A 143,000-nucleotide genomic window follows, 5' to 3' on the forward strand; every position below is an offset into this window, starting at 1 on the left:
GAATATTTGGCCGAAATGTGTATATATTCAATTTCCAGAGCCTAGTTGAGCTTGAGAGATTTCTCTGTCTGGTGCCTATTCCATAGACTCGTGTCTTCTACTGCCGGGTATGACTGAGATGTTCTTCTATGGGCGGTGATTGCCGTGCTGTCCTGCTGGGTTTTGATATGTTCTCTGTGACAGTGATTCAGCAGGGAACTCTAGGCTTGAGGAGGAGGGATAGAGGAAGCAGTTAATGAGCCGTATTTGTTGTTCTTTCAAGAGATGAATCTCCTCTCTAGTTTACAGATTGCTAAAGTTAGGCACTTTATTCCAAGCAGCTGAGATGAATTGTTCTCTAGGGAAAGGCATCTTTCTCCACCATCCTGGAGGAAGCCCAGGTGATGCTCTGCTGTTTTTGGGGCACTGCTCCTTGATGGGATCCATCCTTTGTTTAGCCTTTTCCTGGGAAATACTGCTCTTGCTCAGAACAGCACTGCTGAGCTTTTGTGTTGCAAATACTGGCTTTGCTTTCCTGCCAATTCAAACACCAAATGCTTCATCCTTCTCCCCACTGCTTGTGGCCCCAGGAGCTCTGTTGCTTTTTGAAGGCAGGGTCTGGGTGCGGCAGGCAGGCCCACTGCTACAAGGGATGGTGTGGCCTTCCCACCATCTGATAACGGGAATATGAAAAACATTTGTCTGGTTATCCCTCCTGGATCTTTCAAGGAGGAATTGCATGCCTCATTTTCCAAGGAGGGTGGGTGCAGGTTTCCCTGCCCTGTAGCAAAAGTATTTGTGCTCTCTCAGCTTAAATGGAAGTTGATGTTTGAGCAGCTCCTGTAAATCTTCTCCCAGCCCAGAGAGCAGCAGCCAGGTCCTGGCCACCCTGAAGTTTGTGGAAGCACGCACTGATTTCGGGATAATGTCTTTTCTGCCCACGTCCAAGTGGCACTGGCTACCAGTTACGAAAGGAGAATGGTAAATTCATCTGTTAGCTGCTCTCTCCTGCAAGATTTACTTCCATCGTGGTTTTTATAGGCTAATGCTGTGTCTTTCATGATGGGGATGTGTGGTGGAGGAAATTTATTGTTCCCTTCTTAATAGATGGCTGTAATTTCATTTCAGAACAGCCATTTTATGTGTGAGAAAGCAATTCCATTATGCCACTGCACAGCACTGGGAGCATCTGTGGCAGTGGGGGCATTTGGATTAAAGAGAGTAAAGGCTGCACATCTGCTGCCCTCCACCCCTATTCACAGAACACAGTGTTAATCCTGAGGAAAAGAGAGCAATTAGCTTGTAAACCCTTTCTGAACCCACTGGAAGATTAGCCATTTTCAATTAAAGCTTTTCAGCTGGAAAGATAATGGACTAAAATTTCCAGCTTTTTAAAAATACTATTATTGACCATGTGGTTTTATTTCTGTCAATTGACATCCTTTATAATTAGCTACCCTGGGATATTAGGCCTGATTTGTGCCATACCCTGTTCCCCACTCTTTCCCCTTATAATACAAATGGCAAACAGACTTTGTGGTCCATCTTCTGCTTGTTGCAACCAGCACAGACCCACTGTTGTTGCCTACACCCACGTCAGTGATGATCTGTAAGCAGCGCTTTTACAGGTTCCCATAACTCGTAAGAAAAAGGATAAACCTTTACCTACCAGTGTGCTGTTCTTGTGGGGCCCAGATGGGAGGGGAAGGCTGATCCCATCTTGCAAGCCTACAATAAGAACAAAATGCAGTCCCTCAGGGAGCTCTGAGCACTCCAAAGCCAAAATATTTTATTATTTTTCACTGATCCCCATTGCTTGGAGGCTGCCTGTTGCTGTGTATGGCTCCATTATGGCCCACCTTGGGACAGAAAACTGATCACTGCAAGGCCTTTGGGGTCATCCCTCTTTGCTTATTGTCTTTCCTCCCCTCAGTGCTTCCTGTGGCTGATGCCCATGGTATCATGTAGTGGGCTTGAAGCTTTGGTCCAGGGACTGTGGCCAGCCCTACCCGTGCTGCTGGCAGTGGCCGTACCACACAGAAGGCACCAAGGCTGTTTATTCAGGAAACTGTTCAGTTGTGTAGGCTGAGGTGCTCAGCAAGGAATTTAACCCTCTGACCACGGCCAAGGACTTCAGAATGAGGTAAGCTCAATGAGCTGTCTGAATGCAAAACTGCCCAGAGGCTCTGACTTCTGGGGGCGGTGTGGGCTGTGCTGTTCTGAGTCACTGGAACGGTTGGCATTGCTCGGCACGTTGGCTGTCTCCCAGGCAGACCTTGGCCACATCCCACCTTGCTGTGCTGTGTCTCTTCTAGAAGAGTTGCTTCATGTAGATGCTGCAAGGTGTACGAGTGGATGTAAAAGCTGTTACAGTTTTTTTTTGCCTGTAAGGAATATGGCTCAGTACTCTTGGGATCTCGCTAGCCTTATCGTGTGACTGATACCAACATTGTCTTTTTGCAGTTGGAGCTCCTCCTGCTATTTCTTCTTCTGTCAAAATGCATATGAAAATAGCCCTGCAAAACATTTCATATCTCAGCTAGTTAACACAGCACCTTGGAGAGAAGGTGTCTGATGCAAGAGAGTACAAATGAAGGCTCATTAAGCAGGAATTCAGTGATTCTGCTGGATGCCCCAGCAATTAAATTTCCTCTCGATTCATATGCAGGTCAGGAGTTTGGAGGGAGAATACAGGAAGCAAAGCACTGTGGCTCTGTACTATGCAAATTAGTGTTAACATGGCATTTCATTTATTGTTAATGCATTGTTACACTGCTACTCATTGAAAAGAAACTGTGTGACAACTGTGAAAACTTATGACCCGCTTGCTTATTTATCCCTATGTGTTGGCAACGGTATCTCTGAAAATACCAGGAGAAATCTTTTTAAGGGAAGATGCAGAGGTTTTCTTTCCACCAAGAAACTCCAAGAGGAGTGATGTTGGATACTGACTCAGTGTTCAGACCCCTCCTTCCAGCCACTGTAAGCTGTAGTGCTGCATTGCTCTCCTCTTTGGGGTGAGATGTGCCAGAGCCCATGGGACTGCTACTGGAAGGAGACTTTGGGTCCAAGTGCCAGATGCTTTTGGAGCAAGAGGAGCAATTTTCCAGTCTTCTGCTGTGAAGATCTCTGGATTTGTAGCTGCAAACAATTTGCTCTCATGCCAAAGCACTGATCCCTACTAGCCCACAAGTTGGGAGCTGCTGAGTGTTGTTTTCCCTCTGTGGCGTGACTCTGTTTTTCTGCACGGTTCCTCCATCCCTGCTCAGTTCCCTGCTGGGCTGCTTCAGTGTGTGCTCAGGATGATTTCTCTTGTGTCATTGCACAGCTGAGATGCAGTTTTTTTGGGGTGACCTCTGCTTACAAGGTCCCCAAATTAGCTCTTTTGCATCATTAGGCCTGGCTGGGCAGTAGGGGATCTTGCTTCAGCCTATTTCTCTTCCACTGCTCTTCTTAGCAGCTCTGGAGTCTACAGCCCTGAATTATTCCTGTTCTGAATACCCCAATCCAAAAATCCACAGTTTGGGATAAATGGTGGGATTTCCCCTTGTGTTCAGTGATTAAGAAAATAATTGCATAGCATATATACAGCATTAATGGAGAAAGATGTACTCCGTACTGTCCTGAGGACCACTGCTCTTAGCCTTTGCGTAACATGAAGTAGGGATTTAAGTGAAGGACCTGCAAGTGTGGTTGCTCCCTGTAGTTCAGACAGTGTCTGCTTCGGTCTGAGCTTCTTATACTGGAGTTTTGGGCCTGTTTGTACAACTGGGGCTCGCCAACTGAATTGTTAGCTAAAGGAGGCAGTCGGGAGGAATTGCCTGGAGGAGGCAGGTTAACCGTTAAAGTTAAACCCACAAAATCTGGAAAATGCTTTGAAGTGATGCAAGAGCTTCTTGCACTACAACTTCAGACGTGGCTCTGGCAATGGCTCTTGACTCCTGTTGACTCAAGATGCACCTTTTCGCTTCTCCTTTTAGCTAAAAATGTGCTAGCTAAGTCAACTTAGACGTTTGCAAAAAGAAAGGGCTGAGCCATTGCAGGCTATGATTAGTTTCTGGTCTTGCAATGAAGAAAAAACCAATTTGGATAGAAACAATCAATGTCCTAGGGATGGACTCACTAAGGACTGGGATGTTTTTCCCCAAGAAAACACACTGTTTGTATTTTTGGCAGGTGAAAGTGCCTGTGCTTACGTCTACATGGAATAGGGAAGGAAATGTTCCCCTGCTCTTAGGAGGGAGTGGGAGGAAGGTTGCCTGGGGGACATTGGTTACTGGGAAGAGATCAAGAGTTTTGGGTTTTAAAAACTGGAACATTCAATCACTGCAGTTTTTGGCTTTCCCTCCTGAGAGGGGAGCATGCAGCTTTAACATGTGTTTCAGATAGATCAGTGAAGCTGGTGCACAGGCAAAATCCATCACTGGGGAGTGCCAGATTGCTGGTGTTCCATGGAGGGGTCACTACAGAGCTTGGTTCTTGCCATTACTCAGAGCTCCAGGAGGCTGCTGGCATTCACTGCTGACTTCTCCCCCACCACTTCCCCACTTGCTGATGGGCAGTGACAGATGCAGATGGCTCTTTTGAAAATGGTTAAGCAGAAAAATGTACAGTGAGTGTTTTAGTGTGCTTAGAGATGAAGGAGATGGGCGGGGGGTCTTGGAAGTATGCTCAGCAACATTCTCCATCTCTGTGCTCTGTGTAAGTGTGCAGCAATGGCTCTGATTGCCTACTGGATGGGTAAATGTATCCCGCAGTGTTCATTATCTATAGTAAGTTAATGTTTAGGACTGGCTGGTGGAGTTCACACTTAAAGGAAAGAATAATCAGAGTTCTTCCTCTGGTTCCATTATGAAATGATTTAAATTCCAGACTTCTTAAAAAGATATTTTTAAAAAGTCCATTTTCATCTTCCTATAGAAATATATAAGTAAAGAACTGTTACGTTTTAAGTCAGCTTCCAAAAAACAGGGCATCTGCTTAGGCCAAAGAAAAGCCCCATTGCAAGCCTCAGGCTGCCGTGCTGTTGTCTGGGGTTTCTGAATAAGCACAGCTAAGGAAAATTGGAGCAGGTGAAATGGAGCAAGTGTGGGGCCATGGATAGTTGGGTAATCAGCTGTGAAATTTCTTTCACCAAGAGGGTAATGGACCTTCTTCTTGTCCCTCCTCCTCTTCCCCATCAGCTGTAGCCCAAAATCAGTCAAGGAGAGGCATACGCTCCCCAGACCTCTTGATTTTGCAGAGCCAGGCTGGAGTTCCCGATTAAAATCAGTCTTCCCAGCAATCCACCTGGGAGCACCAGGTCTACTGTGCCAGAAACCAGTCTTGAGGGGGTGATGGGCTGGCAGAGAGAACTGCAGCCCAAAGTAGACTGCAGTGTGTAGAGGTGCGTTTGTAAACTGAAGAAGTTGGTGGGGAGAAGGGGATGGCAACGTCAAATCTCAATTTAAGATCTGAAGTTAAAAGGAATAGCAAGCGTCTGCGTCAGTCTCTTCCGAACCTCCCCTAACCCGAAGCAATTTCTGTTGCTATTAACGTGATCTTTATGTGCGGTTGGAACTTCGGCGTTTCTCGGCGCGCTGTAAGTGCGTGTGGTTGGGTGTTTTTCTTCCTCGTTTTTCTCTGCCTGACTGTTCATTACGTTCGTTCAGCTGTCTTCAGTGAGTCTCCTGAGACTTCCTAATGTGGAGTGATGTAAGATGCTGTGTGTGTTCTCCCAGGCTCAGAGCATGTTCAGTGCTAAATGGTCCGTTGCAGGATCTTGTAGTGTTGCACAGTCCTGTGACTTCTGATGAAGATACTTTTAGAGGCGATTAAATAAGTAATGGTTAAAGTCACAGGAACAAATATCCATCAAGCAGTGGACTAAATCACTAACATTTTGAACAGCTTTTGATCTTCCTTCTGCTGCGCTCTGTCTTCTTTGTATAAAAGTGTATTCTGTAAATGCCATCCCAACCAATTTAGGCTGTGTGAAGTTTCCAGTTCCACTCCCACCAAAGTTCTGGGAGGACTTGAAAGTTTGCTCTGGGGAAAGAGAACAAGTTCAAAAGCAGCAGAGTATTTGTTAGGTACAAGAAAAAGCAGGTGCTAGTACAGATGTATATAGAAGGGTAGCTTTCTTGCACCAGATGAATTTTGCTCAAAGGTCGGCCTGTTCTAGAAAAGAAAGATTACCCTTTTCTCTGGACTGATGTCTTACGGGCTGGTACTGCCTCTTTAGCTGTATGCTCCCCTCACAAGCCCACATGGATGTTTCCAATAGGGACCACTTGGAAGCTGTTCCAACATGAACTTTCCTCAGCCCATTCTCTCCTCAGCTCAGTTTTTACACTGAATAGAAACCAGAGAAAGCATTCTGTATGCCCTCTTTACTCCTGGGGAGCAGTATGTGCCAAGAAAACCGAATGGAATTCATTTTTTTTTTTTTTTTTAACCAGTGTTGAAAGGCTTTGTAACACCCCCTATCCCCTAAATTTACTCCTGTTTCCAGTGGGCACAGTGTTTGGGTCAATAACTCATTCTTAGGTGAGACTTGTTTGGTAGAGTGTTTTTGGAGAGCTTTTAGTTCAGGGCATACAAGCATAAAGTTAATGCCAAGAGCTGGAGTGTGCAGACTGTTAAAAAACGGATGGTTTAGGTTGGTGCCTCATGGTCTTTTATGACACCTATATATTTTGATGTCACAATGTGTCTGTTCTGGCTGCCTATTATTTTTTTTGGATGTGCGTGGTGTGCCCTTTTCCTTCCCCTTGAGAGACTTGAGCTTTTCACTTCAACTGATTTTAATATACTGCCACCTGAAACAGGAAGCAAGCATTGTGTTTATGGGTTTTGGCCAGCAACCACAGAGTAAACATCTTTATCCGCTCCTCTCCGGGCTCCTGGCAGGCTGTGCCAGCTCAGCAAATAGCACAAACAGTTCTGGATTGGAAATTCCAAAATGCCTCTTCATTTTCTGATGGCAGAAGAGGGATGGGACAGCTCTGCCCAGTTCTCACCACAACCCAAAGCAGCTACAACTGTGTAGCAGACCTGTCCTCTCCTGCTGTTTCCACTGGGACATGGATTAGTGGGCAATGTTGGTGGTAGGTGACTGGGTTGGCCTTGATGTCCAACCTTAATGATTCTCTGATTCTCAGTGCAGCAGATATTCTGGGAAGGTCTCTATGGTGGCATGAGTGTAAGTGATTGCTTTGAGCTTTGCCTTAAAACACCCTATGGAGACGTCCGCTTTGTGCATCCAAAGCAATATGCTGTTCTCAAATTAGCATCTTCTCCTTATATTTGTGGTGCAAATGTAGATATTTTTCCCCCCCCTTAAGATGAGATTTCTTTGCAGGAAAAACATTAATAGCCATGTGAAAAGATTTCTAATTACAAATTTCAGCTCAATTACTAATTAAGTCTATTGTCAGACTGGACGACTTCTTAAAAACTAATTATGGACCAAATATTTCCTTTGGAAGTGTTTTTTTCTGACTTAGTAATTTTATTGCTTTTATGTAAGTTATCTGTACACGAAACAGCTGAGTTTGAACCAAAGTAGAGATGTTAGACCCTTTCAATCCAAGCAAAAAAACTGGCATTAGGCTGAAACCCAATTCCCACTCTGAGTGTGGAGTCCCCAGTTTGCAGAACTTCCTGCTAGCACATCCAGCTGTTCGGGCCCTTCTGAGCTATCCAGGTTTCATTTTCCTAAGGAAAAAGCCTTGCCCATGAGTTTCCTTCAAAACTTCCAAGCTCTTGGCCACATTCAACCAAACACTGAAGTAGACTCAAACTCATCTGACGCTCCTAGAGAAGCAGCCTTTGTGCTGTTGTGCTCCTCCTGCACCATCTGTGCATACAACCTTGCCTCTATACATGATGTCAGTTCCCAGGGGAATGCAGTGCCTATAAGCTGCCTTTTGGATGTGAGATACAGGGCTGGTGAATGTAAATGCAGACTGTTTCTCCCAGCATGACTTTTGGGGACCTTTGTTGTGCTGCAGCTTTGCTGCCTGTCCTGTCGAGTGTCTGAGGGAGGTCACCTCACTGCATCTTCAGTGCAGCAAAGGGAGCAGATGCTGGTCTATTGAAACAATTTCCAGTCCAGTGCCCTATGCCCACCCCTAGTGCAGGACCAACTACTTGAGGGTAAAGCAAGGAGCATCTGCCCTGTCCCCGTGTCCCAGCATTGCCCCAAAGCCCCACCTCTTGCCCAGACCCAAGCAGAGGGCTTGCACATGCGGTGACGGTTGCTCTGCCCTTCCTAAGAAAGGGTTAAGCTGAGTTTTCAGAAAGCGCTGCAGGCAGGCCATAAGACTGCAGCTTCATGCTCCCTTACGAGCACCCGGCATGTGTTCGGGAGGCAGCGTAATGCTTTGACAGCAGCTTGACATTGCCTTGAAAGGTGCTGGAGGCTCTGCAAGCACTTGCCAAGAGGGGGTGGGGGAGAGGGAAGTGTGTCAGGCAGCGCTGCAGCCGCAGCCTCCTCTGCTGCTGCAACTTGGAGGCTCAGCCGCCAGCCAACTTCTGCAGCTGGCTGTGCGCACAGCTCTGTGCGTACCTCCGCAGGACCAGCTGCTGCCTCTTCTCTCGTCCCCCTTTCCCCACGTTTTTTGTTTTTGTTTTTTTAAATTCTCTCCCTGCCTGAGATCCCCATGGAAGCCCCAGAAGGGCTCGTGCTGTGGGCTGACATATCTCCGTGGGGTGCTGCCTGCTCCCAGCCGGCACAGCACGAGGGGCAATGCCGCCGGGAATGAAGCGCTCTGCATTCGCTGCATCTGCTGGAGCCAGGGCTGGCCGGCTGCCTCCCCTCCAACCAGCTGTTCCCTTTAATCACTGCGCTCCTAACTTTCGCTTTTCAATGCCTGATGGCCACTCGATCCGAGCCAACCACCACGGAATTTTAGGACCGTAGCCTTCATTTTCCTATTTCTATACAGCACTGGGGAGCCATGTAAGGACACTTCTTTCGGAAGGATTGCAACATTTTTAGAGTTCTTGCAAACTGGACTGTTTGCAGTCCAGGACGATTTCTTTTTCTGTCCCTACGGTGAAGCAAGGAGCAGTGTGTGTTCTGCAGGGCTGCTCAGCTGCGGGTGGCAGCGAAAAGTGATCCCAGAGCAGTCGGGGTGAGAGCAAGGAGTGCCTGCTGCAGTTAGTTGAATGGTTTGATAGCTAATAGCAAACATGCTTTGTGGACTGAAAAAGGATTTGCAATCAGACTTCGGTGAGTGAGCCTATATATGTATGTGTATGTGCGTGTGTATATATATATATCTTTCCCTTCTCCAACAGTTTGCTTTTACTTATTCTGATTTCCTTTAACTACCTTAAATACCACTAACAGTTTCAAAGCAGAGGGGAGGCTTACAAATCCAAACCTTTGCATCCGAACTGTGACTTAATTGCTTTGATTTTGAAAATGTGTCTCTGCTTCTCTGGAAAGATTTTCTCCCTGTGACCACTGTGAGCACCCTTCAGGCTGTTTCCTGCCTTCACCGCCTTGGGCTGGAGGATCAGCAGACCCAGGCTTCAAATACTGCGAAGCCTTTACAACTCTTCTGTTTCAGTGAAGCCTAATGATAGCTCTTCTCTTTTTCAAGATAAGCATGTGAATGGGCTGAGCATTTAGCAGTGGTTGAAAGAGGGCTGGTGCAGGGAAATAGGAGGTAAAGGACTGCTGACCATGGTGGGATTGCTGCCATATCCCCTCCCCCTTCTCCAGTGTAATACACTGCTACATTTTCTAACAAATAATTTGGCTTAAGCTAGAAGTTTGCCATTTCAATGAGATGCTGACCTCTGGAAGCCTAGGGTGGGGCTATTTGCTTTTTTCTGTGGAATTTAATGTAGCCATTTAACCTCTGCTCAAGAGTGGGTAGATCAGTGTAGAAAGGCACCTCTGCAGAGGTCACAAGCACCAGGTCCTGGCCCCAGGCTCTCCAGCATGGATAGGCTCTGTTATTTCCAGGTGGGTGCGATGTACTTTGTTGGATGCTCTAGCTCTGCTTGTTGCAGCTAAATGTACTGCATAGAGCTTGTTCTGCTCTGCTGCAAGTGTTCCCTTCTGAAAGCAAAGACATTGGAGTTGGAAGTACAGAGGTAATTTACAGTGTTGGAGCCATTTTACTTTGCCTGACTTTGTGCTCTCCTTGGTGTACGATTCAATGCCTTAAAACACGAACTTAACTCTAGAAAATTGTGGGGTTTTTTCCTCCCTAAATCTGAGAGGTGAAATAAACCAGGTTCAGAGCAGCTCATCCTGGTTGTGTTGCTTAATCCTATGGATGGTGATTAGATGCGATACGCATTTGCTGTAGCAGCACAGCAGTGAGTAGTCAGGGGGCTGGGGCTCGATTCAAAGCTGTCCAAACCATGGCGATGCATACCAGTAGGCAGAAGAAGCCCAAACACATGATTTAGCAGGACAGGAATGCAGCTGTTCCACAGGAAGATCAAAAACCAGCTTGGCAGGAGTTCCACTGCTCTTGGGGCTGAGCCATAAAGTGGGCCCCAGCTCAGGGGTGGCTGGCACTGGCTGTGCCAGAAGAATCCCAGCTGTGGAGGAGAATCATTTGTCTGCTTCCATGTCACAGGAGGCATCTGGTCCTACATTCATGCAAGTCTCCATGGTTGCTGTGTTGCTGCAAATTGAGTGATGGAATGAGAAATATTTTTGGTCTTAGCCCCAAACTTCTTACGGAGTTTTCAGGTGCCTGTAGGTTCTGATGTCCTCCACCCATAGATAGAGCCATCCTCTGCACATGACACAGGACAAAGATGTAGAGAAGGGATGATGGCTGTCTTGTTCTGTGTCTGCCATCCATCCTTTTCCTTGTGCACAGAAAAAAGCTTTGAGGGGGACTGAATACAGTGCATTGGGTTTGATTTTGAATTTGATTTTGCTGAGGCTTAATTGAGCTCTCTTGTCTACTAAGCTGATTTCTCAATGTTTTATAGTGTGTTTCCAAATCCTTCTTGCAGTTGTAGGGCTTTCCTGAAATGCCTTATGGCCTTCCTGAAGTCTGGAGAGAAGTTCTGTATTTTGCTCTACTAAACTTTGCATTCAGTTAGTCCTTACTGCAGGATCACTGCAGGAGTGGGCAGAGCAATGGAGCCAGCTAAATCTCCTTGCTGCTGCAAGTGACCAGCTGAGGTTCCCATATACAAGTGGCAAAGAAGAAATACAGTAGATCAGTATGTCCTTCTGTGCTTTTTCCTTCTGTGTTTTTTGTTTGTTTTGCCCTCAGGAGATGTGCTTTTAGCATAAGTGATATTGAAGAAGAGCAGTGCAAATTTCCTGTGCTTTCTTACTGAGCTGCAAGCTGCATCCCTTGTTTGCAGGGTGAAAATGCCCAAGGAAAGAGATCTAATAGATCTTTGCCTCCTCCTGCCTGCTGATTTTTTCCTGCTCTGTGCTGTGTTTTCTTTGAAATGGCCCCAGATCATCACAACTTCCAAAGAGGCACGGGGAGAAATAGAGACAGTGTCTGAAAGGACAGAGGACTGAAGAGTGGAGTTAGACTAAGGCAGGAGGAAATCTTTACAGATAAATCTTCTATGAAGAAAGATTTTATCTTTCTTATGAAAGAATTTATCACAATAGCACTATTTAATATAACTCCTGCTCATCAACCTGCTTACGTCACTTGTCAGCTTTGCCTCAGTGGCAGCAAAAGGAAAGATAAAGAGGAAAAGAAGCTGGGGTGTGTGTACCAGGACAGCTCCTGGGGTCTGGAGCTGAATCATAGTGAATTTAATTTCCTTAAGCCAAAATGGGTGGAGAGTTAGAGAAGTCTGAGTTCATTTGGTCTGTTCTCTGCCTTTCTTGAGCTCTAGCACCCAAGTCTAGGCCCTGCATTCAAGGTTAGGCTCTTTGTAAGATGGGTAAAAAGAAAGGATTTACAGGCTTCCCATGCTATACCCATCTTTCTAGATACCACTGGGGTGTTTGTGGAATTGTTTCATTTGTGATCCACAGTATCTGAAGAGCCCATCTCCAAACTGTCACTTAGATCTGTTTTTTTCCATCCTGAATTTGTGAATTTGATTATTCCTGCCCAATTTTGTTTACTTGAATGCACCTCAGTGTGTTTTTTTTTCTGGATCATTCCAGTTTCATAGCATCTGATTTATAGAATCATTAAGATTGGAAAGATCTCTAAGATCATCAAGTCCAACCACCCATCTACCACCAGTACTGCCCTCTGAACCATGTTCCTCAGTGCCACATCTTTATGGCTCTTGGACACCTCCTGGGTTGGTGATTCCATCACTCCATGGGCAGCCTGTGCCAGTGCTCGACTGCTCTTTCTCAGAAGAAATTCTTTGTAATATCCAACCTATTAAAAAATCTGTTTTCCAGCCTACTTTCAATCCTTCGTAACTGGTGCCCATCAGCAAACTTAATAAGAGCAATCTCTCTGCAGTCATTCAGGTCATTTTATGAAAACCTGGAGCCTTTCCAGACTGGGATTGGCCCCACAGAACTTCATTTAATACATCCGTCCCTTCTGATTGTGAGTGAGTGATGAATTTTCTCAGTGTGTGGTTTTCCAATCAACTTTGTGTACACTTTATAATCATCTGTATCCTACTTCCCAAACATGCTTATAAAAATAGCATGTGAAACCGTGTCAGAAGCATTTCTAAAATTGAGATATAAGAGCTTGCATTTTCTGCCTACCCAGAAATGATGCTCTGTTATAGAAGGAAGTTGAGTGGGCTTACTGTTGGCTTATTTGTGGTAGATCCAGGATTGTGGTTAGTCCTCCTTTTCTTTCAGCACCTCGCACATAGATGGACCATTCTAGGAACTGAAGATAAGGTGATAAATTTGTCATTCTCCTGCTCCCACACTGATACTGTTTCTATTTCATTTTATTTTATTCTTTCCCAAGTTGAATTCTACATCTCGCTCCTTTGCTGTCCTGTGATATCCTACCCATCCTCTATGAGATCTGAAGAATACCTGCTGATAGACAGGTATTTGGCATTCAGGACTCTGAAGTTTTTTTGACTATGAGATAGTGGTGCAGTGTCAGCTGAGCACATGCTTGTTAGGCTTTCTCTCCAGCTATTGGAGACTGACTATTGGAGTTCACATGTACCTCTCTGCCAACTGGCTGAAGCAAATCTCATTGCAGTTGGAATAGGTGCATTCAGGCTGCAAGTGACCATAGTAGGAGAGTGACTTTATGTTATGTGTTATACCTGGCTTCTGGCTTTTTGTCCAGGTTCATTGCTCTTTATAATGTTTGTTCTACTTTGTTAATCCACGTAGGCCAAGGATAGCCAAACTGCCAAAGAGTTTTTGTATGTGAGGCATGCAGGATTTGATTTTTGGGTTGGCATCTTCTGTCAGGTAGCACTGATAGGATAGGATGTGATGACCTTAAGTTGCACTGGAAAAGAGGTTGGATATTAGGAGGACTTTCTTCTCAGAGAGAGTGGTTGGGCAATGGCACAGGCTGCCCAAGGGGATGGTGGAGTCACTGTCCTTGGAGGTGTGCAAGAACTGTGGAGATGTGGCACTGAGGGATGTGGTTATGGGCATGGAGGGGTGGGCTGGGGTTGGACTTGGTAATTCTAGCAGTTCTGACCAACTTTAATGATTCTATGATCTATTTTGAAAATCAGCGTTAAAATTGGTACAGGCGTGCGGACGCCAATGTCTGTTGCTTAAGATGTGATTTCCATCCTTGTGTAGATAATATGAAATTTTGCTTGGAAGGTCAGAAAAAGGTGTTGGGCAACTTGGAGGGAGGGTGCCTATATTTTTATGTGTTTGCAACACCTTCTCATGCATAAAATGAGAAAGAAGTAATCAGAAAGAGAGGTTGTTGGAAAACTGAAGGAGAGAAAGTAGAGCTAAAATAAATACTTAGCAATGTTCATCAATTGGCAATTGAGTGCTACCAGGCATAAGAACATTAAAGGCTCTTTTCAGCTGTCAGTTCAGCTACTGCATAATTTTCAGCATGTGAGTAATCCCATCAGGGTGTGCATGGTCTTAAGCCTTGATAGGATAGGACCCCCAGGTCATTGTATGGCTGTCTGTTCGAGGTGGCAGAATGCTGTTTCAAGACAAGTGTGCTTACGTGGGAGTGAGGAGATTCTGGTTCTGTGACAGCCTGACTGCCACTCTGCTTCTGATTTTTTTTTTTTATTAATATTATTATTCTGTTCATAACAAGAGAAATTACTAACCGAGCTTGATGTTCTCAGCTGCCAAATTTATTAATCTCTGGATTTTCAAATCAGTCTGGTAACTTCAGGGACATGTAAAATCAGACAGGGTGTTATGTGAATTTCCATTCCCAGCAGTTCTCCTTGCATTCCAAACAATTGCTGTACCCCAGTTTTTTATTTCAATGAAAGTATTTTTTGTTTTTCTTTGGCTGTGTGTTTTTGTTCAAGGATCTGATAATTACATGCTTGGAGATGATGGCTTTTCAAAAGCATCTTTCCTAGCAATTTTCAACTGGGGATGTGGATAAAAATATCTCTTTTTTTCTTTTCTTTTTTTTTTTAATCAGAAATGTTTTCAGTAATGTGCAATTATGAGCTGTGCCTTCATTCAATTCATCCTGGAAGAATTTGCTTCACAGGGAAATTTGTTTCCTCGCTGCTGTAGATGCCAACATGGTTGGCAGATGCAGGTTTCTGTGAGGAGGAGGTGGGGAAAAAAAAGGCCTAGAAATTGCTGTGAAGTAAATTGGTCCCAACACCTGGAAACCATAAAAGAATGGGGAGAATACATATATATATATATATGTGTGTGTGTGTGTGTGTGAGTGTGAGTGTGTGTGTATGTATGTATATATATGCACACACGTTTTTGTTAAATCATTGTTAGACTGCTCAGCATAGCAGTCCCAAAATGGCCTTTAAAGTTATTTAGCATAGCCAACTTACGAAGAGATGATCCCACTTAATCGTGCTTCAGTTGCTCTGCTTCTTGTTGTGCAAGTTCATGAGATGATGTTGGGAAGATGGGAGGAGCTGTGGTTTTCACCCCAGCAGTTCTTTGGCTTCTGATCTCAGTGTGTAATGAGCTCTCACCTGGTGCATCCTAATGGAGCTATAAGCTAAGAGCTGGTAATGTTGGGGAGAGTACATTTGGCATTAAGGTGAGAAGGGCTGTGGAGCAGTTGTGAAATGAATAAAAGTACACTGAGAGGCAGGAACTTGTGCCATGAAGAGTAAGATCTGGCTCCTTGCTGCTCTGGTGTGTGAATGAAAATGGGTTTTGTGGACCAGCTTCATTGCATCCTCCTCCTTCCTAAAGGATGGGAGTTGTTCTCGGGTCCCATGCCTGCTGCTGTTTTGAGGACAGTGCGTGGTGTCATCCTCAGCCTCTGAGCCAGCCAGGTGCTCAGTTTTTTTGAGTAACTTCCTGCCAGGTTCTGCTCCTTCTGCATATGCTCCTCCTGATGCCACGTGAACTGCCAGCTCCAGCAGAGTCCGCCAGCCTTAGGGATTTTCTGCCATAGCAGCGCTATGATGGTGCAACTCCATCAGCTGGCTTTTCCCAGCCAGATCACCAAGCTAGCTCGTGGCCCTGCTTCTCTTTGAGCAACCAGCTGTGTGACCGTGCAAGTGTTGGATGTCTGAGTCAAACCTCTGATCGTGATCAATGTTGTGCTGCAGCTCCAGAGGAGCTGTTCCAGCAGTATGATTCTGCTGTGCCTCTGGTACCAATGGAGATCCCTTCTGGTCCCACTATCACCACACTGGCAGATCCATACAGCATAATGACCACAGCAGATGGCGCAGCCTGAAATCTGGGGATGTGGCCTGCTCCTGCCCCAGTGATTTATCGGGGATAATTTCTTCATGGAATGCATTCCCATTTGGGTCAGATTAACCTGTTGGCATAGGAAGAATGTACACATTTTGTTTCATTAGATGTTTATTTTTATAATGCAATGCATTTCCCATGTCACCCAGTGCTCCCTGTGTCCCAGTCCCATACCTTGGACTCAGGTGAGCTCTGGACCCTGCTGTTGTTGGGGGATGTTGGCTCCCCTCGCAGAGCCTGGGAACAAAGTGCTTCCTCCTCCTTCTAAATGTCCCTTTATCATTCAGCAGCCAACTCGAGCAGCACCATGAGCTATATAATAGGCAATTAGCTCCTAGCAGATTTATGTGCCGCTGCATTTTATAAGCAAACAATCGTGTCTGTTTAATCATTAAATGGATCTGCTCTATCCAGTGTTCACAGAGCTGATCTTTTCTCTCCTGTGCCCCTGCTCTGCTTTCTTGCACCCATTTTACACCAGTGTAGAGGAAGAGCACTGAGGAGCTGTGCTGGTATGGTGCAGTGCCCATCCAGTGGTGGGCAGCATGCCCCCAGCTCTATGGGGGTTTGGGAAGCAGTCAGGTTTTGTATTCCTGGTTAATTTGAGAAATACCTGCACACACTGCTCTTCTACACATCCATTACACACTCGACAGAACCTGCTGGTTTTAATTTTTATTAGCACAAGTGCCTTGTTGAATCAGAATTAAGTGCGTATTTGGGAAGCATAATGTGAAGCATTACACTTAATGGTCTGTGTTTCTGACATGAATCTCCTCTATCCCCAATACTGTGTGGTTTTTAGTTACACTTGAATTTTTCCTGAGCTCACTGCCTCTTCTTACCCTCTGTAAGCTGTAGGAATCCCTGTGAGCGTTTTGGAGGATGGCAGAGCCCTGCTTGCTGCAGCATGCTCTGATTTGCACTGGGATTTCCCATGCTTTTTGGGAATTTCTTTGCTGGTTGTAGCTGAGACTGTGTTCTCCCAATGACTTCTGCTTCTTATACAGTGTGAAGCAACAGCAAATCAGACAATTGTTTGCATGGAGGTAGCTGCACAAAACGGAGTGCATTAGTAACTGCTGGAGTGTTGTCTTAACTATCTTTTGCTCCAGATGATGTCTTCCATTATGGTGGTGCTGTGATTTCTGGGGAGCAAGGGGAGCAAGAGGAGGGGCAGAAATGAAGCAGGGTTTGCTGGAAGCGAGATTCAATGGGCAGTTCAGGTAAATTTTTAACAGCTGGTTTGATGGGGCCAGATCGCACCATTTCCAACATCAAATACCTTTGGGCTTTGAAACGTTCTTATTTCGTCATCTTGTCCTGCTAAATCTGATACTGCCTGGCTCTTTGATTTCTCTCTTTCCCTTTCTCTCCTTTCACTTTAAGAAAGCCTCTTGCTTAAACTTTCTGTAGTCTTTTAACTATAAGCTTCTTCCATCTCTCACTGCGAATCCTCCTGACACAGCTGAGGATAAAAGCAGCCCAGACACGTACATGGGCCATTGCATAATGGATGGTTTGTGTGTCAGAGTCTAAAATCTACATATGTTTAGATCAATTCTGAAGTGGGTACATCTGTATATATTCATATATAATGGCTTTTACCACATGAATGAATAATCCAACACCCACGACTTGATATTTATTTTTTTTGAAGCACTGCTACTTAGCTAAACACGGAGGGGAGAATCACATTTATGGGAATTAAGTCTTAGTAAGGTTTAGCAGAGCTTCATGGATAAGCTGGAAATGAGTCTAAATGGGGTGCCGGAAATCTTTCTTTTAAAACAGTTAATGCTGTCTGGTACTTCTTCCTTATTTCTTGATTCCCACTGGTTTTTAAACACTTTGCTTCGGAATGCAGTACAAATCCAAGATAAAGCACCTGATTTTCAACCTACTGCATTTGTGTTTTCTCCTAAGCAGCAGTCAGTCCTCCTGGAAGAGGAACCCAACCTTTGCGACCTGGGAGTGTTGTCTTATTGCAGTGCAGAGGCAAATCTGGCTGTGAGATATTTTGGTGCTTTGATCCAAGGTGATGGAGCTGTAGGTGTCCCTGTTCATTGCAGGGCCGTTGGACTGGATGGCCTTTAAGGGTTCCTCCCAACTCAAATGATTCTACGATTCTAAGTTGTAGGCTTAAAAGGCTACGGAGAGCCAGGGTTACTTGATTCACAAGGCTGTGAATTCTGTGATTGTTCATTGCTTCTTTTGGAGCCATAGCCTTGCTGTGATTCTAAGATCAGTGTAGTAGCAAAAGAGGACATGGACAGCTTTGGTATTTGCTTCTCTTCTGACTTTTTCGTGCTAGTGTTGATGGGGTCCCTTAGATTTTGTCTGTATCTATTTTCTCAGTTCACCTGCAGGTCCCTTGCTCGTGCTTTTATTAGATATTACTGCACTGAAGTGCATCTCGTACCTTTTTTGCCCATTGTTGGGTTTTGTGGTTTTACCGTTTTCTTCTCTTGTGATTTTCATGGGTTTTCTACTTGAAGCTGTTGTCTCCTCGATGCTGGAGCTGCTGTTGTCAAACTGCTGTTGCTCCCAGAGATTAGCACAGAAGGAGGTTTTTCACTGGTAAGAAGGGTTTTTCCTCAACTCATCACTGTAAGGAATTGTGTTTTCTAGAAGGTTTCCTTAAGACTGGCTTACCACTCTTAGCCCATCCCCATGCTGCATGCTGTAAGTTGAGCCCAGGTGCTGATGTGCCCTCAGGAGCACTTATTTTACACGTGTAACGTGGGCTCTCCTGGAAGTGCTGTAGGAGTAAAACAAAAAGCCATATTACAGCTTCAGTGAGTGCCTCTTCAGAAGGGATTACCTGGCTGAGTGATGGCACGATGCCTTGTTGCCACCTCGTCCTCCTGATGTGTCCTCATTCTTCAAGTGGGAATGGGAAGTCTTGCTCTAAGCTGGCCAGAATCACAGACATATTTTGTTATGGATGAAAATGACCTTTCTCTGAACTGTGATTTTTCTTTTCAGCCAACTGTAGCCCAAATTACATCTTTTCCTATTTTTTTTTTCTTAAGCCTGGGTTGTTTTGAGCCCAAATGAGCCATTCGCAGTCCATTATCACCCCCTGCATAATGCAGGTCAAAGAGCTTAGTCCAATTACTGTGAATCATGTTCCGAATCCCCTGTCAATGGTGCAAAATGATTTTTAGAAAGATTCCCATGTGTCACAATAAGATACACACAACATAATGTTCAGGAGGGTAATCCTTCTCTTGGGGTAGGAGGGGAGGGCACACATGTTCCCACACCTAAGCTGAATCTCTGTGCCTTTCCTCCCCAGTTTTTGGCTCTCCTATCTCTCCATTAATGATTCATATGCTCAGATTGGATATTAGGAATGATTTCTTCTCAGAAATAGTGGTGATGCAGTGGCACGGGCTGCCCAGGGAGGTGCTGGAGTCACTGTCCCTGAAATTGTTCAAGAAAAGGGTAGATGTGGTACTTAGGGACATGGATAGTGTGCAATATTGGTGGTAGGTGAACAGTTGGACTTGATGATCTTAGAGGTCTTCATGACCTTAATGATTCTATAAATCAGATTGCTTTCTCCCCTTTTCTTCAATGCAGTGCTGCCTTGAACTTCTGATGCATCCTTGGAGGATGGAAGCCACCAGGTACCACTTTTAATGCAGAGACCATGGGGACCAAAATGGAGTTTGTAAAAGCAAAATAGGTCAAAGAATTTATTGTCATCATCGCTGCAGAAATGATCTGTTTCAAAAGGGCTAACCAGGTGTTGGGATTGATTGGTTTTGTTCCTAAAGAGATTTTTGTTGCTCAGGAACAAAGCAAAACATTTTGTATTATGGACATACATAATTTTTCTTTTGGCTTTAACCCTTGAGGTATTGAAAGTAAAAGCCTACCTGCCTGAGTGGACCACAGACAAACCTTCATGTGATGTTTTGTCTCTAAAGCAATCGCTTTTTGACTAATTCAGGCTTTTAAACAAGCAGGTAGTAGTGGCTGCTAGGTTTAAGTGGTACAAATTATTTGAGTGCTATGGTTTAATAAACTGACAGTTTCTAATTTCATCTGCTGAAAAAGCCACAATAGAGCTGTCTTTTTTTATTTGATTTCACTCCACAGTTATTTAGCACGGCATTTGTTGCTTGAAATAAAGGAAATCCCCAGGGTTTGGATTGAGCAGGTTCTTATACAGCTCCGTATTGAAGAGAAGTTTGGAAGCTTGGTTGGAGTTAATAGGGAGAACTGTGTTCCCTTGTCAGCTAGGATTTACTGCTGCCTGCTGCCCAGATTAATCAACACCGTTGTATCCAGGAGGCATTCTTCCTTGGGAATGGCTTTAGACATCATTGGTTGTTTCTCACCATATTACAACGGCTCACTTGGATAATTTTCATGAGAGATCAGTCTGCAAATGTATCTGATTCATCTTTGATTTTTAGTTTTGAAAGGTGGTTTCTTTAGATAACACAATCTGTATATCAGCAATATTTCATCTTCCTAGTTCATTGCTGGACCCTTCCCAGTGCACTGTGCACTGCTTAACAAAAGAAATTGCAAAATTGACTGGAAAATGTATCTTTAATAACAGCATTTCAAGCACTAGAGCTGTTGAGAAATAATAATCTCATGGAGTTGGTTTCTGCACTATTCTTGTCCCTCGTGAACAAAATTACTGCACATATTACTGCATGCACGTGCAAATGTGACCTGCAGAGAGGTGAGGAAGTGTGCAGTCTGTCTGCCTCCATCTTGCTCATAAATACAAACTGATGAAGCTGTCTATAAGAATGCCTGTGAGAGAGAGAGGGGCTGCAGGAAGGGAAGTTCCTCCCTCCTTTTCTCTGCTTTTATTCTTTAACACTAGAAATTCAAATCTTGTTGGGGAAGTGTGTAAGAAAAGCAAAGTGGAAAAGGCTCACTGAGTGAAATGGACTTTTGGGTATGGGCTTTTTGGGGGGTGTTTTGGAAGGGATGCACCAAGGAGATGTTCTGGTTTTGTATAGGAAATGCTATTTGTGCTGAAGACCCAACCTGTCTGTCCTTCAAGTAGTGGTTGAAAAGCTGATGTAATGCAGAAAGCATAACCTCATCAGAACAGGGAAAGAGGTGTCCTTGATGTTTTTAAATCTGAGGAAGAAAAGCAACCCTGGGATGTTTAAGAACAACAGTATAATTTCCTGCATGAGCAGAGGACCAAATAAACCATATTTTTCAATTTTGCCTCCATCACTCCTTGTTCTTTTCACTACCATGCAAAAGAAAGAGGGTGGTGAGGCTAAAGCTGTTTGCACAGCAATTCTCTTTGCTTTGCCAAGAGTGTGACTTTGAGTCTTTTCTACCCAAAATAGTTTTGAGAAAGGTTACAGGACTAAAATCCTCTTTTAGCTCCTCTCTCTCCCCACTCTTAAGGATATTGGCCCCACTGGGTTCCAGAGACACAAAAGGACAGTAGGTGAATAGATGGACAAGCAGCCTGAGAAGTTAGTTTTCATAGAAAAACAAGACAGAAGTCGTTTTTTGAAGATTTCTTTTCCTTCCTTTCTCAATATAGTTTGAGTGGAAATTAACAACTGCTTCCAGGTCCGCCGCTGCGTGTTCCCTGAGGAATGCTGATTAGATAAAGTTACTCTGTGAGGGCTTCCAAGGCAGGAATGGGAGGCACACAATGCACTGTCACAATGCCTCTGATATATAACAGCAGGATGATAATGGCAGGTTGGGTGCAGGTTCTTAAATTGCCTCATTTCATTTTTTGCCTTTTTTTTTTTTTTTTTAATGGAATGCTATGTATTTAAAGAAAGGAGCATTACATCTCAGCATTGCAAGGCAGGTCCAGCATTCATTCTTATCAGATGGGACTCAGATCAGTCCTTGGGCAGTTTTTAATATCCTGTGAAAGCTGATATGAATTAAATCTCTCTGAATTCTGGCTTCACTGCAGAGCCAACTGAAAAAGGGCTTTGTGTGCACACATGCACACTAATTATATCTTCTACTGATTTACCAAATGTTTAAATTCCATCCTTTCCTCTGAAAGCAGGAGTCTTCCCAGGCTGGATGGGGCAGTGAGCAACCTGGTCTAGTGGGAGGTGGCCCTGCCTATAGCAGCAGGACTGGAACTAGGTGATCTTAAAGGTCCCTTCCAACCCAAACCATTCTATCATTCCTACATCAGTGTCATGTGGAGGGTTTGCTGGGGAGAAGAAAGACACCCTGTTATCTCCTGGTAGCCAACCTGCCATATATCAGGGGCATCCTCTGTCCCATAGCTTGATCTCACAAAGGCTGCTGATACACACATGATTACGTACAGAGTTTCTGGTTGAAAAAAGTTGCTTGAAACAAATTGTTCCTTTAAAAGTAATTTTGATTTCTTATTAAGAAAAAGAAAAAAAGAAAAAAAATGGAGGAACAAAGCACGTAGTTTTTTGTTGAACAATAGGCTATTGTATCTTCTATAAATCTGTTTCCTGTGAATAAAGCAGCAGGTGGTAATGAAATTATACATGCCTTAGAAGGGTTAGTAGATAAATGAACACAGGCTTTAAGAAAGGGGGTGCTGAGGGTGTGGGAAGATGAAATCCATGCTGTGTGTAGTGGGGAGGGTGAATTCAGACATACAACTTTCTCCTGAAATAACCTTGATATCTGGACAAGTTCTTCCAAGCTTGGATGGGAGCAGCACAGGTGGGTGGAGAAGATGCCACAGCATCCTTTGCTTAGGCACCATCTTACTCCAGGGAAAGCAGTGAAGCGTGGTTGCGGTGGGGCTGGCGCAGGTACTGGTGCATTTTCATAGCACTTTAGGGAGGTGTACCAGAAATAGGTGGGCAAACAGGGGAGAAAAAAGTAATCTTCAGGGTGACTTAGTAACTGTGTTTGCTGGAGCTGGAATACAGCACAGCCATCCTCTTTGGCTTTGCTTTCAGGAAAATTTGTGATAAGGAAAGTCAAAGAAGAAACGTTTCCCCAAGCCCTCATTTGTCTTCTGCGTAACTGGTGAATGTGTGCTGTAAGGACGCTTACTGCCAGCGCAGGGAAAATTATGAGGCCGTTCATAGCAACAGGCAGCCTCTGCCATTTGTGCCACATGTGCTGGTGCATAGATTTATGAAATTAAGGAGGGGCAGCTCCCAAAATAACTTGGTCTATTTCAGTCTGAGCTCACTGATAAGGGGAAACTTTTTGGATAATGATCCTGGTACACAGAAGTGGAAAAGCATTCCAAGCTCCTGCTGGATCTGGGCAGCTCTAGTCTGGGAGTTACGTTGTTGACTGAGGTGGGGATGAGATCTGGGATGGGCACTGGTTTTTCTCCTGGTGTATTCTCAAATCCTGGAGAATAAAGAAGAATCACAGTATCATAGAATCATTAAGGTTGGATAAGGCCAGTAAGATCATCCAGTGTAGCAGTCAACCCATGCCCACCGTGTCCATAACCACGTCCCTCAGTGCCACATCTCCATGGTTCTTGAACTCTTCTGGGCATAGTGACTCCACTCCCTGGACAGCCTGTGCCGGTGCATCACCACTCGTTGTGAGAAGAATATTTTCCAAATATGCAACCTGAAAGTTCAGAATCTTTTAAAAGATAAGGTTTATTCATTTATTTATTTTGGAAGCAGTCAGCAAAATGGTCATTGTCATAAAAATGAATTTGTGCTGCAGAACCCCAAAGCAAAAGTGACTTCTTTTCCCATGTTTTTAAGCAGATTTTAACCATGATTTACAGAATCATGGCTTGCTTTGTCCTGCCAGTACAGATTTAGTGTATCTGTTGCTGTACACTTGGACTGGTTTTATGTAGGGCAGAATCATGAACTCTGGCTCAGTTTTTGCAGTACTCTAGGAAATGCAGCCTGGAGACTGCCAACAGATTTTGTTTTTAACCATTTGTTTGGGATCTCTCTGTTTTCTTTAACTTTGCTGATTCTGATGCAAAGTTGGAGCAGTGTGTTGCTAGAGAGGGAATGGTACTGAAGAATGTGCAATGCCACGGGGAGTGCTGGGCTCGGAGAGTGACTGGCATTTTGTTGCTGTCCTCCATCATCAATGGTTCAGCCCCTGTCTGGGCTTGTAGCACTTTGGGAGTGAAATCTCACTTTGAGGTTCAGAATGGAGTTCATGATATATGTCTTCCGCCGTCCTCCAGCTAGTAATATGGTAACTTACAAAGTCTTCCAAACCTATCAGAGACAGATCTTTTTAAAGGTAATTAAGTGCCTGAAGTTGCAAGAAGATGGTTATAATCCAGTTTTGAAGTACGTATTTGCCCGTTCAGGTACTCAGATAACTTTAAGATCCCATGCTATGGAGACCATGCCCAGTGTCTGCAGTTCGAGTTGTCCTGACCCACGCTCTGCTCCTTGTTTGATTGCAGACAGATTTCTCCTCTGATTTACAGAAGTAACTCTCCTCAAAATGGATCAAATCACACTCAGTTTTGGTCACTTGGGTTCCTGTTTCCAACCTTGAGCTTCTATGCTAGCAAAAAATACTGTCTTGCGTTAGCACGAACAGCATTTGGTTCTTGATGCTGGTTTAGAATTCATTTCTCTAAATAGGGAGTGCAATTACCGTTTGGCTAAATAACTGTTTCCAACTGTCTTTTTTCCATTAAACAAATGGGAGGCTTTACCTCTTGGTCTTCCCACAAGATTAATGCACTTTCTCTGCAGGAACTGTCTTAAGACGATCCAGGAGCCTGAACACTTGCAGACAGCAAGCTTAATTGTCACAGAATCTTATTTAGCCAATGACGATTTTCATTAAGAGGTGATCTGTGTTAATAACATAGACTAATAACTTCTCTAAATGAAAAAAACACCTTTCTTTCCCCCCTGCAGGCAGGAATAATGAACTCTTAAATCAGAACTCTTTCTGAGGAAGCTTTTTATTTTGTTGCAGAGGTTGGCTTCAGATCTGACTGATGCCAGAGGTTCCTGATGCCTGTTCTCACATCTCGTGGGAGATGTAACTGAAAAGTCGTGGTGTTTTTGAGAGCAGTTTGGCTGCTGGATGCTACTGGGAATTTGCCCAGGACTTCCCCACTCGCTCCGTACCACACAGGACAGGGTTGGAGGAGCATTTCAGAGAGGCAGCAAGTCAGCCTTGGCCAGCGTTCATTGACTTGGGCAGCAGATTGTAGAATCACAGAATCATTAAGTTGGAAAAGACCACGAAGATCACCAAGTCCAAGCCCAACCCACCCCCACCATGCCCATACCCACATCCCTCAGTGCTGCATCTCCATGGCTCTTGATCACCTCCAGGGAAGTGGATCCACCACTCCCTGTGCATCCTGTGCCACTCCATCGTCACTCTTTGTGAAAAGAAATTTTTCCTAATACCCATCCTGAACCTCTCCTGGCACTTCAGAAAGCCATTACCTCTTGTCCTTTGATGGAGCAAACCACTTTGGAAGATCAGGAATTCCTCTTACAGGGAAACTGTGGATTTCCTATGAGTTAGGATTGATTTAATTAATTTTGTAGTTGACCCCTGCAAATCAGCCATTTGGCTGCTGGATGATCAATGGTCTAATAAGTATCTTGGTCAGAGGAGAGACTCATAAGACAGAAGGCATGAGTGGGAAAGTAAGCTCAAACTTCCTATGAGACCTAAGAGAATCCTCACCAGAGGCAGCCGTGGGAAACAGGGAAATCAAATTCTTGTCTTTTCTATTAATCAACTCCTTTGTCAGTGTTTGTGATGTATGCTCCTTCTCTGCAATACTTGTTGCGGGGAAGAAGAGCTCATGGCTGGATGTGTATAGAGGAGAACAAGGAAACTTCTCTCCCTGCTGGTAGCGTGATGCTGAAATAGCAAAACATGTTTTCGAAGAACTTACAGCAGCTTTTTTGTACTGACAAAAATTCCCATGGGATAACTGTGCAGAAAGCATTGCACGCTCAGTGTTACTGAGAGTCTAATGTACTTGGTGAGCTTTTCTGAAAGATATGGAACTGGCAGTAACACTGCTGCTTGAAAATCACTAATTACAGAATATTTTCTTTAGAGAAATTTGGGCCTGCTGTGTGTGAGAGGAAAAGCTTGAGAAATATACCTCTAATGGCTCCAGCATGGGTAGCTCAAGAAAGGAACTACATAAGCTTAAGAGAAAAGTTCCTTTCCAAATTGAGGGAGGAAGGGATTCATGAATTTTCAGTGCTTGGGCTGGCACTCCTTTTGGTCTGACTGAGCGTCGGGCTACCAGCCTTCCCCCATCTGGGTGCTGTGCCAGGCAGGAGAAAGGACCGAGAGAGAGCAAAAAGAGCTGGATTTCTTATTTTAAAAAACAAAATAACCTCCTACCTCCCCTCTAAAGCGTCTCCGTTAATACCAGCTTGAGTGGCAGAGCAGGAAACTGACTGAAAATGAACAAAGAGCCACACGGCAGGGATGCTAATGCAAGCAAATGCCAATTCACACTTGAGCATGTGTCGTGTGGCAGCTTCCCTTCCTGTTCAAACATTTTAGCTAGATAATGAGTTGAAAAAAACCCAACATTTTTAGCATAATCAACAACATTTTCAAGGGAGAAGAAATAGAAGAAGGGAAGCTGTGGTGCTAATTATTTGCTGTTGATTTGGCTGCAGCACTGTGCAGGGGGCTCAGTGCTAATTGCACGCAGTGGCTACAGATCAGGCTATGGGTGTTGGCTGCTGGGGGAAGCTGGTAACTCATCACCAACCTGAAATGGCAGCCCAGGGCATGTCCAGAAACAGCTGTTGAGAGAGCAACTTAGCAAAATGGGATTTCACATCAATAGTGATTGGGATTGCAGTGGGAAAACAGAGCTCAGGGAGTGCTGGTGGCTGTCTGGTCCAGGGTGGTGTGTTGATGGGAAGCAGATGGTTGGCTGCTTTGCTTTGCCAGCAGATTATGGAGTTGGCTTCAGATCATCTTCGGTGGCTCCCTGGGAGCTCTGAGTTCCCACCTGCAGCAGAGCATTGCCTCAAGCACATTACCTGGGTAAAGTTGGTAGTGATGCTCTTGAATGGAAAGTAGCTGCATCCTGGGGTGGTTCTCATCATCCTTAGTGTCCTGCGTGACCAAAGGGAGTCCAAATGTAGTACATCCCAGTGAGTTTTGAAGCACATCTGCAGGCTCACCTTCCAGTGCTGAGAAAGAAATCTCGTGCTGATATCCTGCCATTTTGAGGTTCCTCCTCCATCTGAGAAAGGAATGAAAGGAGGTTACGGCTGCTGGGCTGACCAATATGGATCAGGAACTGCTGGACCAGCATTGCCCTGATGCTCCCCTTGGAAATGCCTGCTTTGTGCTCTTGAAGTGTCCTTGTCTTCTGCCTGCAGGTGTGTTAGAGATAGGATGGCAGAGAGAAAGGCTGGATGTAGGGGAAGCTTGCTAGAGAGAGAAATTAAGATGGACATGGCCAGTGTGGATAGATGAGGAAAGTTCTGGAACTTTACCTCTGCTGAAGGAGAGATGGCAGGTGGCTTTGCTTTGTTTTCAAAAAATTAGGTGCTGGAACTTAACTATCCCAAGTACATTAAACTTTTCCACAGTCTTTAAGCCCACATTAACCTTGTCCCTATAGGTGTCACTGAGAAATGCTATGAGATCTCCGTGGTCAGAATGCTTGATTTTTCCTTCTTTCAGAAAGCAGAGCTTTATTCCCCTGTTTCACAGCAGTCCTGGCTGCTTGGGTACCAAGGTTCAATGTGCTTTGGCAGCAGAGACTTGGCATGGTTTGGTGATGGTCTACTGCCAAGTGCTAATTCTTTCTTTATTAGAAATTCTTGGTCTAATGGCGATGGAAAAGCTGATGCAGGAGAAGAGTCCAAGATCTGAGCACCTATGCTATCCCTCTATTGGCTGCAAAACAGGTTGAAAAAGTGAAGGGTGCAAAGGGTGCGTATTTTTCAGCTGAAGCTTTTAATGCTTGAAAATGTAGATTTGGGTCAACTAAATCACAGAGTTTTGTTCAACTTGTGAAGTTACTTCAGCTGGAGCATCAAGAATTAAAACTAATGTGTGTATATATATATATATATATGCTTTGCCTTTTTGGAAATTATGTTAGTTGGAAACTTGTTTCATTTTACTTTTTAAAAGTGTTCAAGCCCTTGAGTAGAATCCAACTCTTTGCATTTAAATGTAGCCCACACGATTCAATTTATACCAGCATTTTTCTGTTTGTGAGGAAAGTGGGCTGCCAGCAAACTGAATATCAGTTGTAATTACACAGTGTACAGACCACTGTCTTGAATGAGGCTGTGTTTTTTGTTCCCTTCATACATAGTGAGACCCAAACACTTCCATAACTTAAATACAAATTACTGAAGGGCTGTGGACAGGAGCATGTGGATGGGGTTTTCAGTAACGTGTATTTATGCTGTCATGGACAACTTAGAAGTTGCCTTCACAGCCGCTGAAGGATTGGGAAGGGCGATCCAAGAATGCGGTCACTCAGAGTGGGAGTCATTAGACACTGCACATCACTGGAAAGAATTGATTGACAAAGCTCCAGCTTTTTAGGAAACGCCAGCAAACAGACACTTCAGCTAGATGCCAGTGAAATGTGTGGAAGGATGCTCTCTTTGTTGCAAGTAACCACTGTGCAATATGTCTTCCAATAGTAGAATACAAAGATATTTAAATACTTTACATTTAAATTTCAAATTGTGCTGCACAGTGCTTTTAGAGTGCATAATACTATTTTCTCTTTCTTCTTTTTTTTTTTTTTTTAAGTCACTTAAAAGAGGGTGCTCTCTATACTGTACAGAGGCTGTACAGCAGCAGGAAAATGTGACTTTGAAATAATGGCATCTATAAGAATAGGCAATTTCATCCAAGTATAGTGATTTAGTGCCCTGTTAGCATCCTGATGTATAACTCCATTTCCAAAAACCCTAAGTTTCTTCACAAGCATAATGACAGGCTTAAAACTTGTGAGATGAATGTGACAGCTCTCCCTGTCCTCAGCTGTGCCACATAATTACAGGAGCAAAGGAATTTTCTTCTCTCCTAATGGATTATCTCCCAGAGGAATAAATCAGATAATGCTATTGCACCACTACCACTGCGTTTCCTCCCCTCCCTCTCTAAAATGCAGGATAGTCTGTACAATGCTGCATTTGTGAAGCCAGGGCTGGTAATGGTTTTTCTCATCTACAGTCTGTGATGGGGTTATGATCCCAATTCCAGTGTTAACATGGACAAACTTTTTGCAGTGATCTGGCTTTGCTGTTGCTTGTTGCTTTGGGCACTAATTTCTTTTTTTTTTTTTTTTTTTTTTTTCCTTTTTTGTTTGCCCTGCTTCCAGATGATGGCCCTTACTCGAAGGGGAGCAAGGACTCTGGTGGGATGGACTCAGCCCTGGTCTCCAGGAGGCAAAGCATCCCAGGTAAAGGATTGGCTCCCACTCCAACACGTCATTGCTATGGGTGCTGGGTTTGCTGTGCCAGCAGTATGCCAGCAGGTTTGGAAAGGTTGCTCTAGACAACTTGTCACCTTCCTAATGAAGCCCGGGGCAAGATTTTAACTTCTGATCATTAAACACTCAATCACAGATTTGGCTTTGTGTGTTGTGGAGCTTGGGAAGGGAACAGAGCCTTTTAATTGTTTGAACAGCAAAATCTACACTAATAGGAGAAATCCAAGACTATTCTCATCAGATGTTTAAAGGCCATGGCTTGAAGGACCAGGTCCTGCTTAACCAGCTCACTTCCATGTCTGTGTGTGCCTCTAATAGTGGCAGTAGATTTATAAAGGCACTGACCAGCATGCCGTATTGCTTATCTTGATAGACTGATCTCAGGAACTTGCCTTTTTTCAGAGCAGTAATACTCCTCAAACTCACAACAATGGGTAATCGTGCTCTGGGAGTTCTCATTTTTAAACCCTTATCAAGGATCAAAATTAAACCCCACTGAAGAGCTAATGATCTCTCCTTTCGGCACCATCTGTGCAAATCAGTTGTGTCTGTAGTTGAGAGTAAATGTGCAGGATAGTGCTGGATGGCATTCCTTCCAGCACAGTCAGGAGTCCCCACAAAGTTTCTGGCAGCCCCTGAGTTCCTGAGTCACTGTATTGAGGAGTAAGTTACTGAGATGGCAAGGGACCAGAACTGTTTGAGATTAAAGAGCAGGAGCATTATGGACCTGATGTTTCTCAACAAGCTGCTGTTGCCATGTTAAATAGGGACGAAGCAGTGCCTGAATGCCTTCCAGACTGTTGCCAGATTGCAAAGATGTCCTCCACTTGTGTTAATCAGATGCATGGGTTATTCTTGGAAGTGCTTCACCAAGTAGGTAGAGCATGGAAGGATGTAGCGAGGTGCAATTGCTAGAGTCACGATGGCATTACACGAGGAGCAGAATGCTAGTGATGAGGTACTGTGGTGCCTAATAATGCTGTGTGCTCTGCCAGTGAAAGAGAAGGGAAGCCCAGGTGTGCTATGTTAGTATGTCATTTAAGACAGCCTGCCTTGGTCTGGAAATGATAGCATGAAAGATATTTCAAATATTCCCTTTCCAAGCAGAGCATCTCGTTTAAGCCTTGCAGGACTTGGGTTGTTTGCAGTGTAAATTTCAGTCCACAGGCATGGGACTGCTTTCACTGCCAGCACCCATCACCGCCTTCCCCTGAGTGGTTTTGGAGAAAGTTGCCCTACGTGAGGGACGCTGTATTTGTCCTGTAAAACAGTGGGGGATTTCAGCACCCAGAGAGAGTAGAGGTGGAAGGATCATGATGTAGACAAATTTTTCAAAAGCTGGCATGAAAGTCATCTGATTTGTCGCAGGACTGATCCTCTGAGCAGAGTGTGAGTGCCATTGTGTGAGTGCTGTCGTGTGGATGAAGACAGAGCTGCTCTTCGCTGAGTCAGCTGAACTCTTGGTCTCTCCTTGGGCCAGTGCTGGCTCCTCACAAGCTCACCCGTCTTCTCCACATCAAGTCTTGAAGCTGAAATAGTTTAGAGAGAGCGTTTTTGTAAAGCCTGTAGGCAAGTGTAATGAGATTGAAGTTGGCATCGGCTCAGGCTTGGCTCATAGGTACTGGATGAACAAGAGTGTCTTGTTGGACTGCAGGAAGGCAAAATGGAGGAGCAGTAATGGTTCAGCAGGTGCCTAAGCCTGACCCTGCAAAATGCACTGGAGCTTGCTTGTGTTGAACCAGTTATGTTTTAAATGTGACTCGTGGCTTCAGCTGCAACTGTAGAGAAGGTGGTTATTACTGAAAAAGTCTTAATTAGACCAGCTGCAGATGTGTGGGGAAATTGCTGTGGATGAATGAGTTCATGCCTTCTCCTCCTTTCCCTCCTGCTGGCAAGATCCCACCTCTCCACCTCATCTTCTTTACTTCATGACTACATTGACATCTCAGAGTGTTTTTAAAATCACCACATTTAAGTTCTCCCTTGTTCTGTTCATGCAGGCAGCTATTGCAGGTCCACAACATCCTTCCACCTGCTGAATGTGAGCCTGCCGTGCAGCCCTCCAAACACCTGCCCTGGTCCATATAAAACATAGTTCTGGAGGTAATCTCCCTGAACTTAGATGCCACCACTCTGGAAACACAATGAATTCGTTCTCTCACAAGCCCTCACTACCCTGCCTTGCCCTGCTTGCTCTTGCCTCCAGACCTGCATGCCATGCTTTTCATGCAGGTCTACCAGCACGCACCTCTGCATCACAACATCACTTCAAAGAAAGTGGAGCTTTCTCTTCCTGCTAATTGGCACTGGCACGGATTGCCCAGAGAGGTGGTGGATGCTCCATCCTTGGAGACTCTCAACATTAGGGTGGATGGGCTCTGAGCACCTGATGAAGCTGTGGGTGTCCCTGTTCACTGCGGGGAGTTTGGACCAGATGGCCTTTATGTGTCCTTTCCAACTCAAATTATTCTATGATTCTATGAATTGTATAAATAATTGCAGCTCTGCTCTCCCGCCACCTGTAGGATAAGGATGTCCTTAGGACTGGGAGGGATATGCCTTGCACTGAGGAGTTTGCCTTTATTCCTGATGTTTCAGAGGAGTTCAGAGGGGTCACCATTGTGGAGCTGATCAAGAAGGAAGGAAGCACCCTTGGGTTGACCATCTCGGGTGGCACGGACAAAGATGGGAAGCCAAGGGTCTCCAACCTGAGGCCGGGAGGACTGGCAGCAAGGTGAGAGATGGATATAGAGCGCAGAGGGCACAGGAAAGCTCGGGAAGAGTAGTTACATGTTCTGCAAATATAATTATAATTAAAATAATTGGCACAAAGCTTTTTTTTTTTTTCTTTTTTTTTTTTTCCCCCCCAAGTGCCTCAATGCAAAGTTGCTACTCCAGTAAGTCAAATGCGTTCTATTTTCAGCTGTTTCCCATGTTCTGTGCAATTATGCTCTGAATTTTTGTGTAGGGATATTTGGGATTCTGTGAAATTAGGCAGCCTTGTCAGGAGAGCTGCATGGTACAATACATCTTGATCAAGCTAAGTGGTTTAATATTGTATCTGTTCTGAATACTGAGTGTATAAGCAATGTTACTGGCTCAGGAAAAGAATGATAGAAGAAAGGCTCCAAGAACCAGAGAAAGGGAGGGAGTAATTGAACAATTTTGTAGAAAACAGGCAAAAAGATGTTTTTCTTTTCTTCTGTTGAATTTTATTTCAGACAGCTCTTGGTACACTTCTCTTTGAGTGATTGCTCTACGTGAATGGGAATTGAGCAACAAAAAGAGAAGGTTGTGAAAGTGCATGTGGCAATTGTTACTGTATGTACAGATCTGAACATTTGCCACTAGGAAAGATAGATAGCTTCAATTTTAGCATTCCTCTCTGAGAACAGGCTCGTGCAATCACACAGCTGAGATCAGCCCTGCCTGGTGCCTTGTTCACAAAATCTCATGGTTATCAAAGGCTGCCACGCACTGCCAGCCTGGTTACGGTGGAGGCTTTGTGCTACCCCTGCTTTCTCCCTCCTCATTCGCAGAAGTGACCAGCTGAACGTTGGGGATTACATCAAGTCGGTGAACGGCATCAACCTGACCAAGCTGCGGCACGACGAGATCATAAGCCTGCTGAAAAACGTGGGCGAAAGGGTGGTGCTGGAAGTCGAGTATGAGCTGCCCCCAGCCGGTGGGTACCGTGACAGCCCTGCTCTCTTTCATTAGCCACGCTTTGACCTGGGGTGCAGATGGGCTGGCTTGTGCTTGGGTCACCGTGGACGAAGCAGGACCTGGGGTCATGGTGCTGTTCTGCCTTCGTGTGCTCGCTGGATGCGGCCGCGCTGTGTGGGGTTGGAGCAGAGTGCTTTTTCCAGCACAGTGGGTGCCTGCTCATGCACACCGGCAGGAGATGGCTGATTAGATCTGTCTTGCCTCAGAGTGACTTGGTAGCACAGGCCAATCTGCCTCCTGATGCTACTTCAGCTTTTCTGCCTTTTTTTTTTTTTTTTCCCTTTTGGACTGTGGCTACAGGAGGTTTTATTCAGTTCTAAGTATATATTGCCAGATACGCTTTTCTGAATGGCAGAAAGTGCTGTTATTGCTCAAGATGCTTTGAAATGTTTGGCGTTTTCAGATGAGATGGAAGCTGAAGCAATCTGCTTTCTAGCTAAGGGGCCTGGGTCAGAGGCTGGCAAGCCTGGGTGACATAAACAGGGCTTGTGTCATGCTGTGGGACACAGTGTGCTTTTGCACTGATTTGTTTGTTCTGATTATAACAAACAAATGCCTCAGTTCACCTTCTTATCACAATCTTTTCTTTGTGAAAATGATCTCCCTGGTTATTACTGTTATTCAGAGGGTCAAACAGAGAATGACTGGGCAGAAGAAGTGGGAAAAACAAAGCTAATGAAATCTAAGCTTTTTACCCCAGATGTGAACCTGTCTTACACTTTACAGCTCTGCTGCAGTTTCTGCATTTACCTAAAAAAATTCAGAATATAGAAATGACATCCAACAAACCCAACAGCCAAACCCCACGGTTCTAGTTTTCCATGATCTCATACTTGCTGGAGATGACAACTCTTAACCTTTCTGCTTAGCTATGAGCCTGGCTATTAGGAATCTGATCAGCTGTCCTTCCAGCTGAGGAGCAGTGCCAATACCGCATAGCTCAATCAATAGCAGCGAGGCAGAATGTCTCCGTTCTGATTGAGCAGGAAGAACGCACTGAAATAGCGACTTTTCTCAGATGAGATTATTGATGCTGTTTATGACTAATCCAAACAAAGAGACACAGCAAAATACGAGGAATTGTCCGCTGTTGCCTGGCTCCAGTTCATTGTTGGTTGCTCGTGTGCTTTTATCTGTGGTGAGGGTTTGCTGTTGCTGTGTGCATTCGCTTCTTTCTCCCTGGGCAAAAACCAGAAATGTAGTGTATTTCAATAGCTTGCGTGTGGGGGTTTCCATTTTTCTCCCCACTTTATAATTTCCTGCTTTGGAAGAGACCAGGTCTAAGTCTAGTTTTCAGGCCACTGTGTCATATCATCTCTTTCATGCATAAACCAAGCCCAGCATTAATTCTAGCTGAGGTTTCTCTGCTCCCACTGCTCTTGTGAAAGACTGCTGCAGAACTTCATGCTTGGATGATTAGGACAGAAATTGGACCGTTTCCCAACTTGTTTGTGGATGCTTTATGCCCTTCTCTTGGTATGGGAGCCTTCATGTGCCCCAAGCTTTTCCCTTTTGAAGTATATCTAGGTTGTGTCCCTGTTAGCACTCAGTGCAAGAGCAGAGCAGCTGTGCAGGGCTCTGGTTTGGGAGTATATTTGGCCTTGCTGCAGCCTGGTCCTCAGGGCTGCCTGTCTGCACGTGGGTGCCGTGCCTCAGCTGTGCATCTTTGGGGTAAGTTTAACCCTAACTGGGGCAGTCCCAAGCCCTTGGGGCGCTTGGCAGCGAGGACCAACTTGATCACAGTTGGCACAGAAAGGAAACTGGTTTCCAAAACCCCTCCTGAGCCAGGGGAAGGGCTGCTGTGGACATGCCTGGGTGCCTCCTGCTTCTCCAGTCATCCCTGCAGCCATTTGTTGTAGCCAGTTTGAAGACTGTGAATTGATCTTTTTGGAGTGGATGAGCTAAAATACCATGCACCATTTTGGATGGAGAAGATTGGAAAATTGTCTCATATTCACAGCGGTACTTCAATAAATCATTAAATAGCAGCAGATGGCAAGAGGCAGAAACAGTTTTCTTTCTTTTTACTTTTGTACATTAAATAGTACTGTGTATTTAATATAAAATTACTGAATTGCCCCTAGGATCAGTTTAAAGGATTCACTTAATCTTTTTTTAAAGTCAAAATGTAGGAGGAAAGGGAAAAAAACCCTCAACCTTTTGCACTGAGGATTTGGGATTTTCATTTTCTTTAAGGTCAACCGTGGCTCGACTCCTTACACTGCTTCTGGTTTTTTTTTTTTTTTTTTTTTTTTTTTTTAAAGTAGGTTTCCATCCGTGGCATAAGCTTCTGGGCTTTGAGTAGTGCTGAACACATTAAAGCTGGTTGATAAATGGGAGGGTTTTACTTGAATGTCAGAGTATTAGCCAAGACAGATTTGAGAGAAAACACACAACGCTGAGCTGGTCAAATCATCCCTGACCATGGTGGTTGGCTCTAGCAAAGATTTAGACTGTCTAGATTGGATTTTGTGCTTCTAAACAGGAAAGATACAATAGGGGATGGACTTTCATTTTAGTGATGTTTGGCTGAGTTTTGTTATTATCTTGCAGAGTGGCATGGAAAAGGTTTGTCTGGGGGTAACCAAGTTGTTCTCTCTTCCTTTTAGTACCAGAAAGCAGTGCTGGCATTATTCCCAAGACCATTGAGGTGTCCCTCTACAAGGAAGGCAACAGCTTTGGCTTTGTGCTCAGAGGTTAGTGGCTTCTCTGCTGAGAAATGAATGGGGTACAAACACTGGCAGAGGTGATTTGGGAAGCAGGAAAAGAAAAGAAAGAAGGTGAATGTCACACCACAGACGAGAAGCAAAAATGTGCCCCAGAGAGCAGCTTGTGCAGCCTTGAAGGCCTGCTGACTTCCTAATCTAGGGCACGCTTTGCTTTCGAGCTGTGTCAGCTGTTATATGATAAATGTCTCTACTTTCTCAGCACTCTCATTCAGAGTCTCAAACCTCCAGTGACTTACAGCTTTCCTGGTTTGCTTACAGGGGGAGCCCATGAAGACTGGCACAAGTCCAGACCGCTTGTGCTCACCTACGTGAGGCCGGGTGGCCCAGCAGACAGGTACTGCACCTCCAGCATTTGCTGTCTCAGAACAGACTAGCAACTTTCACTGCACTTTTGGGCAAATATCCTTCTCGTCCTCCTTGCTGGGGTCTCCCCAAGGCCTTTTGTGCTCGTCCTGCAGAGGTGGAGTGGAACCTTTGGTGTGCAGGGGTGAACGGATCTGGTGCTCATAGGGTGACCTATCTTATCTTTGGAAACATCAGAGGCTGCTCTTCCACAGGCAGCCACTTAATTAACCCTGTGCAAATGAAGAGCTGATGCTATGTTAGAAAGCCAGAAGCAGCCTATGTATTGTCATGCTGCTAATTTAATGTGGTGGGCCTGACACTATAAATAACCCAAGCTATCAACTCCTCAGGATCAAATTAATTGACATTATACATATATATAAACACATAAATAAAAAAAAAAAAAAAAAAAAAAAATTAACTTTTGCCTATGGTTTCCTATAGAGAAGGGTCCTTGAAAATCGGGGACAGGCTGCTGAGCGTTGATGGGATCCCTCTGCACAGTGTGACCCACGCTGACGCCCTCAACATCCTGCGGCAGTGCAGCCAGGAGGCACTCTTCCAGATCGAGTATGATGTGACCATCATGGGTAAGGCCAGGATTACTGGGGTGGCATTTGCTCTGACTGCCTGCAAAGTATGTGGGGCTAGAGTCAACTGTGGGGTCACTTGATTTCAGCCCAAAAGTTGCTGTCTATGTGGGAGCAAGGGATCGAGTTTGAAGCTGACTTAGTTGAAGGTATTTGAAATGCCCTTATCTGATGATGTGTCCCAGTGGGAACGTTGACTGATTTCAGAAGAGGAGGGAAAAAATGAGTTTCTAATGTAGGAGAAGTTGGAATTGAAGTGGGCTGGAATGTCGGCGCTCTGCCAGCACTGAAAATACCGATATTAGATGTGAGCCGGGCAGTGAGCTGTGAGCAGGCACTGGATTGCTGTGGCTTGGCTTCTGAATTTTGACCCTGTTTAATTCTAGAGCTGTTTCTTTTCTTAGAACTTTCAGTTCAGATCTGCTTCTGAAATAAATGAGGAGTGTCCAACTGACTGACCCTAGAGAAGACAGAACTTACTGGAGGGCAGAGGATGGCTATTTCTAAAAATGATCTATCTATCTGCACAGTAGATACCAAGTTTGAGGGCATTATTTTTTTTTTTCCCATTTGATTTTCAGATTCACGCTCTGGGAAAGAGTTTATTATTAGCTACTATAAAGTCATTTTGAGCTGGCTTTGTGACACACAGCTGTTACTGCAGGGAGCATAGTTAATGAGTTTTAGGTTACCACAGAGTCTGAAGCTGTGCCGGCTCTGGAAGCTCAGTGAGCTGTGTGCTCAGATTTGATGTTGCAGCTCTGTCTCCAGAGGGTTTTCTGCCTTCACTGGAGCTGCAAGCTGGAGTAGTTTGGAGTCTCATCTGCAGATCTCACAAACCAGCACAGCACGTGGGAGCCTGAGATCCAGCGAGGAGCAGGAGTCGGATCAGGTTATTTTCTGATTTACCAGCGAGGAAGCAAATCAAAAGAAGTTTAGTACCTCCCCACTGCTGAGCAAACAGAGCTGAGAATGCCAGGACTTGTTCCATGCAACGTGCAGGAGAGATGCTGTAGACTAATGGAAATCCTTCTGCAATTCCTGAAGGCTTTCCAATTCTTTCTCAGCCTCTGTTCCCCAAACTGCCATTCCTTTCACAACAAATACTGCAAGGATGGATGTACTGATTTTAGAGCTGTGTCCCTGTGTGGAGAGGCTGCCAGGAGCTGGGCAACCATGTATCACACTGACACGCGCTGTGCTGGGAGAGCTGGAAGGAAAACCCAGCGTCTCTGCAGTTACCTGTGTTCTGCCTGGCTTCTGCCATGTTACAGGAGCAGCTGCTCTTTAGAGATTGGCTGGCATTCAAGAAAAAGAGGAAGGCCTTAAATTGTGGAAAACAGAAAATCATAGAACAGTTTATGTTGGAGGAGAACCTAAAGATCTTTGAGTTCCAACCCATGCCATGGGCTGGTTGCCACCCACTAGCTGAGCTTGCCCAGGGCCCCATCCAGCCTGGCCTTGAGCACTTCCAGAAATGGGGCACTCAGACCCTCTCAGGGCAAAAATACCTAAATTCTGTTTTCTAGCTTTGGAAACTATTTTGACTGCAGTAGCTCAGCAGAGGTCAGTGAGGGCTGTTCTCTCTGGAGAGCAGCAGTTAGCACAGAGCTTTCCAGTCTGTATAGAAGCAAACATTTAGTGGTGCATGGGTAATGGGCTTTTTGGAATTTTGTTGTTTGTGTGGTCCCTTGGTGCCTATGCTGCAGAAAGCTGATTGTTTTAGATCCTGACTTGAAGCAAAAATAGCTGTTAAAGTGTCTCGGTATTTCTTCTTGAGTAACTCTCCCACCTAAAGCTGGCAGGGTTGAGTGAACACAAGCAAAGTCGGGTTCTGTGCAGTGATTCATATTGTGCTGCTATACAGTGGGCCACGAACAGATACTTCCCAAGAAGGTGTAAAACAGCCCCTTTTTAGCTAGTTTCTTCATAGATTGCTTCTCCCCACCCCCGTGAAGCAAGATGATGTAGTATTTGTTGCTTAATAATATTCACCGCTGATTTTGCCTGGCAACAGCTAATAACAGCAACCAGAGATGAGTGCTTTGTCCCCAGATCACAATTATTATATTCTCTTTACCAACTGAGGGACAAGGATGAGGGAAGGGAGAAACAGCTACTGGAAGCAGTATGGGAATGCAAGCAGCCAGAAGGGAGCACTATGCTTAGAAAACTAGCTCTTGGCGAAGGGGCTGGGACACATGGCCCTTGGCTGATGCCAGATAAACATGGCAATAAGCAGATGCCTTTCTTTTGGAACACAGAAGAGCTGTGCCTTTTCCATGGATGCTTGAGGAGGTTGCAGACATGCCTGATGGGGCAGGTGCCAAAGCAGCAGTGTGCATTGACTCCCTGCAGGAAGGTTACTGCATGCCCTGCCCTGTCCTCTCAGCATTTTGTTCTAAATTAGCTTGGGTGTAATAGCCCTGTGTTAATCAAGCCTCACAAATATTGCTAAATTGCAGGCTCTTGACCTTTGATTTGAGTCAAACCTTAGTGGCTCAGCTGGTATTTCTCAATCAGATGCCTCTATAAAATGTATTTGAATGTGTTGCTTTGGCCGTGGCACCAGCAATGAAGATTAAAGGGACATCAGGATGGCCCATGCTGTGCAGGGTTGAGAAGGGCCATGGGCTGGCGGAAGGGACCTATTTTCATTGCAAACATAAATGAGGTCTAGCACCCCAGCATTTTGTTTCCGTGACCAGTTTTCCTATCTTCCTCCCTTTGGCTGAAGGAATGTATGTGTGTGAATGTATCTCTTTCAGAGGATGTGTGCTGGATGCACATGGGCTGCCATACCAACACGTAGCTGATGCTGTTGGAGGTCCTTGGTCTATTGGAGCTTCCTTTGCTAATTAAGGCTTCAGTGGGTCTTCCACAGGCTTTACCCAAGTGCTCTGGGCACTTTCTTGTTGTGCTGAAGCTGTGCTTTGAGCCAAGGCCTGCAGGTCTGTCCAGTAGTCCTTTTCAGCTGAGAGTTAATAGTGTTTCATTTGAAGCCTTGCCTAGTCTTCACTATCTCTCATTCCTTCTTCTTCCTCCACCTGGAAAAAGGACACTATGAGTAGACCATAGTCTGTTGATCCCCTGACTCATCCCCACACAACCAGAAATCTGTCTCCAGAGACTCAGAATCTTCAACAAATCCCAGGAATGATCTTGCTGCAGCTTGGTTTTCAGGCTCTTCATCAATGCTCCCATTTATCAGAGTGCTAGAATGAGCCATGTATCACATTTTGAAGCCAAGTAGCATCAGTGTTTTTAGTGGAGCAGAGCTTTGGAAGTGAAAAGCCTCATCATGAATAATGAAGGAGTGAGGAGGCATCAGGATCTCAGAGGGCTTTGGCAGCCTTTCCTTTGAAGTTGATGTTTGGGTTTCCATGAAGTGCTCTCATGGAAGTTAAACTAAACAAAGCATGTGGTAGAAAGCTCTGTGCCTGCTCTCACAGGCAGAAACATGCAGTGATACTGCAGTGCTGGTGCTGGAGTAGCCAGGAGGTGCTAACTTATGCTGGTCTTCAGCATGTGAAGCTTCTGAATGCCTCAGGAAATGGGATCCTCTTTCCTTTGGGCCTTTTTAGAAATAACTCTCAAATAATGATGCCCTTGTGATCTTTCTTTTTTGTGCTTCTCTTTTAATATTGTTGATGTGATGGCAGGACAGACTTTGAGCATTCTCTTCCTTGATCTTGTTATTTAAAAACGAGAGGCAAGAGGGTGGTTTTCACGAGTGAATTTTGTAATTTCTTCACTCTCATACATACTCTTTGCAGAAGCAATTTTGCTTCTTGAATGTCCTTCTTTGTTAACTTGCTATGTGATGCAGAGTTGTGAGGTTATAGGATATCCAAACCATCAGGTACAATCAGGTCAGCAGAATTGGCCACCCCTTTGTTTGCTTCTGTGTTTTAAATTTTGCTGCTGCAAAAGGCTGTACGAGAAGAGTCTTCTCTCTTGTTTTGCAGATACTGTAACTAATGCTTCGGGACCTCTACTAGTTGAAATAGCAAAGACTCCAGGATCAACGCTAGGAATCACGCTGACAACAAGCACGCATCGGAACAAGCAGGTCATTGTCATTGATAAGATCAAGCCGGCCAGCGTGGTGGACAGGTACAGAGCTGAACAGACTGCTCCAGTTCTCTATCCTTCACTGTGTTTCAGCCCCCTTTTCAGTCATGTCATTCTTCCCCAGCTTGCCTTGAACTGGCCATGTCCACGTGTTCGTAGTTCTAAGCATGCTAAAAATATCTGACCTAACATGGGTGGACACTCTGCACCATGAGTGAATGTAGCTCATGGCAGGTATAAGCTGAGCTGTGATTTAAAAACCTCAGATCTGACCGTCCTGGAGCTGTGGAACATCCTGTTTAGAGCAGGTAGGTAGGGCTTACTGTCCTGAAAACTTAAAAGATCCTTCCCAAGGCATCAGCATCCTTGATGTAGACTTGGACCGTTGGAGTTGGTATTTTTGTCAATGCTTGAACCTGATGTTAAAGCTGAGAACAAAAGCAGAGATGTGGAAATACGTTCAGATGAAGCAAAACAGGTGGAATTTGTCCATTTCTGCTTGCAACCACAAGGACATGAATTTTGACTGTGTGTATTAATTACTCTTGCTATTTCCTTTGCAGATGTGGAGCATTGCATGTTGGTGACCATATTCTCTCCATCGATGGCACAAGCACAGAACACTGCTCCTTACTAGAGGCAACTCAGCTTTTAGCTGCCACCTCAGAAAACGTCAAGCTGGAGATATTACCTGTTCACCAAAGCAGGCTGCCTTTGAAGCCCCCAGAAACAGGTATGTCCTCCACGCAACCACTGTTGGTTGCTCTCAAAACTCAGTTGAGGTCCCTACTGTGGCTCTCGTTGCTTTTGAATGCTGGTAATAAACTCCAAAGACAGACATCTGTGGAGGGTAAAAAAAAAATATTTTGATGAAATGCATGTGATTAGATGATGTTCAAGGATGTGAATAGGAAAAAAAAAAAGGTAGCATCTGTGATTGAATAGGAAAATTGGCGTTGGGAATCCCAGAGTTTTGCAGTGCTGAGTGCTGTGCAAGCCACTTTCTTAGTACCTCAGATAAGAGACTTTAATGGAGAGGGAGGGAAACAGCGTTGGTGCAGGCAAATGCGTTTCCAAGCTCAGCTTTCATCTGCTTGCCTAGTAAGGCTTTGTAAGGAACGTGTCAGCAGCTAGACAGGATTCCACTGGACTTCCTTAGGAAACAAAGCTGAAACACAAGCTTTCATTTTCTGGACCAGCCTGTCTGAATGAGAACTGCTGCTGTGTTGTCTTTTTTTTTTTCCTTCAGAGAAATACTGGCTCATCAAACACCAAATACCTGTGAATTTCAAACATCATCAGGAATTCACTCTGTGAGCATCCTTGTTGCCTACCTTTAGTTTCTCCTTCCATGTAAGAAGCTGACTCAGGCTCTCCTATATACAGATTTGTGAAATTAGCTTCACTATTAGATTTATTGCAACTCTTCCTGCAGTTTTGTTAGTGATAGATTAATGGAATCCTTTGAATTGGATGGGATCCTTAAAGGCCATCTGATCCAACTCCCTTGCAGTGAACAGGGACATCCACAGCTCCATCAGGTGCTCAGAGCTCATCCAACCTGACCTTGGCTGTCTTCAGGGACAGGGCACCACCACCTCTGGCAGCCTGTGCCAGTGCCTCGCCGCTGCTGTTGTCCATATTGGAGATCTTGTATTTCAGCTGTTTCTGTCTCAGCCCTTCTGCAACCATTTTCCAACACCTTTCCTTTACGTGTGTGCATTTTAATAATATTGATGCACAAGAGCTACTGGCCCACTTCCTTTTCTGTTATCTTCTAGGGAGGTTTGGTGAAAGGAAGAAATTATCTGTGTTGTTTTCTTTAATATGATGCAGTGAAACATAGAATCTAATAACATCTTCGTGTCTAGAAATAAATCTCTTACATATCCAGTCCCATTTGTGCAGAATTAAAGCCGTTTAACAAAGGGGACAGATCACTTGACCTTTGTGCCCAAGACAAAATGGAAAGCTATAATCCTTTTTCAACGGCTGTTAAAATGAACTATTCTACTTCTTCCATTTGTGCCCTGGTCTTAATCTCCATTCAGGATGTATGCATTCAGCAGCATCAGGAGAAGGAAGATCTATGAAGGACAGCTCTGTGTGTTCTAGAGGCTTTTTACCCATACCTCTGCACATCAGATCAGAGTGTCCCCACTTTGGTTAAACCGTTAAGGATGTGAGAGATCATAGAGAAGGAAAAAAATGCAGTCTTTGTGGTCTAATGCTGAAGCACAGGATTTGTCAAATGGAGTCAGCTTTCTCTGCCGCTCCGGGGGCATTTGGAAAGACTGTGGGAGGATTATGCTCACAAGATCAGCGGGAGCGGATGGTGCCCAGGAGCGGTGCTGGGATGGCTGGTGAAAAGCAAGTGAAGCCTGGGGAAGGCTCTTTTAGGTTTTTATCCCCAGATTGTCCAAAACCTATTTTCTTCCCCTCTGCAATGACATCCGAGTTTCGTAGGCATTTTTTTCTGTTGTGTCAGTTATAGCTGAGAACTTAAAGACAAATGGATATGAATGGATTAAACCGTTTTTTATATAGGCCCGTAAGCTCTGTCACTCGTATTCTAAGTATTTAATTTTATTAAGAATTCTCTTTTTTGACTGGATTCAGCTCCATTTACTCATTCGATGATTGTTTTTAAAAGCCTCCTGACTCTGAGATTGCTGTTGAATTCACAAAATAGAAATGCCAGAGTTGAAAGTGGATCTTTTAAGAGCTTGATAGAGTAAATGCTAAAGTCACTAAAACAAAGACTTTAAAATAATTGCAGTTTTGGTCAGAAAATCTGACCTAAGTAATTTGATGCCTATGGTGCATGTGCACAAGATGGATTTTCATTGATAAAGGCACTAAGTGATGATCTTTAGAAGAGCACTCTGGGTGGACCCTGGGTTGAGCTGAGTCCTCCTCCCTTTTGTGCACCCTCAGAAAGCTCAGTAGTGCCTGTGCTGGGGGAGTTCCCACCTACAGGGGGAGCACAGAGGAGGTTTCATTTGGGAAGGGTGGTTGCTAGTAAACACCAGTGGTGGAAGGTTGAGAGCTGTCTTGACAGCACAGTGCAGGGATTCAGGAGAGAAATCCCAGTGCTGCTGGGCAAGGGTAACTGAATTGACCGCACGCTATCCATGAGCAAAAGGGGTGTCAGTGAGAGGAAGGACCTGTGCCTGAGGGTGTGTTTTGGCTACTGCAGAGATGATTTGTGGTATCACTACCTGATGAAAACAAAGCCACATCCCCTGGGACAAGAGATTCCTTGTCAGCAGATGTCACGCTGCAGAAGATCTCTGCTAACGTGCTGGGGTGGATTTAGGGTGGAAACTAAAGCAGTTGTGTGGCCTTGAAAAGGGTCTGCCATGTTGGTGCCACATCTTAATTTATTGTTTGCCATAGCACTGGCAGCTCTTCTTGTGTTGGTGGCCTTGTGTAATTGCCTTTAAGCAGCAGAGTATAAAATCCCTTTTGTTCTGGTAAGCTGGAGTTGGCCCACTGCTGGCTCTTCCACATGTGCACCCTGCCATGGATTCCTGGCCAAGAGCAGCTGCTAAGCACCCAAATGCTGAAGCCAAGCAAAGTGCTGGAAGCACCGCTTGGCACTGAGCTTCATCTGTGGAGGGCAACAAGGTGGGAAACAGCACAAGGAGGTTTCCCCAGTGCTATCGGATGCTGATGGCCTCTGTTGGAAACTTGGGGCTAGAGGCAGCTTCTGCACATCGCACAGCAGCCTGCAAATGGTAATGACATCTGTGTGCTGCCAGCACGGCTTAGTCAGGCTGTTGGCTCAGGACACAGAGTTTTTTGAGGGGCATGGGTAAATTTCTGCCATTTTGCATTAAGTGTCATGAGGTTACATGGGGATGCATTTTTGCTGCTGGTGCTTGACACTCTGTGCTTGCTCCCTAACTTGTTCAAAAGCAGTGTGAGTCTCCTCTCTACAGTCTCCCAGCTTCTTACTTTTTCTTTCTCTCATTTCTCCATGCCTGTCATGATTTCTCCTCTCCTGGGTGACATCAGTCAAGGTGCAGAAGAGTGACCACCACCACTGCTGGGACCCCTGTGTCAACTACTGTCACACCCACCACCCTGGGCACTGCAAGACTCCCACTTGGAACCAGACGCCTGGACAGGATTATTGCAAATGTAACCCCTGTGCACAGTGTTGCCCCGATCCTTACGTGTGTGCATTTGTGTTGTGCCTCTCCATTTGCTCCACATCCAACTCAGTAGCCTGGGGCATCACTTATTTCCTTCGAGATCGGTTGGATCCCTCCTCACAGGTGCACTGCTGAGGTGCAAAATCAGTATCTTGTGCAAAATCAGTACCTACAGCCCGACACACAGAGCCGCTAACTTCAATTAGAGCAGAATGCTGGGCAGACCCTTTGTTCTCATCCATTAGTCCTGCACTTCCATATAGGCAAGGGAAAAACTTGAGTTGCTGTGAACCAAGGAGGGTAGCTCTGGTGATATGTAAGGATTTGGAAATCCAATGCACCCAGCTCAGCCTTGCTCATGCAAGGTGTATATTAGAATTGGGAAGCAAGCAAGGGAGCCTCGTTGCTCTGCAGATAGTTGAAGCTGTGGTTTCCCAGTCCTGAAGCTGAAAAGGAGGCAGTTCAAAACCAATAGGAGTTCAGTGAACACCCATTAGGTGAGCACACTGCATCCTTAACATGCTTTGTATCTCCCCAGCTCTGGTGGCCGCCAACTTCTCATCTCCCACCATGAACGCGCAGGGCTTCCCCTGCCAGAACTCGAACACGCTACCTCGCAGCTCCCACCCCATGAGCCCCCGCACCACCATGCTGAGGAGGAGGCAGAAGAAAAAGGAGCACAAGAGCTCATGTAAGTGTGTGGTGAGCTGGGGATGGGTTAGGCATGATGCTGTGCTCACCTTGCTGGCTGTTGGCTGGCATAGGCCTGCTCATCACAGCAGTCAGGGCCTTGGTCTCCCTTTGGCACCGCCTGTGACTGTGGCTGCCCTAACTTCTGCCTCTTTCCTCCTCTCAGTGTCGTTGGCCTCCAGCACGGTGGGTCCTGGCGGGCAGATAGTCCACACGGAGACGACAGAGGTGGTGCTCAGGGGAGACCCTTTGAACGGCTTCGGACTTCAGCTCCAGGGAGGCATCTTTGCTACTGAAACCCTGTCCTCCCCACCTCTGGTCCGTTTTATTGAGCCTGACAGCCCGGCAGAGAGGTTAGAGACCTTGCCCTTGGATGCTGATGGTGCTGCTGCTGACCATTTCATGGTTTGGTTTGTTTTTTCTCCTCAGAGGCTCATTTAGATATTTACTGTCATCTTTGTAATATCTCCCATTCTTCACTGGGCATGGTTTACTGTCACTGCCATTTCTGCACTCGTCGGCTGACCACGGCCTCCCTCGCATCCCAGGTGAAAGTCTTGGCACCAGGCTGTTCTCAGAGGAGGGAGTGTGTGACTGTGTGTGAGCACCATTCCCATCCCTTTTGTTTTGCTTTTTTTTTTTTCTTTCTTCTTTCTCATTGAAAGATAAAGCTTTTGTCTGGTTGCAGAAAGAGGAAAAAAGGTATATGAGTGAGCCCTGGAAAGTGTTATCTGCTTGGTTTTGCTGTAGCAGAATCCAGCTACATAAATCGACCTAAAAGTTTTGAACCACCAAGGAGAGCTCTGGTATAGGATCTGGAAAAATAGCATAAAATGCTGGAAAATAGCAGAATGTGGGAGCAGCATTGCTGCTGTGTGTGACTCTGAGGGTACTGAGAGCAATGAGCCCTTCAGAGGCTGAACCTCAGCATGGGAGCCCTGGTTAAACTTCTTCCAAAGTCTTTGCTGGTATAGATGCCCTCAAATGATGTTACTCTTGCTGGATAGACCAGGTCCTAGCGTGGGACTGGTGTTGCCTTCTTGTGCCATCCCTGGTTGTGGCAGGGTGGTAGAGAGCAGCACAAGTGTGCGAGTCCAGGCAGGGAGCACAGGAATGTGGAACTGGCATAGGAAAGTGCATTGTCCCAAGCGATGCAGGTTAAGAGGGATTTTAAAAGCCTTTTATGCTTTTTGTTTGTTTGCTTTCAAACAGCAATGAAAGTGATGGCATTTTGGATTTTTATCCTCTATTACCAGGGTGAAGTCGGCTCACAATGCAAAGCATTGAATTTCTTCTATAAATCGGGCAGCAACAAAGCCTGCTGCCCAAGGGGAGAAGGGAGATGTGCTGCAAGCTGCCTTGGCTTTGTTTTATCCCCTTGCCAAAGCCAGGTTGAAAGCAAAGCCTCGTGGCACAGCCCGGCCTGTCTCAATGTGCTACGCGCTTCTCTCCCTCACGGCTCTCACCCAGCAGGTTTCGCACTTCCCCGGGTGCTGCCCTCTGCTTTGTGGTGGAAGGGAGCAATCCTGTCTGTGTTTGCAGTATGGATTTGATTTGGGGATTAAATCTCTGCAGTGTATTTCTTCCTTTCCTAGACTGTTTTTCCCCTCTGGAAGGTAGACACTTTATTGATCCCTGTCTCTAACAGACTTTCCCACTCCACCCCTGTTTTTGTTTCCTGGGTGCAAAATGAAGCCTTCGGAATCGGAATGAGACAGTGGTGTGTCCCTGGTTATCAGCAGGGAGGGTCAAATGGGACAGCACATTTCTTTCTTTCTTGCCTGCCTCCAAACAAACAGCTGTCTGTCCATCTTCCCTCCACTGTCATAGACAGCAATGGAAGAATATCTGCCTTGTCCATCTCAGTATCCAAAATCAATGCTTCCTGCTGCGTTACATGTTTCCTAGCTCTATTCAGACAGCTGTTTGATCATCATATTTCTGGCTTTTGAGTGTGAAGAGTTTGCAAAAGGAAAGTTCAGCAGCCGCGTAATGTTATCAGCACAGCTTTCATCTTCTGGGGGCTGTGACTCACCCATCAGTGTGCTCACACAGATGTCAAACAGGCACAGATATACAAACACGCACGGATGTGTGCTTCTAATCCATACAGGTCAGCTCAGGGGTGTGTAAGGGCACCACACGTTGTTTTCTGCAGCCAGTGATGTGCTTGCTCTGCAGCTGGAGTGACCACTCATACTAATGACAGTGAAGGAAATCTTCAGCCCGCACCCAGCCTACAGCTTGAATTTGTGCTGCTCAGTGTTGAGCAAGGCACCTCTGCTATTCTGCTGCTGTCTTTGTGCCCAAGGAAATAGTCATGACAAAATGCAAATCTCTGCAATCCCAAGGAAATCTTCCCATCATGGACTCCAACACATCCATAATGCTGTCTCTCACTGTGGAAGATGCTTGAACTCTTGTTCTGATTTCAAAGCAGTTCTCCCCATGATCTCGAAGTACTCTGTGAGGTCTCCCGAGAGAGTGCCCATCTCTGAGATGTGTGCATCAATCTGGGGAAGTTCTCTGTGGACTTCATGCAGGATCCCCCAGCAGAGCCAAGGAGAGGTCTGCAGGAGCTTTGACTTCCAGGGCCCTGTTCCCAGCACAGAGACACGTGGCAGTTGGAAACTGATGGTGAAATTCTAGAGTTAACAAGGCACATCGAGTCTTCTCACTCTTGTAGTTGAAGCTAGGAGGTTACGGCTTCACTTCACAAACTTTTATTAACCTGCAAGACTGGGATTTAGACCACCATGATCCACTCAATCAGTATTAAAAGAAATAAAACTCTTCTCATGTAACAGAGCTTGTAAAACACTGCAGCAAATCTACCTTGAATGGAGAAGTGCCATGTTTTGTGAGGGGGCAGCTGTGGTGGAATGGGCAGTAAATGTTTGCTTTGATGCTGTGTAAAAGGTTCCCATAATCTCCCAGACCTTGTGGCTGAAACAGGTTGTGTCCTCCTTGAAATGATGAAGTGATGTCTGTGTTGGTTCCTCCTTTCCCAATGGCGCATAGTGACCATAGCAAGAAACCCCTCAGTGCTGCAGGAGACCTCTGTCTTGTGCCAGTCACCACCTTCGTATTTGTGAGCTGGTATTTCCAATGTGGTTTTGTGGCAGCATATATATCTGCAAGCTCAGGAAAGGACTGTAATTAAATGATGAAGTTATTCACAAGGTTGGATTCACATATGCTCTGTGGAGCTGTCTGTCCTAATCCAGGTCTCCTTGAACAAACGCTTCTGAATTTACATCTCTTAAAATAGCTGCCGTTTTCCATGGGTAGCATGAGCTCAGGCAGCAGAGTGAATGTGTTTCAAGTTTAATATCTTCCCACTAACAAGATAACCTTCCTGGGCTCTCTCCAAACTTAATCATATATGAGCTTTTGATGGGCTGCAGACAAAAACTGTTGTTTGTGCATTTTTCTCCAGTTTGGATGTGAATGTTTTTTGTCTCGATACCTGGCCTTTCATATACATCCTGTTGTTTGGAGGTGAATAATACGGCCAGTATCCACTGCCTTTGATGTTTCCTTCATGTGCTCGGAAGCTGCAGTACCATCTTTTCTTACAGTGGCAACAGGTGTGAGTGACAAAGAGTGGATGAAAGGATCAGTAAAAATAAATAAACAGTCTTTCATAAAATATCTACAAAGTTGATGTCTGCAAAGGTCAGGGCAAAGAATTTGTTTGATCATTAAACAGCAAGGGAATAAAGGTTCTCTAGAGAAGGCTTAAAACAGGATAGCTGATCCTTTTAAGGGAAAACTTTGTGGTAAAACAACTCCAAATGCAGAGGTGAATCTTGTTCCCATAATTCTGAATCTATTTTGGAAATCACACTGTAGCTTACATTAATGATGGATCAGTGCTTTCTCATGCTTAGCTAAGTCAGTGGACAGCCTTCCAGATAGGTGACTAGTGGAAAATCTGAACAGATGTACTCTGATGAAGAATGTGGAGGAGGATGAGAATGAACAACCTGTTGCCCATGGCCAGTCATGGGGAACTCTTGTCTTTGTAGAGCCATCATGCAGTTCAGATTGCAGCTGCAGGAGGTAATGTGCAGGATTGCCTTCCTGGTGAAGAAGAGGGTAGACAGTGAATATAGTGGTTCATGTGCCAATAAACATTGGCCTTTCAGGGCAGTTAACACAGTATCAATGTACATTTGGCTTCCAGAAATGCAATTACAAGGGATAAATGATTATCCAATTTGCTGAGATGTTTCAGTGAGTTCATTGGATTGTAGCTTCAGTATTAGCCGCGTATTAAGCAGAGGACTCTGCACAATTTTCAGTGCCATTAGGTGGTTTCCAGTGGGTGCAGGCACAAAGAACGAGATGTATACTATTAGGTAGGGTAGGAGGGCACATGTCCTTGCAATTTATCACTTGCATGTCTTGGCCATGGTGTTGGCTTTCAGTAGAGGAAGGTTTTGTTGTTTTTTTTTCTTTGGAAGTTGCGGGAAATATGACAAAAAATGTTGTTTGGGAGTGAAATATGTCGAGGTGAAGCCAGTCACAATGCTTTCATGCCCTGCGACCTTCCAGGCTGTACTGGCCCTGGGACACACATTGCAGAATGAATTATCATCTGTTTGGGGCCACTGCTGCAGGATTTGTCACTACTTTCTGTGTTCTAACAGATTTACCTGTCAAAAAGTAACTCATGGCTGGCTGTGGGGTTATTTCTTTTCTTCTTTCCTCCTTTATCCCTGCCTCCTTTCCCTCTTTTCCCAATGTGGACTGCAGGTGTGGGCTGCTGCAAGTGGGAGACAGAGTCCTTTCTATCAATGGCATTGCAACTGAGGACGGGACTATGGAGGAAGCTAATCAGCTTCTGCGGGATGCTGCGCTGACGAACAAAGTGGTGCTCGAAATTGAATTTGATGTTGCAGGTAATTGCAAAGGACTTCTGGCTCCTCAGCACCTGCTGGACTCTACCAGTGCTTTTGCTAACCTGTAGGAGGGATTGTGCTTACAAAAATATGTGAGGTTTTCGCTAGGCTGCAGAGACTGAGAGGACCCTTTGAGGGCCTTTCCCATTTTCTGTTGTTCTCTAATGTGCACTAAAGTGAAGAGTCCTTTCTTTCATCCTTCCATAAATGCCTTCTTCTCACAACTTGGCTGAGAGAATCATAGCGAGTAGATGAAGAGGCCACTTACTCTTTAAGCATTCAACCATTAATATGAATATTTGTACTAATCTGTGGCCTTGAAGCAAGAAGGGAGCTGAAGCTATTGGCTGAAGTGTGCAGCCTTGTATTAAAAGAAAAAGGGTTTTTTCATTTTAATTGACAAAGATGGCGCAGATTTGAAGTACAGCATGATATGAGCAATTCACTTGATGTTCAGGGCATGTATTTTTAATGAGAATCCAGATTTTAACCTGAAGTCCTCAGGGCTTCAGATAACAACCTTATTTGAACCTATAAAGCTGAGTTTGATGGGCTTGTTTTTTCTTGGTTCCAAAGAAACTATCCATGCCACTGAAAACTCTTTTCTCCTATTTTCTTTTTGTCTGTTTCTGGTTTTATAGAGTCTGTCATACCCAGCAGCGGCACTTTCCATGTTAAATTGCCCAAGAAAAGAGGTGTAGAGCTTGGAATTACAATCAGCTGTAAGTATTGCTCAGCCTTGCACTAGCAGTTGCAAGAGCCACTGCTTTCCAACATGGCACATCAGAGAGGCCCAGCAGAGACAAAAAGATTATGTGGGGTTTTCTGGTAGCGCTCACAGCACTTTCAGTTTGTTCCAAATTGAATTGGATGTGTGGCTTTTGCCTCCAAGAGCTGGCAACTGCAGAAGAAAAGCAGCTGCTGAAGGGTCAGAGCAAAGGATGCCTCTCTGAGGGGCAGCTGAGCAGTTGTTGTGTGCCACAGACTAAATATTGTGCTACGTTATTAGCAATATTATTTTTATTTCCAGGCCTTGGTGGGCTCCAAGGGAACAAGGCATCAACTTTTTTCTTTCTTCTCTTTCTTTTCTCCTAGCTCTTGGTTGATTATCTTTGTTTATGTTTTGGAGTCTATTCTAATTTGAAGACCTTTTGGCCTCTCTGGGGAAGACACTGTAAGGAGATGATGACATAGGCAGATCCATGCATTCTGGACATTTGGAAAAACTCTGAAAGAGCAGTGAAGGCACTGGCACAGGGAGGTGGTTCAGTCACTGTCCCTGGAGGTATTCAAGAGATGTAAAGTGGCACTGAGGAACATGCTAGTGGTCAGTACTGTTGGTAGGTTGACAGTTGGACTGGATGATCCTAGCAGTCTTTTCCAACTTTAATGATTCTGTGATTCTTTCCCAAATTTCGGGTATGCTGAAATCTTCTTATGACTCGCACCAGTAATTTTTCCTGTATGCGTATGTGAATGGTGTCATATCTTTCATTGCTGGGTAACCTGAGTTGAATCATCTTAGATTGGCCATGCCTAGAGGCACCTACCGTATCTCAGATCAGACAAAGCAGCTTGTGAAAATACAGTAATGGGAGCTTATGTCTCAGCCCTCAGGAGCACAGACTGGGCTATCTCTGGGGCATGGAGCCACAGAATCAGAAGAGTCGTTTGAGTTGGAAGGAACCCTGGTCCAACCCCCTGCAATGCATGGGGACACCAGCAGCTCCATCAGGTGCTCAGAGCCCATCCAGCCTGACCTTGGGTGTCTCCAGAGGCAGGGTGTCCATCACCTCTCTGAGTTGCTAAGAGCACTTTAATAGTAAGCTTCATTAAAGTAGATAAGCTATTTGCAATTACTTCTTGGCATTTGCAGCATTAGTTGCTGAGTTAATTGGAGATGTTGTGGTCTAAGTGGGTTGTTTCCCAGAATAGACATCTACATCTACAGGGTGATTACTTTGTCATTTCCTCTCCCAGTTTCCCCATTTTGTGCTACGTGAATACTCACAACATGTAACGTTTGGCTTGCTAGTATTTACTGTTTGAAGACACCAGAGTGCTTTCCAAAAGCAGTGGAGTGTCCATAATGGCTGTCACTGTAGGCAGAGCAGGACCCAGTGGGGCAGAGCTCACACTGCGTTCCCCACCTTCTGCGTAGGCATTGCAATGTCAGGTGGAAACCCAGGATGATGGATCTGGTAGCAAGGATCTGCTGGCCTGAGCATGGAGAGGATTTCACTCCTATTAAGCTTCAAAGTTTAGATTTGATTTGGGACCGGAGAGCAAAATGAACCTGGAAGTTGCTAGCAAGAATATGAACTTTTATTTGTGGAGTCTCACTTAAATGGATCTGCTTTGGATGTGCATTTACACTTCAAACATATTTTTATGTTGAAAATATTTTCGTTTGAAATGTGTTTAAAAAATCGATTTCACACTCTTTTTGGAAATCACTGCTAAATAAAAAGACAGCGACCCCTGGGTTTTAAGTAGTTAGATGCCCACTGTCAGTGATTAAGCTGAATGAAGGAATAGATTTGATCTTTTTGATTGTTGAACATGTTTACAGGACGTTGTTTAAGTAATGAAAACATGAAAACCTAAGATTATACTTCATTGTTGGTGAGTCAAAACTAAAACTGTATCTATAGACAGAGCAAGAGATAGCAGCAGAAAATGCGGGAGCAAGGATGAAAGTTGAATCCTAATTCTGCTTTCATGAATAAGTCCCCATAAACCTATTTCCACAAGAACCCTAGCGAATTATATCATCATTTTGTCACTCTGCATCTGACCAGGCAGATAAATATTCCTGTGTCAAACGTCAGAACGAAAGCAAGCAGATGTATGGTAAGTACCTCCTGCAGAGACATGATGTGCATGCAGGAGTGTGATGCAAGCAGCAGAGAGGAGAGATAAAAATAACCCTTCTCTGTTTTGCTCAGTTCCTCCAACTTGTGCTAACTTGAATGTTTGTTGTGATCTAGAAAGAGTTTTTATAGCTTCTTTCTATCAAAGGAAGGCATATAACTGCTGCTTAAAGTGGAAACGAGCAGATTAAATAGGTGACAAACTGGTTGGATCAGTACAAGACCCTCTGCACTGTCATGGCCACATCCAGATTTGGGTTTGTTCTAAAATATCATAGTATGGCACACTGTAAATGAAATATCACATAATCATTGGTATTGGAATGGACCCTTAAAGGTCATCCAGTCCAACTCCTCTGCAATGAACGGGAAATCATATGAAACATGAGTTGTTTTTGTTGAGTTTTATCTCTTGGCTTCAGCAGGCCCACTGGAGGTTAATTCCTCAGTTTGGGAAGGTTTGTGACAAGTAGGCAAGAAGTGTTACGACCTCATCAGAGAAGTGCTACAGAGATAAAAACCAATCGAGTTGTTGCTGTGCTGTGACTCTCAGAGCTAATCGGGAGATGGGCCGAGCAAAGGTGGGGGAGAGCAGGGTTCTTGATGGATGCGCCGAAAAAATTCATATAAAGCAGCTGGAGGAAGCATAAATCTGCCGGAAAGCCTCATAAAAGGGCTGGGAACCCAAGAGGTTTGTGTATGAGGAGGTCAGATTTTGCTGGTTTTGCTATGGGTTTACAGAGGGGCTTGCTCCTGGCTGGGGGTGAGTGCAGGGATGTGTGGGTGGTGACGTTCAGTTGTTTGTAGAGACCTCTGAGGTGCTGTGAGTGGTGGGGATGCAAAGAAGTGCCACGTGAGGTTTCTGACACAGTGGTGTGAAGATCTGGCTCTCGTTAGCCTGAACCGCACAGCTCCGTTAGCAGAACACACGGCACGCAGTGCTCTGATCTTTCTGGCTGCATTCAGTTCTAGTGACACAGTTATCCCTTTGTAGATTTTTTTCTGTAAATCTCTCACAAATTAAAATCCCTAACAGCAAGAAGCGAATAGCCGTGTTTTCTTGTGCGTTCAACGCCTGACCTCTTCAAATTAGTTATCCACTTGCTGTTAGCCTCTGGAAAATGGTAGTTGATTCCATGAAAGATAGCTTTTCTGTTTTCCTTCTTTTGTCTGCTCATTCACCCCCTCCAAAGGCCAAATGTGAAATTCACTGTAGGGCATGGGGGTGTTGGGGCTGCTTAAACGGGCACTGAAATTACCTGTCATGTCAGCTGTGCATTAATGCTTTATATAGCATGTTTATCAAATTACCTTTATATATCTTTACAAATCAATTCCTGTGCCCTTGCTGGGAAGTACCGCAGATAAGGAATAAGCACTGTTATCTGCTTGTGGATGATAAAACCGGAATTTGGATAGGCAGATAACTTTAAGTCTCTTAAGCGGTGTAATCACTGTCCTAGTGAGAAGATGGAATCTGTGAGCTGACCCAGTCCAGCTCTACTGGCACTGGATTAGCCTGGGACTTGCCTGGCAGTGTGTCCATGAGCAGCACTGTGTCCCCACAGCTTCGCCGACATCACAAGCAGAGATTTGCAACTGATTCACTGTGATGCTTATACCAAAGTGAGGTATTCTGTTCAGGCTTTGCTACCTGAAGGGTTTGAAAGGATATAGATCTGTGGTGGTGTAAGCATCCTGCTGGTGGCACTCATAATTTACCCAGCTGCTAAAACTAATGAAGGGTAGAGGAAAAAGTTGGGTCCTGGGGACTAGATTGTCACTGCTGCTTTTTGTAATCAATTTTGATTTGCTTTTATTCCTTTTCTCATTCCTTAGCTATTCTGAGATTATTGGGTTTCAGATTTTGTTTGTTTTTCCCCTTTATAAGAGTTTGCTTTCTTAAATGTATTTCTTGGCGTTATTACAATTTCTTTAATTACATGTTGGCAGAGTGCTGCCTCAGCTTGATCAATAACGAAGGGCATTTATAACCGGTTGAAGCGCTGATGCGTGTGAGATATGTGCTTGTGCTCCTTGGAGGGGAATAATTTACCAATGCAAGTCATTATGCATTCTATTAAAAACACAGAACGGACATGTGTTTCTGGCCTTGTCATCCATCAGAGAGTAAATGCCGAGCGAGCCAGAATCCCAGCAGAGGTGGCGAGAGACTGAAAGCAATTTATAAAAAGTAAATAACAGTATTGATCAATTCACCTTTTTATCACTGCCCTGTCAGCACCGCCAGGCAGTGTTTCATGGTGAGTTTCTCCCCCACCCCACGTTTCTGCCTTCACTAACTGTTGATTTATGGAGCTTTCTCTGGGTCACTGGGGGGGGATTTCAACTGTCTTCTGTACTGGCAAACCCACCAAAACCACAAATCCGTCCGAAAAAGAGCTTACTTGCACCCCAAGTGGTTTGTCCTGGCAGGTGAGGGCTACAACCAGACCTCCTGAGGAGATGGTGCGAGTATCTACAGGACAGCTTCTGTCTCTGTTGTGATGTCTCTCTTTCCCCTCTTTCCTTGGCTGCCATCTCCCCTTTTGGATGGGAGAACAAGGCCTGGAGGCAAGGCTGGATGTTCATGGGGAAGGGCACTGGGATGCCAAAGGGGAATGAATGGAGTTAGTAACTACTGTATTTAAATTGAACAGGGAGCGACTGTTCAGTGCTTTGAGATTTCTCTCTCTTTGAATCCTATGCCTCTAGAGAGAATGGTTGTTCATTAAGTCCCTTTAACTTACCCGTCAGTCTCATGGGTGCTGACTAATAGTGATGGCTTTGTAAAGCCTTCCAATATCATACCCAGTGACTGAATGGTTATTTAAAACAGAGGACTATCGTGTGTTCACAGGTTGGATAGTCTGATGGTAGGGAGAGGGTATGCCATTGTGCTTTCTCCTCCATTTAGCAGGTCTGAAGGAAGTCTGTTTGGCTGTGTCAGGTGTAGGGGTGGCTGTCCCCAGCCTCTCTGCCAGCACTGTGGTTCTCTCTAACCCTCTTCTGTCACACAGCCTCTGCTTTGAATCTAATAAACAAACCTCACGGTGAAAAGCACTTCTGGAAACCTGGATCGTTTTGACAGAACCAGGCTAGGCCGCGATTAAGCACGCAGCGCCGCGTGCCGGGCTCAGCACCTGCGAGCTGCTGAGTCTCCATCACTGCCACTCCTACCAGTGCCTGGGCACCTCTCCCAGCCCCAAAGACACATCCTGTGTTGAAAAAGAGAACAGCAGTAGTGATAGCAGCATGTTTCTGTGCACTGTTTGTCCATGACAAGCGACCTTCTCAGGCAGAGTGGGTCTTTCTGTGTTGATTTTTAGCCATGTCAGCCTTCGCACCTCTTGACGTACATTGGTGAATGGGTTGGCTGGGCCGTGCATTGAATACAGATTGAATACAGCTGTGAGCTTTTGGTGAACCTCCACGATCCATTCATTTCTCTTTGATCCACAGCTGCAAGCTGCGTGTGGGTTTCTAGATCGGAACTGCCTGTGAGCCGGTAAGGCATGGGGAGAATAATTCCTCCAGGTGCCTCATCATTCAGCAGTCTCATTGCCATGGCTATTATGAAATCAGTCACGGTCTGCTCTGACCCAACTTCTACACTCAGCTGTGTTGCAGCTGAGATTGGCAGTCATTTCACACTGTTTGGTGGAGAAGGTTTGGTTACATATGGGAGAGGGTATCCTTAAAGGTGACAGGCATAGCACGTATGTTTTTATATCTTACAAATGAATACAAATAGAAAAATCCAGAGCAGAGATGTTGGCAAGTAAAAGCGCTTATTCCTTTATGTCTGACTTTCTGGGGCACCCTCTCGCTCTTGCTCAGGCAGGTGGATCTCTGTGATTGATGCCACATACCTTGCAGATATTTTAATCTCTGACCTGCACCCGATACATTCAGATGCTTTGAGGTTTTCTTCCTTCCCATGCAGTTTTTGCTGAGAAGCTCCATCAGCCTTAAACGAGGTGGTGCAGTTCCCATAGCAAGGCTGGAGGGAGTGACAGAGGGTGGGAACTATGCTCTTGGTGTATGTTTGTTATATGGATAGCAGGGGGGTCAGGAGGGAGTCAAGTCATAAATCCCTCTTGGGCTTCTCAAGAGAGCAGCAGGTCCTGCAGGCAAATTGGAAAATGCAAATGCTCCCAGATATGCATGCTTGCATCTCTCATGGGCTGAAAATGTTCACAGTCTGGTGGGGGGACAGGAGGATTGGAATCCCCTCCTCCGCCTGAGAGCAGTCTGGAGTTATCTGGTTGTATGACAGAGTGGTCTGGGTAGCTGAACCCCATGGAAAACATTTTTTTTTTTTTTTTCTGGATTGTTTTTCACCTTGAAAATTTCCTGTCCTCTTTTACTTCAACATCAGGGGAGGGCAGTCAACAAGAATTTGCAGGGATTTACTTCTTTTTTTCTCCTGGTTGTGGCTTCCTGAAAGTCAAGTGTGAAGCACCATTTTGTTAGAGGATGTTTTCTTTCCTCCCAACTTCTTCTCCCATCTTAGATGGCAGGCTAAGTTTTGCTCCTGTTTGTCTCTTGCAGCTGCGAGCAGAAAGCCTGGGGAGCCTTTGATCATCTCTGACATCAAGAAGGGGAGTGTAGCACATAGGTGAGTGCACAATTTCCCACCTGCTAAACCTATGGCAAAATATCCAGTCCAGTAATAAGAGATTAGGTAGACAGATTCCCATGTGATGTAGCACTGAGGTATGGATTTTGCCATTATCCAAGCATATGCTAGGCCTAGAAGTCTCTCTTTGACCACAGTAGGGTTTGGAATGAAAAGTTAAGCTAATAGAGAGGATGGTGGGGGCACTGATTCAGAAGTCTGCTGAAGTTGGATGTTTAACATCTATGAGCACATGCCATGCCTCAGATAGTTTGCTGTGTTTCAGCTGCTGCCTGGATGAATTGAGCGAGTGAATTGTGGGCACTGGTGGAGATCTGTGCCAATAACTCAGCCTTTTTTGGCTGCTCCTCTGATTCTAACACCTCCTAGCAAGGCTTTCAGGGGAATTTAGTACTCATGAAGGGCTGGTTTTTAAGTGAACTCGCTTGTGTGATCATTAACTGACAGATATTCTGCCTTTTCTGAAAACTCACATTTTTGAGTGCTGTAGGCTACCCAGACTATATATCCATAGAGGTGAGAGTATTAAGCTGATGTGCCTGTCTTGTTCTGTGCTGATACATGCTCTATGTGAACTTCCTCTCTGTACATTATAATTGCCTCAGACCCTGCTTGTACTTGTTTACCAGAAAAGACCAAAGAGAGGGGGGGGAAAAAAAAAAGCTAATATTGTCATCACTACTGCAGAACTGAATGCATTGCAGGATCTGAAAGGCAAATACAAATGCATTTCAGTTTTCTTTTCCTTTCCACATAGAACTGGCACCTTGGAGCCGGGAGACAAGCTGTTAGCCATTGATAACATCCGACTCGACAATTGCTCAATGGAGGATGCTGTGCAGATTTTAAGGCAATGTGAAGACCTGGTCAAATTGAAGATTAGGAAGGATGAAGATAACTCTGGTACAGAAATCCTGATGCAAACTGGTGCCTGTCCACTTTAATGACATTTCCCAGTAGGTAGTACAGACTAACAAAGATAAGGGCTGCTGCCTCTCTGGTCACCACTTTCCAATTGATTATAGTCTATTTTTGTTATTGTGCCCTTAAATGGAGTTTGGAAGGTTAAAATCCTGTTTGGTATGAGCACAGCTGAAGACTGAAAGCTTGTGCTTCTAAATGCTACAAGTCTTTCCTGTGACCTTTTTGATATGGCAAAATAAAAAACTGCATTGCTGTTTTCTCTTTCAGATGAGCAGGAGACAACCGGTGCCATAATCTACACGGTGGAACTGAAGCGATATGGTGGTCCCTTGGGAATAACCATCTCTGGGACGGAGGAACCCTTTGATCCCATTGTCATTTCGGGCCTGACAAAAAGAGGGCTGGCAGAAAGGTGAGGTTTGGGGGTCAGAAGGGTCAAATCAGTGTGGCAAGGGATTTTGATGTTTGCAAAGCTTTGAGTCCAGGGTGATGCTGCCCATCTGGCATTTCAGACCCATGTGCTTGACATGTAGGGTGGCCAAGACTGTGCCCTTGGGAGGCAGTGAGAGAGGTTTTAAGCAGGGTAGAATCAGATCTAGTGTTGGTTGCACACAGCAGCTGGGAGAATGTATTCATCTGCCTCTTTTCCACTGAGATGCTTCCTAGTCTGTGATCTTTTATGCCATGGCTTGCACTGGGAGAGTGCCTACCTGCCCTGAAAAGCATTGTATCCATCTAGTCAATGTTCATGTGCTGCTAAACTGCAGCTGATAGCCATGGCAGTGGTGTGGCCTACGGAAACCACAGATCTTAGGGCTCTTCTGGTCCTTGCTGGTTGCAGTCTGTTCTGTATGAAGGAATCTCACTGTAGGACTGCTCGGAGCAGCAGACATTTGTACTGCATAAAGGTAGCTGCAGATTTACCTTTAGAAGCCAGGGAGGTTGTCTCTGTGTGTGCCTGGGTCTGAATATATATGCATGTGTGGGATTTAAAGGATCAGGACACTGCTGAGAATATAAGGTGGAACTGAGTCATACGCTGTATCTTAATTACTCTGTCTGTATGGTGCTGTGACTTGTAAGAGATGACTCCAGCAGACCTGACTCATGCTTCTCATGGGGTTGCTTTCCTCTGTGCTGCAAAAAATCTCTGAACAAATAGATGTGAAATGCTGGACGTTGTGGAAGTTTGCTTTCTGTTCTGGTGTTTCAGTTCTTTCTGCTCGAAGACCAAGCTCCTTCTGAGCTGAACTATAATACAGTTTGGTGCATCTTTCTGCCTCAGGTTCCTCAAGCTCCTAGTACACGTAGTGCCGCTCATTTCCATTGCTTTCCTTTGGTACAGAATACCAAGAAATAAGTAAGAAAAAGGGATGCACTTGGTTCTTCTCTTTGGGGATTTTGTATCACTGTCCACCACCAGGATGTAGTCTTTTTTCCCTAGGGAACACTACCCATGCAGTATCTGAGGTTTGTCAACATAACGGTGCTGCGCTGTACTGGCAGCACAAGAGAGGTTCAGAACATGAAACTCAGATGCTGCCAGGCAATGGAAGCAGTTCTGTACCTTTGTTGCTCCCAGTTCCTTTTGCAGTGCTGTGGCTGTTCTTCCTTCGAACTCAGATGCGCATCGGTGACTGCTCTGCAGAGAAACGTAGCACAGGCGAGTGCTGCGGTGCTGCTGAATTTTGATCAGGAACTGGCACACAGCAAGGAATGAAAAGCCTTTTGAGGAGAGCAGCAGAGCTGTGCAGCACTATTGCAGGCTGACAAATGGTGGTGCCTGTGCCGAGGAGCAGCATGGGGATGGAGCGGCACGGGGATTTCTCCTGGTAACCTTGGCTCCTTGCAGGGAGAGGAGTGCTGGGATGAAGCCTGTCTGCAGAAAGGTGCATAGTCTGCTGAGATGGTGCACATTTTTCTCCTGGGATTGGCAGAAAGGATTGGCTTGGCCTTCTAAAGGAAGAGGGATATTCCTAGTTTTATCCTGATTTATGTCTTTCCTATCAACTGTGCCCAGCTCCATGCCAGAGGCACTCTTAGCTGGGCTCTGAAGGGTGTGATGGGTTTCTGAAGGACAGGAGTTAAAGCTGTGCCTGCCTTTTGCTGGAGCACAGCATGTGTTTCAGCAGTGCTGGTGTGGGGTGCGCCGGATCCTGGCATCTTAAAATGGGGATGGGGCTGCATTCCTGGGGAGGCACAGGGGGATAATCTGCACTGCGGCTCTGTGCTGGGGAAGGCAGGCTGTCCTCTAGGACCTGTCACATGTCTGTCACAGCAGTGACAAGCTGTCTTAGCTGAAAAGGCTTCAGATGCAGATGACTTGGATTTTATCTTGACCTTCAGTATTTTTCTCCTTGTACATGTCCCATCCTATAGAAACCTAGAAAGGCAGCACAGGCTGTTGGGTTGATGTCAAGTGATGGCTTCTCTGTTTCCCTTCCTTCAGTGCCTGTGCGTGACTTTGCCCTTGGCCATGGGACTTGTTTTTGTCTATGTGGGGAAGGGACCAATACTGTTCATTTTTGGTTGAGGTTTGATAGTTCTCTAAAAGTGATTTTTCAGTAGTCACTGATATTTTGAAGGATTTCAAGAGCTTGGCAGTCTTCTCTGACGCCACCTGGTCAAACAGATATAGGAGGAGGCTGCAGGAGGGTTTTGTCCAGGAGTACTCAGCACCAGCATGTGTTGAGAAGGGGTGTGGACTCTGCCCATGCCCAAGGTAAATCCCTGCCACCTGCATGCAGTGGACAGTGGAGGGGATTGATTCACTTTTTTTGCCAGCCCCTTGATGTGACATCTCTTTGATATTTTCTGTGTTCTCCTGCAGAGCAGTGGTGGTGTCCAGGGGCTGGCAGTGGGGAGAAATGTTCATGAGAGATCAGCCCTGGCTCAGCGCTCTGGCAGAGGCTCAAATCAAAGGCATTGCAGCCAGGAAGGGTCGTATTAAAGTGCTAGCAGTTCAGCTTGGTTTGGTTTTGACTGTGTAGGTGAAACTACAAATACTCCGTTTGTAGTGTGATCTATACTTGGAGTACTTTAGTTTTCCCCGAGGGCTTTTTTGGGCTGATTAGGATGGGACAATACGGACATCTAGTGGCTGTGCAGGACCATTATGACAATCTGAATATCTCAGCAGCAGCAGAGCGAGCAGTCCTGCCTGGTTGTTGTGTGGTTTCCTGGTTTAATTTATGTGCTGTGAAATCATACGAGCATGGAATGATTAAGGTTTGAAAAGATCATCTAGTCCACCTACCATCAATATTCCCCACTAAACCACATCCAAGATGTTTTGTAGTAGATATTTTGCAGCAGCATGCCTCTGAAGTTGCATGTTAGGGGGAAACACAAGGAGTTGTTTTGCCTGCTGTCTTGACAGTGTATGAGATCCCACTTCTGCAGGAGCAGCAGTCCAATTTGGACTGGATACAGCCTTGGAAAGAAGCACGTTGCCATGGGCAAAAAGATATGACTGTCCAGATTTGCATCTCCTGGCTTGATCACGCAAGGTCTCTGATAGCTGAACATCGCAGCAGTGCTGGAGGAAAGGATTGCTGCTCTTGCGTGCCAGCATTAGGGAGCATTGGAGGGAACTTAAAAGATATCATAAACTGATTTGCAACTTGCTCAGCTCATCTATACCCACACAATCTGTGTGTGTTAAGCTGGGTCTTTTGTTAGTTTGTTAGTTTAGCTTTGTCTTCTGTCCATCCTGTGAAACCTGCTCATCAGTTCCACCTGTAGACACTGCTCCACTGGCAATACATGTACACCCCCACCATGACTTTAAAGAGTTTAAAATGTAGTCTGGTTTGATGTCCGGCTCTCAAGAGTCCTAGAAACTGAAGTGGGCATACGTTCATGTACCTGTATGTATGTACATACAGGCAAAAGCTGGTGTAAGCCAAATTCTCGGTAGTGTTGATGAACAGGATTATACAGCATGCCAAGAGGAAACCTAGACATGTTTAAAGTGTTGAGAGTTAATTTGCTATTGCTTGAAGCAGCAGCTTAATGGCCTGAGGAGGATTGCCTCTATGAAGTCCCTAACAGCACCTCTCCTCTCCAGAACCGGAGCCATCCACATCGGTGACCGAATACTTGCAATCAATAATGTGAGCCTCAAGGGCAAGCCACTGAGTGAAGCAATCCACCTGCTGCAGATGGCAGGGGAGACAGTAACGCTGAAGATCAAGAAACAGATGGAGAGTGAGTTGGGGGAGCCTGCTTTGGGGTGGGAGTCTGCAGGAGACCCTACACACGGAAGGGTCTTTTCAAGAAACCCCATCTCATTCCCTGAAGCCAAGTGTCTCGATCCTTGCTATGAAATACTCTTTTTTCCACTTCTGACACTTAGAACTGTCACAGTCACTTGCTGAATTAATTGACAGGCAAGTGCCAGTTGGAGACTCGTTAATCGTTCTGAGAATTGAAGCAGGTGTAATTGAGATTTCAAGGTAATTGCCAGTTAATCATGATGAGCAATCTTCTGAATGGTTGGAAAATAGGGACTTTTAGAATAGTGGTAAAATAATCTGTTCTCATTGACAAATGCAGGCTATCAGTGAGCATTTTTATCCCAGCTAAGTTCTATGAGTTGGAGATCCAGGGTGTGGATAGCTGACAGGATATTTAATCAATGAGGACTTCGTAATGTTCAGTACAAGAATGCTTGTGCTGAGAAACCATTCCCTGTATAGCTTTTACCTGAAAGGGAACTTGGTCTAGTGATAATAAGGGCCTGTTATTACTAAAATAACAAAAGGGAAGAGCTTCATCATCGCCATTCAGCTTTCCGTTTTCTCATCAGTAATCAGAGGAAAATTCAGTCTCAAAGTACAAGGCCCAGGAATTCCACTGTTGTCTTGAGATTGTGTGGGAGGCTCTTTGGATGGTGATCAGCCCTGAATTGGTACAAAATTGCTCAGTCTTTGATGAGGGGTTAAAAATTCAGCTCCATAGTTTGGTATCAAGTTGTGTTGTTGTGGAAATCTCACTGAAACTTTGAAAAATGGAAACTGCTTAGAATAGAAAGTTTGGCACAGGCCTTTCTCAGTTACCTTTGAAGAGCTGAAGAGGTTCTTCAAGAGCCTTGGAGTACCTGAGCTTGCTCCCACAGCAACATAAGGCTTTCCCTGAGTCTTGTTCTTGTGCCTTCTAAAGTGACTTATTCTGGTTTCAGAATCCTATCCCAAGAAGTCTGGGAGTATAAATGAAGTGAGTGACCCCGAAGACGAACTGACGGACTCCCAGAAAACAAGCAAGCTGTCTGAGATGTACTCTACCACTATTCCTAGTGTAGACAGTGCTATGGAGTCCTGGGACGGCTCCGGCATTGATGCTGGGTATGGAAGCCAAGGTAAGATGACTTTTCTCATGGGTCTGTGGGCCAAGGCAAAGACAGATAGAGCTTCCAAGTCTGCCAGGAGACTGAATGTAAGCCAAAGGCTGTGGTCTGACTGTGCTAGCACAGCTTCTCCCTTTCAGCAAGGAACAAAATGTATTTTAAAATGCATTCATGTGGTACTCTGAGTTGATACATCCATTTTAGGTTTTTATTGGCATTGTTTCTTCTGGCTTACACAGATAGCATCATACCATTCACAGCAGTTTCAAAGCCATTGAAACATTTTACAATTCACATAATCAGATAAGTATTCACTGTCCATATGTCTTACAAAGTATTTGGCCTGTAGCTCACTTTTAGTTCCCCAGAGAGGCCATGTAGATTGTATTAATCCTCTACAGGATGTCTTAAAATCCACAAGAATGTCTTGTGACTAGAAGCACTCAATAAAATAATTAAGGTAATACTATGAGACAGCATCTCTGACTCCCTGGTGAGTGATCAGATGTCTTGGAGGCCAGATCTATTCAGCTGTGGTTTCTGGCAGACATATGCAATTGGGATGGAGGATGCTCCATCATGGGAATAAATTTTCACTTGGAGGAATGCGCTAGAGAACAATCCAGTCCAGATTTAGTGATGTAAGCTAGTATTAGCCTGTGTTGAAGGAAAACAAACCCTAAAGCACCTTCGCAAAACGCTGCTCAGGTTTGAGTAGGGAGCTGTGCTGGGCTTGGCAGGAACGTGCCACCAGGTGGCTCTGAATCCCAGGGATCCAGGCCTTGTCTTCTTAAGGAGGAGGTGAAAGTGCTGGCACCCAAGGGCCACCTCTGTGCATACATCTCTGCGTCCAGTCTGCTGCAGGGTCCTGCACCCAGGGACCTTGTTCCTGTGCTATAGCAAGCAGCAGATGCTCCTGCCTGGTATAAAACATTGGTGAGCACTTTGCTCTCTCCAGAGCAGTTTAACCTTTAAAAACACAGAGGAAACTCTCAGCTAAATGAAATAACAGGCTTTGGCATTTTGAAAGGAAGTTCTGGCAATGTCTTTGGGTATTTCCAGTGCTCTTAGCCATGCGGGAGGTCAAGTCTCCCTTAATTATGTGTTTCTCTGTTACCTCTTCCTGTTCGCTTGGCACAGGGACGATGGAAGTGAATGATGTTTCTTGGAAAGGCTGTGGGGATTTCTCTGAAGTGTTCAGTGGGCAGGAGGAGGTGGACAGGGGACTTGGGAGATTTATTTCCATGGCAGCTGGCACCGACATTGCTGAGGAATGCTCTGTTTTGAAGGGTTTCTGTCCAGACAGCTCCTCGTGAGACCTGGAGATCTTGTGATTTGGTAGGGTTGGTTTTACGTCTCTGGAACAAGACATCCCACAGTATGGGAAAGTCCTTGGGGGCAAACTTAGCTAAACTTGTCCAGTTTCTTCTTAATGGACCCATTTGATCCTGAGAAGTTGCTTTGGTTAGAGTAAGAAGGTATGGGAAGAATATCTCCTTTGGAAAGACTGAAATGAAAGCAGTATGTAACCTAAATTGCTTCAAGTTTGCAGTTTGGGGATGGAAGCTCTCTTGGCATTTACTCCTTTTGGGTTTTCTAACCAGATGTTACCCCTTTTTTCCCCTGCCTTTTGCCTTGCCTAGGTACGTACATACCTCAGGCTGCAGGCATTGCCCTTCATCCACATGAATGGAGACACAGCAGGCAAAAGAGCAGCACCCCTCCTGCGGACCCCAGGAAAAGCTACCCCTTCATGGATGGGAGCTTCAGTGAAGATGACTGGGACAAGCCCAGCAGGTGCGGAGGGGTGGGAGGAGGTAGGGAGGCCCTTCTGCAGATGTGGGGATGAGAGGGCACTGATTGTGATGGAGTGGGTTAGCCAGAGGTCAGCAGTGCCCCATCGTGGCATCAGGCATCTGTGGGGTGGGTGTGGAGTAGTAATCTGCTCTATCAAATGACCTCCACAGAGATGCTCTGTGGCATCTCTGCCATGGGCTGGTGACACATGTCTGGAATTAGAACAGTCTCAGCTGCAAGGACCACAGGTTCTTAGCACATCTCATACCAGAGGCTGAAGTACTTTCTTAGCTCAGGTGTTACAAATGGGCACAGCCAGGGCTGTTCCCTCTTGTGTTGGCCAGAGACTTTTGAATGAGGATGCAGCTTCTCAACACAAGCTTTTTTGATGCCACAAAGCCAAAAAGGCCAAAAAAAGCTCTTGGAGGACTAGTGTGAGGTTGTATATCTGAGATAAAATGTCCTAAAGGTGTGGCTGGATGTCTCTCTCCACCACACTTTGGTCCTTCCAACACACAGACAAAACCACGCTGCATGAACATAGCCGAGTTAATACCCCCAGCTCAGCCAGAGTGGAAGAAAAATCCCACAACTCCCAGGCACACAGAGCAGATTGCAGGTGCTGCCTCTTTTGGGGTAAAAATCCTGCTGAATCTGCCCCAGCCCCTCCCTGAATCATGCACAGCAGAAAAGCCCTGTTGCCCCGTAACTTAACCCTCCCCTTCACATCCTTCAGAGTCCCCATAGTTGTGTGTGTCGTGTTGTTGCTGTCAGTTCTTTTCTTTTGTAATTATTTTCCCTTAATTTTTGTTTGTCCAGACAAAACCCTTAGAACATCTCATGGCCATTTCCACCTATTTAAAGATGATCGAGCTGGCAGGAAGGCTGGCAGTGGCTGAGACTTTGTTCTTGTTTTGCCTCTCAGCGAGAGCCGGCTCACAGAGGTCGCTGCTCTCTCGTGGCCTTCCCGGCGAGGCCACTGGCAGCTGAAGTTAGCAAATCTGAGCCCTCGAAACCCTGTGTGTCCCTAAAGAGGGCTCCGAGCCCTGATGTCAAAGTGCAAGTGAAACAGTTCGTGCTGCCGAGCCCTTTTCGTAAGGGAGAAAAACAAAACCTCTCTAACCCTGGCTGCCCTTAGCCTGGAAAAACCTGCTGACCCAGTGGTGTGAGGGCTGATTCATCCAAGTCCTGGGTGTTTGTTGTATCTGAGAGACAAGAAATCCATAACTGGAAGGGACTTTTGCCTCTTAGGAAGCCTGGAGCAGGGGAAGGAAATGAGTAAGGGAAAAGAATTGAAAACTCCTTCTCAGGGGGGAATTTTGGTTTGTTTTTATGAAGTCTTGCTGGGTGTTTTTTTGACCTCTCTGCCTGGTGTTAAAAGCTGCTGCTTTAAAAGAGGTAGGGGGTGAATTTAAAATAATTTTGATTAAGCCATGTCAGATACCACTCTGCAGGCAGGCCACGATCCCACAAGGACCAAAAGTGTGCATGTTTGAGGTTATGCCTGCTACAAGCTCTCCTTTAAACAAACGGATGAAAAGCAGAGCACATGCTAAAGACTTTGCTGTTAATACAGATCTGGAAAAGGTGTGCTATTGATAGCCCAAAGAGTTATTACGTATAACTGAAGCCAACCTCTCTTTGATTTGTACTCAGGTACAATGTTTTGGCTTTGCTAAGTGGCTCTGGTGGAGAAGTGTCCCTTCCCACCTGTGTCACTGATGACCACTGAGCTGTGCAGGCTGCTGCCAGATGTTGCACAGGTGGATCTTTGTGCAGCTCCTAAATGGATGCATGGAAGATGCATTAAGGCTGCTTTAATGTTACCCTCCTCCCATGGCACATAGTGAGCGTATTGTGATCTTGTAGCACCACTGAAAGTTGCCTTCAAGAGGCTTCTGTTAAAATGAGTGCTGATGATGTTCACATTACCGTGCTTGCACAGACTAGAGAAAGGTTGTCAGTACTCCCTTTCTCTGTAGCCAGAGAACTGGAGAGAGTCTGTACACAATGTAAATGACATACTGTAAATGGAGCACAGAGAGACTTCTTGAATACAGAAACTTACTTCCTTGGCCATCCGAAAGCAAAATGCAACTTGGTTTGTATGAGTTATATGCTGACACTGTCGATATTGCTGGCTGTAGTGTATTTTACTTGTCCAGCCTAGGGCAATCATTTTTATATACATCTTTGCATTATTTACTCTCATAGAGACCTAATGTATTTACCATTTTCTCACCATGTCTGTTACCCTCTGTGTTTTTCTCTCTCTTCTCAGGTGTTCTGTGTCTCAGATCTGAGCTCTATCCCATCAGCCTTTGTACTAACAGTCTCTGAGGCTCCTGGTTTACCCATAACGCATCCTTTTTTCTTTCACTTCTCTATTTCACCAAAACGTCTTCCTAAACCTACAATCTTCCTACAGGCACTTTTTAATTTACCCTTTGAACTTTGACATCACTACACCAACTTAATTCTTCCTTTGAAGGACGCTTGCCCCGTTAGTAAATGCATGGAGGTCTCGTGTTCGGACTCTTGTCTGAAAAGTTCATATTGTTTGCTTTTGTATATGAAGACTCTTCAAGTCTCTGCTTTTACTGGTGAGACACTTGCTGTAGCCTCGCGGCTTTCATCCTGCTGCAGAAGAGTGCTGACAATGTTTGGTTCCTACGTTACAACAGATACCCCAACCGCCAAAATGGCCTTGAGACCACTCACGAGGATAGTTTTTGGCGTGTTTTTGGAGAAGCTTTGGAGGATTTGGAAACATGCGGCCAGTCTGAACTTTTGAGGGAGATTGAGGTAAATCACTTTTGGAATTTGCTGCTGATCTGTTCTGCTCTTGACTTGAATGCTAAGCAGTTTCCTCAGATGTGTTGATTGCTCACAGCACCGCTGTGCTGTTAGTGGTGTGAAGAAGGGTTCGAGTTGTGGCATTTCAGGGATGTGTGATGGGTACCCACACCTCATCAGGCAGTTGCTTGCACGTTCTTTCCCCCGGGGCCGAGAAATTACCAACCAGTAACTTTGTGCTCTTTTTGCAAATTGCTGCTGGCCAACAATCTTCACCTGACTGTTGGCAAAGCTCCCCTATCAAATGATAAGTCCTTACGTGGGGAGATACTGTCTGTCATAAGCACTTTGAGGCCAAGCAAAATGAGCCTCCCAAAAAACCCATTGGGACCAAAACTTGCTTTAAGTATAGACAGGAACAACATGCATCTTGCATTCAGCTGTCACTTAGCCAGAAACTGTTTCAGTAAAATGGGTAATTGGAAGCTTTTCAGCCAGCCTTCCCCTGGAAAAATCTGAGAAAGTAATTGCTTCCTGCAGAAATAAAGGTGTTTCCTCTCTTCACGAACCACTTTCTCTTTTCTTTATCCAATATGCTTTGGAGGTCGTGTTATTGTGTCCGGTTATTGGATGGGGAGCCTGCATTACTAAGCTGTGGGATGCAAATAAAGGCCTCCCTTGAGACTGCAGAGCAGTGGGCAGCAAATCTGCCCGGTGGGATGGAACCCAGCAGTGCAACCCCACGAGCTGCTCCCTCCTTATGCCTCCTGCATGTGGGAAGTCTGGGGAAGGCTTGTGGGGCTGGGTCCTCCATTGCCCCAAAGATGGGGCTGTAGCTAAAGTAGTACCCCAGGGTTGGAGGAGAAGGGAGGAGTCTGGAAATTGGTTTGCTGTTCCAGCAGATTGTGCAGGAATGGCATCCCCATGCAGTGCCTGATAAGGTGCCTGGAGAGATGCCAGCTGTCACACTACTCCAGTCCAGTAACACTGGATCTGGGTTGGAAATGGTTTTCTGGGCATGTCTGGCCAATGTGCTTGTTTCCTCAACAGAGGGTGTAAAATTCCCATTACTGTCAGTGGCTATTTAAGAAAAAGTACCACTCTGAAATGATGCATAGATGATTTTCTTCTGCATAATGGCGGATCTTAATGCAAAAGATGGGATTTGTTTGGCTACTATGAAATGCCACGACAGAGAAAATAATCTTTCTGTCCATTTCTTTTGCAGGGATGTGTGGGCTTTTGAGTCATGCTGCTTAAAGGCTTTGGAGCTGATACATTTGGAGCAATGCTTTTAAAAAGAATTTAAAGAAATTCTGCAAAATGCAGGCAACCTCTAGCACTACCCATGTTATCCTAAAGTGATGGATAAAATATGGAAATCTTTTTAGCTTGTGAGTTTCCTAGCATATTTGAGGAGTCTTCTCTCAAAAATTAATCACCTTGAGTTTGGATAACACTCAAAAACCTGCTACACACTCAAAGGATTTCCATATTTTTCCATCTCCATTTGGGATAACATAGATAGTGCTGGCATTTTCATCGCTGCCACCAGAATCTACTTTATTTACCTATATTGTTTCAGCTTGCAGAAAAGAACCAGAGGCCTTGATTAGATATTTAGTCAGGTGATATTTCCCCTGTGTGCAGGAGAAATTGCTCTTTGACTTGCCATGGTTAACACTGCTGAATTTTGCTGTCTGCTCCCCGCCTTTCCTTTTCTTTCCGCTACCTTTTGACATTTAATAGGACTGCAGATGTTTGGAGCCTGAACTTCATAATGATGGTTTTCATAATGCTGTTTAAATAGACTCTGGAACCAGTTGAGGTTCCACAGACTGGATTCTTTACTCCTTCATTAGCTTTGATCAGTGTAATTTCATTAGCGAAACGCATTGCCAAATGGAGTAGAATCTACTTAGGGGCATCGTTTAATGAATGCTATCAAGGATGACCAGGCTTAAAAACTACTTAATTTCATATTTTTTTAACTCAGTTTGACTCATTGAAGGCTCCCATTTACTGACAGATAAAATGATAATTTCTCTGCTGACTTGGCCTCAGCAGTGGTGCTGCCTTCCTGGGGCCGTTGCCAGCACTGCGCTGTGCTGATGACGGGCTGCAGCCCACAGAAGTAGGCTGGAGATCCACCAATTCCTGTGGGAGCTCCCCTGAGGTCAGCATGTTCATTTGCCTCGATTCCCTTGTTGTCCTCTCTGCCATTTTTATTCCTGTGTTGTCTGTCTGCTGCCACCTCAGCGGAGTGACTTTGTGCCCTTGCCCTGCAGGCATCCATCATGACAGGGAGCGTGCACAACCTGGGCCTGGAGGGCAGCAAGCTGCTCCTGGACTCCGTCAACCCATCGGGGCTGAGCCCATTGAGGAAAGCAAACTCCAGCTGTGACAACGGACAGACTGAGAGCAGCAGCTCCCCTGCCAAGAAGAATGAGAGGAACCTGGACATGAAGAAGATGGAGAAGGAGATGCAGGAGATCATGTCCCCTACCCCCCTCGAGTTTCACAAGGTCTGTGTTGCCAAGGGTTGGTTTGCCTTGGCACAGTGGGACCTCGATGGGAAAAGCTGATGGATGTGTTGCAGCCCCATAGAAAATGCTCCCTGTTGACCCTTTGCCAGTGGCACACACCATTCAGTAAGCTGCTTTTTTTCTGAGAAATCATTTATTTTCTGTCCCCTTCCTCTTCATTCCCAGCCTTTCCTAAATGGGGTGCAAATGGTAGGACCTGAGTGACAGGATACTTGTTTGAATTCAGTATGCGGGTGATTGCAGCCAGTTTAAGTGTGGTGCAAGGCAATGGTAATTAGGAGGAGTAATTAACTGTAGAAGCTGTTGATGCAGAATGCAGGCAGGGAAGGGAGCTGGAGAGGTTTCAAAAACTGATTCCTTTTTCTTTCCTAGTGATTTTACAGTGAAACATGCAGTTAGGGCAGTTGGGAAAAACAACTTCTTGTTTGATCTGCTTTTGTCCTTCAGGGTATGGCAAATGCAACTTTAAATAAAACTCCTTTCCTGATGGAGGAGAGCTGAGTAAGTAGGTGTGTTATAGGGTGAGAGTTCTTTCTGCTGGAGTATCTGGTGCTGGAGGTGTTTGGAGCTGAGGTTGGGGCATTGCCCTGGGCACTGTCCTGCCCATGGATCACGCAGCCGTGGGGCTTCCCCAGCCTCCAGCACCCTGATGCAGTCGGAGCCGGATGGTAGAGATGCACTCTCAGTTCACAGAAGGAAAAGGGGGGACTGTGGTGGAGGGAAACAGCTGTTCCTGATATTGCTTGTCCTCCACTGGCTCCTGATATTGCCTTGTGCCAAGATACACTTCTAGCAGCACACATCTCCTTTAGAGACTGAAGTGTGATTATGATCTAAGGAAGAGAGTTAGATTACCTGGCTCTTGTCCTCAGTAAGCCAGAACTAGTGAATAGTATTAAGCAGTATAGATATTTGTGCTGCCTCTGCAGCATTCCAACGTGTGCTTTCTGCTTCTGCCCCTCCAGATGACGCTTCGCAAAGACCCAGAGAGCGAAGACTTTGGATTCAGTGTGTCAGATGGCCTGCTAGAAAAAGGTGTCTATGTAAATATGGTCCGTCCGGATGGGCCAGCAGATCAGTGTGGCCTCAAGCCATATGACAGAGTGCTTCAGGTAATAAATGCAAAATGCAGTTCTGGAGGCTGGGACGGAGTGAATGAGTGGCTGAGAGGAAGAGAGAAGTGAGACCCATCCATGACAGCACTAACTTTAATGAAAGGTAATAGTTAGCCAACTAGGTGAGCACCTTCCACCTAACTCTCATGAGACCTGTGTTTTGTATAAGAAATCTCTAGGTAGCAGAGCTGGTTCCCCTAGCTGACACCCAGCCCAGGGAGCACCTCCACACAGAGCTGTCCCAGCGCTGTCTTTCTGAGCTTGGGCAGCTCACAACCAAAACAACCAAAAAGCCGTGTCGCTTTCCCTCTTCGCCCTCAATCCTTTTCCTATCCTGAAAGAGGGTGATTTTTGGACAAACTAGACCGTGTGGACCAATATGTGTTCTTGTGAATCCCCTGTGGAGTTAAGCAGTGTTCATGAAGTTCTGTGCATGCCTTTGACAACTAAAAGTTTTCTAAGAAACAACCATCTCTCAAGCAAAGTGTTTTTCATGGATATTTTCCTCCGAAAGACACTAAATCTGAAGCAACTGACGCAGAAACAGAATAAAAGCTCTGATCAAATAAAAGTAACTTGGGTGTATCTGCCTGCCAGAGGGACAATGGGAGCACGGTGCATTCTGGAGTTTGGAAAGGAACTTTATATGGACGAAAAATAACAAGTTTTGCTTTGGAGCGACTCAAATAGCGACTGAGAAAAGTGTGGCTTTGATGGAAAAATTGCCACCATTTGGAAATGCAGATATTGTGACCGTATTTGGAAGCACTCAGAAAGATGTTTAGTTTTGCTACTTTCTAGGCGGTGGCTGTTAGCAGCAGGATCAGAGCCAATATATTATGTACATCAGGTAACCGGAGAGCTGGCAGCGCTGTGGGGAACCTTGTTTAAGCTTGTTATGATCTCTAGCCAGTTGGCTGCTATACAGTTATTCCTTCTCGGATTCAAATAAAAGATGGTGCAGGAATGAACAAGAAGCTAATTAGGCTGCAGGCTGCCTTTCTGTTGAATGCTGGAAGTGTTGGTCTTTGCAAGTGCCAAGTGCTCTGGGAGGTGTGCCTGAAACACAGCGGAGCAGAGACTTCTGAGACCCCCTCCTTCCTACATGCTGTGCCACACAGCTTCTACCTACAAGAGGACGAGGCAATTGCCATTGGGTTGACATGTGCAGCAGTGATGGATGAGGGATTGCAGAGCTGGTACAGACAAACCCCAGCAAGAAGCACGGCGATGCGCTGCTGAGGATGCTTCACAATGCTGCTGGTTACGGGCATGATGATGTGTCTGCAAGCAAGTTCCAATGCTGAAGGCCACAAAACATGTTGTCCCTGCAAAGGACCCTCTGCCTCTTGACTGATGGATTGCCCAGAGCACAGCATTGCACTAATGGCTTTTCTTCCCTGGAGCTGCCCAGCCAGCATGGAACAAAGGCAAAGCAAGCTCATGGCTTATTTCTTCTTGTCTGTGTGCAACCTGGAAATTGTCCCTGGTCACACATCTATAAAGAGCAGTACAGAGTTCAGCTGTGTAGCTGCCACCTAGGGCAGGGTGGCACTGCTGCCATCACATTGCCCAGCTTTATGGGCATGCATTAATCCTGAGAAAGGGCTTTGGATGCAAGGGTTGCATGGACTTATCCAGCCCTTATCCTGAGAAGGAATCAACGCCTGGCCTGAGGGGTTATGTTCACTACAAAGGTGGGTGGGAAATTCCTTTCTCCCCTCCCTGCTTCCCCTCCCCATGCTATTTGCCAGCCCTCTCCATCCTGGGGCTGTCGTGGCACCGAGCCCAGGTGCTCTGGGAGCTGTAGGCAGGAGAGCCAGGATGGCTCCTGCAAGTGACCCAGCCTAGAAACGTGCTTCAAGATGCTCAAATGAGCAGGAAAAGTGCTTACACTGCTGAATCCTGCAGAGAGGATTTGCAGCCTCCACAGCCACCTTCTTGAGCCCATGTGAAATGCATCTGGACTCCTCCAAAATGAAAGATGTAAACGGTGTGAGGAGAAGCAGGAACTATTCAGTATAGTCCTGATTTACTGCCTGCTGAGCTGGAAGTGGTCATTTGAAGCCTCACGGTCTGTGCTGTGTTTGTTTTCTAGGTGCTGAATGCCCTACACCACAGATTTAAGGCCAGTGAAAGCCATGATGACAAAAAATTATATAGCAACCATTATCCCAGAGACTTGACCTAGAGAATTGATTTTTGAGCCCTGTAGAGTTCAAAAGGTGTAATACTGTCTTAGACTCCAGGGGTGAGGATTTCTGCCTGATCCAGGCTTTCCCCTTTCCTCTACCAGTTACAAAGCCATTCCTCAGCTAAGGCAGGATGTGCCCAGCTCAAAGAGGAGGAGGGGGGGGGGGAGGGAGGCAGTGCTCTGCTCTGCTGTGACCCCTCAGTCAGAGTCCCCCAGGCGCTGTGTGTTTTCACAGGTGTGGGTTTAGCACCAGCCTTATGTTTTCTGTCTAACAAACCTGCTGTTTCTGTTGTTCCTCCCTATGGCACATCCTAAATCCATCCCGACAGGTAAATCGCGTCCGAACGAGAGACTTTGACTGCTGTCTGACTGTCCCTTTGATCTCAGAGGCTGGAGACAAGCTGGACCTGGTGATCAGCCGCAACCCTTTGGCTGCCAACGCTCCTCCGGAGGGGAACGGGGAGCTGCTGGCACAGGCAGCCCGTGCCGAGGTCAAGGCGAGCGTCCAGACACTGTGAGCAGCCACAGCGGATGATACCTGGGGCCTCTGCTGAGCCATTCTGGTATTTGGGGTGTTCTTCCTGTTTTTTGCACTGGTATTTGTAAATGCTGTGTGTATCATCAGCTCCAAGGGGGGAGGTGGGTCTTCAGTGAGCTGTCACCTGTAGGCCACCCAATGCTGCTGGGAAGGTTGAAGCTGGATGTGCATTTCTGGGGCTGGGGTGAGCTGTTGCATCCCCAGTGCGTTGTGGTGCACGGGGTCTCCTGCCCCAGCACCTCCTCGCTCTTCAGGCCTTGGCCATCCTACAGACACACATGGTGCTATTTTTATCCTTGTTTGCTCTGTTTATCACATACAGCAAGATTGAAATGCCATTCTTTTTCTGTTGTACCCAGCTACACCCTCCAAACACTCCCCATACATTGATTCCTGCAGTCCCTTTCTCTCCTGCTATCAGGCTATGGAGGGCCCTGTTTAAAGACGATTCCAAATGCACTTGATGGTGTCTAGGTGCAGTTCTTGTTCAGAAATTTATGTTTGCCTCACGCTGGCCCCTTCCACGCTGCCCCAGCAGGGCTGGCTCAGCCCAGTGCCCACTGCCCACTGCCCAGGGCACCTCCTCTCACCATCAGCAGTGCAGTTGTCTGCACCACACAGCGGCTATTAGAGCAGAAGGCTGTGCCCAAGGCTGAAGACCCTAAATGCCTGCTACTGTTTTTCAGATGGTTATGGAGATAATGCAAGTAAAAAGCAGAAGTGTTGTTATCTAGGGCAGTTGATGTTTTGAATTAATAGAACCTTCTTGTCCCCTGCTAGGCAGTGACGTGAGAAGTCCCAAGGTAGATGGAGATTGTACATCCCCTGCCCCCACCTGCACTAGCAGTGCCTAGGTGGCTTTGTTTTGTTAACCCCTTGCCTGTTGCTGGCCTTCCCATGGCCTCCAAGCATGGTGCCCCTGCTTGTCCCGTGCCCCTGTGTGCCCCCAGGCCATGGGGAGGAGGCAGCTGAGGTATTTGCATCGGCTTCCCCTCTGCAGGAGACACAGTCCGTCTGGCTGTGGGCTCCTCCTCCTCTCTGCCGTGAGTTCCTCCTGTGGCAGATGTGAGCTGCGCTCTGTGTTCCATGTCTTAGCACTTTATGATGACGTTAGCATCCTGGCACCCTGGCATTGCTTTGCCCATGAAGGCTCATGTGTGGTGGTATGGTGGAGGTGAAGAACTTGCGTGGTTGTGGGCAGCAGCCCTGGTGACCACTGCCCCCATTCCCCACTCATCATTTCATTTCCTCCATCACCACCCCGTACCAGGGCTGTGTTCAGGTGCCATAGAGCTGTGTGCAGCACGTTCCTCATTTTGCTGAGCCAGGACTCACTTCTGCATCCATCTCTACTTTGCAGCTCTGTCCTTCCACGATAGCCCAGCATATTGGGGTGTTTCTTTGAGGCATGTCCAGCCCCATCCAGCTACTTGTCAGTATAGCCATTTTCTCTTCAAGTATGCAATATCCCATACCATTGCTGCCACAACTAGATGATGTGCCATAATTGATACTGTGGAGCATTGACAGTGCAGCCGAAAGTGTTTTTATATGCAATATTCTGAACAGCGGAAGCTCCCTGGGGCTTCTCATAGGTTTTTAATGAAGACTTTTATTAAAGGCTTTAAAAAAAAAAATAAGAAAAACTTGGTCCTTGTATCCCTTCCTATGCATTTTGAATGATATGAAGATGAAATGCATTACTTAAATGTGTATTTTTATCCATATATTAGAGTGTATTCCTTGTAAAGTATTTTTATATGCTGATTTTCTTATGTATCTATGAAAGCACAATATTTAAAAGTACAGCATTTCAAAAAATATTTTAGTCCTGTTTTGGACCTATTTGTAAATCTCTGTATTTAAATGGCATTGCAATGACTTTTTTTTTTTTTTTTTTTAATTAAATAAAAACAAATGAAATGCATATGTTGTGAGTCTGTTTCATTCTGCTAGAGGATAGGAGTAGGGCAGTACTCTTCATCCAGCCCTGTTTTCCCAGAGGACCCATGTGAGGGCAATGAGCAAAACATGGGGTTGGTGGGACCACTACTCCTAGGGCTCCCAGTGCAGGCTTTGGATTGGCACTCGCTGCTGCCCAGCAGCAGGATTTGGGACCACTTGCTTCCCTCCCTGCAGATAAGAGGATTTTTTTCTGCAGCTCTCTGCATCCAGATGCTTGTGGTGCCCATACTCCATGGCTGTGGAGATATTTACATGGTTATAATATTGCTTACATCAACTTGGCCACACTGGAAGCCTCCGTGGTTCAAACCTTGGCTACTTCATGACAAAATATTTGTGTGGCAATGCACACGGTGGCTGTGAAGTGGCAGTGGCAGTGTTTGCAAAGCTGTGGGTAACCCCCAGGGATGGGATAGGGAGGTGATCTGATGGGCACTTGGATTCCCAAGATCCATGAGTCATAGAATCAATCACCAAGGTTGGAAAAGACCTGTAAGATCATCCAGTCCAACCATCCACCTATCACCAATATCACCCACTAAACCATGTCCCTCAGTACAACAGGTAAATGTTTCTTGAGCACCTCCAGGCTCTGTGACTCCACCACCTCCCTGGGCAGCCCATTCCAGTGCCTGACTAGTCTTACAGAGAGGAAGATTTTCCCTTATGCACAACCTGAATCTCCCCAGCACAAACTGAGCCAGTACGATGCTGCACTGCAGGAGCCAAATTATCCAGCCTCTGGAGCCAGGCGTCTAAAAGACGACTGCCACAAAGCCACTGGGAGAGCTCACGTCCTTACAGGGAGGCTATCTTCCCTTTGCTTACAGAGGGATTAAGGGACACTGCTACACTTCTAGCACATACAGTGCAGGCTCTACATTCCCTAGATACAGCCATCGGGAACTGCTGCTCACTGGCAAGCAAAGGGTGAGCTGTGTTTTGCAACCCTTCACCACCAAGTGGGTAGCACAGGAATTATCGGAGGTCAGGCATGGAAACACTTCTGGTTAGAGTTGGGAATCATTGCCATGTAAACAAACCTTATCGGTCATCTCTGGCTGTCTTCGGGGCACAGGCTGCCAAGCAGAGCCCTTCACATGTCTGGCACCAGGGCTGTGCCAAAGCTGCTCGGCGCCAGCCCAGGCACCGGTGCCGTGTCAGGTTGAACACCCAGCCGTGCAACGTGACCGCAGGGCTCTGCCTCACACAGAGAGAAAAGGGCAGCTCAGTGCAGCCGGGACACACGGGTGAGCAGGGAGCTGCCTGCTAACAGCAGCCTGCAGGCCTCGGCCGAGGGATACAGCCCAGGGCAGGTCACAGCCACGCACGGCTGGAGCACGGAGCCCTGCAGCAGCTCTGTGTGGTGCTGTGGGACTTCTGGCTGATTATTTTGTACCTGAGACACGTTGCAGTGTCTGCACCAGTGATGGGCTGCTTGGCCCAGGCACTGCAGGCTGTGCGCTGGCACAAAGGCCTCAACTCTCACCCAGCAAAAAGTAACGCAACCAAGTCAAAACCAAGCCATTTCCCATCTCAAAACAACTTCAAAAGCTTCAGGATGCAGCGGGGAAGCCTGGCTGGGGGGCTGCTGGACATGGTCCATGCCCTCAGCTCCAGTTGGGTTATCAGCAGCAATCCTGACCACAAATGCTGTGCAGTTTGCCATTCTACTTCCCAAAAACATCAATGAAATGACTTTCCTTTCCTTTCCCCCTCTCCACGCATGGCTTAGGAAAAAGCATTTCTGATTTAACTTCCATTTGCCCAACTGAAGGGGCCATCAGAGCCCTTTAAATGACAAATCCCATATACCTGGAAAATGAATTCATTCTCTTTGTTGTTGTTTTTCCCTTCTCATGGAGCTTTTCTGCACCTGGCTCCCTTAGCTTGTGACCCTGTCTGCTGTGACCACAGCAGTGGGGCAAAAAAGGAAGAAAACTGGGCAAAAAAAAAAAAATGGGCACCATTTCCATACCTTCACACTGCTCCATTTGTCTGAGTGAATTAACACAGAGAATAATGGGCTTAAAGGAAGAGCTGAGGTGCTCAGAGATTGAAAACATCAGTGAGCACAGCTAGTTTATAAAGGAAACTTTTATTTTCTGTTATAAGGTGATTACAAACTCATCTAAAAAAGCAAAGATGACTTAAAAATATCCATATACATTTCATTTATCTAAAAAGCAAAACAGAAACTGCAAAATACAAACATTTACCATATACACAAAGGCTGGGGGGGGTCATAGGATTAAATTACACTCCAGGAGGATTTTCAAATACAAATATTCCATCTTGGAACACACGCACGCACACACACACGCACACAAAGTTTTAAAATGTTTTAAAAATATTTTTCTTTTTCTTTTTTGTTTTTTTTTTTTAAAAAGTCCAGATGACATTTTTGAGGAGGTCATCATCACCACCCCGTCTATATGTGCTACTCATCACCGTACTGTAGTCACAGTTGCTAGGAATTTAAATAATAATAAAAAAAAAAAAACAACAAACCACCACTATTTTTCAGCCAAATACATCAAAGGAGATGGAGCACCTCTCACAACATGAAGCCCCCGGCAACGTTATCAGGTAACAGCCACCACATCACACTGGGAAACAACAGCCTACTGAACAACGAGCGTTTCAGAACAGTGCTGGGATGCGGCGATGCTGAGAGACCTCACTGCCCTGCAGGACAGGAGCAGGTGACACCGATGGATGCGCCCCAAGGGGTGTTTCTGGCCTCTCACCATGAGTTTGCTACTGTTCTTTTTTTTTTTTTTCTTTAAATAATAATAATAATAAAAAATCTTCTTAACATCTCAACTGCAGAAGTAGGTGCAAGAGCTTAAGGAACCATGCGTATCATGCTAACATGTACAATGCTACGGGCCCAAAGCCTTCCCTTGTACGCACACAAAGCACACATGCACAGCTCCTCAGCACAACCAAATTGCCTTTTGTTTTTTTTCTTCATATTTTTCCCCACTTTTTCCACCAACTCAGAGCACAGAGAGCTGCTCCACGTCAGGCTGTCTGTGCTCTATGACAACACGAGCAGCAGCGCTGTGCTGCAGAGCTGCAACACAGGGAGGAAACCTCCACAGTCATCTCACCCCTTTCTGAACTGCTTCTAATTCGCTTTGCTCCTAAAGCACAGAACTGTGTAAAGCATGGAGCAATTACGCTCTGACAGTTTTACAGTTTATTTCCAATTAGGACAAAGCCACAAAACAAAGAAGGACGTGTTTGGGCTGTCATTCAATACCCAGCAGGGTCAGGCTCTTTTCCAATGGCAAACCCTGCAATCAAACTTCTTCACCTCTACTGGCCACGTGGGAATGATTATTTGTTTTCTTAAGTTTTTAAACCTGAGAAATTCTTCCTTTCTTTTTTTTTTTTTTGTCAAATCACATCTGAAGTTTTTTCACCTTTAGGATGTGGGTAAGCTGGAATCACCAGCTGACAGCTGGAAGAAGCATGCAAAAAGTTATTTCCTCTCTTTACTTTTTGAATAGAAATGAACAAATTCAGATTATTATTACTTTTTAAAGCAGAGAATGGTTGTGCAGGAGCAGCTGTTTTTGGGGATGGCAGAGTCACACTCTGGGAAAGGGGCAACTTCCAGCTGGGGCTCAGGCTGCCTGTGCCAGAAGTAATTCTTGAGCAAATCTTCCAGCAAGCTCAAATTAACCACTGATACCAACAGATCATTTTCTGTGACTGAATTATGGAGCTTGGGGGTGAGGGGGGCTGCTTTTGTTCGTTGGTTTCTCCACTGACAACTTTCTTTCTTAATCTTATCTTTGATTACAAGAAATAAAAAGGAGCTACTTAGGTTCTGACAGTTCCCAACCTTTGCTCATGCAAATACACAAATACACAATTAAATGCTAATCCTCACCACAAAGCTTTGGATGCTGATTTTGGAGGAAGTAAGTCCGAGGCTGCTGCCCGAGCCCCCTGCACTCCCACCTCCCACAGCAGGAGCCATTCTGTACTTGCACAGAGCCAGGCGTCCAACCTTGAGAATTCCTCAGCAAGGCCAAGGCCCAGCATTTTGGCACTGTATCTCCCTTTCAGTATCTCAATTTAGCCAAGTCCATTTGGATGCCCTGGAGGTCAGCACTTCCTAAGAAAGCGGTGCCTAAACCATCTCAGTTCCCATCCCAATAGCTTGGAAAGTCATATGCATAATTCGCAGCTTCGGAATGGAAGCAACGTCCCCACCTGTGTGCATGCTTATAGGGGTGGAAGATTTCATCTACTAGTCTATGTAAGAACAGACCTTTTTATTTTCCTGTTACTCAAAGTGAGCAACTTGCATTGAATCTTTTGGAAATGATTTCAGGGTCATCTTTCTTACAAGGATATTTGAGCTGCTTAGCTAACTTAGACCACTCCATTCAATACACAGTTTATTTAACATTTTATATACACTATGGCCCCACACAAGATCCTGCAGCAACTGCAGACGTGGAAGCTAATAATCAGTTATACAAAGGGTTCAAATCTCCCACCAATGGAGTACTGCCATTGGCACAAAGTGGGAGCTTAGAACCCCAGTGTGACAAGCACAGCCTCACCAAAACTGCAAATCTCCTTGGCAAATAAAAGCAGACTTGGAGGAGACTTGTAAAAAGCCTATTGAATGGAAATGTTCATGTGTCTTCAGAGCTGTTTGAACTGTTCTAGAGCTGAGGCAAGGAAGAGGAACAGGAACATCTGCAGTTGAGAAAGGTGGACACACAGCAGAGTGCAAACTGCTGTAGAAGATACTACCCTGACAGTGGCAAAAAAGGTTCTGCAGATACATGGGTTTATTTTTTTGTGTGTGTGTTACACCAACCATAAGGCTGCACCTTCTTTTCTCTTTCCTTCTCTCCCCAAGAACAACAGTGGAAATCAGCTTTGCTGCTCCAAGACTACTTCACCTAACTCTCCACTCCTGAGCTGCATTGCTGCTGCAGGTTGAACACCAGCACTGTTTAAGATGGTAAATACAGCTGCTACACTTTGATATTTCCATTTACTACACAAGAACAAATCCATGGTGGACCTACTATCTCACACTTCAAAAAAGACTTTTCTAAATGCATGGATCTGTTTGGACCAGATGAAAAGGAAAGCTATAGATGGAAAGGTAAATGACAACAGTAGCAACAACAATAATAGTAATAAAAACCAGTTCTATTTATGAAATCATATTGTTTAAATACCAAAATACAGAATACTGGTAAAGTCCCTTACAATAGATGCCCATTCAGTAAGATCATAACTAGTCACAGGTGAACTACAACAGACGTTTGGAAAACTGAGAAAGATCAGGAACAACTCAGAGAATCTTGTGGTGCAAATTTCTTTGCAGTTCTGCCATCTTCCATCTCAGCTCAGCTGGGAAGGAATGCTGCTGGAAATGTGCCATTTCCAATCCCACAGGAGCCGAGCAATACAAAGGTGTGTGGGACACGAAAGGTGTGCTTTTGTTTTGTTCTGCTGTCTTTACATTCAATGCTCTCATCCTGAAGATCTCTTGCCAAAACCCACACTTATTTTTAACAGTATCCAAACCAGTTCACTTATGACTAGCCATGATAACTCAGTATAAAGTTCCTCATTTACAAAAAACAGGTAAAATAAGTCACAAATGTTTAAACAATCAGGAACAAGAAATCACTTGCATTTGCAATCATAAATAGGTAGAAACACAGACTTAAAAATCATTTTTTAATAATTTTGGCAGAGGATCACATTAAAATGCAAATTTATCAATATCAACAAGAAAAGTTCAGAAACCCGATAAAAAACGTCAGGTAAAAAACACTTTAAAATGTGCATGTGCTCATTGGAACTCAGACCCCATTTTAAAACAGAAAGAATCATTTTGGAGGGGAGAGGGGAACTATTTTCCAGAAACGTTTCTTAGCTCTCTGTGAGCCCCAGCCCTCCCTTGCAGTCATGCTGACAAGCACAGCAGGGCCAGAGCAGTGTACTTGGAGATCACTTGGATGAGGTTGTTGCATACGTGCAAGACTCTCTCACATGGTACATGGAAGCAACTGATTTGAATGGCACAAGTTCACATCGAAATGGGGCTGGGTTCTGGTTCTCTGGTTGTTGTACTTTTAAAAGGTGTAGTATTGGCCCTCTGGTTTTCAGCACAAAGATGCTCCCCACAAGTGGGAGATGGCTCACTGAACTCACCAGACGTTTTTGATGTAGTCAAACCATTTTTTCCCCTACCTAAAGCTTGTCTCATCTCTATAGTACAAATCTGATGTGCAAACAAATCTCATACGCAGCCATATGGCAACATATCAAGAAAATTAAATGTAAATTAAGCATCAGTGTTTCATCTACGCTCACATAAACCATTAATTTAAACTCACCCCCAAACCTCATGCTTCAATCTTAACCCAGGCAAGCATGCCTGTGCACTGCAGACACTAATCATAACTCAAAAACAAGGGTCCATGTTGAATCCCACTGAAAGAGTCATCTACAATCACATTTCCTTGTCCTCGATGGTTAAAAGATTGAAAAAACAAAAACAGCTGTTTCCTTATTTTGCACACATCTGATGGCAAATTCCAGCCAGAACCCTCCTGGCCCAATAGAATTCCTGCTTTCAGAAAGGCAGTCGCCACTGCCCTGCAGCTGAAATTAAAGAGTTTGCCATCTCCAGCTGTGGAAAAGTTTCCTTTAAACTGCTGTAATACAGCAACCAGAAAAAAAAAAAAAAAACAACAAAAAGCAATGCTGACATGGCTGGTTTTGTTGCTGCAACTCAGCCCTGTGATGTAAAAATATGTACAAATTCAAAGTAGAAAAAAAAAATCTTTTTTTGCTTTTGGTCCATCTCTTAACTTTAAATCACCCTTTTTCTTTTACAGTAATACCAACAAGTTATTCAAGAAGTGTGCTGCTGCAGCCAGTTAGTCCATGGGACATGAACAAACAAATCAAACCTTCTGAGTAGGAATGTTTCAAATTGGATATGTTCCTGTTGAAATGACAAGATCTGCCCTGACAGACTAAGCTGACAGCAAAATCAACAGATACAAGCTCTGCTGTTGTCATTTCCTCTAGACACCTTTGGATAGCCTAATATCGGGGTATCATGAGAAGAAAAACCCCTTCCTTAAAAATAGAATGCCCACAAGAAAAAGCTGAGTTTTGGCAGAGAATCTGTTCCCAGCACAACCTGCTCAAGTTTAAGACAGAAAAAAGACTTCTGTCCATGTCTTGGACAGTCTTCAGGGAGCAGCTCCCCATGGAAGCATCCCCCTGGCCCACACAAAGTAGCACCCAGCAAAGCTGCTGCACCCCCACTGCCACACTCCTCCCAGTGGCGTTTTCCTTATTCCTCAGGTCAACCTGGAATGGAACACAATTCCTTCGGACCAAATAAATACAAAATATTGCAGTGTTACATTTCTTCTGTTTTAACTCAAAGTCCCCTATGTCCTGTTTCTTTAGCAGACATATCCATAGACTTTAGAAACATGTCTGCCACCCTCAAAAAGAAACTGCAATCTAACCTAATGGTGGGCAAGCAGATGCAGAACCCAGAAAGATCAACATCAGAAAGACCAACACAGCGGAAGAGCAATACAGGAGTGCAACAGCAAAGGGACCAGCATAGATGGAATGGTGTTACAATGGAAAAGGAAAGGTGCTCACCCATCTCTGAAGCTCCAACCAGAGAACCTTCCAGAGTGGCAGCCAGCCCTTAAATGGGGTCTAAGAGAGCTGCAGCCAGGTTCCACCCCTTCTGGTCACACAGCTCAATAGCCTTCACCTGTGCTCGCAGGGCTGACCCTGTCCTTTCCCAGGTGCTCAATCAGTGGTTCAGGCTGTGACTCAGCAGTTAGCACACACCAGATCCACTGCTGCTTTAAGAAACCAAATCCTTCTGCCTGTTCCCCCAACAGAATCCAATTCCTCCAAATACATAAATAAAGAGAATCCTGGTTACCAAACCTAGCAAAGCATTCTCGAGATACATGGATGAAAAGTACATGTTTGCTGGCTGATGTTATTATCTTCCTCACTATTATTATTAACAAGGCTATAAACAGTGCTTACGCCAGGTGTAGGTGAGTGGCTCTGTTCCTGGTGTTGGGGATGACCTGCACTGTGCCCACCTTTGGACAGTCAGAGTCCACAAAGGATTGGTGGTTTTTTTAAAATTATTTTTCTGCCCCAAACAAAGTCCAATAGTTAACATGCAAATGAGTGAGTGGGCAAACACCTGAAGCACCAGGATCACAGGTGCTGCTCTGTGCTGCTTGGGGTCAGGCTGCAGAATTCAAGCTTATCCCAGTGAATCTCTGCTAAAGTCTTTGCTGGAACTCTAAAGAGCAGGTGCTCAACCCGCCTGATCACACACAAGCAGCAGGCACTTCACCTAAACAAAAAATAATAATAATAAAAGAGTGAGCTGTGCCAAGTCCTGGAAACACCTTCCTCAAGCCCTCCTCTTGTTTGTGTGCATGGATCCCAGCTCTGCGCCTGCAGGAAGGGCTGTGAGGCTCTTCACACCCAGCTCCTCTGCCCACTCAAACACCCTGCTCCAGCTGCCCGCTGCTATCTCTATTCAGGGCCTGTGCTAAACACAACTGCACCCTTTTCCCTCTTGTGACCCTGAAGCCTGTCGTTTACCACAATCGAACCAGAGGGTGGAAATACTACACCTTTGAAAATTCTCTTGAAACAGCATCTTTGTGTTTTGTTTTGTTGTTGTTGTTGTTTTCTTCTCATATCTCTCAACAGAGCGCCTTTTGTGTGTTCTGTAGGTTACCCTGCTCCCAACCACACCAGCACCTAAAATTGCTTTCTGAGACTTGAATATATTGCTGGCAAGACAATCAATTCAAGTGGTAAGGTGTATAACGTTTAAGAGATAAAGATATATATATATTTAAAAAAACAGTAATAGTAAATTCCTGTAATATGTCTAGTCTGATATGAATGCTCTCCCTCTACAGAGAGACATCTGCTGTGATTACCTTACAAAATATTAAAAAAAAAAAAAAAGCACACACAAAAAATAACTTTCTCTGTGAGAAATAAAAATAAATCCTAGTGCAAATATAAAGCTCTGTAAACCTGGTCCTATGAGAATCTATGGTTAGTAAACGGCAGTTAAAGCAGGTTTATCCTCTCACAGAGAGAGCTCACATCATGGTTTCCACAATGATATGAGTTGGCTTGATCAATCCGCCATTCGAAGTTCCATTGGGGCAGAAGGGAGTGCCACTCTCTGTTTCTTTGGACCACCGATTCACTTCCTTGGGGGCAGCCACTGCTTTTATCCTCTGAAAGAAAGGGGAAAAAAAAAAAGCAAAGGTTGAGAGACCACACAGTCCACTGGTCTTCCTGTGCAGAACGGAGGAGGTGGCAATTCAACCACAGGGCTGTCAGATGTGCAGGGCTCTGCAAGGGCTGTGCAGTAGTACCATGGAGGAGGTTTGCTCAGTGGAGCCTGACTCGAGGCAGGCATGTCAGAGGGCACTCACAGCTTTATCCAACACTTTGGACTTTCAGTGCTGCAGCTGCTGCTCAAGTTACGCCTCTTCTCCTTCCTCATTTAGAAACAACTCTGCTTTTTAGGCCGCCTTTCATTGCCAAGTGGCAACTTCCCTCCTACATCTCAGTTCACAAAGCAAGAATGAAATGGCATCTGAGCAGTGTTTACTCTCTTCTCTTTCCTAACATGGTCTTTGAAGAGTGCTTTGGCTACTTTTAGACTTGTCTTTCAATAGACAGGGGTGACAAAGTGGGCAAGAAAATAGACACATGAAAATGTTCTGGCCACAGCTGAAAAAGGCCATTAGCACTGGGAGGAAAACAAATTCAAGTGTTTGTGCCCTGGGAAACGTTCCTTCCTTATTCTATTCTGTTGGGTTTTTTCCTAAGAGTCCCACTTTCTCCTCCAAGAATACCCTGGGCTGCATTTAAGACCATCTCATTAGGCAAAAACAAAACTAATCTACAACCTTAGGAAGAGAACTGCTAAGTTTTATGTTTGCACAATCTCTAAAAACTTTCCACAGGAAGAAAAACAAACCAGGAGAACTGGTGCTGAAATGTGAAGGGAAAGAGTTTGCCTGTACATCTATATGAACCTGAGAGAATCTGCACTGACAAGTCTGACGCTGAACCCAGATTTTCCAAAGATCAGAAAAATCCTGATCCAGTGTTTTGATTTGACTCATTAAGAATTAAAACCAACCAACCAAAAAAAACAACAACAAAAAAAAACCAAACATCAACAACCTAAAGCAACCTAAAACGTGAAGCATGCTGTCAGGAAAGTTTGACTTGCGTTCAGTCCCCCAGAGCAAAAGCCATGCTTGAGAGCCACAGTCCATACCTGGATCCAAATGTCCCTGGAACTAAGAGAGCTTTCAGACAGCTGGGTTCGATGCAGGTATTTCTGTTTTCTCACTTATTTTTAGGATAGTATTTCCTTTCCCCATGGGCAGGAGAAGAGAGACCTGGCACTGACAAGCACTGAGAAGCACCTTGGACTGAGTGCTTGTCTGCACATGGAAGCAACAGCTTTCCTAGCTGGAAACTGCAGAAGTGGGAGGCAAGTAAAATCACCTGGTGTTTGTTTGAGGCCAGAAACCTTTGTGTTTGCCAAAAGGACAAGTGATCTTTAACAGTCTTATCTGCATTCACTGCAGGGGAGGCATCCAACTTTGCCCTACCTGGACAAGGTGGCAGTTTTCCAAGAACTGTGCTCATTTTGCATAGAACAGAGCAATTTAAAGCTCCCTTCCTCTTCTATACAGACTGTGCAAAAAGGCCGTGTGTTTGCTCATGTTATAATCCAACTTATCAAACTGGTGAGGAACAACAGCATGTTGTGGCCTATTTTCCCTACAAGTACCCCTCCTTCTTTTAGTAAGGAGAAGTGAGAGCTACCTCAAACAACTTCTCTTTTCCAAAGAACATGTTTTAATGTTAAAACACATTGCTCAAAGCAGAAGTCAAATGCAAAGAACCTGCCGAGATCCCCAAAGGCAGCTCTACTCTGAATTCACTCTCCCATGTGCAAGGCAGTTTCTGACTTTAAGGGGGTGGTGGTTTCTCTTACCTCAATGAGCGACCCATCTGACCGTATGATGCGGATGACCATCACCATAGGGATGCAGATCATGGAGGAAAGGGCAAGAACCCATCCCAGGCCGATTGCCCACTCAGGGTATGTGTAGACCTTATTGTAGGTCAGTGGTTTGTACTTGGCCAAAGAAAAGACAAAGCACCCCTGTCGGCAAGAAAGGAGAATGAGTCTCAAAAAGGGTTCAAAGCAGCATGGCTCTGATGCTATCATTGGTCCTAAGGAAGACAGGCAGCAAGAGGCACAGTTGGCAGATATATATTTTAAATGAATGGGGACATTATTCTTCCATTTAAATTATTACAAGAGCATCTACATCTGCTCATAAGTAAACCTTTGCTTGGTAATAGAGTGTTAAGCGATAGTGCTGAACAGCAGCAGTACATCACCTGTCCTTTTCTGAGCTCAAACACTTGCTAAACATTACAAGGAGCTTACTTGGAATGTCCTTCCCAGCAAATGAAATAATCTACATTGAGTGTCTGCCTCAGACTGGCAGTCCTGCCTTGGGACTTTTTGTTAAAATGGCCTTGTAGTTCTATTACTCAAAGTAATGCTCTTTGGAGTGCATTACATTTGTGTGTCACAAACATAATACACAATTTGTGTGGGCAGTCACATTAACAGACAATGTCTGAAAAGATACCAAGCCTCCAGCAGCTCTGTAAATTGGTCTCTCAATGCTACAGTCTTCACTTAAAGAGAAGCAAATAAGAGGAGGCTTAAAGCTGCCCCATCAGCCTAGGAATAGGACTCACCACACAAAGAACTGGTGTGATCACAATCCAGCTCCATTTCATCCAGGGACCAGGTCTGTATCCAATCATATCCTCAATGGCATCATAAATATTATCAGCGCCTGTATTGGACAGTGAGTATCTTGATCAGAACTGAACAAATAAAAGCCATGTAAGAACTGCAGAATTACAGCTGCCTTTCTTGGCCCCCAGGGGGTATTTAAAACAAGGGTGTCAGATGTATTGCCCAAATTACCACAGCTGTGAAGTTTAAGAAGATTTTCTCCCTCAGAAGCTCAAAGGCTGGGGGAGTCTCTGCTCCCACACACTCATTATTTAGATGCAGGAGTGCAATGCTAATCCCTCCTGCCCCTGTCATAATCATATTCCTCCCTCCTAAGTCTCGCTGAACTTGCCAGAGAGATCACAGGGAGAAGAACACAACAGCAAATGGTACACCCTGCTTCTACAGAAATTGGACTGGCATAAAAAGAAAGCTTGGCTTATTCTGCTTTCTTAAGCAGATGGAGTATATGAAGAATCAGGGAAACAACCAGTAATAAACACTGATCATTCCCAAGCTACAATCTCAAGGCAGCAATGAAGGCTGCTCTCAGACTTTGGTACTCAGCATCACCTAAAAAGAAGGGGACAGAATATACTTTTCTGTCAGCTTTCTTTTTGTGTTTTCTATTTGTCTGGCTTGGCCTTTGCAGACATTGCTGCTTTGAAACAAAACTCTCAGAGATGAGCACAAATTTTCATGGCTGGCCAGACTTTCAACTCTGCTCTCTAAACATAACACATATAAACGCTCAATTGTGCCTTTATTAATTAGCGGTGAAAAAAACATTCATTTTCGTGTGGAAAAACACTGAACACCTTCATCCCAGGTGCACATTTGTCTCTAAGTGGCCAGTGCAAATTTATATTAATGGCATGTCTGTGCTGCTGGGAGGGTGATTCTGGGATGGCTGATGATTAAACGTTCGGCTGTCAACACTCTCAGTAACTCATCCCAAAGCATCAGGTGAAAGTTTTTCACTTACCATAAACCCAGGCTACAGCAATACATTCAAAGAATGCAACCCACAAAAGGCATACACCACTAGCTGCATAGTAGTCAAAGAGTTGAAAAACATACATGCCACCCTGTAACAGAGAGACACAGTGCATTAGGATCCACCAGGAAAAAGATCTGAATACTTCAAGCCCAGCCCCAGCAAAATCTGCCAGCAGACCTTGGTGACTGCTGCCTAACAACCAGAAATAGCAAGAAAGTGGCACTGCCTTCCCTGGGGCATGTGCTTGTTTACTAGAGGAAGCATCCTAAACAAGATGACAATCAAACAGAATTAAGCCACTTAGTATAATCTACTGAGACACTTAAGTCTTTCCTTCTTAGAAGTATTTTAGGATGGTCATTTATAGGAACAAGTGACCTGAAGAAGCAGTAGGTCCTTTAACATGAACGCATCACAAGCACTAAAAATGCCATCAGAGAGGGTCTGCACTTACACTCTGAAAGGACTTTTTTCACTGGAATCTTTTCCTTTCTAACTCCATTTATTTACACTGTTCTGCTCCACTCCTCCTTTCACTACACTGAACTGCATGTGCCTGAAATTGTACTTGAAAAAGGAAGTTTGTCAGGCATCTCTGTTATAGGTGCTATTTCAATTCCCACAGCTGTCCTCTTCCAGATACAAATACTGCTCAGCTTTTATTTTTAAGATAAATAACACAACAACGTTGGAACATATTATTATTTATAACAGAATCAATTCAAGAATATTTAATTGATTCAAATCAGTTGAACTAAGATAAAGTCTTTTTTCCCCTGCATGCACTGAATGTGTTCTTAATTCGGTCTACTGAAGGTTCTCCATGTGTTTCATCATTTGGAGCCTGTTGTTAATAGTCACACTCATGCTGATCAGAATGAAATTAATCAGAATTCATTACTCCGTTCCTCAGATCTAGGGATGGAAGAAGCTCTCTAGATTTAGAGTGCCATTTCTCTGAGTGGCTAATTCTGATTCACAGCTAAAATAGGTCTCAAAATGGCTTTTTTTTTTAAAAAAAGAAGCAATTTAAGCAATTTCCAGCAATGCTGTTACATACCTCAGTCACCATAGTTAGTCCCAGAAGATAGCTAAGGAAACATACTATAGCGATGAAGATTTCCCGTCGGTAACCCTTCCTTAGGAAGGATGGGTGCAGATCAACTAATGACGTGATCTGTCCTTCAACTTCAACAAACTAAAGAGGGAAACAACAGAAAGAAGTGACTTGAAAGTTATCCGCCATGCATTTCATCCTAGCTCATAATTAAATGCTCCACAGCAAAGCTTCAATCTCAGTCTGTGGCAAAATGCTGCAGAAAATGAGGTATTTCTCTGTAACCTAAAGGTTAAAGGCTGGGGGAAGTTTTCAGTTTGGAATAAGCTTTCAGAATTGATATTTGTTTCCTAGCATCCTTGCAAACTACTAAAGGGGCTTTGTGAATGAAGGCCACAAGGATAAAGGAACTTAATTTGATGACAGGAAGGCACTTATGGCTTTTATGTTGTAGCTGCTCCAGATGAATACGCAAGGCATGCTGGTAGAGAGGCTCAGAGAAAACCCTCTAAAAGCCCAAGCTGCCCAAGTTAGGAGGGTACCAATCAGGTGTTTTTTTTTATGTACTAGAAAACCTCACAAGTACTATTTAGATTAATTCCGTGGTTGAATGTAATTCTACTCCTGAATTTGCTACAGCAAATCTAGCCAAGGGAAAGCAGGCTTTGATATGAACTAACAGCCCCTCTTGCCTGAACCTGTATTTTCTGAACTGGTGAGCAGAGTTCTTCTGGCTGAGGCTCTGGGGCACTTCATCAATCACGATGGAAATCTTGGTACAGTTCCCATACAACGGCTTGGTAAGCTGTTTGCACAGGTAAAACAAAAACAAAGCCCTGAACAGGTTAGCTAAAGTCTAACCAGCTTTTGTACTGACTTGCCATTTGAAAATCACACGTAAGGTTTGTAACCCGAGTTAACCAAGTAACCAAATTTGAATAAAAGTTCAAAGTTTACTGGAAATCAGATGCATTTCACCCACTGAGAACAGTGACTGCTGAGCTCATAAAAAAATCCACAGAGATCATTCAGCACTTTCACCTGGCAAGGTACAAAAGCATGAAGAATACTGAAGGCACAGGGATACTATGGACAACCAAGACTGCCCCTGTAGAAAGGATCTTCATTTTGAGTGGGTACATTATTTTAAAACCAACCATTTCTTGCAGGGAGTCTATGAACTAGCATTCTGTCAAGAACAGACATCTTTTCCTACCCAGTATCTCTTTCCTTTCACACAGCTGAGAAGTGCCTTATAGCAACTCTCCCTCTTTGACCATGAGCTGAAACATCTTTTTGAAAACACAGTTGTCCAGCAATAATTCTGCTAGATTTTGCAGCCTCCTGTCTTGTTGTGACTTATGAAAACTGGTTTTGCTCCTAAACACAACCCTTTGGTCTGATTTGATCTTAGCCTGCTCTGGCATTCCAGAAACCTGCTTGACTGCGCTCCAAAAAAACCCAACAAACCAGAGGGGTGGAGGAGAGAAATTAAGTGCTCCAATTAGTTTTAATCATTCTACGCACTGCAGAGCTTTTTAAAATTACCAGACAGCTTCCAATTTGCATAAGCACAGGCTTGCTGAACCACAGCACTGGGAACTTGTAAATTCACTTTGCAGTGATTAAAAGTTGCTCACTAGAGTTCAAAGATTAAAACAAATAGCAATTTGGGCCAGAGTATCAAAAATGTAAGAGAGAACAACTGGCTAAAAATCTATTTAAATATTTATCTTCATACAAGAGAGGACAAATAAACATTTCACCCTCAACAATTAAGTTTTTGTAATCTCAGTTCTTTTCCATTTGAGTGCAGAAAGCCGTCTGTTGCCCTGAAAACTTGAGCAATTTTGAATGTGCAGTTACTGTATAATCCTTTGCCACATATATTTCCTTGGAGTGAACCATCTAGAAATGATTTACAGGCTCCCTTGTGAAATTTACTTCAACATTCCTATAAGCAACCAGTGAGAAAAGTTAACATAACTTCATGGACTAAGCTTTTTGATTTTTTCATGGTCACTAACTAATAACAGTGCGTGCAATGCAATGAGTGCACTGGAAGCTTTCTGTACCATTCAGAGACACTGAATGCATGCTGATGTGCATGATGTGAAAGTCAGAAGGATCCCAAGCTGCTTGGCACCTCTGAGCAGAAGACCTGAAAAAGAGAGCAGTTTTGCCCTCTGTTTGTGAAGCCACTATGGATACAGTGATACTGTGCTTTTTGTGCCTTGTGATGACACTGCAGTTAGAGGAGGTTTTCTGACTCTTAGTAACCTTTGAAGTCAGTACTCCATGAAGCTATTATTTCTTACAAAGCATTTCAATGGTGGTGTATTCTAACGGCAGGTGATCGCAAAGGCACGAAATACTCTGTGAACAGATTGCAGTCTTCTTGGATATAAGGAAGAAATTTCTTGTGATAAGGGCAGTGAGGCACTGGCACAGACTGCCCAGAGAGATAGTAGTGCCCTGTACATGGAGACAGCCAAAGTCAGGCTGGATGGGCTTGGAGCATCTGATGGAGCTGTAGGTGTCCCTGTTCACTGCAGTGAGGTTGGACCAGATGGTCTTTAAGGGTCCCACCCAAATAAAATGATTCTAAATTTCTAAACTCAGGAAGTTCTTCTCCAAAGTAGGAAAATACTGAACATAGTGAAAATGCTGGTATTCTGGGGACAGACTGCACTCATATTTAGGCAAGGGTAAGTCCCTCTTGCACTCAGCCAGCTCCTGATGACAAAGACTTGCTAAGCAACATCATGTTGACTACCAGTCAACAGCCACAGACCTATCACACATAGTCCCTGCACCAAAAAGCAACACAGATGAATTCCTCATAGGCAGCATTAGAGAAATTCTCCTCTATAATTCATGCCAGTATAACTGGCTTTGCCCAGTCAGCACTGACACTAGAAGCCATGCACCCCTTACCCATCGTACTGACCTGGCTATCCAGTCCAAGCAACAGAAGCATAATAAAAAAAAGGATTGCCCAAAAGGTGGGCAGTGGCATCATGGACACAGCTTTTGGGTAGGCAATGAAGGCCAGGCCTGGACCTAGAGAAAGAGAAAATAGGAAAGGGGGAGGGGAAGGGAAGAAAAACAGTAAGTACCAGCTCTGTGGTAAAGGTAGCACACTCAAATGCAGGAATGCCTGGTTCCGTTCAGATAAATCCAAACGCGGCTGGAAATACCAGAAGTGAAACAGTTTGGCTCTTTTATCTGAAAACGAAGCACGCATGACTAAAGCAGAAACCATAGGCCAACCCCCGAGGCATTGCTAACTGATCACCAGCTTTAACATCCGTTTCAGACATGTCAGTAATGGAGGTGTTCCTACACCTGCCCACAGGGACACAGGTCAGTTTTGGGGCTGGGGGGAGAAGGGGTGACCCAGGGGAATGGCAGAACCCTCACAGCTAGCCCACGTGGTCGTGATGAAGGTGATGATGATGAAACTCTTTTTTATGCAGGGAAGGGATTCTGCTAGAAAAATTCCCAGGGGCCTTCAGTAGAGCAACCACTGCCCCACTCCAGACACAACTTCCAAAACCAGCTTTTCTAGAGCAGGGTTTGCACTCTCAGGCTGCTCCTTTGCTTCTGCAAACCTTTACTGCTGCACTGACCAGGCTAGTCCTAGTTCTATCAGCTGAGGTCCCTGAAACAAATGCCTTCTGCAGTTAGGAGTCCTGTCACCTGGCCAGCTTAGGCAGACCTGCCATAGTGACACTGAGTATGAGCAACATGACCCACAGCTATAGGATGGGTTGATGCAGTCTGGGGTCACCAGGGGGTTGGGACTAGAGCCTGGTTTCTCTGCCCTGGAAACTAAAGGCTTGTTGTTGAATGCTTTTTCCTAGCCTGGCTCTTGCTGCACCGTGGATCACTCACACCCACACACTGAGCATACAGGCAGTGCTCTCATGTGCTGATCTGCAAAGGATCAGCCTGGAGCTGTGTGCTTTCACCTATGGCTTGGGAGAGCTTCTACTGAGAGAGAAGGAGCCCTCTCCAAGTGGGAGACAGGAACAATGGGAAGCAGGCATTTACAGCAAGCTCTCAAATTGGCCATAGAAACTGAATTTGAGGGCAGATTTAAATACAGATTAATACCCAGAAATACCTAGCTCAGCTTTAAGAAGCCTTGAAGATTTAACACTTCCCAATTTTGAAGTAGATTTAAGTAATTTTCAAAGGTAAAAATGATTTGTTTTTTTAACCGCTGCAGTGTGGGGACAGAACTCTGATCTCTGACCTGTGCAGAAAAATCTCTAAGGCTGCTCTTCCTACCTCCCACTTTTCCTTTCCAACAAGAGAGATGGAAAAAGCAAGAGAAAGAGGTAAAAAAAGATGACTTTTTTTTTTTCAAACTAAAGAAAACTTTAAGTCACAGAAAATATTTGAACAGAAATAAATACAAATTAGCCAACAATCAAGCAACTAATTTTATTTAAAATGAAACACTGCTAAGATTTTATATGACAGAAGATACCAAAAAAATGGTGAATGTATCAAATTGGGGGGGGAGGAAAAGTTTTATTTTTCCCCCAACTCAGTGGCTACAGGAGATCCTCCCTCAGGCAGAACTGCTACTAGATGGCATTTGCAGTTATCTGTGCAATTATGAGACAGATGTAAAACTGCTCTCCTCAAAACCTGCTGCAATTCTGTATGCTTTGGCCATTACAAGTGTCCCTGTACTGCACTACAGACAAGTAACAAGTGCCCTAATCCCTCTTGCAGCTTTTATGTTATTGCATGTGTGGTGAAGTATTTCTTTCAGTCAAACAGAAATGCAGTATAATTTAAACTGGACTCACTTTGATATTTTTTGTGTCTACAATGCTTTGCTTTCTCCCTTTAAAATCAGACGTTATTTATTAAAGGTCTGATTTCACTGGGAAGCCAAAGGGGGTTTAATTTAACTCTGGTGTAAGCCTACTAAAGCCAGTGGAAGCCAGCAGGAGCCACTCCTTGCTGATGACAAGGTGTGCTGGGAACACTGCTACAAGGCTGAATTTGGCACAGGTTAAAAAAAAAAAAAAAAAAAAAAAGTGGCCATGAGATTCTTCTGCTAACAAATTTATTGATGTTCCCTGGATGGCAGGAGGGCAAACAAGGAGATAAACAGTGTCATGCACAGGTCACAGGGGACTTAACACTCTGGGCAGAGATGAGGGCAAGCAGCAGGCAGTGCCACTGTGGACAGTATCCTCTCCCCAGGGCTAGAGCCAAACAGCAGTGCCTCTGATCACCTTTTTTTCTGACCCAAGGGAGTGGTTCTGACCTTGTGTCATGAGAAATCAAAAAAGAAAACGCCCAAAAAAGAGGCTGAACCACCTGCTGAATGTCTGTGCTCTGAGAAGTCAGCCCCAGCTCCGGGATGGGGCTTCCTCCAAGGCCTGGGACGCTTGTCCCAGCAGGACTAACTGGTCTGCAGCAGCTCCACACCAGACCACTGCTGAGGAAGGCAGCAAAGAAGGCCATGGGAAGTGGTTTGGATAATCTTGGTAATGCTTACTATCATATAAAACGTGGCTTACTATTTAGCCAAAGTTCAGCCAGAGATGATGAACAACTCACTGAACTGCTGAGGTGGTTGCAATGCCCGGCCACCAGCAACTAGGGCTGAACTGAAATGAACTAGAAAACCTTAACGAATAAATACAAAAATAATCAAGAGACCAAAAGCAAAGTTTAGAAGCCAATCAGTGCCCTCGTCGTTTCAGCTATGAAGATGGGATTATCATACCAATCTTCTTTGAAAAATACTAGGTAGACACTAAGTTTAACATTAAAAAAAAATTAGTTAATAATGCAATGCTGCTACGAAATTGTTTGATTCTTAAAAATGCCAAGCAACAGGAACATTGCTGCCTGTTTATCAGAGATTTAATTAATCAAAATTAGCATAAATATTGACCAGGAAAAAAAAAAAAGCAACCATTTCAAAATGCTACTCTTGGAACTGATCCATCTAGATCTTAAAAAAAGAAATAATAAAATGTGCTGTTTATGATTCACTCAATAGGATTATTCCCTTGCTTCCTGTTTTCAAACAAAGCAATCAACTCGGGATCAAAATAAGCATGGTGGCCAAAAGTGTTAACTAATTGCACTCGCAAGAGCTTCGCCAATTGCAACCACCCAAGAATCCAGTGGTGCCACCAATGTCATTAGTTTTTCATTAGCTTCTGTCAACTGAGATATTTTTTCTTAAAGACTTAACTCCTGGAGTCATACAATCAGGAGATATATTGAATTTTCTTCGTAAGAGCATGCTTCCAGAGAAAAGCTTTCAAATACTATGCAGGAGAATTAAAATTGAAAGAAAAAAAAAGAATGAGAAAGAAATGTCAAAGGTGCACTCAAATGATATTACTGTTGTTTGAATTCGATTAGCTTTAAGTCTGCATCACAGCTGTTCATTATATTTGAGTTGAAACCATCTAACCTGCCTGTGCTGTGTGTAAGTACAATGCTACGCCTGCCCTCCCAGACAAGACATGCACGGGGAAAAAACATCATCTGTCACAAATGTCACAAGCTGGGAGGATTTAGCCTCCTTCAGCTGCACGTGCGTGGCTGAACATTAATGGGGAGAACACTTCTGAAATAATGGAAGAATAAAAGCGTACATCCAGTTTCAGAAAGAACTTCTCACAGTTACATCAACCTCATCCTGGAGCTACAGAGGACAAGTGCAGGACTGTGACAGCTGGAGTTCCTGTGGATGACATGTTCCACAGAACACAGGAGAAGGAGGCTCTCCCATTTCTCTGCCTTTCAGTGAGATTCAGGAATATATGCATCTATGTCCCCTCTGAAGGCCAAGATAATACTCCCACTGCTGTGAGCAAGCAAAAGTAAGCTATGAAAAATGCATCAGTACTGGCTATTTGCATTTGAATGAAAATAAAGGTAGTCTGAAAAGAAAGATGGAATACATTTTTGAGTCAATGAACATTCTGGGCCCTAGATAATGGCATGGCTATCATACCTCTCATCTCAACTCAAACGGATTAGAACATTCTAGGAAATATATTCACTGCTCTGTTAATCAAGAGAGTAATTAATACAACCCCACTAACCATCACTGCCCTCGATGAAAGCCCAAATCAACAGTGTGCTTATTGTTCTGGAGATTATGGGAAATCTTGTTCTGTTTTTATTGCTTAGATGTTAGCTGATTGAGTCTGCAGAACTTTGCTCACACGCTAGGCGGCAGTGCCCACCACCACTGCCACCAATACCATCGTACCTGACTCTGCCACATCAGCAATGTTCACCCCTTGCTCTTGTGCCATGAAGCCCAGGACGGAAAAAATTGCGAAGCCAGACACAAAACTGGTACCACTGTTCAGGCATCCCAGCAGCAAACAGTCCCTAAGTCACACATATGTCATGGAGCAAGTTAATTAAAAAAAAATTAACCCATTGTCCCTACTTTATTTACATCATTTAGCTAAAACACTAAACCCCCTTAGATGGAAACTTGCCTATAGCAGTTGTATTTGTACTTGTTGTAGCTCCCCAGGGAAGTCATTGCTCCTAAGCAGATTGCATATGAGAAGAAGATTTGTGTCCCTGCATCTATCCAGACCTAAAGGGAAAGACAGAAAGACTGTTATTAACAGCACTGCTTCATTGCAACCCTCAGCACAAACACACAGTTCAAACTATACAGTATCAACAAAATAATTGATTCCAATGAGGGTGATAGCTATGGGATCAGGGAGGGTGGGGAAGAAAACATCACATTTGCAAACTTGGCTTTTGAAGGGAAAAGAGAATTGTTAGCATCATAACCCACAAGAACATCAACTCTTCAACAGTTCCAATATTCCTTCCCCAGAGAGGCTTAATATTTCTGGCCTCTTAGTCATTCAGCTGATCCTTCCTGTTGGTGCAACAATAACTGTGCTTCAGAGCAATAGGAAATGCAGAAGTATTTATAAAACTGCTCATTTCTGTTTTAAGTCATTTCAATTAGAATCAGCTGACAGTGACTAAACTGAGGATGTGAAAAGCTTGAGAAACACTTTCTTTTACTTTGTTTATTTTCTTAATTTTCTAGCTGTTTTTGTAACTGTTTAAATGCAAGATAAAAAGCCACAGGGGTGGGGGAAGAACAAGCAAAGTACAATGCACTGTGTAAGATGCGTATCTGACCTCGGTCTCATGATTCTTTCTTCTGATTATACTTTAAAAACATGTACAGAATTAAATAACATTACAATATGAACTAGCTTAGTAAAGACATAGACATCAAAATGCATCCACTGAATTACATCTGTTCACTTCTTTCTGCAAATGCAAGCCTGCTAGCATCAGTAGAAACCACCACAGAAACAGAATAAGTGAGAATCAAGACTGCAACCATTATTTTCTCCCTCCCACCACTGCTTTCCAGAATCCTCTTGATAGGTGGTATGTCCTTGGAGATGATGCTTGTGCTAGACTGAGGGAGGGGACCTGCCAGCTCACACAAATCTCTTTTACATTATCAGCTAATAGTCTGGGTTTAGGGCTAATAGTAGATCATAAAAATGATGGAGTCCCATAAAAGATGATGCATTCATAAAATATAATGTCTCCTATAAACAAGGTATCTTACATAGAGGGCATGACTAAAGAATGAAACAAATTTCCACAGCGTTTCTTTCAATTGCACTTTTTCTACTTCAGTTATTTACCTACCAGTGGAGTTTTATTTTAACCAAATACTCAGTAGGAAGAAATAGCAAGGAAAGACATTATTCTATCTCACTGTGACAATCACTTCATTATTTTCAAGGATTCCTAGTTTCCTATTTTTGGTTAGGAACAAGCGTATTGCTTTGGTTGTACTTTTGGGTGGGTTTTTTTTGCATTTCTCACATGATTCCTATAGGCTGGTGTGCTGAAATGTCTCCATACTTGCCCCTTCTGAGACTCCTTACCCTCATAGCCTACAAAAATGGAGTAAGTCTAGCTGCCACTCACCAAGGCAAACTATTTTCTCTGCCCCTCAGAAAGCATTTTCCTCCACCTTATCGTATTACTTTCCCAATCTCCTCCTTCAGAGCAGTAGGTACTGAGGTGACACTGGTACTCACAGTTGCTGTTTGTTGCTCCATCTGTGAAGCTCACGTTTCTCTCCTTTGAAACTAGACTACGCTCATTAAAAAAATGCATCTCCCTTACCTTACCAACAAGAAAGCTGAGATTGAATAACAGGACAGAATTTACAGCCTCAGAGTCCTTTGACACAAAAAGAAAAACACACATGCACACACACTCATACATACATATGGAAAGATGCATTAACACATATAACAAGTGACCTTCTCAAGCAGATCTCTGGAAAATACAACCCAGCATTAATGTTCATGTTATATTTGGACCTCAAAAGACTGTGGAAAAAATCTATTGCCATTACATCACCACCATCACCCTCCACCATCCCTCTCTGTGCAGGAAATCATCCCGCTCCCCACTCCTGGTTCCATACCTGTGGGTCAGCTAACCGTGAGATATCAGGGTAAAGATAAAACTTGATGCCTTCTGCAGCTCCAGGCAGGGTCACACCACGGATGAGCAGAACAAGGAGCATGATGAATGGGAACGTGGCAGTGATGTACACCACCTGGGAATACAAAGAAATCACACGGTCAGTCTGTGGCGCTTGATGCTACACCTCCATCAACAGGAATTCAATGCAGGGACTGTTTCTGGTTTTCTTCAGTTGTGTGACTCTGCTGCTAGCCCTGTTTGCCGTGCAACCTCACACCACTCCTACAGGCAATTCCAAGGAGCACTTTATTTGGATGAAGATAAGTTGGTCCATGCTCCTGCATCTCCCTTCCCTTCAACTTGAAGACATTAAGACATTTAGATTGCCATCAGCCTCAACAGTGGTAATTTCCAGCCCCATAACTTTTTTTTGCCCTTGCTGCTTACTCAGCAACACCATTATTGTAAACTAAGGTTCCATTCACCCAGTTTTGAGAATGTCTTCATTATCTTTAACTTCCATTCCTACTCTTTTTAAATAACAGCCTGCTTCTTATCTTTCTGCTCATTTGATGAAAGAGCCCTTTGCTTTAATCCCCAGCACGAGGGTTAATTTAGCACGCATTTGGACAGTTCTATCTTTAGACCCACACTTTTTGACCTCTAACATCTTGTTTTCTTTGCTCACCAGTGTTTTCTCTCATTTTTCATATAACTGCTGTGTTACAGTGAAGAGCCACTACAGTCCATGAAAGGTCTTTTTTCATAGTCAGATGATCCCCCCAGGTAATTGCAGTTTGCTGACTTGATTTAAAACATATTTTTGTTTTCCACAATTTGTTTAGCTCCAGCAAAGCTCCTGGGATGCACCATTTTTCTTTTTAAGTGTGTCCTCTGAGAGTAACCAGGAGAACTCAAAGCCTCCATGGCCATAGTAATTCAATGGTGACAGACTGGTTTTGTAAAACAAAAGGAAACCTTTTCACACAGGCCTTTTTAAAATCCCTCTTTCGAAATCTCTGTGTATTTGCCCCTGACAAATAATATGCCTTACACATTAGCCCACTTCCACCAAAGCTGATGGATTATAGGTGGTTTTCTTTGCTTTCTAATTTTTAATGTGATCCAGGCCTATGATAAATTAAAGTTTTCTTACCAGAAAAACCTCCCCATATGTGTTCACAAGAGCTGAACACACAGCACTTACGAAGTGGCCTTTGCCCTCCAGGTAAGGATTCTCTTCTAACACTGAAGGAATTTTAGAGATCAAACATAACTATTATTTTTCCCCATAATTTAGTGTTTATTTGTCCAACATGCTACTACGGGATTTAAATTATTTCCCCCTACTCTCCAAAGAGCCATTAACACACTGGAACCCAGGGAAGTGCTATAAACAGTGATCTGCTAAAGTAAACTAGACTTCTCAAATAATTCAAGTGCTCCATTAGAGTTTACGGTTTACTTTTGTTTGACCCCAAAGTTAATGGAGTCAACCAGAGACTTTCCAATGGCTTTGCTGGGCTTTGGCTCCACACCCCCATGAGCTCAGGCACTGTGGAAAGGAGGCAGTGAATTCCTACTGCCAACTTTGTCTTGTAAGAGGAAAATTTTGCTGGGTTTACTCGAAGTAAAACCTGCCAATAGCTCATTTTAACAGACCTGTTTTCAACCTGTTAAATTCACAGGGATGTGAAACAATGTGCCATAGGGAACGTGGAAAATCCCTCAGAGCCATCTTAACCTTTACCAAGAAGAAACCAGGCTCACAAAAAGTACTGAGCAACGTGTGCTTCCACTCTTCTTCTATGGGAGGTTTATTGTGCTCTCCTTTACTGTTAAATTTACACCATCATCTCACTGGGTCACATCAATCAGCAGGAACAGAGAAGCAAACATTTTTGTCAACATGTACTTTAGAGGTGTGGACAGAACTGGCAGGAATCCAGAACGAGGCACCAGCATGATTTTAATGAGGCTCCGTGATAAAAATCACAGAAAGCAACACAGAAACGACAATAAAACAAGCAGTTTAGTCAACAGTGGAACTAATAAGGACCAGCTTCGTAGAGAATTTTGTCTCCCTGTTGATTCTGCAACATAAAAGGAGATAAAACTGCAAAATCATGTGTTTTCTGCAGTTGAGGAGCTCTCATTTGCTCTCCACTCTCAACTTCCCTAAGGTCTAACAAAAGGTGAGTTCACGCTCTAGCTTCTTCTCAGCTAGGACATAACCAATCGCTCCCTTCCACCCAGCTGACTAGAAACGTGTGGAGCTTCACATCCTGAGACGTCCCTATCTCTGTTAATTTACCCAAAAAACTGACTCAACCAACAGGTTTGAAAGTTAGGAGAGAGACATGGCTTCAACAGCATTTTCTCAGGGAACTAGGATTAAAAGCACTACTGTATGCAAGGGGATAACATCATGCTTCAAATTGTTTAGTGATTGGCCAAGAATGCTATAATTTGTTTCTTGCACTAGAGTAGGATGAGGTGCAGGGGTGATGTAACTGTTAATCTTTAAAGAAAAACATGACTCCAAAGTGCGCATAGTAAGCCTAAATCAAAAGAATATCCAGGATCTCTGTTAAGGACAGTGCCTGTAAACAAGCACCTAAGTTTAGTCTTCTCTGTCTACACAGAGCTCTTAAGTAAGCAAGCAGCATTTCAAAAATGCTACACATCCAGCATTTTCCACTGGCTTAAAACATCCCTACCACAGCTATGTTAACATCCACTCCATTACACTGAGAATGAACTTGGCTGGTGCGAGAGCACGGGCAGGGAGTGCAGAGCTCTGTGCATCGTAAGCCTAAGACTCTCCAAGCTCATTACGTGCATCAGTAGGATGCTTGTCCTCAGAGAAGTAAAACATGCCATTGTCTGCTTCTTGATGCCAATCCAGGAATGGCTACTTGACTCAGGCATTTTGGGCACCGGCTTTCCAGTGGCAGCTGAATCCAAGTCCCTGCTTTATTCAGTGCAAAAATACAACTATTTGCAAAGAAATTATGAGCATAATTAAGAAGAACATTACTTCGTATCCTTGCCGTCTACTAACTACAGTGATTATAAAAAGGGTGAATGAGCACTTACTTTCCCAGTGGATTTGACTCCTTTCCAAATGCAGAAGAAGCATATCACCCAGACGAGGAGGAGACATAGTGCCAGATCCCACTTGATAATACCAATATCTTCAATCCCTGAGGACAAGCTCAGTACATTGCGCCTGAGTGTATGAAAGGAATCAGAACAAAAGAAAGATGCATGAGCAGAGTGATACTGAGTCTTGCTGTGATGTCTGCAAGTACAGGATGGCGCTTGGGGCAGCACATGCATGGGTAGCTCTCAGCCTTCTGCCTGCTAATTCAGAACAGCTTAAGCAAACGAAACTAAGCTCTGCATGCCTAGATCTCCCCTAGCTTTGTGGCACTCTTTTGCTTAATATGTTGCACAGCATTTCACTTTAAGCTCTTTTAGCAGCCCACAATTACCTCAGTATGAGGTAAGAAACTATTTTGAAATCAGTGTGGCTTTTGCATTTGCTGTCTTGAAGGTGTTAAGATAAAGTCACCCCAGCACTGCCTACCTCCTAGCTCCATCACAGACATTTCTTACTATTCTACACCCATTTTCTTCTTTCCATTACCCCCCATGGCCCTGCACACAAGCACTGTCTTGCCTGCACTCAGTGACCACTTCCATACCCTGAACCAGCACAAACTATTTGCTGAACTGTATTCTGTTACTTAGGTTAATAAATAAAAAGAGATTCCTGTTTTAAGATGGATCTTAAGGATTAGGGCCAGGGCCAGTTTTTTCCTTGAATTAATTAAACATTTTTTGTTTGTATGTTTCAACTAGAAAGGAAAAAATAATGAATGAAGTCACTGATGGAAAATTTGCAATTAAGTTTTTGGAAAAAAACCTGAACTGACCAGCTTAATAGGACTCAAACCTTCATCCATCTGTTTTTGTGACTCTGTTCGCCAAATTCACTTGGATTACCTGTGTGAATGTGTTCTCACATCAAACACTTCATTCTCCCTGAACGTGTGTGCATTTTGCTATGGGAAAGGACTAATGGCACCAGACAGGGTAAGTCTGCCCTAATCAGCACAGCTATTCAACAGTTATGAAAAATCCCTTAGTAATGAATGTCTGGCAGAGTTGCAGTCCTGGTTCACCTGAGAGTAAAGAAATCAAGGAAAACTCACTGTGAATACACAAAAGAAGAAATCACATTTATAAGACAAATTTCTGCTGCAACCTCTCATGGCTTTTTAAGAAATAGATGCCAATTTTCCAATTTACAGGCAGTTCATATGAAATGTAAAAGGCAGCCTATAGAGCTAGCTCTCAGGAAGCAATGAGTAATTAACTGCAAACACATTTCAGGATAAGGATATCTATGAATGCATTCAGCTAAGATTTCATTGCTTTTTATTAGGGGAACTAGAAGTGAATGGCTGTCTCACCCAGAATATGCCCCAGCAGCCCTGCCCAGCTCTCCTGGAAGGTACCCCACGGGTCACTGAGAGCCAGCTATGTTATTTCTCTGTGGCCTGGCAGCAAGCACACAAAGTGATGTGCTGCCTTTCTCTATCTTGAATTCTCTGGTCTCACGAAAGCTCAATACCTTAAAGAATCCACCCAGAATTACCAGTGGGGTCTCAGAGTTAAAACTGTTTCATGAAACCTAAACCAACATTTTTTGCAGAAAAAGCACTCAACCTGGATTTGTAATGTCCTGAAAATTCAACTTCAGGAGGCAGCAGGATCCACACTATGCCCATACCTCTTCAGTTTTGTTACACAACCCACTGTTGCAGAGGCTGAGCCAAGCTCACTCACCTCACTCACTCAACTCATTTCATACTATGTATGCATGAATTTGTTGCTAATTATAATTTATAGTCATGATGCTGTCATTAACTGTCTTTAATATTATTTCACTGGGGCAACAGGCTGGGGCGGAGTTCTTTGCAACCATGAATCCCTGAACTTTGTTCATACTCTTGAATCGTCTAGTGATGTACAGCATGGAAATGTAACAGGAGCAGCAACTGGCTTTAGAACATAAACAAAAACAAAACAAGGAGAGTTATGCAATCTTTGAAGGATATTCCAGCTCATTAATTAAGTGAATGCAGCCAGAACTTACATACCAGGAAAGGCGAAGCACCCTGACAGACATGAATAGCTAACGCTGAAGCAGTACGTACCAGAAAGCTCTTACAAGGGAGAACATGAAACAACTGTTAAAATTCTCCATTTACCCCCAAAGGCAGAGATAGCTGCCCTCGATTTACCTCGTTTTTGTGTTGCTCCCCTCAAGATTACATGCCATTAGCATGTGATGGTCTTTCTTGGGATTTGGACGAAAAAAGTCTGATTACCCAATATTTATCAACACTTGGCCAGCACCAGACAATCAGAGGTTTTGTTCAACCATAATTATCCCATAACAATTATCCTTTATGCATTAATGTGTGTGTAAGCCTTTAAGGTTTGGGGCTTTAAAATAAAATCTTCAGAAGTAAGACCTGAAGCATGTGATACCAAGAGGTAAGTCCCTGATACAAAGCCAGATTTGCTTAACCCCCTTTTATTGCTGCTCAAGCAAGCATGTGATTTGTACAGAACATTAATTCAAATGAACTGAAATGTCAGGCTGTACTATATGTCCAGCCAGGCTGAGAAGGACACGTGTTGTTCAACATGAAGAGGTTAATGCATCAGTGTGGTCAATTATATCTCTGCAGAGTTAGCCTTACAAAGCAGGAGTGATGAGGACACTACATAAATCTCCCGCAATAAAAACAGCATTGGGTTTCAGAAACCAAATACTCAAACCCCTAAATTAAATTGGAATTAATTGTGCCACAAAGCAGATGGATATCTTCGGTTAAACGCTATTTATTGACCTGTCCTTTCAATGCGGGTAGCTGGCTGGCTGGCAGCTGGCATTGTCTATGATGGCAAAGTACTCATAAAGTTCTTGAGATTATTTTTAATTTCAGAACCATAAAGCATAGTAGTATGGCCTTGTAAAATCTACGTTGCTTTAATGACAGCAGCGCTGAGTGATCTCTCTCTGTCCTTCCTTGAAGACACCAACAGTTGCTTATGCAGAGAGAACAGCTATTTTTAATACTCCTGTAAGAGCAATGAGTCCCGAAGGCAGCTTGATCTGTTAAGGACAGTTTGCTCATGATGAAACTCTGAGCTACGGACGGTATGTCTGTATTATTAGTTGTATGGAGCCAAATCCCTCCCTGGCACAACTCCAGGGAGGAGTTTAGTTCATGATGTTTAAAACCGCTATTTAAGAACAAAAGTTAAAGTGACTGCAAAGTACTTGGGAAGCTGCCTGCACAAGCACTGGTTGCTGAACAACCTTTGCTCTGCTGTGCTAAAGGAATGTGGGGGCACAAACCTATTTGTCTGGGGAAGGTGGAAAGGAAAGCACTGTGAGAACTGAGAATTTCCTCTCCAGCTTTGGGCACCCCCAGTCTGACTACATGCAGTAGGCAGTGCCTACAGGAGGATTTGACTCAGCTTGCAGAGTTCTGAGGGCAAAAACTTGATTTATTATAGAGGGAACTTAACTAAAAGCTCCACATCCATGGGAACATAATTCCCTCAGCCCACAAGCAGGGTGCCCTGCCCCCTTGTACCTACTGTAGGGTTACCCATGGTGTCTGGTGTCCAAAGTTTTGGATCTCACTGAAGGGATCCCACCAGCTCTCCACATGTTCTTTGCACCTTGCTGCTCTCCTGCCTTTGAGTTCATTTCCCACGTTAACTTGCACTACCTCCTACTACTGTTCCATCTTATTGGCTTCTTCAATCTTTTATCGTGCTTTTTCTTTTACCACTCACTTTCCCACTCCAAGCCCTACTCCCTCTTCTTCATGGGATCAGTTACCTTCTCAGTCTCCTAAAGAAGACAAACCAGCTGGGGCCTCATGGAGACAAGCTAGTTGCTAAGTTTATGCATTACAGGAACAAAAGCTCCTGGGGACAGCAGGACAACTCTGCAGCCCCGTCAGGAAGCTCCTAAGCTACTGAATGGTACAAGAGGATCAGTGAGTAAACTTAGTGCACAAAATTAAGATGAACACACTGCTCCTAAAATCCTGTGAGAGCAACTGTATGTCATGGCAATACGTGCTTATTACCAAAGCCTTGAGACCTTTGAACATCCCACAAAAACAGCTGTTTACTTGGATTCAAGACCCTGAGTACCAGAGTGGGAGAGTACAAAGGAATAAGAATTGCTTCCTCTTCTTCCATAACTTGGCTTCAAGTTTCCCAAAATACCCAAAGTTGCCATTTAGCAAATCTTTCCTTACGTTCTCTTCCACTCACAAGGGAGGAAAACACCTGGGAAAGTATCAGTCACTCAGCAAGTAAAGGCAGTGCTTGTGGCATGGGGAAAACAGCTGTTCTCTCAGCCTGCACCCCATCCCTCACGTTGATCTCCAGTGTATTTTGACAAACTGCTCATCAAGACCTGCTCTGCACTTTGTACTTTGGCTCCTGCATTACAAATTTTAGCACAGCTCATAATAGCATTTTTTGCAAACCTAATGCATGCCAGATATATTTGGCATGAACATAATTCCCGCTGGGGGTATTGGCCGAAGCTTCCTTTTAAAAATAGAGAAGTAGGTACAAGTTCATCAGGGAACCAAACAGAATTTAAACGTGCTGAAAGATAAGCTGGATCAGAAACTTATTCTACTGCTAATCGATTATCGCATCAAGCCAAGAAAAAAGAATGATTTTCTTCCTAAGCTATATATAGATCCTTCGGATTTAAGTTTCCCTACAGGTGTCTTCCTCTGCTGCTATGTTTTGACAACTGTATAAACACTCAGAGATTTGAGGTCGTCCCTGCTCAGAAATAAGTTATGCAATATAATTTTGAACTTGAAAAATAACAGAGAAATGGAAATAAGAAGCTTAAGCCTGACAAAATCCAGGCATCAAGTAGAACAGAACTCCTCAAGGATTGCAGAAGTAAATGATGGAACAAAGATGACCAGAGAAACCTACAATACGGGACAACACCTCTGTCAGTTTTACTGATGAGGTCACGCCTCGCATCTTTGTCAAAGCGATACACATTGCAGTTTCATGAAGTGCACCGCAGGTGACAACAGCAAGGGAAGAGGCAACCACAGAGGTGGTGATTTGTCACTGCTTCTGTTTTAAATCCCTGCTGCCAGGACATCTGAAGTGACTTGTTTCTATTCTCTTGCTGAATTTGGAAAAGCCCAGAGAAGAAACAAACAGAATTTCCTCCAAACTAGAAATTGCACTGGCCTGTTAGGGCTCCCCATACTCTCTAGGCGGAGTGTGGTTATGCATCTAACAACTTCCTCCACCACTCCCAGACTTACCGGTCTGCCAAATGAGCGATATCTAGAGCCATTCTCTTCTCCTATCTAGCACTCCCCATTAAACTTCTGCAAAATCTCAGGCATGATCCTTGGCATCCCCCACAGCATCCCAAAGGTGCCATGAAGATGGAGTACTTACTCCCAGAACTCTGTGACAGGAGAGGTGAAGTTAGTGGCGTTCAGTGATATCCAGAGGGTTTTGTTCTTCCTGAGAGTGTCTTCCACACAGGTCGGTGTGTTCCACTTCTGGTGGCAGTGTGCCCACGGCAGGACGCTCTGGAACGACTGGAACAGGTAGTAGAGTCCCCAGGCCAGGATCACAATGTAGTACACGTTCAGAAGGGACACAATCACTATGGAAGCATAACCAATTCCTGGCGAGAGGGGAAGAGAAAGGAAATAGGCACAGATGTGATATGTGGTCCTTGCTAGGGTCCTTGTGAGGTCAAAGACCTGTTGCTACTGCAGTTCCTGCTGCATTGTGGACTCGTATCCCTCTCTCCCACATTGCTGCTGGAAAGTGAACTCACACATAAGCACTGGCCACTGTCTTTGACTTCTACTGGCACTCAGTGCTGAACTTCAAGCTATGGCTTGCTGAGATTGAAGGGGAAGAGATGCAGGGAATCTACCCAATTTTACAGGGGCCTTATTACAAGAAAGTTAAAGCATCACACTTCATTTATTTGAAAGCTACACAATCTCACATCTTGGACATGCGTTCAGGCACCATTCACTCTTATCAACTGGCTCAGCTCCGTATAAATGCAAAAAAAAGGCAACTCTTGAATGAGTTAGAAAGGAAAATTCCAGAGTTATCAAACTGAAAGCTGCTGTTTCTGCCCCAATTTCACTAGTGCAAAAGAAGCACGATATTTGTAGCTGTTATGCTTAATTAGATCAATGTTTAACTTTGCTATCAATATTTGACGATAAAAAAATGTTCCCTGTTTGTTTTTAAAAGCAGGGTCATAGGCAGATAAGGCCGAGTGCCACACAACTCAGGGAGGTGGTGGAATGCTGTTCCGGTGGATTTAATTAAATACCACAACTGTTCTCCTGAAGCTGCTATCTCTCTTACCTTGGCAGTTAAGCCCTGCTGGCAGATCCATACTACATGTCAAGTCAGAAGCAATCACTATTTTTGTAAATACAAAATGAAAGGACTCTAAGAAGCCTCATTTTCTGAAAATTTTTCAGTATATAGACTATACTGTAGTATTAGCATATTGAACAACAGGAGTGAGGTTTGGCACTTAGGAATGACAGGGAAAAAAAAGAGTTCATTTACAAAAACTTAGAGCAGACTCCCAAAAGAGGATGAAAGGCCAATGAAGGTCCCTTTAACAACATCCTAGTGGCTATCAGAACACCTGGGTATCTACCTCATGTTTGTAGTTTCAAACCTTATTCTAACAGCAGTCACTATTAGCAGAGATCATCTTTATGCTAGGTGAAAGCAATCAGAGCAAGTGCTATTTATTCCACATAGCTGCACTTCATTCAGGATATATAGCTAGCCATATTTCTAGAGCAACAGTTTCTTGTTATGGGTGCCTGGGAGATTGCTATTTAAGCTAGGAACATTCATTCTTCTTCCTATGGAGAAAAGGTTTCATGGAAGTGGGAGGAGGAGGAGGAGGAAGAAGAAAAAAATAATAATAATGGAGCTAAAGCAGCACTGTACATCGAGCTCAGTAGCATTCTGAATATTAGGTGGGAGAGTAAGCCCCACAGAAAGTCCTCCCTGATGCATGGAGTGATGTAAGGGCTGGGGGATGTCTGTAACAGCAGCAGTGGCAGAGCTAGAGACATGTCAGTGAGAAATACCTGTTCTTTCCGAATGTAATTGGGAACAGTGCCCCACTATTCAATGCAATTATTCCTCATAATTCTACCTGTGTTGTTAGGCTGCAGAGGGGAATCTATACATATGGCAGCACCCTCAGTAATTCTGCTAACCTGCCCTTTGTTTTTCATTCTACTTAACTTCCAGAGTAGCGTTCATGTAATTCCTGCGAGTGCTGAATGATTCTTCATTTGCAGGCAAAAGCCCTTGAATAACAGGAGACGACTGTTTGCCAGGACAACCTCTGTTATGAGTCTTAAGAGTCCTGTCTCTGAATCCTGCACAAAATGCCATGCAGGTTTTGGTGTTATCAGTAAGAGACGAATGACGCCAGTGATAAGCTCTCACACGGCCAAAGCGTTTTGACTTCCAGACCAGAATAATATTTTGAAGCTGTTTTTGCAAAAGGGCATGTAAAAGGCGCTCGCTTTCCAAAACAACACGTTGTCTGTACCAGTGAATAAAACGTGCCGTTGCCTTTTTGAGGCAAAATATGCAATCTGTTTCTCGCTTACTGGCAGTTCTGCCAGTTAACAAGATGATTGCATCAAAATCAATACAACGCTTTGTCCTTCAGACTCTCCGACTTCTACCTTTCCAGGAACCAGCACTGTATCGTCAATTACTAGAGCAAATAGCTGAATGAATGGACACAAGGGGAACTGCATTGCTCTTTCTGATTTGCAGAGGTGTCTTCAAGCAGTAAGGGACAATCAGAGGTACTAACCAGTGAAAATAGGGCAGATCTTTTCCCAGCATGTAATTCCACCTTCAGAGGTATACTGTCCTAGCACCACCTCCAGGAAAAAAACGGGAAGACCTCCCCCAAACAGGAAAATGAAATAAGGAATAAGAAATGCACCTGTGGAGAAAATATAATAGCATAAAATGGAGATAAATGAGTGACTACACAGAACAGTTTAAAAATTATTAACAGACATATATAAACAAAGAAACATATTTGATACTTTAATGTCAGTATTCAACAATTTTAATTCAGAGGTATTTTTGCTCATATTCATATACTGCAAGTGCAATGGGTGCATGCAAATGGAAGGGCACTGTCTTACCTTCTGAAGAAGAAAATCTGCAATAACAATGGGGTTAGGCACACAACAATTTCACGTGACTCAGAATGCTCTCACTCTGAAATCCAACAGAAACCATTGTTTGATGTTTAGTCTGATTATTAACACTGTGTCACTCCTTAGCTTGTGTAACTCTATTTGCACTGTATAACAGAATACGAGTCTATGATAACGGCATATCAGAGTCAGACTCCATAGCAGCAGAACAAAAGAGTACAAAGCATTCAGCATATGAAACTCAAATTGTTGTTGGTTTTCCGTAAGTTTTAACAAAATCTACTAAGTAATAAAACAGTCTCTCCCAAAGACTGGTGAAAAAGGCAGAAAACAGATGCTGAATGACTCTCTTTAAAAATGGGAAGAAGGCACTGAAAAGAGCAAGAGTGAGGCAGAGAGACTGATTCACGAGCAGGAAATAAATACTCACCTCCGCCGTTTTTGTAGCAGAGATACGGGAACCGCCAGACATTGCCTAAGCCAATAAATCCCCCAGCCACGGACAGCAGAAAGTCAATCTTGCTCGCCCACTTCTCCCTCTGGGGCGGCTTTCCTTCTGCCTCATCCTCAGGCCGCGTCCCCGGGCTCTTGCCGGGGGAAGGTTTGAGGATGTCCTTGTGGAAATCTTTCAAGCACTGAAGCTTTTCCTTTGTTGCCATGTTTCTGCTTTCTACATAGAAAAAAACAAATACACTGGGTTCATTAAAAAGTCTTGACAGGTAGGGCTGTCTAATGCTGCAAGAGCTGTTTACTCAAACTCGGTTCCACAAATAACAGTGTTATTTATCAGACTGAGGTATGGAGATACATACACCTGCTGCCTGCACTGACCAAGACAAATAAACAAACCATCGTGGGACTCTGTGGCCACCTCCTTGCTGTCCTTGCAATGCCGGGGACAGCAAAAGCTTGACACCACTGCCTACCTGCTTGCCACAGACAACAGTGCAGCAAAGCTGCACAGCAAATGGCTGCACTGAGCTTTGACTGCACCATAGATTCTGTCTGCAATACAGGCAAATGCTCTCAAGCTGCTTCCATGTCCACAATAAGGTACAAATCACTGCATCTGATTCCTGCTCAAAAAAGTGAAATAGAGCAGAACACTACCTCTCACATTTTCAGATAAAACCTCTATTTCCCAATAACACAAACCATCCTGCATCATTTATTGCCTGCAATTTCCTTTCCCTGTAGTGCTGTAAAGCTTTCAGAAAACTCTATATTCATAAAAACTGGAATGGAAAGTCATTTGTCCCAATCAGCCTACAGGAACTGAACAAACCTTTGCAGCTGATTCCATTTTCATAACTATGCTGTTTTCCCTCGGCATCAATAAATGGACAAAAATAAACCTCTAGATTCAATTATCACACCTATGCAGCAACTGAACAATTTGCCAAAAGTGATGGCTTCTTAGTTAATTAAAAATCCAGTGGCATGAGTCACCTGATGCAAAACTCAAACCATATTCAAGTTGCCTACTTTACGATTTACATATTTAATTTGTAAAAGACAAAAGTCAGAGGCTGAGTAAATAATAACAGCTAGAATTATTATATCTAACAAGTGTCTCTTTACACAGATTGCCTAATGAAAGTAATGTAGGAATAGCTTGTAGTTTGTATGTTAAACCTGAACTCAGGCATACAAGGCCAATTCATTCTTCATTATAACCCAAGTGACTTCAGCTGGATTCGACCAGCTATTTTTGCATAGTATTTTGATGCTGAAAAGCACGTGAAATTTTCACCGGATCCAGGCAAGCCAGCAAGTTTATACCAGACCACAACCATTCCCTGCTTGTACATGTCATTACAGGTGCAGTCATAAAAAATCATGCTTCAGATTATCCCAGTTGATAGCTGCAAGCCTCCTACCTGCCTGCTGGTTTTGATCTCTAACCTGATTTAGCTTGTAGCAGTGACCTGAAACCTGTGCCGACATTAGCTCTGCAGGAAGTTTTTAATCCGAACATGATTCTGAGATAGATATGCATCGCTGTACCCGTAAATCTTTCCATGCACCACGGAAAGATTCAGAAGGCTAACATTTCAGCATCACAGCAGCTCCAGTTCACCCACTGATGTATCTGTGGGCTTCGCAAAGCACTTATTGCGACAGCAGTTGCCTATCAGGCCATGATCTAAAAAGGAACTTTAATCTCCCCAGTGCTAATCATTATGACTTTCTATTGTTTTTAAAATAGACCACTGCTGACTGCAGTTACAGGCAACTGCAATGCCTCTTAGTTAACAGCAGAGAGAGCTCACAGGAGGAGAAAGTTACCAACAGAGTGGTGGATCTCCATCACCCACTATGGGTATGGGGCTGGACACCAGGTCCTCTCCAGCAACTCCTACTGACTCTTGTTAGAGAGAAGGCACAGGGCAAAGCAGTGCAGTGACTAAATGCAAACTGTAAAGCCACCTCTGCATGAGCCTTCAGGCACCTAGCTGCTTTGGGGAATTATTTCACAGCTAACTCATGCTCCTAGTATTGGGCAAGGTTCAGCCAAGAGGGATCCACCAGCCTACACCTCCCTGGGACACTGGCACCTTACTGCCAGCCCCAGACAGGCTTCACCTGGGAGCATCCCCTGCAGTCATCACTTGTGGGAGAAATCAAAAAGGAGGTGTACACACTTCTCTTCAAGGAGGCACTGACAAGCTGATTGATGCTGCCCCCAAAGGAACATCAAGCTGGCATGGAGAAAATCTAATTTCACTTCCTTTTGCTGCCTGTGCTGCTCAAATCCATATCTTTCATCTGGCAGGAGAATGTCATAACCATCAGGCGACACACTATTCAGGGCTGAGGAAAGGAGGCTGTAAGAGCTCTCACAGAAGCTGTTCTTCACAGGGGTTACTGAAACACCCATCAGCAGAGGAAGAAAGTGTGCAGAAGAGCACAACTCACACCTAGTGCTTAGGGCACTCTTTAGTTTGTCAGAATTTGTTGGTGAGCTGCTGGGATAGCCATAAACCTGCTTAATGGGGCAAAGAGACACACACATTTATAGATCCCTGCAGGATTAAGGTTTGAAACTGGAGCTTAACTGCTTCCCACAGGGACTGGTACTGGAAATATCCTGAAACAGGGCACTGGGCACACTGAGAACCTGCAAGTCAGAAAACAAGGGGAACTACAGATATTAGCCTCCACTAAGATGAAAAACTGTGCTTGGGCTGCAATTTTTTGCGATCAATTTTTATCCTGCAATAGAGAGTTCTTTACTTACTTTTTGCCAGCTCTAATCCTCCTCACTGCAGATTGACTTTGACCCAAATGCTACTCGGTGTTACACAGAAAGTGCAGCATTTCTCCATCTGTAACCCTAACTCTCCCTGGAACAAGCTGATCGCCCTGTGGTTCATCATAATTACCTGCACACCACGTGTGAAAAGTTGCTTTCTCAGATGCCTGCTTTGTAACTGCATGGGACTGCATTTTAAGAAGATATTTGTAATTTGTCTTAAAACACCCCAGATTAATGGATATGCTCACAAACATAATTACTGAGTGTAAATTTTGTATCAGCCTTAGCTAGAGGGTGAAGACAGAAGTGATCCCTCTCTTAGCATGCAAATGGCAAATCCTCAAACCCATGTTTGCTTCTGGGATGGCTGTTTCACCTGATGCCAAAAGACCACCACAGTTTTGTTGCAAGTCACGAGCTCTGGCTAGTGGGTCACAGTACAGTAGTGATCTAACGCCTGCACAAAATTAGCAACGGCCCAGCTTTGCTGTGTACCTCTTATCTAGTCTTGCTAAAACCCAATTGTGTTTCAAGGGCCGGCAGCTGTGGCTGGCAGGCACGTACCGCCGACCAGTACCATAGGAATTGACAATAAGCAGCCACCTGGGACTGCAGTCCCAGTCCATGTCACGTTCAAGGGATGTCGGATTTATCCCCCTCTGCTGCCAACCATTGGTGTCCACCCAGCCATTCCCAATTACAGGAACTGCCTACAAAGGCTGCAAGGGTGGGGGGTAGGGGCGATTCTCCTTGGCGAAGAAAAGCCAAGAAAATAAAGTTTGTTTAGTGAAAGGCATTGTCTTTTTCCTTAATAGGGTTGGAGTTTCATTTCCTTTAGCTATGTCCCACTGGGTGAGGTTAAAATGGCTCTTAAGGGAAACAGTCTGACAGAGATGCTGAAACAATATGTTGTCACCGCCCAGGTCAGAACCAGAGAATAATAGGTTATTTTTACTGTATCACTTAGTGGGGATGGTATCCGAGATCTAAGTCCATCTGATCCCCCAAGGAAATATTTTGTAAGAAAATGCTCTTACAACCACATAGTCCAAAAGGAGCGATCCAAGTTGGAGGCACATGTCTGCCTGCTGGAGACACGCATCTGCCTCCAAGAGACACGGCTGCCTGGGAGAGTACCCCCTCCAGGAAGCTTTGGATGGCCCCAGGAAGCTCTGTCTGCATCTGACGAACTTAATAGGGATAAATAAAGAGCAGCAGTCAGGCCTGCCCACTGCAGTGTGCTGCTGGGCTGAGGGCAGCCCAACAGCCAGAGCATGACCCAACAGCACGGGGAGCCAGGCCCGGAGTCTGCTCTCACTACACTGTTACAAATCCTAATTAACTGAGGGTAAAGTTATTGATTAGCAAATTGATGCTGGTAAAATGTGGAAAAACAGAACAAGGGAGCAAGCATGGCATCTTTGCACATCTCAAACATCTGTTCCCTTCACTGCCAGGAGCACCTCAGGGGCTCCTCGGGAGAATCACACATCTGCCCTGTGTGCCTGGGGCAAGGATTTCCTCATGGGAAATACCCCTGTGACAACCCCAGCTCTCCTGCTGACCTCCATGGCAGTCCCTGGAAAATACTATGAGATTATCCATAAGGAGAGAGCTTTCATAGCTAACTTGACCTGGGTCATCTGCCATGATACAGCTATCATGTCTTTGCACGTACAGCCTGTGCCTCAGATAACCCATACCCTTTACAAAACACTGGCATTGAAACGTAATCCTTCGTAACATGCAAAAAAATGAGGGGTAGTGGAAGGGGGAGGCTGGGCAGGGGCCTCATGGTTAGCAATGCACATGGAGGAAGGCCACCACGACCTGCTGGTTGTCAGAATGACCCAACTCACATTACTGCTGAACCACCGACTTTTTTGATAGACAACCCCCAGATCACACATCTGAAAATACACTGTTCAATTTCTGCTCTGGGATTACAGTAATGATCCCCTCCAAGCTTCTTACAGCCAGAGACAGGAGACCGACGTAGGGTAACACCTCCCAGGAGGAGCCCCAAGGACAAACTCATCACGGAGCTTACCTCACTCAATAATCCTTACAAATCAAGTCTTCAAACAAGTGGTTTTCCAAGCTCCGATGAATACACAGAAATCAAAGTCTGCCTGTACACACAGATAGGCATTTGTAAATATTTGTGTGTGCTAAAAGTGCATGTCTTGTCTTGTATCTGAAGATCATAAACCACAGCAAAGGAGCTACTTCTCTTTCGGTCACTGCATATAAACTTTACATAGGGATTGGGTATACTCAATTTGTGACTAGAATCATAACTGAATATTTGTTTTATAGCTCTTTCTTCCATTAGAAAACTAAAAGCAAAGTATATACTCAGAGTAGCTCTGACCTTAATGGGAATTCTGCCTGAGGAACGACTGCATGTCTGTACGGATGATTTTGGGACTATTTTTGCAGCGTGATGCGCTGCTTTTGCTTTCAAGGACCTTCCTCCACCAAGTTCGGCCTGTGCAGACTGTGTACCTTGAGCTTCTCAATGCTCTCTCTTTCTTTTCTATCTCTATCTAGTGGTTTTTGAAAAACATCTATTTATCACATTATAATTAATTTTTCTAACCCTACTTAAACTCATTACCTTCTTTGGACATCATCATTTCTTGAATTTTTTTACGAAATTTTTCTTCCATATCTTGGAAATCAACATAATGCTCCCTTAAAAACAGAATTTTCCTGTATCTGTTGGTATTTTTCTTTGAGCTTCATATTTATACTCACGATTACTTCAGAACCAGCTGCCCTGATTGCTGGATCAGAGGAGTTGCTCTTTGAATAAGCATCTTCAAACTCTTGCTGAGAGACAGGGAAAAGCTGGTATTGAATTCAACAGTAGTAGGACCAGGTCCGAATAAAACCACATTTATGATGTTTGGCTCATTTCCTAGGATTACTTGAAACTTGGAAAGCTGTAAATTTTGATGCTGACAGCTTTCCCCCCACCTCAAGCAGCAGTGCGGTTGAGTCAATCAATACGTGATTAAAATAAACAGCCCCTTGATCAAACTTATGGCCTTAGTGCAAGTCTTCCTGATCTGCAAAAGAAAAAGCCTGCATGCTTGGCAGCCCTGGAAGCCACACTGGTACCTAAAAAGCACCTGAGTTCATTTATTGTCCTTAACTCATATCCAAGTTCCTTCATAGAACAAAATATCTGTGCCTTCTGAAAAATGAAATCCTTACTTTAGCGCACACACTGGCAGTGCCTCAGCTCCCTCTCACTCAATCTCTTTGCCTTTAATGGACTCCTCTCTTCCTGGTTGTTTTTCCCTGGGTAAGCATATTTATTTAATCATCTATCAACTCATCTTTCCTCTTTCTCAGTTTTCCCTCCAGCTTTCGCCATCTCCCTTTTCTTTTATTCATCTTTTCTTTTTTCTATCACTACCACACATTGTTTGGTTTTCTAAGGTTGAACTGGAAAATCTTCTACTGAAAATGGTCCAGGAGGAAAACGTACTCCTTCATAAAGCTGAAGTCTATTCTGAAAGGAAAGCCCAAGGCTTAATGCCATTTCTTTTTCATCAGTAGTGATTTGGACAAGGGATATTTTTTTTCCCACATACTCTTTTTCTCTGCGATGCTTCTATTCATGTTCTTCAAATACTTCAAATAGGTACTTATTTGCAGCTCAGAGCTGTTGTAAAATTTGGAATCTTTACTGAGATTTCAGCAGCAGAAAATTCATCATGTAATGCTCCGGATGCTCATTTTGCTGTACTTTCTTTATATGCAATAATAAAACAGTTACAACCAGCCCAGGGGATGCACTCAATGGGAGAAAACTAAAATCTCCCTTCCTGTTGTGTGGGACGGAAAGAAGGGGAATGGAGACCCACTGAGATCAAACCCCAATGGGTTCCAGTGGGAACACAATCCAGTCCCTACAGACTGGGACTGAGGCAGAGGTGATGCTGCCCAGCCTCAGAAAGATGGAAACCAGAAGCTGCAGCTCTCCTGTAGCCCAAAACCCAAGCATCCCGCACCAGAGAGCTGCTTTTCTCCTGTTCTGTCCACCCCTCAAAGAAGAAAGCCCAAATCACAAAAAGAAATATGGAAGAGTCTATGAATGTGAGGTTTGGCAGAAGGAGGGAGAACGAATGGAAAGTGCTGATCCCTGGCACCCTGCACTGGTAATTACGTGTGGGAAAATATCCAGAGATCGCTTGGTTTTGTTCACTTGAAGCCAACTGCTGACCTAATTTAATGCCCCCTGATGCACCAGCAAGCAGGCTCCTGGCTGTCAGGAGGATGGAAAGCTGCACCAGCTCCCTGCTGCCTCCCTCTGAGCTCTCTGCTGTACCAGCTCTCCTGTTGTCAAAGGGAAAAAACATTAATTCTCTGCGTGATACCACCTCTCAAAGCCTTAATCTTTAAGAGAAGGATCTTAACAAAACACAGGAGTGTATCCAAGGTGATGGCTTTGCAGGCAGGATGGGCATTGTACAGACGACTCAATGAGCTCTGCTCATCTTCATCCTTTCAACCAGCTTGCATCCTGCAGTTACTCAACTTTCAGCTAAAGCAACAAGATTTCTGTGCCTTGTTCTTGATTCAAAAGCTCTATTGCTTGGAGAACTGCAATTCTCAAGTAAGTCTTGGTGTTAATTAAACAAGTTCTATCGCCACTAATAAACCACACAAAAAACTACGAAGATATGTCTCTCATCCTGCCATAAAAAAAGAAAAAATCTGAAAGCACACAAAGCTTATGAACTTGAATAGTCAGTGTTGTGTGCTGTGCCTGCTGAATTTTTTCTATCTGATTAATGGTGTATTGATTGTACATGACACATCTGCAAGGCACTTACAATGCATATTAATGTCTGAGAGCCACCTCCGTGCCTCAACAGCAGAGCAGTGCCCCAATGCATGGAGGAGAAATAATAAAGTAGCCATTCAGTGAAGAAAATGAACAATTCAATGTATGAATTTATTATTTCACCATTCTGGGGAATAAATCGTTCCATTCTCACCTTTTTTTTTTTTTGTTAATTTTGATTTGGTGTTTTTTTTTATTTTTTTCCCAACTTCTACATTTAGCCTTAATTTATTGACCAGTAAAAGTGCTGGTGGTCAGATTTTTCTTAACTGAAGACTGTTGCACTTTTTCAGTATGCTACCTAAATAGGGAGGAAAGGGGTACGTGTAAGAGCACACGGTTTTGGAAAAATGAGCCCATTTTCCCATAGCCACTAAAGGCTTTGATCTGCTCACAGATCCTGTGCCGTATCTGCACAGGACACTTCAATACAAAGACCAGGTTGTGTTCTCATTGTTTCTATCCATTCATCTTAATTCAATAACAGCTGAGGATAGATCTCTGAGCCCACCTGTGGCAGCTGCTTAAGCAGGTCCCACAGTCCTCTCTTCTCACAACCTATATCCCAGCAGCAAATGTCTGTGTGGGCTGAGGTGGGGTAGCAGCCCTTACTGCCATAATCGAGGGGCTGCAGTGCCTGAGCTGAGCACACCATGCAAGGGCTTCAGCCGTATGACACTTCCTAATCACCCTGAGGTTTAATATACTGTTGTTGTTTGCTTCCCCTCCAGAAAAATAAATGGAACAGAAACTTGAAACACATGAAGTTTCGCAGTGGAAATGAATCTGAAGCTACTGATATGGTGGGGTAAAATAGAGAGCAGGGGATTTCTGCTGAGGATACGCTAAAAGGAGAAGTGACAGCACTGATGAACGAGCTCAGAGGGAGAACTCAATTTTGAAAAACAGGTCTATTAACAAGCACAAAAAGAAAGAAAAAAAGAAAAGAAAGGAAAAAGTAAAGCTGTGCAGACACTGTGCTGTTTGCTTGCTTTGTGCAGCTGGTGCCAGGTGCTTGCCTGCAAGGCTGGACACTGGCACAGTTTGTGCAAACCCAGCCCAGCCTTGGCACAGCTTCCAGCTGCAGCCCCTGCACGTAGGGCACGTCAGAAGCAGAGCCACTGTTTCCTACAGGCCTCTTGGAGGACATAATCTGATCAAAATCCGCACCTTTTTGATCACTCCTCATCTATTCTTTGAAGTAAGTACTTCTGTATTGACCGCTAAACCAGCATGCTTCGAAACACCATGAGCTTCAGGCTGATTTCCAATAGGCGTGTACTTTCAGTTCTGTTTAGCCATGGACAATCTTTAACATCAGTTCAGAGAGCTGCGTTCAATTTTACGTCAAGAGAAATGAAAAGCAGACAGCACCCGAACAAATATTCCACTTCTCCAGGGAAAAGAACTTATAAACCACTTCTGCATACCACGGGTTGCAAAGTGCCGAGCCCACACCAAGCACAAACAACACCCTGATCCCACACAGCTCTGGGACAACAGCCCTACTGAACTCACACTGGCACTGCTGCCCCTGCAGGGAATTTCCTATGAACAAAGCTGACTCAATGTGCCACAATACTGCAGCGCAACCACTGTCACTCCTGTGGGCTACAGGTGCTTGCTTTTCTGCTGGCTTTTGCAGGTAAGCATCCCCAAACAGAACACAACAATATACAAACACCTGAGCAGTTTTCTCCAGCTCTTATCTTTTCAGAGCCAGCTGATGGCTTTCACTGCATGTTGCTTTTATAGTCCCAACTTGACTACTGTAAACCTACCCTACTCCTGTTTACCAGCTCAGACACAGTTCATAAAGCTGAACCACTGAGGATGAATGCTTTCTTAGTGCAATCTCACATCAGCAAAGATGCTTACAACAAACGTGGCACATTAACCTGTAGTATCCAAAGCTGTTTTCATCCCGACAACAACTGTTTTTCATGACTTTCTTTCATGTGCAAAAGAGCTATAAATAGACAGGTGGGAAACTGTTTGCAGTTCCACCATAAATGATGTGTGCATGGCAAACAGCTGAGAGAGCCATATAAACTCTCCGTATGTAAACTGACAGTAGAAAGCAGGAAGACATCCTCCAGTTCACTTTTCTGGATTTTTGTGCTAGGTAAGTTTAAGAGGAGCAGAAAGCCAGGTGATTCAGTCACATTTTTTATGCAAATACTGTTGTAGGAACTGCAATCTGTTGTCTGTGTACTGTGGGAGAAATGGAGAAGGGTTCTCAGTTCTACTCATCAAGTGTGGTTTGTTATGCCGCTGGATGCCTCTGTGTGGCACAAGGCCCTTGTGCACACTGGAAAGAGCAACCCACTACATCAGCTAAGGAGGATGCATAATAGAGAGAGAATCTTGCTGATTAAAAATAAAAAATAAATAAATCACATTATCCAGGTAGACTGTATGGGAAGAGCAACTCTACAAAACTATTCCCATATTCCTTTTTCTTTTTCTTTTCTTTTTTTTTTAAGCAACTGCAGGTCTCTCACACATTGCAGGTAAGATCTAGTTCATTGCTGCTAGGGAGCACAGCACTCTTCTGAGAAAGGGCACCTTCTGCTTGCATATGGATTGACACGTGGAAACCTGCTGTCCTTTGGAGCTCACCAACAGCTCTCTGCACACCACAAGCTCTTTGGCAGACAGCTGCAGGGCTGGGAAGGCGCTGAGCTGAGAAGCAGATGCTTTGTGCGGCGTTAAGTCCCTCACGTGGCCCTGGCTGCATGAGGAGAGCAGCACGTACTGGCAGAGCGAGGGCTCTTGGTGACCACTAAATCCCAGACACCCCAGAACTCTCTTCAAGGCTGCCTGAACTAATCACGGAGATACCTGAATTTCACCTACTGCCCTCATTGGAGGTTTGGCTTTGATCACCCATGAGTAAAACCTCTGTGACTTCACTGACCTTCAGTAGGAGATAATGACACGTGCATCAGCATGGCTGAATCAGAACAGGAACTGGGTACTAAAGAGAGCCATAAAATAATTAGGATGTAGGGACTTCCGGAGGACGTGCAGAGCAGGCTCTCAGCAAAGCAGGGCCAACAGCTGGCCTTGTTCAGTCAGGCTCTGAAATCTCCAAGAGTGCAGCCTGTACAGTCCCTGAGCAACCTGTCCCAGTGTTTCACTCCTCCAAGGTGAACAATTTTTTCCTAATAACCTGGAGTCTGAATTTTCCTATTGGGGTAAGAAAGAAGACTAGAATTTAAAGAAAGAAGAGGATCAACACAAAGTGAAAAGTGAAAACACTGAGTGGAAAGCTCAGCCTTCACATTCTGACACTGCATGTATAAAACGCAAGTCATCAGAAAGAAGCAGATATAGAGGGTGTGTGCTGTGAGTGACAAATGAGTGAGCTCCAGGTCAAGTGCAAAACAAGCAACAGTCCCTACTGACAGCACATCAGAAAATATTCATGTTATGGTCAGGCTAAAAGCACATTCCTTGAAGAAAACCAAACAAAAACACCCAAATGAACAATGCATGCCAGTTACTGCTTTCCGCAATGTGTCCTGCGACCCACTGTGCCACAATAAATTGCAATATGTTGCTCAGTCAGGGTGTATAACTCACACATTCGCAATGAATCTGAAGAGCTAATAGTTACTTGGACTGTAGTTGATTAAAAAAAAAAACAACAACCTAATTTCCCTGTGGCAATGAAATAATCGTCATGCTTATTATTGTATCATTGTTTTCAAAATATAAAATAATGGTTTTAGTGGCAAGCATCATTAATGCCTGAAGTCTCTTGTATTCTAGGGAAATCAAATCAGACAAACTCTGGCATGCAAAAGCACATAAATAACTGGTGAATACTACCTGCGGTCTTCTGAGTCCAGATTTGCCCGATGCCAAGAGCAATCAATTCTTTTTTGGCTGCAAAGGACAGGAGGGCACTCAATACCTTGCAGAAGGCACTTGGTACCTGGCAAAAAAATCAAGCTTTCCACGTGCCGGCACCCCATGAAAGAGCAAACCCGAAAGTGTGTATGACAGCAATGGTTCTCTCCCTTAACGAGGGAAGGCAACCTCCTGGAGACACTGCCAGCTGTCTTCAAGGTGCTGAAAGCTCTCCCTGCCTGAGAAAGTTGCACCTCCTAAGCTGACTGCTTAAAAAAAAAAAAACAAAAAAACAACACAAAACTGTCTTATCAAGGGATAACACGAAAATAACAAAGCATCTTTCAGTGAGTCTGAATTGCAGGAAAGATTTTACCACTAATGAGACATCAGGGATGCTTAAAAGCAGGGACTTGGGCAGCAGCACAAGAAAGTGCGTGTGATTACAAGAAATTTCTTCTTCCCTAATCAAGATCACCCAAATGAGGTTGGGCTACACCATGACCTCTGAGAACCACCAGAAGAATATGGTTTCAGAGTGCTAATGGAGTTTTCCATCACAGTGAGACGATTTAATGGGGGAAAATATCCTACACAACAAGTTCTATGTAATACTCGTATACATTTTAAATAAGTCTGCTCAGGCAGTACTATTCATTAGCAAAAGTAGATCAGTAAGATCAGAAGCTGGGATTCTGCCTGCGCAGGGACTCAGATCTATTGCAGACATGCCTCAGGGTTCAAGGCCAGCAGGACTGATCCCTGAACAAGGGGAACTGGCTCTGACTCTATCTGTACTGTGATAAAGCAATAGCAATGCCGCTGGAATCAACAAAGCTCTGCTGTAGTAAATCAGTGGAGAATTACATTGTGATTTTGTGTGCCTTTGCAGCTAATTTGACAGGCAGTATTAAACAACACTAAGATCTCAAAATGTGACTTGGAAGGAATAACATAAACAAACATCTCAACCTACAGCGCTATTGCACCCTGATCCCTGAGGAGGCAATTACTCCCTCAGTGATGTTCTGTGTGGCTCAAATACAGCAACTGCCAGTACAAATATTTTCTTTTCTTTCCTTTTTTTTTTTTTTTTTTTTTTTTGGGGGGGGGTTTTTGGGTTTTTTTTTTTTTTTTTTTTTTTTCCTTTATCAACCATAGAACCTAAGAACCATAGAATCATTTGAGTTGGAAGGAACTCTTAAAGGCCATCTGGTCCAACCCCCCTGCAATGAACAGGGACACCCACAGCTCCATCAGGTGCTCAGAGCCCATCCAGCCTGACCTTGGCTTTCTGCAGGGATGGGGCACCACCACCTCTCTGGGCAGCCTGTGCCAGTGCCTCAGTGGCCGTACTGTAAAAACCTTCCTTATAGCAACTCCTTATAAACCTCTCCTCTTCTAGTCTGAAACCATTTCCCACTATTAACCAGCCATGATGAAGAACAGCCTGCTCTGCCTATTCCTTCACCTAAAATCTTCTGAACTGCTTAACTTATCTTTTAGTGGAGTGTTTGTTTGCACCTAGCTTACCTACCTTCCTCTAGGAATGTACTTGAGAAACTAAAAGTATGCAGAAAGTGTGCAGAGCTCAGACCTTCTTCCAGTTTGAAGACTTATTCATCTATGCTGAGATGCTGATACCTCCATTTCACACAAGGAAATAAAAAAAGGTTTAAGGTAATAACCACCTTCTCCTCAATGCAAACATCCTCCTTCCAGAGAATGAAATGCTGCCTTTGGCCAGATCCCATATAGCAGATATTTTGTTGGTTATTTCATGAAGCGTTAGCTGGATTTTCATTATAAGCTATTATTTTTGGCTGCTGTTTTCATGAAGCAGCTGTAATAAACAAGTGAGATTTATGTTCCTTTTTAAATTGCTTGAAATAATTAGGGTTGTTAAATTTAGACTCGGAAATGACTGATTTCTCCATTTTTTTCATAAATACAGAAGTTACAAAGCACTCTACAACTATTGGTCAGGCCTGGGACAGCATAGCATGTTGTATACTATCCAAAATGTGTTTTAGATGAGGAAATGATCTAAGTTCTCCAAACAAATGCTTTAAAAGTAAGTGACAATTGTGCTAACTAGTTTTAAAACTGCACTGTGTGTTCTTTTTCTGCAGCCTGCCCTTTTCTGGCTTCTTTAAGGTCCTATTCTGATCTACACAGGTGTGAATAGATACCCTGAACCTGGATCATTCCAGCAATCTGAACGGAAAGCAGGACCACAACTGAGGCCCAAAGCCAGAGCAGACTTCTGCAGCTGACTTCCTAGCTTGACCAGCTTCCTAGTTTATACTGCATGCAATTATTACAAAAGCTCCGACCCATGCCAGGTGTTGAAACTCCAAACCCAGAGCTTGTGGCTTCCTCTCATTTCTGCATCATTTATTTTTTTCCAATCGTTCTCCCTCAACTACAACTTGAGCTGCTGACAGTCCAGATACGTATTTAAAATAGAAATGATGCACCTCCCACCCCAATCTGGGCACTTCACAGCCTATTGCCGCATCACAGATCCTGAACCAACAAACTTCCCTCATGGAAGCACTGAATAAACATCATCTTAACAGCTTTCCACCTTCAGGAATGTTTTTCAGGATTTTTTTTGGTTTTTTGGTTGTTTTTTTTTTTTGGTTGGTTGGTTTTGTCATTCATCAACCTTACTGTTTTCTCCTTGTGCAGACACCAACACCTCAGCAATCAACATTTCCTCAGTGCAGCGAGGCAGACAAGCTGACAATATTGAGGTCCAGGACTTAGCTTTATGGTTCAACCATAGGGGTTCTACCAGATGGTTCTGCCAGAGAGGACAGGTGTTGTTCAGCTGACTGCAATCCCAGAGGAGGTGAGAAAAAAGTTAATTGTGATGTGGAAAGGCCACATCATAGCGTACACAGAAGGAACACAGCAACAACATCTCAGCTGTTTAACAAGAAGAAAACATACAACACGAAGGAAAGGAGAAAGACCTGTCCATTTTTACTTGATGAATTTTTATAACTAGAAGGAAAACTAGGGTAAAGTATGCAAACAGGAATGATGGAAATGGAAAAGGATCCCAGGGTAATCTGCAGAAGACAGATGTGATAGGTAGTAAATTACAAAACTATTAGTATTTCTTTGCTTTATAGATCATAGAACAGAAACAACTTCTTTTTAAAATGAAAAAATCCCAGAGCATTAATATCAATACGTAGGAATACCGTCTTAAATCAATCTGAGGTAACATAACCAAGTGGCATGAAATGGGATGAGGCTTTGCTGCTAACAAAAAGCCCTACATCTCAGGAGAGCAGTGACATTGCTGTGAACCCAAGAAAGACCTAAAGGTGACTGCAGGTAAGATTAGCCATGTAATTCAGTTTCTATATGTGGTGCTTCTGAATGATGCAGGAGAAGGGGCAAAGCTAGGCTATTTTTGGATCTGTAGATATGAAGGAGTGATACAGAAATCTAAAGCATGCTGCCATGTCAGAACAACTGCATTGGATATACAGTCTGAACTGTTCAGCCTCCACAGATTATCAAGGAGATAGATAGAAAAAGTAAAGAAAACACAAAAAGGACAACAAAGAATGATCTAAGGAGAGAGTAAGAGAGATAAATTAATACGGTCTATAAATAAGAAGACTCTTGGGCTGTGATCCACCTATAAATACCTTCAAAGTACTATGTGTAGAGGCACATAATTAATCTAGCTCAAAAGACACCAGGACAAGGAGCAATTGCTTAAGTGTAGGGATGGAAACATTCAGGATGTACAGTAAGAAAAAGTTATTTGAAGAGACACAACTGCTCAACAGAACAGATTCTGCACGTGGTAGCCAAGGCACACTTACTGAATGCATCCAAGAATAAGTGGCTCTGGGAAATGATGTAGTCTCAGCCTTCTATAGTCCAAACAGATCAGCACAGACCAACTTACTGATCTTTTAGTATCTTTCTTAATGGATTATATGAAAGACTGTTTTTTTTTAAACAAACAAACAACAACAAAACAAAAAAAAACAAAAAAAACCCCCAACAAATAACAAAGAAATAAACAAAAAATCCACTAACACCACACAATAAAATGAGAACAAAACTGAACCTAGGTATACATGTAGTGATATACATCTGCACCAGAGCTCAGACATGGGGGTGTGCAGCACTCTGATGTGCAGCACAGGTAATGGCAAACCTCCCTAACTCTTCTCCTGGTTTTTCAGCAGGATGTGCAATGTTGGTCTGCAGGTAGGACAGTGTGAGCAAGACAAAAACTGCTGACCCAACTGGCAGAATATTCTGAAATGTTCTGAATATCTCAATGCTGAGGTCAAAGGCTGATGTGGGCACTACCTCTTCCGATATTTGTGACCATCCCCAATGTTGTGTTAAGACATCTGCATGGAAGTTGCTGCATAAATCACATGCTTTGTCTTACGATTGGATGGGAACCAACACTTTGTCGTATTTATCAATTCTCAGGAGCTCTAAAATACACTTGCATTGAGAAAATAAAAACAAAACATTTGCAACAAGCCTTAGAATTTTTCAAAGACAAATGGGTATACACAAACGTGAGGAATATAAACCCCAAGTACCATTATACCCCCCCTTAAAAAGATCCCATCCCAACTGCACTCACCAATCGGGACTTCTGTCCCCTCCTCAATGTAGATGGGCAGTGGTGATTCCTCCATAGGATGAGGCACTGATGGAAAGTAATGAATTGTGGTAGTATTTGTCGCAAAGTGACTACAATAAGATGGTCCCTCTCTTATCATTACCACTACACAAGGCTGGTTATTGGCACAAAAAGTCCTTTCTGTCATAGCGACTGACTTGTGGGCCGACCCCCCACGGGTGCATTTGGCACCTCAGGAGTTGGCCCCATCTGACTGGGCTTGGAGGAGTGTGGCTGCCCATCAGGGCCACCATCTCGCAACAGCCTGGCTAGGCCCGTCCCTGAGGTTTAAACTCTTTCAGAAGCCCACACAGTTGAAGAAGCTAAAGGGAGCCGATGCACAGACAGGCACAAGTAGAGTTATTGAGTCAAAGTCATAATATTTCATGCACAGAACCAGAAGAGAGAGGCTCTGATGCTTAAAGCTTGCCGTTAGCTGTTGAAAAGCCACAGCAGGTGATGGAAGGTTGCACCACAAATGGCCTATGGACCACAAACCTTTCATTGCTCATTCATTTTGGAGCATATGTATTGGACTTAGGAGGCTCCTGATTATTTATTATATTGCCACGTCCAGAGAAAACTCTTCAGACTTGAGTTGCATGGGGCTGCACACTCATTCTGCAGTTTCCAGGCACCATACAGCCACTTCTGTAGGGTTCATCTGTTTGGGTTCTCTGGTTGGGAGCTTCTTTTTTTAAAGGTGGTTTTTGTTAGATTGGGTTTTTGTTGGTTTGTTTTCGTTTTTTTTTTTTTTTTTTTTTTTTTTTAACCTTTATTTTTCCCCTGCATAAAATCTCTGGAAAACACGTACAGATTTTAATTTCCTACACTACAATGAAATACTAACCTTAATGATAATAATAATAAAAAAGCCTTCTGGAATTTTTTCTTCTCTGTTGCCTTCAAAAAATGATCACGTACCTTGACAAGCACACAGCCCCCTGAACTAGTCTGAGTTAGGATTCAAGCTATAAGAAAGGATAATTCCTTAGTTCTTTCTGGGGGTTCCTTCCTCTTACTATGGACTTTATTTTTTCCAGGAAGGTGGCCCTATGATACCCATAAAACCAGCCAAAGAACACTTACTGTTCAAAGCTATTAATTAAAGCGCCTTACAACTTTTCTCCTACAAACACAACTGGAACAAAGAGTGCTTGCTGCAGATGCTTGACTGGCAGCGGGCCGCACACTTGTGCTTTGTTGGGTTCAAAGGGCCGCCGGCTCTGCCTTCACCCAACCCCACCTCTCTGACATGGAAAATGAAGGGAAGCAAGGGAGGGAACAGCAGACCACGGTTGCCTACAGAACTACCATACAAGCCACAGAAACCATGGGCTATCAGGGCGCCTTGCGCAAGCCACTTTTATCTAGAAGCTGAACTAACATTCCAGCTCAACAATAGCAAAAAAACATTTGTTACCACACCGCGTTTTGCTACATATTAACCAGCAGTTGCTATGCAAGCATAAATGGAGTGCTGCAATTCAGAGATATATGTTATTTTTCCAAAAAAATGTTCATTTATGGGAAATCAGCCTGATGTGAGCGCTCGTGGGCTTGCCATGCCACTTGACACAGTACATGCTTTGGGGTTATGCAAAGCGGGCCCTGCATTGGGAACAATGCAGTCATTTTCCTTGCTAAGCTAATTTTGCATTAAGCAATGAGACTCTTCATCTATGCAGCCCCTTAAAACGTTTAATCAGATTTATTTACTAGGAAGAAATACCAGAGCAGAGCTTACTAGGCTACTCAGAGTTTTCAAATCAGACATCTGCAAGGAAACCAAATCGCTACATGGTGTGGAGAGAACTGTTTAATTTTTATGACATGCAGCTTTCTTTGCCCCATGAAGAATACTGTACCAGGTTCTTCCAGACCCAGGGTCCAGTCTGGAGCCAAATGCTTTCACAAAACATTTGCAACAGTATTCACCAATCAACAGTGGCATTTTAGTCTGACTTTAATGGGTATCACCACAGGTTGTAGAAAAGGCCTGAAATACTTATATGTGCTATTTGAGGCCAAATACACATACACACACTCTCTCTTCCTCACACAGAGACATGCACACGCTGGTACACGTGCACGCAAACAAACGGCTCTACAGACACAACTTGGATTTTGTAGAATCCAAGGTGGAGAAGCCGATTCTTGTCATGGGGTTTGGGGGTCGGGGACTCCGAGGTGCTCAAATGAGTTCTCACCCATCCATCTCCACTACCACTGTAATATTGCCCCTTCAGGATTTACACACCAACTTCACAGCCATGCTACTTAAATGTCTGCAGAGTTTCCACATTCTGCAGTGATATGCACAGAAGAACAGCACAGATAGATTTAAGGTAACAGTTGCTGAGCATTATTGCAGCATAACTACAGCCTATCTTTACATGCTCTACAGTTGGTTTCTATGAACAGATGGCAAATGTTCAGAATTGGAACGTTTTAATCATCTTTATAAGCCTTTTGTAATTTTATAAACAAGCATAAATAACACTTACGTGAAGAAAAGTCTCCCCGGAGTGGATTTTCTCTTCCTGTTTGGAAATAAAAAAAGAAAAAGCAAAAAAAATATTTTAAAGGAAAAAAAAAGGGTCCAGGAAGACAAGTCAGGCACGTTATAACATTAGCATGCATAGAGTTTTCTAAATTTCTTCTGTGTGAGCTTAGTTTTGCAGAACATCAAGGCACTGAAGGTAGTAACAACGTCAAATCAGATTGTTTCTCATCTCTTTCATTCAATGGAAAGCACTGCAGAAAATTTGCCTAGATCAGTTTCAAGAGTAAGGGAACTACACTGCAGCAGTGAAATAAAATGCAAATGCCACATGATCTGAAGCAAAAAAAAAAAAAAAGAGGGAGCTTTTTAACATTTTAGCTGACCAACACCCATGGCTCTACATACAGACTGCTTTCCTACCTGTGTGCAGCCCACCCACCCCACACCCCAACCCTGGGTGCTACTGCTGCACTCTGGCACAGCATCATCGTTTCTCCACACCAGCACTCAAGCACCAGCTGCACTCAGACCCATGTCCTGCAGCCAAAGGCACTCCTCTGGGCTGGGCAACAAAGAACCACAACAGGAAATCCAGTAACTGCTGAAATGAATGAGCATGCCCAGGAGCACATGGCTTTTACCAGCCACCCTCACATAGCCGCATGCCATCTGCCTGCTGCTTCCCACCTACAGCTGGCTGCAGATTTGATTCACTCTCCCCTTCCAGCAGCCAAGCTGGGAAGATTTGTGGATGCTCTTGGGCTTAGAGTCGGTACCGATCTGCTTTTTGTTTGTGTGAATCTGGACGTGCACACAAAAACGAGGCTGACAGAAATGCAGCAGATGCTGTAGGACACCAGACACGGTTCCAGAATCACAGCCTGGCAGCATGGTAGACCTTCCAACGGCTGTCTCAGGGGGAAGGGAAGAACAATGCACAATGGCAACCCTCATTTAATTTCTACCACATTATCTTATATCAATATTAGCTATTCTGTAAGTAATTTAAAGAGTATCGCCTAGAGTTTACATGCCTTGGGATGATACTCAGCTAGCACAAATCAATTAAATCCATGGCATTACAACAGCTGAGGATTCAAATAAGTATGCATTTATGGGAGAAATTCAACAATTGTTAAATCACTGAATTTTCATCCTCATGCTTTTCTTCCAAATGAGGACTCAGCCCTGCAAGCAGCCCCCCTTCACAGGAGTGAAGTCAATGATGAGAAGTCAAATGCACTAATCCCAGCAGTTAATCTATTCAAAACTGCACTTCTTCAATGATCCACAGTTTATTAGTATGAGCAATCAAACAAGCATTACCTGCAAAAGGCCTTAACTACCACTGCTTTCCCATCCATTCTCATGTGTTGTAATATGGTTAAATTTAAAAGAAACAAATGAGCATAAGCTTTTCAGAATGTGACTAAATGCCTGGGTAGGGCACCAGTGCAAAGAGATACCTCTTCTGATGGAACAGGCAGTTTCTATCCAAACCAAGGGTACTGGAATAGCAAGAAGGGACAAAATTCCAATAACAGGAGTGTTCAGGTAAGTACTGTGGACAACACTGCCTGAGAGACACAGCAGCCTGTTTAAAGGCTTGTGCCTGAGGGTTCCTTTGGAGACATTCAGCTAACAGGACTTGGCTAGAGACCACCAAGATGTAGCTCAGTCTTGGTTCTGCACAGTATTGGTTTAAGAGGAAACTCACTGAAATATCTGCAATGATCACCTGTAGGACAAATCCATCCCTGAGGCTTTACAAACAGCTGTGCTCAGGCACAGGGCTTCCACAAGCTCTGTGTAGAAAAAGCAAGCTAACCCAAAGTACCTTCCTTTCTTCCCTAGCAATGCTGCACCTTTTCCCATGCAGGATTTAAAATGCACCAAAGCCTCCTGCCACACTCCATACATTTCACCTCTGCCATGTAAGGAACAACCAAGCAACCCCCCCAAAAGCTACAAATTAGTCAGTGCCAACAACATCCCGCTCTCAGCTGCAGCACAGTAAAATAAAACCAAACATAGCAGCATCTGAATTGTTCCGAATTTCTGCTGAACTCTAGACCAAAATCCCTACAGACAAAGCCCCAGGCTATTTCACCCAGCACCCCAAGCACACAGCCACCTTCCCAGTACCTCCCAATGTCAGCTCCCGCTTTTTGCAAAGTGTGGCACCAAACACCTCTGGCACCACACATAAAAGATGCGGGTTAATAAATGACAGCGAGAAGCGGCCTTTTGTCCCCTAGGCTGTGGGCTCCGCTCCCTTCCCACGCGGGGCAGCACGGGGACAGGTGTCTGTCGCCCTCCAGTGGGTGCTGCCTCAAAGCAACGCAAAGCAGGTGAGAAGGAGAAGGAAAAGAGAAGGTGAGATGCAGGCAAATGGGGAGAAGAGAAAAAACACATGCAAAGCAGAGAAAAGGAAGAGAAACACAAAGATGCTATCTCTGAAAGTGCCAAAAATAAAGTTTCCAGTGTCAGCCTAACCAAGGCAACAATGACATCCTCCAGGCACACTCGTGCTTCAGCCTCAACAGTACTCCCTCTCACTGTGTGCGGATGAGTGACTCCGTCCTGGTGCTGCCTGCCTCCATTACTCACATTTTTCTTTAATAAAAAACAAACCAAACCCACCTCTGGGCAACCCCACCGCTGCGCTTCTGTGACAGCCTTCGGGGAAATCTCTCTGCAATACTCATGCAAAAGCAGACAATGAGAATAAGCAGGGAGCTCACCCAAATCCTAATCCTGAAGTAAACAGCCAGCTATCAGAAACATCAAGGCTTTCCACCAAAGCCTCTCACCTCCAAACTCCACAGCAGCAGGTTTTAATGGGCTATTTTACTCCCAACTCCGTGCAAACTAAACCGGTAGCAACTGTCACCCAAGCACCAAATTACACTGACAAGCCTACAGACAGGGCTGCCTCGCTTTCCTGCTAATACAAAACATTTTGTCATGCAAGCAAAAAAATACTGCAGTTACCAAAATAGCACTTCCAACGTAACCAGCTCCTCTCACAGCATTTTCTTAATGCCTTTCCCAATACGGTTAAAAGAATGAGAACGAACCAAAAACTCCATCTCTACACCTCAGCACAAACCGTGCTGGAATACATGTGAAGCTTTTTCTTCGCATTTATCTGCATCTTCCCCCACTACTTTTTCCATCAGCGATTTCCTTTAAACGTAACTCTTATTAAACAGCCGAAATCAGCTTTTACAGTTTCTGAATACAAAGTTGTGCCCCTCTCAGAGCTGCCTATGAACAACACAGCTTGTCTTCTGTTTCCTAACTAACAGACAATTCGCACATTTCTTCGCCCGTGTGGAATAAATTCTCCCATGTTCTTATATGGAAACCTCGCAAATCCTCCCACACGCTGCCTGGTAGAGGTGAGATGGGCAGCCGTTATCCTAAAACCATTGGGGGAAATGTGGATCCCACTCATCCCAGAATCATCACCCCACACTGAGCTCCACACCCTGCCCTGTGCAGCCCCAAACCCATCACAACTTTGATTTGAGCTCGCCAAGGAGCAATTAAAAAAATAAAATAAAATAAAATAAAAAAAGAGGAAAAGCAAAGGAAGAGCAGCAGCGGTATTACCCACCAGGTAGGCCCACGAGCATCAGATGCGGCATCGCCTGTATCAGCCTCTGAACTCGAGGTTAGTGCACGTCAGCCAGAGAAAACACAGCGGGCAGAGTGGGAGCGGGAGGGGAAGGCGAGAGAAAAAGGGCGAAAAAGAGCAACGTGCTCCGTAGATGCGCTGGAGGGCCGCCAGCAAGTGGGTAATTACACCGCTACAAACTGTTATCTCGAAAAAAAGTTAACGCAAGGTGGTGATGGGGAGGGGTGAGGGGGGATGAAAATAACCGCTGGGGAAGAAATAAAACCACCCGGGTAACGAGACAGCTGGGGAGAGGGGGGGGAGGTTAAGAGACGAAGAAAGAGCAAATAAATACACGGAGGGGGAAGGGAACGCGCAGGCAGCGCGGACAAAGGCAGGGCGCTGCCGGCCCGGTTCGGCTCCGCTCCGCTTGGAGATGCACGGCGCAGCACGGCTCGGCTCGGCCGCCCTTTGTTCGCAGCTCCGCTCCGGCCCCACCGCCCGCCCTCCCGGGAGGTGCCGCTACCTGCGTCCGCTGCTGCCCGCGGTGCCTGCGCGCCGTTGCGCCCCTGCGGCCGTGCGGAGCGTTCGGCGGAGCGGTGCGGCGCGACTAACAGCGCCGAGCGGGAGGAAACGGTAATTTATAAGCGCTTTCTTCCTGACCTCTCGTGTCTGTTGTCTAATGAGGGAGCTTTGAGCATCACCCATCCTGCTGAGTGGAAAAACACCGGCACGGCCTCTTCTTTGCTGGGGAGGGGGGAGCCTAAAGGAAGGGGTGTGGGGGAGGAGGGGCCATGCCGCAGACACGGCGGCGGAGCTCGGGCTGGCAGGCGGCCGCGGGGCGGCGGGGAGGGGCGGGCGGGTGCGGGGCAGCGGCTGCGGCTGCCCGGGGCCGGGGCCGGTTCCCCCCCCGCGCCGCCCCGCGTGCTCGCGGCCGCAGCCTCTCCCGCTGCCCGAGGGCTCCGCGCGAGGGTTTCGTTTCTCGTCTGTTGCTATTTTTCCATCCCCGCACAAAGAGAGCCCTTCTCTCAGACAAAGCATCCGGCCGCGCTACCCGGGAGGACGACGGGCGCTCGGACTCCGCGGTCGGTGTCGCTCCGGGTTTGGCTGGGGGGCATTATGTGCTCGGGGCGACCCTCTCCTGCTGGGGAGAACGCGGCCGGCAGGTGCCTGGGAAGCGGCACGGACCCGGCGGCACCGCTCTCTGCCTCCTCCCCGCCCGGCTTTGGCCGCGCTACGAAGTGCGGTGGGGCGGCCGCAGGAGAAAGGAGCGGAGCAACGGGTTGTCCGTTTGTCCCGCATTGGCTCTCGTTTCTCCGAAAGCCTGTGGTGCTTTCCTCATGGAGTCTGACGGGGATGTGGCTCAGAGATGTCTCTCTGCTTTTCTACCCTCATCTACTGTCGTTCTGTGAATAAAGGGTACGGCAGCATGTAGGCTCACTAAGCATTTTCATACAGCCCCTGCAAAGAACTGAGATGCACTGCACTGTAAAATACCGTTCACGCTGCAGAGCAGCAGATAAAGAGAGCCCTCTGTGCTAACTTCGTATGCTGCGAGCAGCAGGGATTGAGCCAGAAGGAACAAACATTCCCGCCAGCACTGCCGTCAGGCTGTCCCAGACACTGACCCGAACTTCCCACACCACCGGGATGGTGCTCGGTGAGTGACACCTATGGAGCCCCTCACCTACCGCCCGGATAGTGAGGGAACCAAATTCCATCACATCGGCCTTAGGGACATCTCTAGGAAAAGCTGGTTCGTGCAGAAGCTTGGGGAGATGCACTGGTTGCAGGCAGGACACCAGGTGCAGCGTGCCACAGCCACAGCATCACAACTCGGAGCACTCCCTGATTTCCCAGCACCGAGCTGGTGGGAAAAATGAATAGACCTCAAACTGAAAGATAGATACAGGTGTAAGATAGACTCAGCTAATTGAAAAGCTATCTGCTCTGACAGACTGGTTTAAACTAATTACACGATGTAGTGCATGCTGCCACCTACGCCTTATGAATCAGGTTTCTTGCACTGCAGCTCAGCATCCGCGCGCATCCCTGTGAGACTCCACGGGGGACCGCAAACCCTGGCAGCCACGGCCGTGCTGGGGAACGAGGCAGAGCATTTCCCACCTGCTCACTGCAGTGAGGATGCCTCGATGCCGATGAGGAAGCGGCAGCAAAACGCGAGTAGTGGCTGGAGCCTCATCTGTACCGCAGCTCCTGCCAGCACAGCTGTACCACTGACAGCAGCGGAACATTTTGCTCAAGCTCTCTAGAGGAATCAAAGCCTGTATTTTCTGTCTCTGGCTCTCTCTTGTTCTGTTGTTCCTCGTTCTTTAGAAAAAAAATAAATAAATCAGCCACACGCAGCACATGGCTGCTCGCTGTGTTTGGGGAAAAAATTGCTCGGGGGGGAAGGAAAAAAAACAGCCCAAGCTGTTTTGAAATCAGTAGTGTGTAAACAGTACCTGGAACTGAGGGGAACAATGATATTAATTAGTACTTCGGTGTCATAAATATGTGCATCGCTGCCTGCTGTTTCAATACGAGACAGCACAACTTCTGTGATGGAGCTTGGAGAGTGCTTGGGGAATGGCACCACTAATGCCTCCTCCAGCTCTTATGTAACCGACATCACAAGTCAGAGCCCAAATTGCAAAGCGTAAGCATGTGCATCATATTAAGCATGTAAACAGTGCCTTAAATTACTGTCCTTTTACTGATGGTCTGGCTTTAATCTACTGCTATTTCTGTTCCTCAGTTCCGTTCATTTCAATACGCCATGGTGCCATGAATAGCAGAGCCAAGCGTCTCCCCTTCAACAGCACACCATGAAAATGTTCCTCCAAACTGAAATAAATTCAGCCCAAACCGCTTTGGTTACAGGTAAAATACAGTCTGAATGACTTGTACACCAGGCCTACAGCATATCCAGTGGTATGATGCTATGGAAAGCCAGGGTACAACGCTGCTGTGCTTTGCATGTCACCCAGTGTGGCTGGTTTTTTCACACCTGTCCAAGGCACAGCTTAGCAGTGCTCTTCCTTTGTGTTCTGCCTCCTTCCCACAGAATGTATTCCCCATTTGCACGCAGATCTCCTGTCTGGAGTTCTAAGGTGTTAGGTGCTGATGTTGTGAGCACCTCTTGTATCTGTTTAATCCAATAACAGAACTCGTCTTTAATCTCCACGTCTGGGTCACAGGTTTTAAAAAAGACACTGGGCCAAATCCCCAGCTTGGCTCCGGCGTGTGGAAATCTACTGAGATGGCACAGAAGTTGGGAGAGATTCGCTGTGTCTGCACCATGGGAAGGAGGTCTCAAGGGGCAGTGATGGGGCTGCCTCATTTCGCACATGGATGCGTAGTAACGCAAGCGTATGGCACAGGTAGATCATGTTTCTATCATGGAGGGGGGGTATCACACCAGGACCTAAGATATGCTCATCAGCAAACCTTTAAAATTGAAGTGGATTTCCTTTTTAAGGAAAAAAAACTTGTTTCTTCTCATCCTGTGCCTGCTCAGGGGAATGTAACTCAGGACCAAGGCATGAACAAGAGACAGGTTTTGCAAGGATTGGAAAGATTTTACGTATAAAGATTAAGAATAAAATAATTATAAAAGCAAGAATTTATTCCAGGCAGAACTCTTAAGAGCACTCACTATCTGTAAAGATGGACAGAGGTAAGAATGGTAAAAAGATGCTCTGATTAAACCCACTGCATTAACAAGTCTCCAAACACAGATTTCCTGTAAATACCCCTATACAAGAGCAGCCTTCAGGGTTCCTCTGTGGCAAAGAACCATGAGCTTGAAAAAAGGGTAGCAGATTTGGTGGGAGATTTAAGCATCATGCAGTGACTCCGCAGTGCAGATTTGAAGCATTACTGAACAGGGGAATAGAATTGTTGCTGTTGCTATTATGTACTGGGATATTTCACTAATCCATGCAACCCACTCAGTTGTTGCAGTTTTAGTTTGTATTTGTTTTAGATGAAATTATATATAGCCTGGGCAGTTAGTTTTTCTTAGTTTATCTCCTTAAATCATACGTACATAAAATATCAAACAGAAGTCAAAGCACGACCTGTGATTTTGGTACACCCCATCATGTGAATCTGCCAAGGATGGAACCAGTGCACACCAGGAAACCAAAAGCCACGGGAATTCTTAAAAAGCAGCCTCAATGGCTTTACATACTATTAAGAATGTGATTTAATACTACTGGTGGCCTATTTTGCTTATGTTTGGAACTGCTTGCCCATTACAGGATTGCTTCTTCTGGTCGTTTCCACACATCGAGGTAATTACCTGTTAATTTGAGGCACTTTGCAAATCTGAAAAGCTGAAGCCTTTCCAAAACACCAGGCAGGTCTAGAAATGCCTCCTCCTTTACAGGAGCTGATTCCTAAAGCAAGGGGCAAACCCAGAGGGACCAAACTGGGCGCCAGTGGTCACACTGGTGTCTCAGGTTAACTGACAGCTATTAGGAAATAAAAAAGCTCACTGTGCCCATAGGATTTTCAAGAGCTCCTGAGCAATTTAAAACCCTTGAGTGGAATGTGGCATAGAATGAAAGCTATAGGTATTATTAAAGAATGTATCCAAGCTGAAAGGCAGCCGGCTTCATAAAAGTGAGCTAAAAGCAATAACAGGGACTCAGCTCTGCTGGGTGCTGCAGGAGCTGTATGTTTTGCATTTTGGAAGTCATGTCCAAAAGAATGATCTTTTTTTTTCCTTCGCTGTTGCTATTGGGGAAAAGCAGTAAAAGAGCCGTGCATAAAATGAGGTTAAAGTAATCTGATTTAGAAAATAAACAATGTGTTTTCATCTTTAATTCACAGCCGGTCGTTTGGGATCCAACATTAAAAAACATATAAATTCAGCAAAGGTTTTGAAGGGTGACTGTTTCCCTTTAAGATTAATGATAAACACACTTGTGTATTCAAGGGAGAATAGATCCAGAGTTATGTAACAGGATAAAGAAACAAAATCCTTTTTCCTTAAATTAAAATAACCGGTACGTGTGTGGATTTCAGTCAGTCACCAAAAATTCAAGAAACCCATTTTCGTTCAGCTGCGTCCCACATGCTAAATGTTGGGGTAACTCTTAACAGAGACACAGCAAAGAAGTACAACAAGGATGTGTTGCTTCTGTTTGACTGTTCTTTTCCAGGGGTCCCTGAGAAATACTCTGCAGCATTTGTCCTGTGCAAAAATCCACGTCTGTGCTCTTCGTTTCACTTACTGCTGCAGAAGGAAATCCAATGACTGCACTTCCCAGAAAGTTCTTCTATTTTAATTACGCTTACCTAGAGCTATGTGTATACTGCCAGATGTACTACTTACATCTTTTAATCATTTCTTTATTGCTTGAAATAATTGCTACGTAAAAGCTCTTATCAAACCTTGCAATGCCTGCCTGAATTTGCCACCTGATTGGATGAGACAAGATCAACAGGTAATAGATCTGTTAAATGTTGCCATTGTTCTTTGCTGGCTTTGTCATATGAAATTTGCAAAAATAAAAGACAACAACAGCAGCAAATGAACAAACAAAAAAGAAAACAACTTCCCACCACATACCCTACATTTTCCACTTCTGTATTTTGCAAGAGCACTCATACCAGAAGTTGTGCATCAGAATTTAATATATAAAGTTCCTCTTTATCATATGAATTCAATTTTCCAAAAGAAGGCAAACAATACTATTAATAACCGAGATACAAGGCCTGAAAAGGCTAAGTCTGAATGTGCTTGCTGCAGAAAAATGTCATCTTGTTGGATCTAATTCTGGAATCAGTACTTTGCACAATGCAGAGCAGGCAGAGATTTGCATAGCAGGGCTCTGCTGGGTTAAGGTGATGCTCACTCCTGCGTGACAGAAGCATGTGGGTGCAGAGCTGAGCTGCAAGGAGCTCAGTGTGCAGAGCAAGTAAGTCGTGCTTGTGTTGGCACGGCCTTTTGCATGTCCACACTCTGAGTTTGCAGTCCTGAGAGCAACACTGTAAGTCTGGGCAGTTTAAGCAGCATTCCCCTGGTGGGGTGAGTCCTGCACCTGCACTACACCAGTGGCACGAGGTGTGCTTGGAGCTGATGCTGTTTGCCCTGTAGCAGAACAGGTCTGCAATGACACAGCTGATCTACAATTTTGAACACCCGCTGTACTCCGGCTTGATATTCTGCCTGCACACAGATTTCCTTAGCCTTGCAAGCAGAACAGTTCTTGCAAAGCTGGGGCGGTTATGGGGCATTGCAAAGGCCATGCAAAAGATGAGAAGTCATGGGAGGACGTAGGCTAGGAGATGGGGAAGAACTTGTGGCAGATGCACTGACAGCAATAAAAAGTCAGCAGGGTCTAAGGCTGCTGTGCAGATCCCTTTCCATTCCATCTGCAGCTGGTCACCATGCTGAGCTGCCCTTACCATGTGCCAGGTGACAGTGGGCACTGCAGGGGAAGGCAGTGCTGAGTTACCATCACCATAGGTGGTGAGCCTACCTATGCTCCCACTGATCCAGACAAGGTGATGGATCACACCCACAAAGAGAAAGAAGTGTGATCACTCAAGTATATTCCTCATGCTCATATTCCTTTCTATTTGCTGGGGGGTCCCCCTGCTCCCTCCCCTCTCAAATGATGGTGGAACACTTAGGAAGAGTGTATAAAAACTGATTTTGAAGTACCTAGTTTATTCTGACAAATTACATTGGCAGCTGTAGGCAAGCAGTAACAGAAAATACCATAAGAAACAAAACTGCTCCCAAATGCACTCTTTTACTGGTTCAGACAGATAGAGTTTCTACTTAGGTGAATTAATGCGCTGCAAGCAGAGAGAGGAAGAGCATCAAATGCTCGAGCATCCAGAAAAAATAGAGAGAAAATTTAAAATAAACCCTGCTAGCTATCAAGCGACTGCTCATTCAGCTACATGATTTTAATTAACAGAACTGGAACGCAAGCATGTAATATAAACTTAAAAACACAGCACTTTGGTTTTCCAGCCTACCAGTCCAAATGCAAAACAAACTGCTTGCATCTGGTGGCTGGGGCAGGGAAGCCGGCGCAGGGAGCTTCGTGGTTAACCCGCAGAGCACTGTGCTGCCCTTCTGCGGAATGTCACACAGCTCCTGGCACGTCCCTGCCCACTGCCCTTGGGCGCAGACACTTGGAACCATCCCCACGTGCCCCATGGAGGATGCTTGGGCTTCCATGGCTGCGGCAGTGCTGCTCCAGAGGGCAGCGATGTCACTGTGGAGAGGCGGGCAGCTTGGGTGACCTTGAGCCTTCCTAAGCAGTTACCTTTTCTGGGCCTTTGGCACGCTCTCAAGTGATCTTTCAGCCAGAATCTCCACTGCCCAAAATAAAGTCAGCAGCATTCAGCACGGCATCCCTGCATGGATACCTGACGCTGGCTCTTGACCTGGGCAGGCGTCGACTGTGGAAAGTTTGCCCGGGTGCTTCCCAGCAGCTTGCTCCTGGCCTGGCTGCACGCCAATGTGACTCACCATGGTGTTGTCAGCAAGGGCAGAATTTGAGGGAGTTTCTTGCATGTCCCTGTATGCTAATGGCGTGCATATCTGCCCTGTTGTTTAGAAGCAGCCTTGACAACGGTGTTTTTATGAGATGTTTCCTCCCCACCTACTGAAAGACCGACCCATTTAAGGAGACGAGAAGATGGAGTGAGCAGGATGTGTGCTCCAATCTTTTTCAAGCTTTTGTTATGGAGCCTGTTAGAGAAGGGGCTGCCTGCGTGGGACAAAACCCACCAGGAGCCATACATCCACCTCAGCATCATAGAAACAGAATTATTAAAGTTGGAAAAGACCATTAAGATCATGTAGTCCAACCATCAACCCATCACCACCATGTCCACTGAGCTATAGAATCATAGAATCATTAGAGTCAGAAAGGACCCTTACAGACCATCTGGTCCAACCTCCCTGCAATGAACAGGGACACCCACAGCTCCATCAGGTGCTCAGAGCCCATCCAGCCTGACCTTGGCTGTCTCCATGGACAGGGCACCCACCCCTCTCTGGGCAGCCTGTGCCAGTGCCTCACCACTCTTTTTGCAAGGACCTTCTTCCTTATATCCAACCTAAATCTCGCCCTTAGATGCAATTCATTGCGCTAACAGTTCATGTAAAATTCCTGTCCATACAGCGTAGCATGTAATCACAGAGCTGTGTTAACATGACACCAGTCACAAAACGAACGCAGGACCCTCAGTTACCTTGTCTCAGTTCTATGGGGTGCCCGCAG

At 44.6% G+C, this 143,000-nt stretch overlaps 2 protein-coding genes and 1 long non-coding RNA gene across 17 annotated transcripts; 2 read left to right on the forward strand and 1 right to left on the reverse strand.

The window, feature by feature from the left end:
- Positions 1-8,745: 8,745 nt before the first annotated feature.
- Positions 8,746-77,017, forward strand: GRIP2 (glutamate receptor interacting protein 2). 3 transcript variants are annotated; one of them, XR_006169721.1, is made up of 24 exons: positions 8,746-9,196; positions 29,052-29,132; positions 31,761-31,896; positions 32,702-32,847; positions 35,498-35,584; positions 35,876-35,951; positions 36,407-36,552; positions 40,521-40,668; positions 41,190-41,359; positions 44,647-44,772; positions 45,325-45,477; positions 45,643-45,829; positions 50,238-50,383; positions 51,025-51,105; positions 57,811-57,877; positions 58,656-58,801; positions 59,090-59,234; positions 62,892-63,031; positions 64,005-64,181; positions 65,813-65,966; positions 68,651-68,771; positions 71,051-71,287; positions 72,274-74,120; positions 74,947-75,029. XR_006169721.1 is itself a non-coding variant. In XM_042823634.1 (24 exons), exons 1-24 carry the CDS (start codon positions 9,157-9,159, stop codon positions 75,133-75,135), a joined length of 3,246 nt encoding a protein of 1,081 aa, XP_042679568.1. In that variant the 5' UTR covers positions 8,746-9,156; the 3' UTR covers positions 75,136-77,017. The 3 variants fall into 3 exon arrangements, 1 of the variants encoding a protein (XP_042679568.1); XM_042823634.1 differs by having other exon boundaries at positions 72,274-72,420; positions 74,947-77,017; XR_006169722.1 differs by lacking the exon at positions 74,947-75,029 and having other exon boundaries at positions 71,051-71,413; positions 72,274-72,362.
- Positions 77,018-82,292: 5,275 nt separating this feature from the next.
- On the reverse strand, positions 82,293-135,459 carry SLC6A6 (solute carrier family 6 member 6). Of its 10 annotated transcripts, none has more exons than XM_042823647.1 (17): positions 135,406-135,424; positions 131,122-131,157; positions 128,576-128,641; positions 123,916-123,972; positions 112,389-112,628; positions 111,601-111,735; positions 109,164-109,398; positions 103,710-103,842; positions 100,609-100,743; positions 98,615-98,718; positions 98,377-98,501; positions 94,060-94,172; positions 91,113-91,250; positions 90,038-90,140; positions 89,010-89,110; positions 88,228-88,398; positions 82,293-86,440 (listed from the first exon to the last, which is right to left on the reverse strand). In XM_042823647.1, exons 3-17 carry the CDS (start codon positions 128,628-128,630, stop codon positions 86,300-86,302), a joined length of 1,986 nt encoding a protein of 661 aa, XP_042679581.1. In that variant the 5' UTR covers positions 128,631-128,641; positions 131,122-131,157; positions 135,406-135,424; the 3' UTR covers positions 82,293-86,299. The 10 variants fall into 10 exon arrangements, with proteins under 10 accessions (XP_042679581.1, XP_042679587.1, XP_042679578.1 ...); XM_042823653.1 differs by lacking the exon at positions 135,406-135,424 and adding an exon at positions 135,269-135,338; XM_042823644.1 differs by lacking the exon at positions 135,406-135,424 and adding an exon at positions 134,743-134,972.
- Positions 134,837-140,148, forward strand: LOC122162895. Of its 4 annotated transcripts, none has more exons than XR_006169728.1 (4): positions 134,837-134,919; positions 136,201-137,625; positions 137,943-138,125; positions 139,914-140,148. It is a non-coding gene; the product is annotated as an uncharacterized LOC122162895 (long non-coding RNA). The 4 variants fall into 4 exon arrangements; XR_006169727.1 differs by having other exon boundaries at positions 134,847-134,923; XR_006169726.1 differs by lacking the exon at positions 134,837-134,919 and adding an exon at positions 135,306-135,378.
- The last annotated feature ends 2,852 nt before the right edge of the window (positions 140,149-143,000 follow it).

This window comes from Centrocercus urophasianus, unplaced genomic scaffold (genome assembly GCF_019232065.1).
Source record: "Centrocercus urophasianus isolate 14NV4802_14NV808 unplaced genomic scaffold, USGS_Curo_1.0 seq_22, whole genome shotgun sequence".
NCBI classification, from domain to species: domain Eukaryota; kingdom Metazoa; phylum Chordata; class Aves; order Galliformes; family Phasianidae; genus Centrocercus; species Centrocercus urophasianus.

Coding starts and splice junctions, on each gene's coding strand:
- GRIP2 (XM_042823634.1), top strand. CDS start 9,157: ATGCTTTGTGGACTGAAAAAGGATTTGCAATCAGACTTCG. Junction 58,802..59,089: donor GAAGGATGAAGATAACTCTG/GTACAGAAATCC, acceptor TTTCTCTTTCAG/ATGAGCAGGAGACAACCGGT. Junction 68,772..71,050: donor AACTTTTGAGGGAGATTGAG/GTAAATCACTTT, acceptor CTTGCCCTGCAG/GCATCCATCATGACAGGGAG.
- SLC6A6 (XM_042823644.1), bottom strand. CDS start 134,773: ATGCCGCATCTGATGCTCGTGGGCCTACCTG. Junction 111,736..112,388: donor CTGCTACAAAAACGGCGGAG/GTGAGTATTTAT, acceptor TTTTCTCCACAG/GTGCATTTCTTATTCCTTAT. Junction 88,399..89,009: donor TCACACCAGTTCTTTGTGTG/GTGAGTCCTATT, acceptor TCTTGCCGACAG/GGGTGCTTTGTCTTTTCTTT.